The sequence below is a fragment of the Perognathus longimembris genome, chromosome 9, assembly GCF_023159225.1.
Source record: "Perognathus longimembris pacificus isolate PPM17 chromosome 9, ASM2315922v1, whole genome shotgun sequence".
Lineage (NCBI taxonomy): Eukaryota > Metazoa > Chordata > Mammalia > Rodentia > Heteromyidae > Perognathus > Perognathus longimembris.
The window spans coordinates 43553649-43693398 of NC_063169.1; the positions used below are offsets into that span (position 1 = coordinate 43553649).

Here is a 139750-nt window from a genome sequence, read left to right on the forward strand (position 1 = left end):
TTTGTGGATGTGCCTTGCAAACACTTATTCTGAGAAAACTCAGATCATGGTGGAATGGTATTTGAGACAACGAGCAGTGTTCTAGAGCACATTCTGTTGGAGTTCTCATTTACCATCTTTCCTGTTAAACTCTTAGATTGCCGCCAAAAGATGTCAAAACACCATAGCAACAGCCTGAGGGAATCTCTTTTTGCTCACCTGAAAATCCATTAATCACCTTTTCCTTCCAGATCCAGCTAGAATCTTGAACTGAAATCCATGTGGTTTGTAATTGTTCTTCATTTGGCAAGAACTGATCGTGATAATTTTATGCTTTGTGAATATTAAAAAATATGAAAAACAAAGTTTTAAAAAGTTAAAAGTGACATCTGTTTTTCTCACACACACTATATATATACATATATATATTAGATATGTTTGTTCTATCAGAAAAAAAGCCCATATCTTACAAAATGATTCTTTATGCATTAGACGCAAAATAGATTCCCCACAATTAGAGCACCTTTAACATGTCATCAATCTTCTCCAATTGAGGGTAGTTAGGCCACCGAATATTACATTGGTTTTTAGTTGTTTATAGGTTATATGTTTGTTATTCATATTTTCAATAATTCTTTTGTGGAAAAGGAAGGGGTGGGTTCACACACTATTTGTCATTTGTTTTCTGAGAGCTCCTTGGATAAAATACAGAAGAATATTTTCATTAGTGTATAAATGGACTCACTGAATTGAGATTGTTATATAGCTCAATAAAGTGCTGCCCAACGCTCTCAGGAGATCAAGTCTGGAGGGAAGATGGGGTAGGAATGTAGTCTAAGACATAATTGCTAAATCCCCTTTCAGAGAATTTTCATCTTGCTTATACATGTGAAGAATGCATGTTTCTGAAAAAAATGCATGTATGTATTTTAGTATCTTATAGTTTATATATTTTCAATTTCAGTACTGAAAGTTTTACCAAACTTCATGCTAATCTACAGATAATTTATTTTTTTACCAGAAAATAAAAACAAAAAATTTCTGAGATCCAGAATGCTAATAACACAGAATAATAGCTTCCTGATTGTTACTCATACTGACCACTTCTTGGAATTTTACTCTTCACTGTAAGCAAGCTGTCCCCCCTCAACATGTGGTATTTTCATTGCAGTGAGACTGTTCCAGCACTTCAGCTGCCATCTTGTCCTTTCTAATTGTTTGCTAGAGATGCTAAACCATGCAAATTGTGGGAATGCAGGATTCTCCAAATATGTCCATCTGCCTGCATACATGTGTACAATTTTATTTATGGGGACTCTATTCCTTAGGGCTATATGAATATTGATTCAAAATATTTCCTAGAGTTTTATGTTCCCTTGTTTCATGGTAGAAAAGCTAGAATGTGGATAGAAGGGAACACTCAGATTAATGTATTAATAGGGCTTGAACTGAGAACCTAGTCCATCTTCCCAAACTTTTTAGTTAAAGGCTAGCACTTTACCACTTGAGCTACAACACCACTTCTGGCTTTTTGGAAGTTAATTGGAGATAAGAATATCATGAAATTTTTGCCTGGGTTGGCTTTGGACTGAGAGCTTAGCCTCCTGGATAGCTAGGGTAACAGGTATAGATGCCTGGCTTATTTAGTCTTTCATCAAATGTTTATAAAAGAATTCTCCCTACACACTAGGTGTTTTGGCAATGAAAAAAAGTATCTCTGCCTTTAAGGAGCTTACAGTCTTCTTGTCCTTTCGGTCTTGTTTTGTGAATTCAGGAGAGCAATAAGAAGAGCTGATAGAGATGTCATTTGAAACTGAAGTCCAGCCTAGAGCACTTTTGACATATCTAGTTAATTTCAAATATTAGGGTTATTATTAGTTAAATCTAATTTAATGTGCATAAAGTAGTTAGGGAACTTCATTCATTAGGGAAATTCAAGCTGTAAATAAAATGGTCCAGAATTTTATGTATTACTTACATGGATTTTCAAAATAATTGCTCTAGTATATCAATAATTTAGAAGCATTTTATTCTATGTATTCTATTACTGCTGGGCAGAGTTGGCCCAGAAAGAGTAAGTGAATTGCCTAAGGGAAATATCTAACTAAGTAGAGAAGCTGAAACTCACACTCAGGCCTCTGATTTTGAATTGAGAATCGCTCCACAGTACTGCCCAAGTTTGTACTGTTCAGCTTTTTCTCCACGGACATAAAATTCCTTACACTCAAAAGACAATGGGTAGGGCTGGGAATGTGGCCTAGTGGTAGAGTGTTTGCCTCGTATACATGAAGGCCTGGGTTCGATTCCTCAGCACCACATACACAGAAAAAGCCAGAAATGGTGCTGCAGCGGAAGTGGTAGAGTGCTTGCTTTGAGCAAAAAGAAGCCAGGGACAGTGCTCAGGCCCTGAGTTCAAGACCCAGGTCTCGGGGGGGGGGGGGGGGGGAAGGTAATGGATAAAAACAATCTTTTACTAAAACAAATGCAGTTATATTTTCACAGTTAAATCAGGCAGTACATTTTTGCTAAGACTGCCTGTTTCAAAATACGTTTTATTCAGTGAGCATTGGGCCTCTGTCCTGTTGGAATACATGTGCAGAATACATGTTACCAATACTCTTCTGGTAATTCCTAACCTAGGAGAAAGTGCACATTTTCATTCCTTTCCTCCCTCCTTCCCCCATCTTCCTTTCTTCCTATAGTCTACAAAAACATCAGTGTTATCCAAGAACAACAAAAGTGAAATTACTGCAGATTAAAAGAGACAAACAAGTATCTGACAAGTAAATGCAATGCATTTATATCCATACAGGATATTACTGACATAACTGAAAAAAAGTTCCATTGTATAATGTTGCATTAATGGTCATTTACTGAATGTGATAAAATGAACATATATACATGATATAGATATAGCTACATCTGTGTAGATAGATATACAAATTGTATACCCTAAAATAACAAAATGTGAAAGAGTAAAATGCACAAAGTTTACTTAAGAAAAGCTTGAGATGACATTAATTTATTAAATAAAGTGTATATATTAAAAAAAAAGCTTAAACACTATAAAAATTGAAAGAAATAAGTTAAACACAAATGATTACAATGACAATGGTTGCTTGTTCTCCAGTCTGGCTTGAAAATAAGGACAAAAGTTTAAGGTTGGTTTTTGCTTCTTCACAATAGCAGTCTCCCCCCAAATGCTGTGTGTGTTTGTGTGTGTGTGTGTGTGTGTGTGTGTGTGTGTGTAGCTTTACTATTGTGGTCTGTTTCTTAATTGGTCTAGATAATTTATGAAAGCTCACATAAGATGAAGCTTAATTATGACTTTTTTATGAAGGTATTTCTGCTCTCTTGCCACACTGGGCACACTGTTTTGTGGCTGTAAAGCAAAGAACTACTGAATTTCACACAGTCGCATCTCTGTATTCTTTATGTGTTCTCCATTCACACTCCACATTTTCAGCATTGCTTGTAATGAGGCTCTCTGTACCATGGCAACCCCTTGTAATGCAGTAAACAATGGAAATTAGATGGATCACTCTTCCTAGGGGCATATTGTGAGGTCATTCACTTTCATTATGGGATTAGATGTTATAAACACAGGGTGAACTAGATATGTTCTTTCAAAAGGCCAAATTTGAGAACTGCATGAATCATTCTTATTTCATTGCCTATAGCCACTTTCCATCTCTGTCTGAGCTCATCAAACTCATAACCTTGCTTAGCATGGGTTCTATGACTTTTCAACTCCTCGTTAATGCTCTCTCTTTGCTATACAGAAGCAATTCATAGAAAATATTTCTTTTTTTTCAAATATTGCTTCAGGAATGAGTAGCCAGAAAGTGTGTGATATTAAGCTATAATTTTTGAAGGAAAGGGGCCTACTTCTCCAAACTTACCATACAGGGTTCAAGGAGAAAGAAATATAAGGCTTACCTTTGGTTATATCATTGTGATTAGTTAATTCTTTTGCAAAATTAGTAAGATTTATTATTTTCAATATTATGAATAACCTAATTTACACGACTGTTGTTATTTTCATAAGAAGAGTGACCCAGGGCTTATTATTTTCTTGTGCTTCTTGATTTTATTAAGTCATTATCACTCAAAGAAGAGTGCTGTTTAATTGACAAAGGTTATTGTCATTATACTTTCCAACACAAAGTTTTAAGACACACGTAAACACTCCAACTATGTCTATGTTACTAACAAGGTTTCTACATACATGCTTCCCTTTGTTTGCATTTCTTTTAGAAACTTCTTAAAGTTGAGTGGTTAGAGTTGTTATATTTAGATAATGAAAGACTTGAACATATGGCTTTTGTTACAAATGAAGAAACTCTTTGGGGAGGATGATAGTCACCTATAGAAACTCCTGTGAAAATTTTTAGAAGGCTTAGTGGGGTTAAAATATAGCTCTATGTTAGATCTCAAGCAAGGTGTGCATTAAAATAGGGAGTCTGGTTTGGCTGGTGCTATCTTGGCTACATTGTGGATGATAAGGTCTGGTGTCTTGTTTTCATGGTTGGGGGAGGTAAAGCCCCCACCTCCTAGGTGATGGGCATACCTGAATCCCTGGAGGCAGGGGTAGGCACTTGACACCTGTCAATCCAGTGCTTGGGACTAGCAGTTTCCTGTTACCCTGCCCTCTGACCTGACCCTATTTAGTCCTGGACCAGCTGAGATGCCATTATGTCATGCTACCAGTCTCCATGTTCCTATGCTGTTTCTGAGTTCCTGTCCTATCTCCTGTTTCCAGATTCTAGCTTGTTACTGTGGTATCCCAATTCATCTCTCCATTGGAGCTGTATTGGTTTGTTGGTATTATTTTTGTTCTTTTTTTCATCTCTGGCCTTCTTTGCACAGTTTCCTAACAGTGTTAAGTGTATTTGCTGACTGCTGATCTTTGAGACAGGGTTCTACCATGCAGTCATATACCTTTTAGTAAAGACTCTAAGAGACTCTAAGATTTGACCTCTCAAAATGTGACTTCTCTGTTTTCTCACCTTATAATAGCATGTGTTCCTAAGCTCAATTCCCAGCACTTCCATAAAACAGGCAAATGTTGGCAACATAGCTCAAGTGATAGAGCACCAGTCTGGTGAGCAGGAGGCCCTGAAATCAACTTTACTGAAAGTAATTTAAAAAATGAAACAATTATATTATTAGAACAAATACCTTCAGTGAATAGAAAGTAACTGCACAAGTCAACTGGCTTCTAATTTTTTTGAATCAATATATTAATAGATCATAAATATGTTTTAGCAATAGCACTATGGTGCTTAGCAATGAATCTGAAGGAATTATAAGAATGGAGTGGTAGCTCTGTACTAAAATTAATTTTACCAACCTATTATCTATTTAAATAATATTACTCAGAATTTATCACCATGAAAAGTTAAAAGAAGATAAGTTAAATGTTGACATCTGCTTATCCTAGCATTATAATACATTTTGTGCACTAATTTAAAAGGAAAGAAATTCCACAATACTATCAATTTCTCTAATAGTGTTTGTTATAAAGTACAAAAACAAAGAAGCCACATTTTGGGCCTTGAGAGCTTGTTTAGAAGTTCTAACAGGGGAGTGCAGCTACTCATATACCCTTGACCAAAGACCAGTCCTCCACTATCGGGGATGGTAGTCCTCTTCGACTGAGCGCGCAGCTTCGGGAGGGACGCACATGGAGCGGTGAGGGAAGAAGGTGACACCTGCCTAGCCAGCCAGATCAGCCGAATCAACCCTGGCGATCAATGGGGTGACAGATGTCGCAGCCAGATAGCCCTCACATCCAGAAGCCACATTTTGGAAAATCAAACCAGGAATATTTATTAAAAGGCTGGCCAGCCACTGCAGGTGGACTGTGGTCTCAAAGACCAGCAGCCAACAAATATACTTAACACCGTTAGGAAACTGAGCCATGAAGGCCAGAGAGGAAGGAAAGAACAAAAACAATACTACTAGCACCATTCATCTCCTGTGGAGAGCTGAAGTAGGATGCCATGGTGATCTGAGAAGAGCCAGGAGTCAGGAGCCAGTACAGGAACTCAGAGAAACATGGCATGGCATAATGGCGCCTGAGCTTGTCTGTGTCTAAATAGGGTCAGGTCAGGGGATAGGGCCACAGGAAACTCCCAGTCCCAGGCACTGGACTGACAGGTTTAGTAACCTATCAGCCAAGTGCTTGCTCCTGCCTCCAGGGAGTCAGGCATGCCCAGCACCTGGGAGGTAGGGGCTTCCCTGACAAGGAAGACAAGATGCCAGATGTTACCATCCACTATGTGGCTAAGATGAAGCTGGCCAGACCAGATTGCCCCATTTCAATAGATGCCACAGCATCTATTTGGTCTTTGTTTTCCTTGCCCTGAAACTTGGCAGTTCTTTCTGCAGAAGCCACAGAGGTTTTCTGAATAGGGAAATCTCACCCATCCTTCAATTCTTCAGTGGTGTAGAGATGTTGTGAAATTTGATCAACATGCCGGTTGCTATTTGGAGATAAAATATTACCTATCACAGTATAGTAAAGGTCTCACAAGATAGTTCCTGCCTGCCTGTCTATCTATCTACCCATCCATCTATCTAAACAATCTTTTATTTACCAGTCCAAGGGCTTCACCTCATGGCCTCAAATGATTGCTTACCTTTCTTGTTCACACTGGGGCTCTACCCCTTAATCCATGACTCCAGTTCAAAATTTTTCTGGCTAATTGAGATAGTCTTAGAGACTTTTCTGCCCAGACTGGCTTCAATGTTGATTCTTTAGGTTACAAACATTATGAGTTCAGCGTTAGGCCTCCTGCAAGTCTAACATTTCCCTTCTTGTTTTCTGTTCTTTGTGGTGACACTTTCCTTTTCTGCTCTCAACTGGACAGCCTCTTATAAGTGTGAAGTTCACATAAACCTCAGCAGCAATGCTTCCTTTACAGTCTGTGATCGTCCACACTTGGCTAGCAAAGCTGTCAGAGGCTCCTTTCTTTCCTGTTTCAGAGATGCTTTGTCAGCTTGTGAATACAGCCTCACTGGGTGCCTTTGTGGCAACAGCTTGTGCTCAGATGTGATTCACTTGTAAGCTGATTGCTGCAGTACATGTGAATAGAGCATGGCCAGTTCAGAGGCAGCCAGTCAGCACACCCTGGGCCCTGACATCACCATCGCACCATTGTGAACTGCCCAGTGCCAAACTCCCTCTCCTTCAGACTCTTTTCTTTTTTCTTTTTTTCATGTTTTCTTTTCTCTGTTCTTTCTTTCAAGGAAAGAGAAGGAAGCCAGGGAAAGTAGAGGAGAATCCTGCCTTCATGGAGAATCACAAAATAACATTCACCACAACAGAACGGAAATTCTGTAATCCTAGAAGAGAGTAAAGAAAAACAAAAAGGACTCTGGGCAAGACATAATGGATATTTTTTACTAAAACTTTGGTCCAGCATGTCAGCTTTGTTTTGGTGTTTGATGTTCCCTTATTTTCCTTCAACTTCTTCCCCAATTGTCAATTGTTTATTCATTCTTTCCTAGATATGTCCATATGCATGAACATTACATGGATTGGCCTCCACCCTATTGCCTCAGGCATATACAGACACTTGGCAGAATCTCAACATTCGAACCTGCTTTGATATTCAGGCAGGATATTTCACGTAGGCTAGCTGTAAACAACCCCTTCTGGGCCGATGGAAAAGCTGCAACTTATGGGAACCTGCTTTGACATGCACCTAGGCCCAGCAGTAAAAATATCCTTTGTGGGCCAAATTGAAAAGCCCCAGCTTCCTAGTGGCTCCTTCATTAACCTCCACCTCCTCTCTCAGACCCCTTATAAGCCTGGTCCCAAATTTACCCCCTTGCACAACCTCCAATCCCATGGGAAGGTCTGTGCCCCTTGTGGTTCCTCAATAAACAGTCCTGGCCTGTTGATGATTGAGTCTGGCCTATTCCTTTACCATTCTCCACTTTCCTAACATTACATACATGCATATGAAAAAAAAATAACAACAAATGGGTTGCTTGTTATGTTTTGGGAGAAGGGCATGGAGTTTACTCACAGTCAATGAAATATTTTTCTATCAATTTTCTTAATAATCAGGATATTCTCCCCAAAGGCTTTATATTACATGGCTTACAGTAGGTTATATACTTTTAAGAATGAGAGGCTACTCCTTCTATTTTCCTTGCATCTCCTGTCACTGTCTTATATTGATCTGGAGAGTCTTATCTGAAAATAATGGGATGCTATGTTTTTTAAATCAATGTTGTTATCTTAGTTCCACAACATTGAGTGTAATAAGACTGATGATGGGCTGGAGCAATTTTGGACTGTGCTTTGCTGAAGAAGTTTTTAATGTTTTGATGACTCATTTCCATAACTGTTTTTTAAGGCAATAATAGCAGTGAATTTATAACTTTGGTTAGGAAGATTAAAAATCAAGAGACTTATTCTTCTGAGGTCTGCTAATTTCTGAACAATTAGGTCATTAAGGTTGACCAAACCCTATAAACATTTCCACATGCTTATCTATAATGGAATTATAAACTTACCTCCTGGACTACAAGGGACTAACAATGGGACTTGACTAGGATGTTTTATTTTTTTCCATAAAACAAGTGGAGGAAGCATTTGTGTTAAAAATAATAGAGTACACTTATTTTACTGGGAAGATAGATGGCTGTTTCTGAAAAAAAAAAAAAATCCAGTTGTGAAGCCAAAGGACTAAACCACGGCTGTAAGTCTTCACTCTTCACAAAGCTGATTCATAGCATAAGTGAAATTTTAGCTTTCTCATTAGTGTCTGAAATTTAATAAGAATGTCTTTATGTACTACATGATGAATTAAATAGATTTAATTATATAAATCAAGCAACATTCTCACTGTAGAAAAATTAGACAATGCAGGTACCATCTAGTAGGTTCTATCATTTCACTGTGCTAAGGGATCTTCTCCTAATTTCTGCCCTGTTGTCTCCTTACAAATTATTTGGTAAAAGGTCCTGGGAAAGTCCCACTACTCAAAGTGGTTTGAGAACTTATCTTGTATAAAATTTGTCACAGCTGAGGCAATTTTGTCTTTCATGTAGCTATCTTCATCATTTTTATTTGGTGATCTCTACTCCATTAATACATATAAGTCCTATGAGGATAGACTTTTTTCTTAGAGTTTTGTTTCTTTTTTGTTTTGTTCATTGTTGTGTCCCCAAGTCAACAATTGCTGATGCTAGAAGCCATTTAATAATTGTTTGTTAAATAATACTTTAATGAACAGCAAGCGTGCTGTCTCTTTTCTTTCAGCAGACTTGCAGTTTGTTATCCTGATGTTTAAATGAACATACACACCCATGTTTGTTAAGAGGCAAATTCTGTCACTGAATTCCTCTGTCAATCTTTGTAATCTATTTTTCCACTGTCCATTGCATTCAGCATGAATGACCATGTCTTCTTTTTGTCATTCCTCTGGCCTTGCTAACCTAAGGAACCTACCAAATCCTTATGCAAGTACTTTGCATGAGCCATTGCCTGGTGTGGGAACCAACAAGCCAGTAGAACTCTGCTCCTTGGAGTCCAGTGTTTTCAACAATGAACTTGGTTATACGTTACTCTGAGCAGATTCTCCTGACATTCTAGAGGGATCTCAGCACACTTATCACTATCTGATATTTTAATTACTTAATTATTCATGCATGTGGGTCGATTACCTCTGTTCTCCTGCAAGAGTATTTTCAAGAGAGCATGAATGTTGTTTTGTTTACTGCGGTACCCTGTGAAGAGAATAAATTAGTCAATGTTTTATTCATGAATCATTCATTTGTTTTGCATGATCCTTTGCATGATCCTTGCTTCTGTGTGCTCCATACTAGAAATATGAAGATGCCTGTGAGACTGGTCCTTCCTTAGAGTTCCAAAACTACAACTTATGTACTCATTTACAAGTATTCACCTTCTGCTATGTGAAAAGTGATAGAGAAGGCAGAATATGAAATATAATTTTTAAGATACTGACCGTTTTGATAAGGAAGAGAAGCTCAGGACAACACCAAGGACCTGAGTTTAAGTTCCAGGACTAACATATGGCAAAAAATTCTACAAAATTCAAAAGTCTTAGAAGACTTATGTCACACCAGAAATGGAAAGTTTCACACTTGATCTCATGAGAAACGTCTTGGTCAAAATGCAAACACATGAAAAATATTGCACAAAATCACTTTCAGTCCATGTATATAAGTATTCATAAAACAGAAATAAGTTTTATGTTCAGGCTTGAGTTCTTTACTTCCACAGAACATTTCAATATTTGCATGCACATATTCCTAAATATTAATAAAAAATCAAAATCTAGCATACTTTTAGTCTGCAACATTTTAGACAAAAGGAACACAATGTGCAGCAGGCATTTCAGAAATACAAATACAATCTGGGGATGAGTGTATAGCTCAATGCTAGAAGTCAAGATTCAAGCCCAGCACTACAAAACTAAAAAAAAAAAAAGGGGGGGGGAACTTACCGTAAGAATACAGCCAGGAACTGACATGGATGTTTTAACTCATTCCAGAAACACAGTCTAGTATTCTGTCATAAAATTAGAAAATGAAATGTGTTTATGCAGTACTGCTCTGATGCAAGATAAGAATACATGGACAGCTTTGTTTCCAATCAGAGGGACCCACAGTCAACAATCGAATCAGGTCCGAGAAATGAAACCATAAGCTGGTTTTACGTGAACAACAATAACCAGTTAGAAGAAATCTGCTTGTTTGCTCATGTCCTCATATTTTCCCCAATGGGAAAACAAAATTCTGTGAGATATGAATATAGATCATGCATTCTTAAATAAGCCAAATGTCAAGGTTTAAAAAATATTGCCTTAAAAGAAAAAATGAATGTATTTAATCTTTTTTTTTCTTTTTTAAAAACTTTTTATTATCAAACTGATGTACAGAGAGGTTACAGTTTCATACGTTAGGCACTGGATACATTTCTTGTACTGTTTGTTACCTCGTCCCTCATTCCCCCCTTCCTCCTCCCCCTTTCCCTCCCCCCCCCCATGAATTTTTCAGTTCATTTACACCAAACAGTTTTGCAAGTATTGCTTCTGTAGTTGTTTGTCTTTTTTTACCCTGTGTCTCTCAGTTTTGGTATTCCCTTTCAATTTCCTACTTCTAATACCAGTATATACGGTTTCCAATATACTCAGATAAGATACAGAGATAGTGCAGGTACAACCACAGGAAGGGGATACAAGAAGATCATCAATAATAGAAGCTACAGTAACACATAGCACGTTGAAAGTAGTTACAACTGTGATATAACGATCATTTCTATAACATGGAGTTCATTTCACTTAGCATCATCTTATGTGTTCATAAGGGTATAGCTATTGGGCTCTTGTGATCCTCTGCTGTGACTTGCCTAAACCTGTGCTAATTATTCCCTGTGAGACCATAGAGTCCATGTTTCTTTGGGTCTGGCTCACTTCACAATGTATTTAATCTTATGAAAGTAACTTTAGTTAAACTTATTTAGATGCCTGATCTTGATAAAAATTATTTTGCTTGCCTATAGTGAAGGATTGATTCCTGTCTCATTCCCAAGGTCAAGCAAGACAACAAACTTGATCCCATGCCTGTCCAAGGCAGTTCTAATGCAGGCCCGGGCAAGGACACTACCCTTGGTCCCCAAAAGACAATAGCCCCTCACCCCATGTGGAGCATTCCACTGTGGGGCTGGCCAAAGACATCACCCTGAGACCATAACCCACTTTCTGTTTTCTATTTACTTGTTAAGCCCACCCCAAAACCCAGTCAGCAGCACAACCTCCAAACCCATTGGAAGGTCTGTTCCTTTCTCTGTTCCTCAATAAACAGTCCTCACCCATTAAGGAGTCCCGCTTATTCCTTTTCCATTTTCCTCCATTTCCCCAACATATGACAAGTTTGATATTGAATAACAACATATAACTTTTAATTCTAAGGTGCTATGTTAACAAAACATCTAAACAAACACTTAGTGATACTTTAATTCCCTCAAACCAACAAAATCACGAGTAAATTTTATGAAGGGCAGTTAAGAGAAAAATCCTTTGAAAATAATTCTGTGTTTTAGAAATTGTGCATGAACTAGAGAGCCAAAGCTAAGTAATTATTGCCCTCCCCTGACCCGTTTTGAAAATACACCTTCTTAAGGTTAAACTCTTGTAAGAAAATAAATTCAGTTCCAGACATCAAACTTTTCTACAGAGCTATAGTAACAAAAACAGCTTGGTACTAGTTCAAGATGACCTATAGAAAAGAAGAGACTACTCTGCTACCCCTGATTTCATCCATGTAGGCTCCCTGTTTTTGGAAAAATTATCTTCTCTCACAAATACCTTTTCCTAGGGTCCATAATTAAGCATCTAATGCTGTTCTACTGCCCTCTGGTGACAATGATCCTGTATTACAGCGGCAAGACTAAATCCCAGTTGGTTCCTCCTTGCAATCATTCCATCAACAAATACACATTTGTAGTTTGCAATAGGTCAGCTACACTTGACACTGACATCTCTGTAGCTAAAATGAAATATAATATCACGGTCCTTGTGGAAATTATGTCTTTAGGTAGTGATAAGACCGCAAACATGTGATACAATACAAGAAGGGTAGAGAGGGCCCAAGGAACAGCAGAGAAATTTATGAGCCCCTAAGTGGAGTGACAGGGGATTGGGGGAGGGGGAGAGGGCGGGGATAGAGAGAGAGATTTTATTTACCATCTAATCATAAAGTCCTACATCTACCTAATTGTTTAATAAATATGTATAATCATATTCTTTTTCACCTTGTCTCTATCACTGTATGTGTATCAAAGTCTGTTATTCATGGAAGAAAATACCAACAAGTAGTGAGTTGGTAACTCAGTTTTGTTCCTTTACTCTGTGTCCTGAGAAGAATAATACAATTGGTTTAAAAAAATCAGACTCTAATTAACTATGCATTAAATTTTTTGAAAATTCTGAACATTGATGGACTCTTTTAGGGATCAACAAGTAAAACAACAACTCTCCCTGTAAATGGCTAAGCCAGAATGAGGAATTAGCAGCCACTCTTTAAATAGAAACTGTTCCAGGACCAGTTCTGTCCATTTATTATAGATGCCCTAAATATATTTATAATGTATTATAATGCTAAAATTCATTCCTCATTTATTCATATATTTAATATCTGTCCTTCCGGAAGGTTTGTGCATGGCTAAAGGTAAAGTTCTATTTCTTCTCAATAATAATAAAATAATAAAATGTTACCCGTAAAGGTGGCTCACCATGAATTTATGGCTGCAGCCATCATGTATTTCAAGTTGTAATAAAGATGCTCCTGTCCTCCCTGCAGCACTGCTTCCAGCACTTTCATTCTTTTGCTTCCAGGTTTTGTAATAAAAAGTCATCTTTTCAGAACTGGCATTTTCAGTTTTAATAGTTAAAGTGAGAAGGAAAAAAATCCTGATATTTTGAGGAATGGATATCTTAATGAAACCCCAAATCTCTAATTATTATGATTGAGTATTGAGTGGTAAGAATGTAACTAATGTAAACTCAAAGACTTTTTTTCTACTTAAAAGCAAAATGCTTTCACAATGTAATAAAATAAGATAGCTCTCCAAGGAAGGTTTATTTTTTTAAGTTTTTATTATAAAACTGATGTACAGAGAGGTTACAGTTTCATAATTAGGCATTGGATACATTTCTTTTTTTTTTTTTTCTTTTTTTTTTTTGGCCAGTCCTGGGGCTTGGACTCAGGGCCTGAGCACTGTCCCTGGCTTCCTTTTTGCTCAAGGCTAGCACTCTGCCACATGAGCCACAGCGCCACTTCTGGCCATTTTCTGTATATGTGGTGCTGGGGAATCGAACCCAGGGCCTCATGTATATGAGGCAGGCACTCTTGCCACTAGGCCATATCCCCAGCCCCCATGGATACATTTCTTGTACTGTTTGTTACCTTGTCTCTCATACCCCCCTCCCCCTCCCCCTTTCCCCCCCGTGCGGTGTTCAGTTTACTTACACCAAACAGTTTTGTAAGTATTGCTTTTGTTGTTGTTTCTCTTATTTTACCCTTTGTCTCTCAATTTTGGTATTCCCTTTGAATTTCCTAATTCTAATACCAGTACACACTGTTTCCCATACACTCAGATAAGATTACAGAGATAGTGTAGATACAATCACAAGAAGGTGATACATGAACATCATCAATAGTAGAAACTACAGATACACATGGGATGTTGAAAGTAGTTACAACTGTGATATAACAATCATTTCCATAAAATGGAGTTCATTTCACTTAGCATTATCTTATATGATCATAAAGGTATAGCTATTGGGCTCTTGTGATCCTCTGCTGTGACTTGCCTAAACCTGTGCTAATTATTCCCAATAAGGGAGACCATAGAGTCTATGTTTCTTTGGGTCTGGCTCACTTTAGTATAATTTTTTCCAAGTCCTTCCATTTCCTTACAAATGGGGCAATGTCATTCTTTCTGATAGAGGCATAAAATTCCATTGTGTATATGTACCACATTTTCCTGATCCATTCGTCTACTGAGGGGCATCTGGGTTGGTTCCAGATTCTCGCTATGACAAATTGCGCTGCAATGAACATTGTTGTGCTGGTGGCTTTACTGTGATTTTGTTTGTGGTTTTTTGGATAAATACCCAAAAGTGGGGTTGCTGGGTCATAGGGGAGTTCTACATTTAGCCTTCTGAGGACTCTCCATACTGCTTGCCAGAGTGGCTGAACCAGTTTACATTCCCACCAACAATGAAGTAGGGTTCCCTTTTGGCCACATCCCCTCCAACAACTGTTATTGTTAGTTTTCTTGATATATGACATTCTTACTGGGGTGAGATGGAATCTCAATGTTGTTTTGATTTGCATTTCCTTTATGGCCAGTGATGTAGAGCACTTTTTCAAATGTCTCTTGGCCATTCTCATTTCCTCATCAGAGAAGTCTCTCTGTAGGTCTTTCGCCCACTTGATGAGTGGGCTACTAGTTCTTTGTGGTTTTGTTTTGGAGGAAGGTAATTTTTTTAGTTCTGCATATATTTTAGATATGAGGCCTTTGTTCATTGGATGGCCGGTAAATATCTTCTCCCAGTCTGTGGGCTTTCTGTTTATCTTGCAAGCTATGTCATTTGCCGTGCAGAAGCTCTGCAGTTTGATGCAGTCCCATTTGTCCAACCTTTCTTTGATTTGTAGCCTTTCTGGGTCTTTGTTCAGGATGTTCCGTCCTGCTCCAAGGAGCCCAAGTGTTTCTCTTACTTCTTCCTTTAGTGTTTTCAGGGTGTCTGTTTTGATTTCGAGGTCTTTAATCCATTTGGAATTGATTTTGGTGCAGGGTGATATATAAGGATCTAGTTTTAGTTTGTTGCATGTGTTGAGCCAGTTTTTCCAGCACAATTTGTTAAAGAGGCTATCTTTCTTCCAAACTATTGTTTTAGCCCCTTTATCAAAGATTAAGTAGGCGTAGTTCTGTGGGTTCATTCCCAGGTTTTCAATTCTGTTCCATTGGTCTTCAGGCCTGTTCCGGTGCCAATACCAAGCTGTTTTTATTACTATAGCTTTATAATACAGCTTGAAGTTGGGTATTGTAATTCCTCCAGCACTGTTCTTTCTGCTTAGGATTGTTTTTGCTATTCTAGGTCTTTTATTATTCCATATGAATTTCTGGATTGCTTCCTCTATTTCATCAAAGAATGGTGTTGGGATATTAATGGGTATTGCATTGAATTTGTAGATAGCCTTTGGCAATATTGCCATTTTGATTATATTAATCCTCCCAATCCAGGAGCATGGGAGGTTTTTCCATTTCCTTAATTCGGACTTAATTTCGTTTTTCAAGGTTTTAAAGTTCTCCTCAAAGAGGTCTTTCACTTCTTTGGTTAAGCTTATTCCTAGGTATTTTATGTTTTTGGAGGCTATTGCAAAGGGGGTTGCTTTCCTGATATCAGCCTCGGTCTTTGGGTCGTTAGCATACAAAAAGGCCGTTGATTTTTGAGGGTTTATTTTATATCCTGCAACTTTGCCAAAGTTTTGGATCAGCTCTAGTAGTTTGGGGGTAGAGTCTATGGGATTCTTTAGGTATAGGATCATGTCATCTGCGAAGAGAGAGAGTTTAACTTCATCTTTACCTACTTGGATCCCCTTTATATTTTCTTCTTGCCTGATTGCTCTGGCTAGGATTTCTAGTACTATGTTGAAGAGCAGGGGAGAGAGTGGACATCCCTGACTTGTTCCAAGGAAGGTTTATAAATCACTGTAAAGAGCATGGAGCTTGTTTTGAGGAGCTGGGCGTTTTCTGTTTTTCAATTTTGGGGTTTGTTTATGCACAGTGTTCATTTTGTGAAAATACATTGACTTATGGTTTGAGCCTTTGTCTGTTAGACATCAAAAGAAGTATTTAGTAAATAAGAAAAAAATAGATTATGGTAGTTTGAAAAATGAACTCTTCACTAATTGAAATTTTCACTTGTAAAAAGTCATATATATACATATGTATGTATATATCCATATATACATATACATACACATACACATATACATATATACACATATACATATACATACATATACATATACACGCATATACATACATATACATGTATATACATGTATATATGTATATACATACATGCGCATATACATACATATACATATACATGTATATGTATGTATATGCGCATATATGTATATGTATATGTATGTATATACGTGTATATATATGTATATGTATATATATATGTCCAGGTGTCTTTTTTTTTTTTTTTTTTGGCCAGTCCTGGGCCTTGGACTCAGGGCCTGAGCACTGTCCCTGGCTTCTTCCCGCTCAAGGCTAGCACTCTGCCATTTGAGCCACAGCGCCGCTTCTGGCCGTTTTCTGTATATGTGGTACTGGGGAATCGAACCTAGGGCCTCGTGTATCCGAGGCAGGCACTCTTGCCACTAGGCTATATCCCCAGCCCCTCCAGGTGTCTTTTACCTTAGAAAATCTGCTTACTTACTTACTTTATTTATTTGCTTATTTATTTATTACTGCTTACCAAACAATATATATGTACTTTGGCCTAAGCATCCATTTCTTTTATTCACTGATTCTGGTAGAGATTCTTCTTTAGCAAACCACGCTTCTGTCATAGCAAACCCAAGTCCATTTAGGGTTGCTGTCCAGCAACAAGCAGGGAGATCTTTCTTATGTAATAGTAAATTCATTATCATTTGAAGGCTGATGGAAATGGCCTTGGGGATGCTGTTTTCTTGCTTCTGATTTTTACCTGAAATAAACACTTTAGAGACAGAACATGACACACACACAAGTTCCCCCAATTCAGAATGGCTCAGCTTACAATTTTTTTCAAGCTTCTGATGAGTGAAAATGATGCAAATTTTGTGGACACTACAGCTCAGATTCTGAATTTGATCTTTTTCTGGGCCAGCAATGTATAGTGTGATGCTTTCTAGGAATGCAGAGGTAGCCAGCTGCAGCCCCTTGTCAGTCCCTCAGTGTTAAGGATACAACAGGATACAACCATATTGCTAAACGATGATGGTTGGTTGATTATATGTATTAAATGTATTTAAACTTGAAAGTATTTCCAAATATACTTACAAATCATCATATTCACGACTATTTATTGGGGTGTCACACTATCATAAGTCAAGAACCACCTGTACGTAATACACTATTTTATAATCATGCTCATGTTATATATATATATATTCTATATAATGTATTTATTCAGCCATAAGACACACAGATATGGGAAGGATTGCAAATATTACCTACTAGCATGTCTTTGTGAAAAAATTGATAGGACTCTGTCCTGTGATCTGACAATCATTTGACGATGATATAGAAAGGTTGTTAGGGCTATGGTTAGAAAGCCCAAAATTTCTTCTTTCAACTGTGATTTACCACTCATGCCAAAAAAAAAAAAAGAACACCCAAAACTTGCTTGTTGGTGAGCCTATTTTGTGAAATCCTTCCATGAGGGATTTCCATGGAAATGGAAAGTAATTGGACAGGTGAGGATGGAGTTGGCTCTTTATTTGCCTTTGGGGATTTGTGATATTGTTTTGAGACAGGTTTTATTATGAAGCCCAGGCTGTCATTGGATCTTAATCCTCTTGCCTTGGCTGGCTGTGCACTGAGATTCTAAGGATGTGCCACCACATCAGGGTATTAGAGATGCTCTTAGAGTTGCTTTACCTGCACAGATACACTAGTGGGCCAACGGACTCCTTTCAAATACCCATGCTTGGTTGTGCCAGGTGCCTCAAGTGATTAAACATTTCAGTCTATAAATTAATAGAAAATATACTAGATTATACAAATTAGTAGATTATACCTATTGCTCTCGAGTAAATTTCTACAAATGAATGTATCTATTTGCATTGAGTGCATTTAATCATTCATTTGCATTATTATGCTCATAATGCCAATCTAAACATTGCCATACCTCCTCAAGTAGTCAAAGTAAACCTCTGAAAACATTATGTTAGCATAATACTTCTTTATTTGACAAAACTGAAATTTTGAATGTAATGAAAATAAGTCAGTTTTAGCATTTCTCTATCTCCATTCTAAAACAAACATCTAAAAAGGTGCATCAGCAGAAAAAAAATTACAAGGTCTCTTCAGGTTAGTTGCTCTAAGAAAGAAAAAAAAGTAAACTCACAGATTATCACTTTGAAATTTGTGGAAGCTAAAGATGATATAAAAATATAAGCCTGGGGAGATAAATAAATCTTCCATGTGTTGCTGGATTGCATTGGCTTTCTCTATAAATAGGCCTCTTGCAGATACCCATGTATTTTGCAAAGAAAAAGTAAAACTTAGAATATTCTCACCTAACCTGTGGACACAATAGCACAACTGCTGATCTAAGGAGAAAAAAAAGTTTTGAAAGTGAATAGGGGCAAACTGCTTGCTATTAGGTTAATAGATATAATCATTTAAATGATTTTTAAAGATAAGAATTATTGTCATTCAATAAAGAAACTGTAAGTTTCTATACATTAAAAGAAACCGAATGCTTGACTATGCTAGGAAAAAATTTAGAAATTGAAATATTTGTGCCAAGATTTGCTATTTACAACTTTTTTTTGGTGTTTTTTTTTATTGTTACTATGAAGATGATTTACAGAGGGGTTACACACATTTTGTTTTATTTTTTGCTAGTCCTGAGGCTTGGACTCAGGGCCTGACCCCTGTCCCTGGCTTCTTTTTGCTCAAGGCTAGTACTCTACCTCTTGAGACACAACACCACTTCCTGCTACTTACAACTTCTAAAATTAAGCTAATAGCCAATCTGAACAACAGATTGAAAAATTAGCATAAAGGCCTGCAGATATTATGAGTTACAAAGCCTTTAAGAATTATATAATTATGATTAATATAGAAATTCGAGGCACTTACATGTGTTCCTGGACAGCCTGATTAAGCAGGCTGGAAGACAGGTTTGCAATATTTTACAATGTGACAATTTATAATAATTTTCTATGTTCTTCTTTATTCAAAATGGATGGATTTTAAAAACTAATTTCAGGGGAAATATACAGAAGTCTGAATATTCTGTAAATTTCAACAAGGGGGAAGGAGAGAGGGGCAAAGTGTTCTTCAGTCTTTATCTCTTTGACTTCTAGCTTGTTTTCTAATTAGCTACTATTTGAAAACAAAAACAAAGTTTTCTGCTCAGTGCTAAAAAAATGATGGAAAAATCTAACTGGAGGTCATCAATGTCAACGAAGATAACAAGTGCAGTAGCAGGGAGGAGGAATAGTAGAAAGAATGGGTTTAGGGTGGAGGGGCCTAGGGAAGCCCCCGCAGTTGCTTAACTAAAAAGAGGTGAAGGAGAGAGAGAGAGAGAGAGGGTGAGGGAGAGGGAGAGGGAGAGGGAGAAGGGAGCCAGAGAGATTCTCCAAGCTGTTATTTTTGATAGCAAGTAAAGGAATATTATTGAAGATATTCTGAGACTCACATTTGTCTCTAGGTGTTCTGAACCTTTGGTTTGGGGTCTATACATGCTTTAATTTGGGACTTGCTATAAAATTTTTCCTCTATGACTTCTTTTGTCAGAAATTCTCAAAAAAATCATTTCTTGCTTGTAAGGCACTATCTTTGGTGTTTATCCATGCCCATCTGCTGCTTTGTTAACCTATTTAAAATACCTTGCCATGTTTTATAATTTTGCTGATGAATTGCTTCTTATCTGCATTTCCTTTTTGCTGCTATCATTGCTTTCACTGTGGATCATCATGGCTGTGTGACTGGGTGCAGTTTGCCTTCTCTTTCTTCTTTTTTCCATTCGATTCCATCCTCTCCACTTACAGTTCTAAGGAAAATAAACTCCAAGGAACCCTTTCTACTTACTTAGTACCTACCATATTAGGTACATACTCTTCTACCTTTCATTGATTTTCTTTATTTGTACTCTACCTTAACTCATTTTTTTTTTTTTTTTTTTTTTTTTTTTGGCCAGTCCTGGGCCTTGGACTCAGGGCCTGAGCACTGTCCCTGGCTTCTTCCCACTCAAGGCTAGCACTCTGCCACTTGAGCCACAGCGCCGCTTCTGGCCGTTTTCTGTATATGTGGTGCTGGGGAATCGAACCTAGGGCCTCGTGTATCCGAGGCAGGCACTCTTGCCACTAGGCTATATCCCCAGCCCTTAACTCATTTTTAATTCCCACTACTCTCATCCACATGTGTACAGCTGTGTATAATCATACCACAATCGGAATAAAAAGGAATTCCATCACTCCCCCAAAGCCCTCTTGCTGTTTCTGTAAAGGTACACCATCACATTATTTTAACAATAAAACATAAACAGAATTGTGCTTAATCCTTTCAGAGTGTGCACTTATTTCACTCAGCACAGGGCCTTTGATATGCACTCAAGTGGCTGTATATTTCCACAGCTTTTACATGCTACTGCTAAGTGGTGTTTCTTGGCATGGCTAGCAGCCACTATTCAGGAAGCCCTCACATCTAGTTTGGTGTGGTTACATTTTCTGGTTGGAGGCAGCTGCCATCTCTCCTCACTTGTCTCACAAAGGCACCAATAATTCCATTCATGAAGATTTCATCTTTGTGAAGGTATTACTTCACAACAGCTCATCTCCAAAGGCCACTGAAAGTGTTGAAAAATAAACTACAATCTTTGAATTTGGGGAGGGATCTTAACATTCAATCTCCAGCACTAGAAAAGACTAGCATTTTGTAGAAATTGTTAACATTTAAATCTTTATACATTGGGTCATTATTTTAATCAGTGACGGAGGAGATGATTTTTAGGGCCCCAGCACTCTGTGTCACCTGTGACTCTATGTATGGAGATTCAGGGATCTGCACTGTCATATTTAGCCACCTAAAAGTGGGTGGCACTCCCAAGAGAATCCAGCAGGGTGCACTCATAGGACAGGGGAATGGAAAGACTTGGGACTAAGTGCAAGCCTATAAATGGAAGTAAGAGATTTGTGTCATTTCTACAGTCCTGTATAATTTATCATGTCCCGGAATATTTTTTTTTGTCATCCAGTGTGTCTACTTGTAGATTTATAGACACACTCTAGGTACCACAAATGAGGGAAACCATGCAACCTATGTTTCTCTGACGGAGCAGAATTCCATCATGTGTATATTGAGAGCAAAGAGGATGTTCTTAGGAGAGGAACACAAAAACGCAATAGCTATATGCATCTGAACATGTGAAAATTATTAAAATGAATTCCAGGAAATGGAATCAAGTATTTTTTTTCTTTTCTTTTTGTCTTGTTTGTTCATGTATCTCTCTTGGAAGGTAAGAAGGACACAGAAATTGAGGGACAAAGGGTGAACAAGTGTGGCAGAGGTACTCACTAGACACTATGTTGAAAATGAACTTGTGGGTGGGGGAAGGAGGGAAAACTGAGAGAGAGGAGGAAAGGGTAACATTGTTCAAGGAGAAATATACTAATTGACTGACTTATGTCACTGTAACCTCTGTGTACATCACCTTTACAATAATAATATTTCTGTGTGTGTGTAATTCTAACTCAGTTGTATCCCTCAATGCAAAATTATGAAAGTTAGGGCCAGGAGATATTGAGACAAAAGAACTGTCTGACATTACTGGGAATGAAACATTCAAAATCTCATTTGCAGGTGTCAGGTAATACTACAAGATATTATTTGAAAATTTAGTCTGTATATTGTGATTGGAATAAAAGTAGGTTGCCATGATTTACATGCTTTGCCCGTAAGACAAGCCATGGTAGATTTATTTAGTAGTTTTATTCACTACCAGTGCACAAGCAGGGTGGTTTTTGCAAGCTTTTGGAAACAGCGGTGCCTTTTTTCCACGTCATCACACTCATAGAAGAACATAAGTGTGGTGGGCAGAGCACATACTCATATCAAATGTGATATGAGTATGTCTTCCTGGGATTCGCTACAACCGAGAGGGGCAAACAGCAATGTTGTTTTGGGCACTGAAGTCATATGTGAAAAGCAACTCATCAGCTGCAAGAGCTACTATTAAACATGCCTACATGTTAACTGAGCCATACCTTAATTCTCCTCTTCTCTGTATTTTTAACATTGAATGTCAAATGTGAAAAAAATAGAAGCTGTTGATGGCTGAAGACAAATGCTCTCAGGATATCAAAAACCCAGCCTAATTGAATGTGTATAGCTTCAGAACCCTGTAAATGTTGGGCCCCGCTCAAACTACTCAGTTAACACCTTGATCTGCTTCCTGTTAGTGAATTCAAGGTTGTCACCACAGATGAGTGTTTCTTGTTTGCATTAAGAACATTTAGACCAGGCACTTAGCACATGTAGCTATACATGTCTTAGTGCATTTAATTGTTCATTATTTCTTGTGTACTTTTACAATTCCAAGAATAGAATTAAAGAAAACTTCATAATACAATACCAAGGAAGAATGTAGGACCTTAATAATAATGTTGAAATACAAGTCTTACACAGGCTTGAGAACCACAGTCCATACATTGAGCTCCATGAATTACATATATAAATTATTTACTTGGCTCAATGCTTGCAAAGAAGAAATAAGTGAGACCAAGCTAAGTTCAATGTTTTTCTTCAAAGCTTTGGGTCACTAAGAAATAATAAGAAAAGTTAGAGGGGGAGCAGTTATTAAAAACAACTTATTTTTTCTCACTGAGTACAAATGGAATCTTTCCCATATACTGACTTACTATGTATCTCCAAGTCTATGTTGATTTGAATTTATTCCATTGATTCATTTGTCTAGTTCTCTGCCAATACTAGTTTTATTTATTAATTTATTTTTACTTATTTCAACTTATTTGCTTTACTTAACAAACATTTAGGTAGCACCATATACCAAAGATAATCTTGGTGGTTTTGAACTACTGAATCATATTTTTATTTTCTTCATCTAATTTTATGATATGAGTCTTTTCTTTGAATTATCTCAGAGATTCAGAGACCAATGTACTGGGAAGAGTGAAATGAATTCTAGATCCCTAAACACAGATTTCGCACAACTACCAGGGCCCTCAAGGGTTCTAGGAATACAAAAGGGCTCCTTTCCTCATGGTAGTTCTTTGATGCAATTTTATTTTTCCTATGAGCTTGTAATTTAAATCATGTTTCACAGGGCTGCTCTCTGTTCCCTGCCTTGTGCCTACCAAGCTAACATAAACAACCATATTTTTCATTATTGTTTCTGAAAAACTTCTATTCCCAGAAGGCTTTTACTGTTATAGTCTAATGGACATCTGTTATTACATTTCCAATTTTGAAAGATCTTCAGCTGTCAGGGATATTCCATTGGCTGATATTTTTCTAGTTTTCCATTGCATCTGTCTGTTTGATCTGTGTATCTGTTTATCACCCATCATTTTATTTCTCTCTCTCCATCTATCTATCTATATCTACAGCTATATCTGTCTGTCTGTCTATCTATCTATCTATCTATCTATCTATCTATCTATCTATCTTTCTATCTATCTGCATATATCTCTGGTGTAAATATCTCCCTTCTTCATTTTCCCGTCTGTGCTGACTACACTTTTCTGGCTTTTGTTTTGTTTTTTACCTGCCTGAAAATCAGATATATAGATGATATTTTTTACATACAAAGTGTTTCATTTATGGTAGTTGGAGATGAATAAGATGAGTTTATCTTCTGGATTAGAATTATGCCACCTGGATGAGATGCAGAATCATTGTGAGAAATTTTTGCCTTCCCTTGGAACTGACCCCATCTTCCTCATCATAAAGCACTGCTTGAGATTTATATTTATGCTTAGTAAACATAAACTTATGGGCTGTGAAAACTGATTAAAAAGCCATTGGGCATCATGTAGTCTTAGTCTTCCATTATACACCAGTAGTTCTCAAATTTAGTTGAACATTAAAATCTCTAAGAACTTTAGGAATTATTAATGTATGCAACTTTCATAGATTAGTTCAGGACTTGTCTGGTCTTAGGAGTCTTTAAAAAAATAAGCTCCCAGGTCATTCTAATATAAACCAACTTGAGAATCACTATTGTACATCTAGAAAATAAAATACACACCCAAGGTTAGAGACAGAGTTGAATCTAAATTCAGTTTTGTATTTAAGTACAAGTTCTGTGTTCTACTGTTACTTTTGGCTAAGTCTTTCCTTTTCTACTCTCTCCCTTTCTTTTGCTCTTCCTTTCTTCTTTTTTTCCTTTCTCTCTCTCTCTCTCTCTCTCTCTCTCTCTCTCTCTCTTCTCTCTCTCTCTCTCTCTCTCTCTCTCTCCTCTCTCTTTATTTTGGGCAAATTTCTTATAGCTTCCTAAGTCATTAAACATACCCCTTATGCTTTGTCTGGGTTTGAAGTTGGCATTGTAAAGTACACGAATAAATGTTCATGTCTTACTGGAGAGGCTTGCAACTTTTTATGGTGTCACATTGGCATCTTAAAGATGATTATTTACCTTCATTTAAAGTAATAAAGCAAAGTTAATTTTATCTTCACATATAAAGAGAAGAGAAAAATTGTTAAGGAAATGATATTACAGAACAATTCTTTTCAATATTTTGTAAAGTCTCATCTGCTGAATTATTGCATGTAATGGATATCACTAATTGAAGAGCATTAGTATGGCCAATAGTTCTGTAGGCTGTAAGTCTCACATGAGACAGACACACTCTCTGCCTGGGGTATCACGAACCTGGTGCCACAATGTTGGCCAAATGTGCTTATCATTGGAAAGATGTAGAACAAAATCTCTTATAAGCTCATTATAATCACTGGTGAAATTCAACAAAATTCAGTTCCTGTTTATTCCCAGATTGAGATTTCTTTTTTGATGGCTGTCAGCTGGGAGCTTCTCCAACAACTAAATGTCACTTCCATCCCTTGCTATTGTTCACTCAACTTTTAAGCCAACAATGTTGTGTCAGGTCAAGGCCTTACTATGCCTTGAGGTTTTGAATTTCTCTTTTGCCTTAGCCAGAGCAAATATTCTCAAAGAACTCCTGTGACTTGGTCAGATTCATCAGATAATCTTCTTAAGACTGACTTATCTATATGTGCAAAATGCATTCATAGAATCAACTAGATGTATATGTCTATGTCTCATCTAAGAGATTTCTATTTAATTAGTACAAAGACTTGGTAATGAAAAAGTCACCTGATGAATCTTCTTCCAGGCCCTGCTCTCTATCTGCAGATTGAAAGTTCAAGAGTGTTTCTAATACCTTTAGATTTTTAAAAAAAGAATTTACCATGTATCCTTGATTTGTATAAAAGCTATTAATAAGAAACTCTGCATTTAAACATATTGAGAAAGTACTAGGAATAGTTTGGTAAAAGATTCTTAGTAAGAAGTCATCACATCAGTAGTAATTACCCCTAAGATTTGATGATTACCTATTTAATGTCATTTTACCTTCACAAGAAAGCTTTGAGGAAGTTATTATAACTGATTTTACAAATTGTGAAAGTGAAAAAACAACATTAAAATGCAGAGGATTCAAGACTCCAAGGCCAGTCTGTAAGACTTTAGAGCCAGTGCTCTTAGCCCACTAATTGTGTATGTATTTTATGTATATACATATGCTAAGGTTGTGGACATACATATAAATAGATCCATAGTAGGAAGACTTCATCAACAAAATTTGTTAACACAGCAGTAGTTTAATTATTTTCCATATGAAGTATTTATCATTTCCTTTGTTCTAGTACTTATTTGTTGATTCAACTTATTGTTCTTCAATTATTTGTTTTACTTCTGCTCAATTTTATTCAGTTCAATTTTATTTATTTTCATTCAATTTTGTCAGACACATAATTCAATAATAGTAATATAATGATAATGATCCGAAGTATAAGATAAACACTACATTCTACATATATTTAAATAGAATGTGTTTTATCCTTAGTAATCCTTACTCTCATTAAATCATTCTAAGAGTCCAAAGAAATAGCAACTATTACAACCCTCATTCTAAAACTAATGAAGCTAGGCACCATAAAGATGGTAAGTAGCTAAGAGGCTCACCCAAGGCTTCATAGCTAGTATGTACAGAGTATGTACGGAGACTTTGTACTTTTACACTATTGCAGTCCATCTTTCAACACATTTTAGATCCTAGAAAAAAGAAGAATGACATGCATACTAGGATGTGAATTTGCTTAATGATACACAAACATTTTATAGAACTCTTGCTGGGCAGAGGCACAAAGCTGTAATTCATGATCTGAAGATTGTGGTTCAAAGGCCAGCCTCCGGCTAGAAAGACCTGAGATTCTCATCTCCAATTAGCCACCAAGGAGCTGGAAGAGGAGCTGCAGCTTCAGAGGCAGAGCTACATACACACATGGTATCTTGAAATTTTCTTTTGCTTGATTTATGGCTTATGTGATAGTTTAACCAGATAAGAACAAGGTAAATACTCTATTTGTAGAAAAATAGGAACATTTATTTTGTGTCTAGGACACTGTGTTTCTCCACTTTTCTCTGCCTTCTTGGAATTCAATTAAAATAATAAAATGGTGCTTTCATCATTTGCCACATAGTGATGATAGCAAAATAGAGCAGCAAAAAATTGCTTTTTTCTATCCACAGTATGCTTTTTGTGCACATTCATTTGAGATGCCAGTCATATCAAGAAAGTGCATTGAACTCACTGAAAAATCCTTGGGATTGGTTTGATGTACAGCCATGCTTCAAGTTTCAACGGAAAATATCTGGGAAATGCACAGAGGCACAGGAAGCGGCCTTCACTGAGACTATTGTTACCATGGTTTCTGGGTCTGAAGGTAGAGCGGTGGCAGGATGAGAGTCTCCAAAATGCAAGCCTTTATTCCCAAGGCAGAACGCCGCCGAATGCCAGTAATAATGTAAACAGCTCTCACAATGTGAAGCCGAGGTAGCTTTCCCCATCTCTGGGGGTTATCTGGATGATAACTACATCACTTTCCATTTTGTGGCTGATCTGTTTCTTACTTTTCATAGAACCAGTGGATAAGCAGCAGGCAGACAGCATTGTGGTTTTATGTGAAAAGCAATCCTTGCTGAAGTTTGAGAACTTCTGTTTTTCTAATAAAGCGTGTAGGGTTTTTCATATTATTTACTACATATGAATTATATTTTAAATGATTAATGCATATATTTTAGCTGTTGAAACAGCGGGGACTATGGAAGTCAATTGTGAAATATTGTATTAGGCAGTGGCCAACGCACTAATAATCATTTCAAAAGTGTATAGGTAAATTAGTTGTTTAGGGAACCTTAGAACATTTTTCCTAGAAAATAACAATTGGGTTGCTTTTCTTGTTTCCCCTTTCATTCTGTGAAAAGGTATTTAATCCTATGTGTTCTTGAAGGACGTTGCGATTTTATGTTTCCTAGAATCTTGAGGTTATTGTAAGAGTAGAAGAAACCAGAAACATCAGGGATAGTCTATTCATAGTACCAAGTAGCACATTCATCCACCAGCCACTGTCTTATAGAACTGGACCCAAAGCATAAGCATTTGCTCGGGTTTAGAACTCTCATCTCTGTCCAAGCTACCGTGCTCAGTTGAGCCCTAAGCCCTCAGCAAGACTGTCTTTCCTAACTTTTGGATGTAACATTCTGGTTTCTTTTCATATCAAAAGTAAGCACACACACACACACACACACAGTCAGTGTCAAGAAGTGTATTAATATCAATATACATAAATACACAGATTCCCTTCCTTCCTTCCTTCCTTCCTTCCTTCCTTCCTTTTTTCCTTTCTCTTCTTCTGTACTACAAAGATTTTGCTTTTGTTAAACTGGTATTCCACCACTTGAGCCATTTACCTAGGTCTTTTCAATGCACTTATTGTTTTTTTTTGGTTGGGGTTATTGGTTTTTTTTGTTTGTTTTTTTCCAAATTTTTATTATCAAACTGATGTACACAGAGGTTACAGTTTCATATGTTAGGCATTGGATACATTTCTTGTACTGTTTGTTACCTTGTCCCTCATACCCCCCTCCCTCCTCCCCCTTTCCCTCCCCCTCCCCCCCCCCCCCGAGGTGTTCAGTTCACTTACACCAAACAGTTTTGCAAGTATTGCTTTTGTAGTTGTTTGTCTTTTTTTACCCTGTGTCTCTCAATTTTGGTATTCCCTTTCAATTTCCTACTTCTAATACCAGTATACACCGTTTCCAATATACTCAGATAAGATTACAGAGATAGTATAGGTACAACCACAGGAAGGTGATACAAGAACATCATCAATAATAGAAGCTACAGATAGAGATGGGACGTTGAAAGTAGTAACAACCGTGATATAAAAATCGTTTCCATAACATGGAGTTCATTTCACTTAGCATCATCTTATGTGTTCATAAGGGTATAGCTATTGGGCTTTTGTGATGCTCTGCTATGACTTGCCTAAACCTGTACTAATTATTCCCAATAAGGGAGACCATCGAGTCCATGTTTCTTTGGGTCTGGCTCACTTTACTTAGTATAATTTTTTTCCAAGTCCTTCCATTTCCTTACAAATGGGACAATGTCATTCTTTCTGATAGAGGCATAAAATTCCATTGTGTATATGTACCACATTTTCCTGATCCATTCGTCTACTGAGGGGCATCTGGGTTGGTTCCAGATTCTAGCTATGACAAATTGTGCTGCGATGAACATTGTTGTGCTATCCAAAAGACCACAAACAAAATCACAGTAATGCCACCAGCACAACAATGTTCATCGCAGCACAATTTGTCATAGCTAGAATCTGGAACCAACCCAGATGCCCCTCAGTACACGAATGGATCAGGAAAATGTGGTACATATACACAATGGAATTTTATGCCTCTATCAATGCACTTATTTTTCAGGTATAGTATCGTACTTTTGTATAGAGAAGCCTTGGACTGAAATCTTCCTACCTCTACCTGTTTCATAGGTGGAAATACTGGTATTTACCACTACATCTGCTTGTGCTCACACACTTTGATCTTTGCCTTTTAAGACTCATTTTAGATTTCTGACCAGTTATATTGTAAGAGGATACAGCCATTTTGTTTTAAGCAATAAAAGTGAGTGGCAATTTGTGTGAGTGGCAAAATGGGAAACTTACAGAGTGCCCACTATATTTTCTCTTAAAAATGTCTTTCTACATATCCAGAATAAGAACATTTGTTATTATATCAGTCAATCCCAGATTATGAGAGGGAAGGAGGACCATGGGAATTACACTCAGCCATGAAATGATACACAAAAGTAGTTTCAGTCAAGCTCCATTAGTCACAAAGATCAGAACCACAACTCATACAGATTTAATCAGAAAATGAATTTACTGACAGGATATTGAGGACATCAAATAAACCATATGGTCTGAAAAAATAGATAAGAACAAGGAAATCAGGTATGAGCTGAGACCAGGCCAAAAAACACTTCACAGACAGCTTTGTAAGACACTGCTGTGCTGTTCATAGTATTTCCCAGCTTGGGTCACATGCCAATCCCTCAAGGCACCAATTTGGTCTTCTGATCCTTCATAGCACTGACCATCCAGTGGTTTTCTTAGTGTTGCTAGCAGTGCCACTAGAATAGGCTTTTCTTGGCTTGTTACTCTTTCAGAACTTTTCATCATTTGATTTGAATAAATTTGATTGGTCAATCCTGGATCACATATGCCCATACTTAACTTGCAAATGAAGCTGGGAAAGGGAGCATTAGGCATTTAATCTCCAATAGATTGAAGTTGCCCTATTTCTGAGCACAATGAATAGGGTATGAATTTCTGTGTTGCGCAAAGGTTTTCAAATGATGGGCAGCTTTAAAATGTACAAATGACAATAACCACTCATTGGTTTAGAGACACCTATGCCTATATCTTAGATGTTGTGGATAATGAGGTTGTAACACTGGTTTGCAGGTAATTCTATTGTATACCCTGGAATGGTACAGCTGAGTCACAGAGTAGTCCTAATTTTAATGATTTGAGGAAACGCCATTCATATTCCCAGCTGCTGTAGCAGCCCCACCCATTCTCACTTTTTTTCTTTTATCTCTCTCTCTCTCTCTCTCTCTCTCTGTGTGTGTGTGTGTGTGTGTGTGTGTGTGTGTGTGTGTATGTCTGTCTGTCTGTTTGTGTGCCAGTCATAAGGCTTGATCTCAGAGTCTGGGGTGTTGTCCCTTAGCTACTTTCCCTCAATCCTAGTGCTCTACCACTTGAGCCACAGCCCCATTTCTGGATTTTTGGGTAGTTTATTGGAGAGGAGAGTCTTATAGATTTTCCTGGTCGGGCTGGCTTTGAACTGCAATCCTTAATTCTCAGCTGTCTGAGAAGCTAGAATTACAAGCATGAGTCACAGATGCCCAATTCTGTTGTTATTTTCTTAATGAAGCCATTGTGACAACAAAGAAATCAAGTCTCAAAGTCGTTTTTAATCTTATTTGCTTTATGGCTAAGAATGTTGAGTATCTCTTGAAATATTTCTTGATGAGTTAGGCTTTTCTTTATCTTTTTTCTTTTTCTTTTTTTACCATTCTGCTCCATTTATCTGTCCATCAATTAATTAATTCTTGTTCATTGGTGTTTAAGTTTTTCAGCTCTTATGTATTTTGAATATTAAAAACTCATATGATCAATAGATGATATGAGCCACTAGACTTAGCTGTCCAACATGGTCTCTGGTTTTTATTTTACTTGAGTTTTGCTGTAGATACTGTTTTCATATAAGTTTTAGTATTGATTTTTCTATTTCTATGTTTTTATATCCAGTATGAAACCTGATATCCTGATGTTCAGTGTTTATATATTTACAATTATTTTATCTTGTTGATACACTGCTACTGTGATCAATATGAAGTGCCCTTAGTTTCTTTTAATCTTAGTTTTAAATCTGCTACTCCTGCTTTCTTTGGGGTTCCATTTGCTTGGTATTTCTTTTTCATTCTTTCAACTTAAACATGTGTTTATCTTTACCAGTGATGTGCCTATTTTGTAGGCAAATAATGTTCGCCCTGTTTTTAATCTAATCCTTCAATCTGAATTGAATTGAAGCTATGAAGATTGAGTTATTATTGAAAGGTGAGTAATTGGAGATAGGTGTCTCACAGACTTTCCTGCCCTGGCTGGCTTCCAACCCTGATCCTCAGATCCCAGCCTTCTGAGGAGTTGAAATCATAGATGTGAGTCACTGGTGCCAGGCTTTGGTGTTTTAAGTAGATGAATTTACTCTATTTTCCTATATTAGAGTTAATAATGTGATTAATAGTTAAGGATATAAAATTATTTCCACACCTTATTTTCTGTTTAAGTTTTCTGTGTTTCAGGGGGAAAGGGAAAGGGGGAGGGAGGAGGGGGGAATGAAGGATGAGGTAACAAACAGTACAAGAAATATATCCAATGCCTAATGTATGAAACTGTAACCTCTCTGTAATTCAGTTTGATAATAAAAAATATATAAAAGTTTTCTGTGTTTCTATTTTTTTAACCTTATGTTGGTTTGTTTAAAATTTTAAGTTGGAGCAATATTAGTTTGGTTCCTGTTTTTAAAAGAGCCACTGCCTTAGGTATTTAGAATGTAATGGTAACCAGAAAAACACACAAATTTATTTTTCTTGACACTTCTACTCTCTTGTATAAAAAGAGCTGATAACAAAATTTAGCAATACCATCTTGCAATCTTATGTGACTTAAACATAATTACTTCAGAATAGCCTCACGATGTATATGCTATTAATACGTTCATTTTTATCGGTAAAGGGAAATGACCCGATTAATTTATTGATTACCATAATTGTTTCCTTTCCTCCAAACAAGCTTAGTATATAATGCAATTCCATTTGTGAATTCTTGCACTTATTTCCTGTGTAATTGGAGTCCTGTTCAGAAAGTTGTGACCAATGCATATATCTTCATGTGTTTTCCTTATGATTTCCTCCAGCAGTTTAAAAGTTTCACATCTAACATAAAGAACTTTGCTCTGTTTTAGATAATTTTTTCAAAAAGTTGAGAGATAGTCATCTAGTTTCAGTTTTAAACATGAGGAAATTCAGTTTTCCAATCATATTTTGTTGATATATGACTCTATGAAGTAAAAAAGAGGCCAGGTGGTAGACCTGGTAGGTTACAGAAGACAACTTTGTTGGAAACACTGCTCCACTCATTTGCACATTGTAAAACCATGTAATAGAATGGTTCCAATAGAAATTAGATATTTAAGTACAAAGCCTAAAATATGACAATTTTGGTCTTTTTTTACTTTTTAAAATTATCGTTAATTTTACAGAGGATTGCCATTAAACAAAGCAGTTTATGAACAATGCATCTTGATCAATGTCACACCTTTTAAAATTCTCATCCATCCCTCCCCAACGTAAGTATGATATATAATATATGATATATTTATATATAATTATATTATAATGTGATACCTACATATGTGTTGGTCTATGATGATACAAGAGTATCATCAACAAAAGAAGCTACAGTTTCACATGGCATGTTGAAAGTAATTACAACAGTGATATAATACTCATTTCCATAACATGGATTTCATTTCACTTAGCATCATCTTATGTGTTCATAAGGGCATAGCTATTGGGCTCTTGTGATCCTCTGCTGTGACTAGCTTAAACCTGGTCTTTTTTTCACAACTGAATCCTAAAATAGAAACACTACCTGGTAATTTTTACTCTCTTCAACTTATCTGATGCCCAAGTCCTTACTCTTCAACCTATTATATAGCACTATAATCCTGAATTGGGTATTTATATTAGAAATTTAGAAGACACACATGATACAATGCAAAATGTATGATAAAAATGTAAGCCAATAATTTCTTTCCACAATAGATATTTTCTTGTGTTACAAACATATGGTCTTTTGTGAATTGTGAATATGTACCCTCACAGTTATCTAATACACTTTCTAAGACTCAAGGAACAGCCAGCCAAATATTACACTATTGAATCTGAACTTTTTGCTTTAAACTTATAGCTTCTTTTCTACTGGAGTATGGGTCAGTTCTAAAATCTGCAGATAATGACAGATTAAAAAGGAATATGGCTAATATAGCTTGAAACTCTTCACTCCTAAGCTGCTTCCATTGATGTTACTTACAGCAGTATAGCTTTAAGGAAGGAAACATAGGTATGAAAGTGAAATTACTTAGAGGGAGCTAAAACCATAAAAGCAATGATGTGTTAAGTTGGATAAAGGGAGCTCTAATATGTTCTGAAAGTAAAAATCTATAGCAGAGTGATATTAGAGCTAGCTGCCTCTTCAATTATATGTCACTGGCTGGGTAGAAATTTTAAAGTACCACAAATACTGTCTGATAACAAAGTTAAAAGTTTTCACATTACACAGTGGACACTATTTGTATTAATGAGATTTATCCAATGACTTCACAGGTGGTATAAATGATACAGCTCATAAGTGAACAAATCTTTCACAAGAGGACATGAAATATTCAACTTTATTGTATCAGCTTAAATCTACTGTAGCCTATTACATGGCCTGGTGTTCAACTGACTGATATGCCAAAGTCTCAATGAAAATAGATGGGAGCTAAAACCACAGCTTGCAGTATGGGAGTTACTAAATCTATCACCAATGTAAACTACAAATGGTGAGCTGTAGTGCCTCAAGATACTCAGTACTTATTATTTTTATTTATTCAATTTTTTTGATTTGAACATAGTAGTATCCTCATTATCTCCTATTATATTCCATTTTCTCTTTTGTCATTATATAGATTGTAGACTAAGTACAGTTAGTGAAGTTTGCAGTAGAACACTGTTCCAGATCTTACATTTGTAACATGAATATCAATACTAGATTATATAAGTTAATATCCATTTTTATAATAATGAGCAAATAATTCATACAAGTATGTAAAGTTAAAATTTGTATGAAAAATAAGGTTGGAGTCACAAGAAACATCTTAAAAAGAGATTTGAGCCGGAAACAAAAGAGAAAAGAAACATTTTGTTCAGATAGTGGAATGATATTATATCTTTCCTTCTGGGAATATGTCCCATTATACAAGGAAGGAGAGTAAATGAATACTTATTGAGATATAGTATGCATGGCACCCTGAGAGAGGCTTTGTAAACAACATCATATTAATCATAAGAATCCTACAATGGAGAACTGTGTCTCAGAGATGTGAATATTTTCTTCAGTTTATGTTTTGGATACAGTAATTTTGGTGCACATATATATAATCAAATATGATTTAATTGTAAAAGAATAAAGAAATCTTGTCACTTGTGATAGCATGGATAATGGTGGGTATTATAAGTGAATAAACAAGATACATGAAGGAAAATTTGAAAATATCAAACTCACAGAAGCATAAAGTAGAAGGCTTGTCACCAGGGCTTGTCAGGAAAGGAAATAGACATTGTTAAAGTCAAGGCACAAATTTTTAAAATAATAATTACTTATTTATTGTCAAAGTGATGTACAGAGGGGTTACAGTTTCATATGTTAGGCCCTGGGTACATTTCTTTTTTTTTTCCTGGTTGGGTATTTTATTTTATTTTTTTTCCAAATTTTATTTCTTGTACTATTTGTTACCTCTTCCCTCATTCCCCTTTCCCCCTCCCCCTTTCCCTCTCCCCCCATGAGTTGTTCAGTTGGTTTACACCAAATGGTTTTGCAAGTATTGCTTTTGGCGTTTTCTTTCTATCCGTTGTCTCTCGATTTTGATATTCCCTTTCACTTCCCTAGTTCTAATACCAGTATATATAGTATCCAGGGTACTCAGATGAGATACAATGATAGTGCAGGGACAACCACAGAAAGGGGATACAAGAGTATCATCCACAAAAGAAGCTACAGTTTCACATGGCATGTTGAAAGTAATTACAAAAGTGATATAACACTCATTTCCATAACATGGATTTCATTTCACTTAGCATCATCTTACGTGTTCATAAGGGCATAGCTACTGGCTCTTGTGATCCTCTGCTGTGACTAGCTTAAACCAACCATAGAGTCCATGTTTCTTTGGGTCTGGTTCACTTCACTTCATATAATTTTTTCCAAGTTCTTCCATTTCCTTACAAATGAGGCAACGTCATTCATTCTGATAGTAGCATAAAATTCCATTGTGTATATGTACCACATTTTCCTGATCCACTCGTCTACTGAGGAGCATCTGGGTGGTTCCACATTTTAGCTATGATAAATTGTGCTGTGATGAACATTGTTGTGCTGGTAACTTTAGTGTGTTCTTGTTTGTAGTCTTTTGAGTAGATGCCCAAAAGTGGGGCTGCTGGGTCATAGGGAAGCTCTATGTTTAGCCTTCTGAGGAATCTCCATAATGCTTGTCAGAGTGGCTGAACCAGTTTACATTCCCACCAACAATGAAGTAGGGTTCCCTTTTGGCCACATCCCCTCCAACATTTGTTAATGTTAGTTTTTCTGATAATAGACATTCTTACTGTGATATGGTGTAATCTCAATGTTGTTTTGATTTGCATTTCTTTTATGGCCAGTGATGTAGAACACTTTTTCATATGTCTCTTGGTGATTCTCATTTCCTCATCAGAGAAGTCTCTTTTTAAGTCATTATCCCACTTGTTGAGGGGGCTGTTGGTTCTTTGAGGTTTTGTTTGGGAGGAATTTAATTTTTTTAGTTCTGCATATATTTTAGATATGAGGGCTTTGTCCATTGTATGGCGGGTAAAGATATTTTCCCAATCTGTGGTCTGTTTGTCTTGCAAGCTATGTTCTTTGCCCTGCACAAGCTCTGCAGTTTGATGCAGTCCCATTTTTCCAACCTTTCTTTGATTTGTAGCACTTCTGGGCCTTTATTAAGGAAGTTTTGTCCTGTGCCAGGGATCCTGAGTGTTTCTCCTACTCCTTCTTTTAGTGTTTTCAGGGTATCTGTTTTTATTTCGAGGTCTTTGATCCATTTGGAATTGATTTTGGGGCAGGTTGATATATAAGGATCTAGTTTTAGTTTGTTGCAGGTGTTGAACCAGTTTTGCCAGCACCATTTGTTAAAGAGGCTATCTTTCTTCCATCCTATTCTTTTAGCTCCTTTATCAAAGATTAAGTAGGCATAGTTCTGCGGGTTCATTTCTGGGTCTTCAGTTCTGTTCCATTGGTCTTCAGGCCTGTTCCTGTTCCAATACCAAACTTTTTTTTATTATTACTATAGCTTTGTAATACAGCTTGAAGTTTGGTATTGTAATTCCTCAAGCACTGTTCTTTCTGCTTAGGATTGTTCTTGCTATTTGGGTCTTTTATTGTTCCATATGAATTTCTGGATTGCTTCCTCTATTTCATTAAAAAAATGGTGTTGGGATATTATTGGATATTGCATTGAATTTGTACATAGCCTCAAAGTACAAATTTTAAGCTATGGGACTAAATTCAAGGCTTCAATCCTAGTGTCATGGATTTTTTTTCCTACTATTGACTGGGGCTCTACCACTTGAGCCATGACATTTTAGAGATGATTAATTAGAGATGAAGTCTTGTTGATTTCTCTATTTGGGCTGGCTTCAAACTTCAGTTCTCCAGGTCTCAGCATCCTGAGTAGATTAGAATAAATCATGAATACTGACAGCCAGCCCATCTGTAACATTAGGAACTTCTAGAAACCTAATATAGACCTCAGCAGCTATCATTGGTAACAATGAAATGTATACTTGATTTTTTTTTCTCCAAAGATCCTGGGATGTGAACTCAGGGTCTTTCACTTGGTAGGCAGCCAGTCTACCATCTGAGCCATACTTCCAAACTGGGAGTAGATCGTAGTTATTCTAATCACACACAAACACATGCCATGTATACAATTATTTGAGGTGACACTTATATTAATTGTCTTGTGAAAATCTTGCCACATTATGCTTGAATTGCACATATACATATTGTGTTATAGCATTTTGGTTTGTCATTCATTTATATCCCAATCAAGCTGAAAAATTATTTCAACTTGAAAACAATAAAGTTAACAAGGGTGGTCTGATGCTGAAGGATAGAGGTGATTGAGAATTGTTCAATACCTACAGAGTTTCAATAAAGCAAGATGAAAATATTATCATTAACAATACTATACCATAAGTTTACATTTTAAGTGAGTTGATTTCATGTGATATGCTTGTAACTACAATTGAAAATTTAAACTGGCTTATTTCAGGATGGAAGAAAGGAGATAAAATAGATGTCCAGTAAACCACAACTGTGGACTGTCCTTATTAACACAGAATCTTTGATTCCTGTGGAATTAAGATGGCATGTCAACAACACAAGCTACTCTGTCCTGGCTTATGACTGATTAGTTTTCACTGAAAAAAAAGGAAAGGTACTATATTATGGAATGTATGCTGTATTATGTTGTGCATTGTATTATCTGTTTTGTATCGAGTATATGTTGCACATTGAATGCTTTGCTAAGCTGCCTTGAAAACCAAAGTTCAGAGAGATTAGGCAAATTCTTAACTAAGAAAGGTACGGAAGAAGAAATTCAAAGCCAGACAACACAATTTCAGGAGCTAAAATATTCAAAAGAAAAGCCTGAGTGTTATAAGAAAACCTGATTTAGAGTTTCTTGCTTTAATTGACAAAAATCACTGTAGCAGCTTAAAAGCAATGACAAATATGAACAGCGATTTATAGCAGCTATGTAATTAATTGGAGGCTAAGGGGAGAGGATGAAACATTAATAATGATAGCATTTTATTCTTCCTAATGGGTCTCCAATTTGTGTTCTTTTCCCCCTTTGTTTATATGTAGTATGAGTCTGGCTTACTCAGAAAAATGTAAATCCATTTGACCTAAGTTAATACATACACAGGGCAGAACTCAATGTCTCTGCTCTTTCAATTTCTGCCTGTTATGATAGGCACCAGATATAATTACATGTTTAAAGAGGTGGTCATAAATAATTTAAGATAGCCAGTTACTGTATGGAACGTCAGATCTGTCTCTTTAGAACATTAACAAATTGCCTTTTCTGACCAATACTAACAGATTCTCTGAGAACATTACAGCTCATGGTGCTAAGTGCTGTTTTCCTGTCACTATGTGTGAAAAGAAGCAAGACTAGTATTTTCCTATTTCTAAATCTATTTCTATTTGGATAGGAAAAGAAAAAAAGCAAATTTTCCTTCTCAGATAACATGCTGAATGCAGTCCAATCCCTCTGTTTTGCGTTTGTCAAGAGATGATAGTCATTTTACCTTATGATTTTACCATACAGGAGATTCCGAGTGAAGCTCTCATTTAATATAATGATAATTAAGATGAGCTATTCAATTTTCTTTACAACACCATATTAAATTTCATCATGAGCTTGGCTTTACTCTTGTTTTAAAAATAAAATATTTACTGTACTAGCCCTCCCCCATCTTAAATTTATAGTATGCCATGCTGTATTAGGTATAATTTGAAAATACACAATTCAAGTGGCTTTTAAAATAAGTTCTCCTTCAAATATATTTCACATTCTTAATTCTGAATAAGTTTTATTTTTTTCCTTCTGGATTGCACTCGGGGCCTGAGTGCTGACCCTGAGTTCTTTCACTCAAGGCTAGTGTTCTACCACTTTGAGCCACAGCTCCACTTTATTTTTTTCTGGTGACTAATTGGAGAAAAGAGTCTTAGGTCGGACTTTTCCTGCCTGGGCTGGCTTCAAACTGCTATTCTCAGTTCTCAGCTTCTCGAATAGCTAGGATTACTGGCATAAACCACCAGTGCCCAGCTAAGTAGGAATTTTTGTTTTTTCATCCCTAGTTTTTACCTTAGAGTATTGATTTGTTTGGTTAATCTATACAGTGCTTTCCTTTATTTTTCCCTTTTTCCTTCCTCCCCTTCCCCTTATTTCCCCTTCCTCTTCCTCCCTCCTCTCTTCTTTCCTCCTTTCCTCTCTCCTTCCCTTCCTCCCTCTCCTTCCATCCTTCCTTCCTTGCTTCTTTTCATCCTCCCTTCTATTTCTTCCTTTCTTTAGCAAAAACACTCATTTAATTTTTTTAAAGAATGTATTGTTCATTGAAAGAGAATGAATTGAAGTAGAAACTCCAGGTCTGAATATTCAGTTTTGGACTTCTTCCAGTATTATTTGTTGTCAGCAACCAGGAAAAACCATTTACTTGAATAATTTACCAGCTATGCTCCCAAGTGAGAGCTTCAGGAGTCTTTTTATTTGCTTGAACTTTTTATTATAGAGATTCTCAAATGCACACAAAATTAGAAAAGATAACATCACAAAGCCTTATATACTTATGACCCAGCTCCAACTACTAGCAACATTTTTCAAACTATTTTTAAAATTTTCACCACCTTATAAACATATGCTGGGTTATTATAAAGATAAAATGCATAAAGTATACAAATTTTCTTGAAAATATTACAAATATTAAAAACAAATTACATTTTATAGATGTTTGAACATTCTAAGTACCATTTGTGTGTGTGTGTGTGTGTGTGTGTGTGTGAAGTGGAAACATGTATATAAAAATGAGTTAGTCATTTTCCATATACGTTGTTCAAAAATTGTAAAGTTGAATAGCTGCAACAAATATTAGCTCGATTACATTAAATTGTAAGCAGTGAAGAAATATTAATTGAATATGTAGTGTATATAAACTATACTATTTGGGCATATGATATTTTAATCTTTATTAATAAGAGAATCACATAATTGACAACACTTTTCATTTGGATGTTTTCTTGTCTTACAATAAGAACAAAAATATTTGTACATTAAAATTTTCATTAGATGTAGTAGCTTTACTGATAATTTATCATGAATACTTGGGCTACATTGATAACTAACATAATCTCTTCTTGCTTAGACTCCTACTGATAACTGTGTCCTCTACAGTTCTTTGCAAGCAAAGTAGTTTTTTTCTAAGTGATAAAAGGCAAGATTATTCTGAATTGGTTAAACTCAATTTGGCTTGACAGAACATACTGAATTTTCTCCTTTTTGGAAGTTCAATGTGTGTGTGTGTGTGTGTGTGTGTGTGTGTGTGTGAGAGAGAGAGAGAGAGAGAGAGAGAGAGATTTAAAAGGCTCTTATCAATAGTTATGTACATATGGCCATATAAAATGAAGCTAATCAAAAGGAACTCCAAGTTATGGAAACAAGAAGTTTTTGTTTGGGCTGGGGATATGGCCTAGTGGCAAGAGTGCTTGCCTTGTATACATGAGGCCCTGGGTTCGATTCCCCAGCACCACATATACAGAAACCGGCCAGAAGTGGCACTGTGGCTCAAGTGGCAGAGTGCTAGCCTTGAGCAAAAAGAAGCCAGGGACAGTGCTCAGGCCCTGAGTCCAAGGCCCAGGACTGGCCAAAAAAAAAAAAAAAAGAAGTTTTTGTTTGTTTATTTGTTTGTCTAGTGTACTATTTGCAATCATTTCTTTTCTCTTTCTTGCTTTTTTCTTTTTCCTGTGGTTTATATCCTCTGTTGTCACTGATTTCGGTACCTTTATCTGATTTAGGGAAGAGAAGGGCAATCACAGAAATGGTGAGACAAAGAACAATAGGCAAACCAATGTAACAGCAATACTCTCAAGACACACGTTGGGAATAAATTTTACAAGCTGAGGGAAAGGGAAGTGGGGGGAAGGAAGAGGGAAAGTGGGAGAAAATGAGGAAGAGGATAACACTGTTCATCAAGAAATATACTCATTTCCTTACTTATGTAATTGTAACCCCTTATATCACTTTTACAATAAAATAAATTTTAAAAAAGAAAAAAATAAGCACCGAACACTGCCTGCTGTCAGTGTACTAATGCTGTCATGAAGGAAAACATGCAACATAGATCTTCTGCTAGAAAGAAGAACTTAAGTGCATTACTAATGATACAAATAAGTGAAGACAGAAGAAGAAGCCATTAGAACTATGGAAAGCTTTTGAGTCAACCAGTGGTCCTCATTATTTGTATGTGGATTTCTGAACTCACACCACACAGAGACCTTTCTCATGAACTGTGTGGCTGCTCATGTTTTACTGCACTGGAGGAATCCCTTGTCTATATAAATTGTAAAAGGTTTTCAGCATATCATAAGTGGAACTGAAGGGATTTAAGGCCTTCACTTTTCCCACTCTAGGGGTAGGTAACAATGCCCATGAAACCCAAGAATTTGTTTATTTTGTCTTCAAAATGCCACTGGAGAATATTTGTGTGCAAATTACTCATTGGAGAACAGGTTGTAAATTTCCCATTGGAGTAAGCAGATTAGGAGACATGCATCAACACACATCACTGTCAAAGCTCATATATAGTGGTTTCCCTACATGGATTTGGCTATTGTGCCAGAAGCCTCTCTTCTTCCTTTCTTCCTCTACCAGTTGTTTGCTTTAGTAAGGACTTCTTTTTTCGAGGTAACATTGTAATACCATGGTGGCTCTTCTCAGCATTACACGTAGTCTCTCTACAGTTCCTCCTAAGCTAAGTGAATGAAGGACATGGTTTGTCTCTGATGCTTCCTTGGACACATGTTTTTGGGTCTCATACTTAATTTTCTTGAGTTTCAATACATTATGTAATATACATTATGTAATATTACCCATCTTCATAGATCCAGTCTTCAAGAGAGCCAGGGGAGGGTTATCCCTCACTTATTATACATAGAGACAATGGATTTCCATTCAGAGTGAGTCCTATATGCTTTGATTGGTACATAATCACTGTCCATTCTACTAAGAAAATCAGTCTTCTCTTATGATGAATTGCTTTTAATTTTTCCCTGGCAACTTGTGAGTAGATTCTCAGATATTACCTTGCTCGTATTGCCTAAAACTGTCAATTCAAGGTAGAATCACCTGGCAATGTTCTGACCTTAAATCAGACTCATTTGAGGAATTACAATACTAACATTTTGAATGCTTACATGCCTGACTCTGTTCTCCTCTAATCAAAGTTAGTAATGCATGAAAAGATGCTAATAAAACAGAATCAGGGAAAAGGACTATTGAAGTGGTAAGTGAATTTCTGTTTAAGGCTGAAGCATAGTCATTAGAATTGAATTAGTGGAGTAGCTTTAAGAGTAGATTTCAAGGTGTCATTTGTAGTTGAGACAAGTTAATTTTCATTTCAATCTTATTTGAGAATGAAAATTTCTATTCAATAGCATAACTACAAAGTAATTTATCAGAATGTGAAAGGAATTTAGACAACTACTGATACACTTCAAAGATATATATTCTCACATCTACTTTGAGACTTGAATAGATATAAATATATTACTAGTTAAATAGTCATAAAACATTTTATTCTTATATAGTTTCTATCTACACTCAATATCATTATCAGACTAAAGGACTTTCAATGTAAAAGAAATAGAAAAACACTTAACTGAACATCATAGTTCACAAGTGAAAAAAATTGTTCATAGATTTTGAGTAACCCAGTCTTACAGCATAGCATTAAAAAGACATCTTTTTTTCTTGACTCCTACCAATACAATTTTTATCACATAATTTATAAAGCTATTTCTTACCTGTTTTAAGTAAATGCTCTTAGAATTTCTCATTTGATGTATTTACTCAAGGTTTTGCATTCCTTAAGAAACTTGGCATAGAAAATTGTCTGTCTTTAAATGAGAAAGATTAATTATATTATTCATTAATGTAACATGTATTTATCAAAAAAACACTACAGCCCCATTTTATAGAGCTTATGGACACTAGAAAAAGAGAAAACAGGTAAATTATGTTGTAGATGATAAGTGATGAAATAGAACGATCTTGATACAGTGGTTCATGAAAGGTTGGACTGAAGTTGGTCAGGTGTCTGTCCACAAAATGAGTTAGACTTCAAGTTAAATACCAAATTATTAATAGTTGCGGCCACCATTTAGGAGAATATAAATATGCCCCATGATTAGAGAGCAGTTTTCAAGAGTGTGCCAAGAAACCTAAACAAGAAGCTCAGCACCCAGGCCCAGATTTCAAGTGCCAAGACTAGCAAAAAAGAAAGAAAGAAAGAAAAAAATCAGTTGGGAAAATAACAAACATAAATGAAGAAATAAGCAAAAACCTAATGAAACTTGCATTTAACACTACAAAATATAGAGATTTGAGAAAAAAATATTCAAGTAGGAGGTACAATAGTGGGAATGATTGCAAGGGTAAAGACATGTATTACAGTAGCAGAGAAGTCTTGTTTTTCTTTTGGGTCATTATTTTCCTGTTTAAAATCATACAGTGGCTCCCATTTCCCTTCAGACTGATTCCAGTTTCCTTGCAGTTTGTGGAGACCTTTCTTTGTTTGTTCTTCAAATAATGATTGCACGGGAATATAGTGTTCCATAAGAACTGGACTCCAGTTGGTCCTTCTTACCCGGAACACTCCATACTTCCTCTTCATGTAGCTAGCTCCTGCTTCTTCTTTAAATTTCAGCTCATGTCACTTCTTCCACAAATTCTGCTCCTCCTATATAAGATCCCTAACTGCATTTTCAAAAAGATGTACACACGTACAGTGTTATGTGAAATACAATGAAGCTAACACAGAAGGAAGCATAAGTTGTTATTACAGATTAATACATTTTCCTTCTTTTTTTTGCAGGTCCTGGGACTTGAACACAGGGCCTGGGTATTGTCCCTGAGGTCCTTTAGTTAAAGGCTGGTGCTCTACCATTGAGCCACAGCACCACTTCCAGGTTTTTCTGTGGTATATTGGATACTACAGTCTCACAGACTTTCCTGCCAGGGCAGGCTTCAAACCACAATCCTTAGAACTCAGCCTTCTGAGTGCTAGGATTACAGTCATGAGCCACCAGAGCCCAGCCACATTTTTCTTGTTACTATCTTTAAACTCTTCTCAGCACACACCCATGTGATGAATAAATTAGAATTGTATAAAACTAGGATAGTTGAACAAATAGAAGACAGTTACGAATGTGTTTAGAGCCTGATGGGAATGACAGTGTACTTGACAGAAAATGACAATGTCCACAGAGGAGGAATAGACCATACCTACTCTGAGAGGGACAATGATAGTATATTTGTTGATAAAACAGATTTTGGATCCTTTTTCTATTTTGTGCAATAGTTTGATGAATGCACAAGACATGGTACAAGAAGCCCAGAGATGTTCTGAGAGTTTAAGAAGATGACTTTGGATTTATGTGTGCTGCATTTTGGAGACCGCAGAATATGTAAATACATCCAAGACTGTGTAAGTCCTGCATTTTGCAGAATAATTTGTCTAGAAATATATAAATCATTTATATAGGTAAGTGGGGGAGATCACAGAGAGTATTTGAAAAGATCTGAGAGAGATATTAGCCTATAAGAACACACATATTTTATGACTGGAAGAAGGAAAAAAACTTGAAATACACAGTGAGCTAATAATAATAGTTGACATTTATTGTAGGCTTAAACCCATAGTAAATCAAAGCCAAATGTATGTTATTTTTTAATTTTAATTTTTTTTTTGGCCAGTCCTGGGACTTGGACTCAGGGCCTGAGCACTGTCCCTGGCTTCTTTTTGCTCAAGGCTAGCACTCTGCCACTTGAGTCACAGCGCCACTTCTGGCCATTTTCTATATATGTGGTGCTGGGGAATTGAACCCAGGGCCTCATGTATACGGGGCAAGCACTCTTGCCACTAGGCCATATCCCCAGCCCCAAATGTATGTTATTTAATCAAACTCATGCTACAATGATGTCTGTTATATCTCTATTTGTCACATTTTCTTTCATATTTTATAGAAATCAAAGCAATATATGCTTATACAAAATTCACAATGACATAAACACATAATTTAGAAGATAGATGCACCATGTAATCCATTCCACAAGACAACTGTTTTCCTCTAGCTTTGCTTACTCTTTATATATTTATATACTTTAGCAATTCTTTGGTTATTAAAATAAAGGACTATGTTATGTATGTGCAACTTACTTTTTACAAATGGTCAAACATGCTACACTTTATATTTTAGAACACTTATCAGGTCATGAATTGTGTGGGTATAAGTAGTCCAAATGATGCCATGACAAGTAATCTTTCCTGATAACAAAACTAGACTTTCATTTAAAATTAGGCTTAGAACAATATTGTCAAGCTGGAAATGGGCAATAAGTGGGGACTAGACTCACAACAGAAAATTGAAATCTCTATTATGTCATAGAAGCCTGAAGATAATAGGAGAGCTCTCCCAAAATGGAGTACTTCACAGTATAAATGCTGAAGATTCTAAGAAAGATTTATCAAGACTTTGTTAATTATTAATAGATTAGTACAAATTTTATTGCGTGATTGAAAATAATAAAGATGCCTATGAGAAGATGTTTAATTTGAACAGCTTTTTTCCAAATGGTTAAAAAAAAAGTGGTAGAGATATTTATGAGATTGAAGAAACTGACAATCAAAGCATACAATATTATGTTGGTAGATATCAAGTTTTTAAATGTAAAATCATTTTTATATCTTCTTTAGATTGATAATTGGTTGAATATAGAAAATCAGAGAGGCTGAGGATTATATTTCTAAAGACAAAAATTGTACTAAGTAAATTTGCACTACGTACTCTGTAGTCTGTTGGTAGGTTGCCATGATACCTATGATTGAAGTGCTGATATCTTCTTTCTTATGAGTGTGTCATGAAATGCTTAAGATATAGGAACAAAATATTATATGGGAAATCTCATACCCCAATACATTAAAAAATAGAATGGTACCTGCTAGCAACTAACAATGGTTTATAACCAAAGATTCGTGGGCAGAAATATTGGACCTTGGTGAGGTGGTCAACTATTATGCAGTGAGGCCAAGTGGAAGGTGATTAGGTAGGGGGAAGCCACCACAATCACAGGGAATGTAGTTACCATAGAACTAAGGTCTGTTGACCACTGGTTGTTTAAAGTGAAGTCACCTCCCAGGGCCTTGGTCCCTTCTTCATTTCTGCTTTACCAAATTGTTGTGATGCAATCAAGGAGGCCTTCACCAGATGCTAGCACCATGCTTTTTGGATTTTCTACCTACCATGATTATGCATGTCAAAACTCTTTTCTTTACATTTCTTTTTTTTTTTTTTTTGGCCAGTCCTGGGCCTTGAACTCAGGGCCTGAGCACTGTCCCTGGCTTCTTCCCGCTCAAGGCTAGCACTCCGCCACTTGAGCCACAGCGCCACTTCTGGCCGTTTTCTGTATATGTGGTGCTGGGGAATCGAACCTAGGGCCTCGTGTATCCGAGGCAGGCACTCTTGCCACTAGGCTATATCCCCAGCCCCTTTTCTTTACATTTCACTAGGTGAAATGTATATTATTAGAGCAACAAAAACCCCATCAAGACTTAACTAATTATTTAATGTGCTGACACATCAATTATAGGTATAACAATCAATTTTTATCCCCCTACTTTTAACAGAATAGTTATCAAAAGTATGAATTTGGTGAACTTGCTGCAAAAATAATTTTTTAAATTTCTTTTTTGTCCATCAGAGCCTGGACACGGTCCCTGAGCTCTTTTGCTCAAGGTTAATGCTCTAACACTGAGCCAAATCACCACTTCCAGTTTTTACGTAGTTAATTAGAGATAAGAGTCTCGCCGGCACTTTTCTGCCAGGGCTGGCTTCTAATTGCAATCCTCAGATCTCAGCCTCCTTGAGTAGCTAGGGTTAGAGATGTGAGCCACTGGTGCCCAGATAAAATTTTCTTCCTAAGAGCACATTTTAATTTGCCCTTTGTGTGCCTATAAAATGGGCTCTAGAACTTTACTTACTAGGCAAACGTTCCACCACAGTAACTACACTCACATCCCTGTTTCTTGTTTGTCTGTAATTCAAATGTTTCTGTGTAAATTTTCCCCATCAATCATGCAATATTATTTTCAGCTAGCATTAGAAAGATCAGATACTAAGTGACCACTGAGATTTTGATTTCTGGATATCAACCAAATTTGTCACATTGTAGACAACATTTATTACTATGCTATTTCATAAAGCATAGAGTAATGCGTGGCATGTGTATATGTTGATTACAGGGGACACAAAATGCATCTATTTGCACAAGGTAAGGGATATTGCAAACATTTAAATTGGAAAACAATTTCCTAGGTCATTTTTTCAGGAATTTCTACAGCCTGATATATTCATTATTATTTATTTAATTTTGAAATCATGACCTTAGTGTTTTATTTCTTCTATTCTACAATGAACACAAACTCTTTTGTTCTTCCTTTCTAACTTGAACTCCTGAAAACACAACTATCTTTACTGGCATTTTTTAAAGCTACTTAGATGATTATAGGATTAGAAGATAGAAGTAAAATATTATTTGCATTGAATAGTGTTAGAGAAGGATACACCTTTAAAGCACTAGCTGGAAAAATGCTACCAACAGTTTCATGATATTATTTTCTTACTATGTTTTCCTTATGTGAGAACTGTTCATGTCTTTTCCCATAATTACATGATATGGGATAATGTTGCGGAAGTACTGGAAAGTATTCAGAGTTAGTATGCCTGTTAACCTTTGCTACAAAAGCTCTGCAGAAATGGACATCTACAAGTTCAATCATGATATCTGATACTTCTACAAGGCAGAATATCCTGACCTTTGAGTAGTAGTAGTTCCATCTATTACTTAACCCCAGGCCCACTATAATTTGTTGAAAGGTAAAGATATATAGGTAGATACATACATACATAGATATATCTAGATATATCTATCTATATCTCATACAGAAAGGGTGAATTCTGACCTATTCAAAATCTATTCTTCTCTAAATTGTAATCTTGGTGGACTTGGGGAAAATGTTCTTTGCTAAAGGAAGTAATATTAAGCTGTGCACACTTTCTAAGATGCTGGTAGCCTCTGACAGCTAGTATGGAGGGGATATAATTTAGGAATGCAGCATCAGAGGACAGACCGACTCCTGGCCATGACATTAGTAACAATAGATTCTAGGATATGGCTATATGTTCAGGTAGGCAGGGAGTAAACTCTTTGTTTTCAGACTGGTAGGAAAGCACTCAGAAACAGGGTACACGTGTGGAAAAATTTTCTCTTAATGACATGTCCACTTTTATTTATTTATTTTTTGGCCAGTCCTGGGCCTTGGACTCAGGGCCTGAGCACTGTCCCTGGCTTCTTCCCGCTCAAGGCTAGCACTCTGCCACTTGAGCCACAGCGCCGCTTCTGGCCGTTTTCTGTATATGTGGTGCTGGGGAATGGAACCTAGGGCCTCGTGTATCCGAGGCAGGCACTCTTGCCACTAGGCTATATCCCCAGCCCCACATGTCCACTTTTAGATAAAAAGCAATGTGTAGTCACAAGGAAAAGGACCAGCATGAGGAAAGCAGAATAGCAGATGAATTGTCAGTCTTTAAAGGTTTAGAACATATTTTACAGCTTAGTCCTGTGAATTGGATCCACCTGTAGGTCAGTTAAGGAAGTCTGAGGTACCGTGGCTTACTAAATACGCAGGTGCTATAAGTAAGGCTAGCTTTCTGGCAGTCAGGTTCCTGGAAGTTGACAGCTTAAGTGAGGTATGGGAGTCTTCAGCACAGCAATACAATTTCAATATTCAACATCTGTGCAGGTCTCCACAATCTCAGTTTTGAAATGAGATTAGTTTTGGCAGGAAATATTAACATCAAGTTTGCAAAATGTATATTAAATTTAAGTCAAGCCTAGGGAGACAAAAGATCCGTGCTTCTCTTATATGTGGGAGGTAGATTCAGCTTATAAACTTACAGGTAATTATATTGGATGATATGTAAGTGTATACATGTGTATTAACTGAAATAAAGTACACTCAATGGAGAACACAAATACTGTAATTCCTTAGAAAAGCAAAGGCAAAGGCCAACAAAATAAACACCAGAAAGTGGGTACTTGAAAAGGATTGGCATGGGGTCTAGAGGAAAGGGGTAGACAAAGAAGAGGAGAAGAAGAATGCAGCCTAGAACTCAATGTATATCCTACACAAGTATGAAGAAAGATGGAAGGGGTGTGGAGGGGAGGGATTGAAACTGTTGAAAAGGTAACATTGATCAAGATGCAGTCTATTTAAAATCTTTGGTTAAATGGCAACCTTTTTTTTTTTACAGCTACTTAAAGATAATAAAAACTAAATTAAAAAAGAAAAACAAATGAAAAATCTGGCGCACTAGCTGTTTTGCTATCCAATGCTGTGTGAAAATAAATCAAGACACAGAGAAGCTGTGGGTGCTTCCCAGTCTCCACTTTCCATAATTGCCAGTTTTCCCTCTGGCTTAGTGCAGGCTGCATAACATTTTAAGAGACCCTGCTAGGTTGTTCATGGCTTGTGAATTCAGCAGGTTTTGTTTACATAGTACTTCTGCTTTGTTTTATCCTGGAAACCACCCTGGTTTCAGGGTGGCCAAAATTCAATTTGGTTATGGGGAGCTAAGTCAATCAGAAGCAGGGCTGTCTTCAACAGTAGTCATCAAAGGCATCCAATTATTCAGAAACAGACTAGCTTAACTTCCCCTCAACAGATAAAGCCAAGGCAGTGGCTCTTAATTACTCCAAGTGGTACACATATACTTGGTGAATGATCAATTATGATCAGAAGTGCTTCACTTTTATAAAAAATAACTGAGAGAAGGACTCCAAGTTGGATTATTCTAACTCATTCTGTTTTCTGAGTGTACAGATATTTGATGAAGGAGAATTTTCAGGGATTTCCAAAGGCTGAGGCCCATCTTCTATATGGGTTCATGGGACAAAGTTCTCATGTGTACTGTTATAAAAAAATCACTGGAGAAAACCTATTTAGAAAGGTCATGGAAAGGGCTGGGAATGTGGTTTAGCAGTAGAGTGCTTGCCTCGCATGCATGAAGCCTGGGTTCGATTCCTCAGCACCACATAAACAGAAAAATCTGGAAGTGGGGCTGTGGCTCAAGTGGTAGAGTGTTAGCCTTGAGCACAAGGAAGCCAGGAGGGTGCTTAGGCCCTGAGTTCAAGCCCCAGGACTGGAAAAAAATTAACTAGGATATTCAAATGATGGTAAACACTATGGTTTTAATTTCAAAATGATTTGTCTATCTGAGGTGATTTTGTAGCTTCTCAAAGAAGTATGTTATGCATACGATAGTTATAGGTCCAATAATCTAACATCAAAAGACAAAAACAAAACAGACATGAAACTCAGACCTTAGAGATCAGATTTGAGAAGAGAGATGGGATTTTTGTTTCATGCTTTCATCATTTCCATCTTTTCAAAGATAAATAACAAAATGTTTTGTAAATTAAGAAAACAAATAAAAATTCTCTCTTAAAACACATACGTAGTATTGGTTCCTACTAATATGACCTGCTGAAAATGGTCATGACATTCATGAAATGGTTTTAAAGTGGCTTCTAAGTTCCAGACACTGTATAAGGCACCATTAGTTAACAGTAAACAGGCAAAAATTCCTGTTCTTATGGAGTTCATATTCTATTACAGAAAGATACAAAGTAAGATAAATAAATAAACTGTAATGTTGTGGGTGATAAATTCTATTTTGAAGTAACAGAAGAGAGAATATTTTGAACCACAAGACTCATCCATTTTAAAGAAGTGGAGATGCCTAAGAAGAGGACTTTGATATAGCGAGAATCTGGAACCAACCCAGATGCCCCTCAGTAGACGAATGGATCAGGAAAATGTGGTACATATACACAATGGAATTTTATGCCTCTATCAGAAAGAATGACATTGCCCCATTTGTAAGGAAATGGAAGGACTTGGAAAAAATTATACTAAGTGAAGTGAGCCAGACCCAAAGAAATATGGACTCTATGGTCTCGCTTATTGGGAATAATTAGCACAGGTTTAGGCAAGTCACAACAGAGGATCACAAGAGCCCAATAGCTATACCCTTATGATCACATAAGATGATGCTAAGTGAAATGAACTCCATTTTATGTAAATGATTGTTATATCAGAGTTGTAACTACTTTCAACATCCCATGTGTATCTGTAGTTTCTACTATTGATGATGTTCGTGTATCACCTTCTTGTGATTGTATCTACACTATCTCTGTAATCTTATCTGAGTGTATGGGAAACAGTGTGTACTGGTATTAGAATTAGGAAATTCAAAGGGAATACCAAAATTGAGAGACAAAGGGTAAAATATGAGAAACAACTACAAAAGCAATACTTGCAAAACTGTTTGGTGTAAGTGAACTGAACACCTCAGGGGGGGACAGGGGGAGGGGGGAGGGGGGTATGAGAGACAAGGTAACAAACAGTACAAGAAATGTATCCAATGCCTAACGTATGAAATTGTAACCTCTCTGTACATCAGTTTTATAATAAAAACTTAAAAGAAAAAAAAAAGAAGAGGACTTTGAACAAATTATGAAGGAGATGAGAAAATAAACAATGCCTGGAAGACCAAGACAAAGGCAAGAGTATAATTATTATAATTTTTAAAAAATATTTCTTAGCGGGTTGAGCAAAGAGTCTCATGGCTAAAATACCAGGTACTGTAGAGGCAGATAAAGGGAGGAATGAGGTTTTAGCCCAGTTTGAAAAATATTTTAGAAATTTTCTATTTAAATAAATAGAGCATGATGATGAGTGCATTCTGTCTCATGTATGTGGGAGTTGTAGGGAGGAGGTCCATTGTCCAAGGCTGGTCCTAGGTAAAAGTACAAGAAAAATAACTAAATAAATAAGGGCTGGTGGGGCTGGGAATGTGGCTTAGTGGTAGAGTGCTTGCCTAGTATGCACATAACCCTGGATTCAATTCCTCCCCACAACTTAAACAGAAAAAGGAGGAAGTGGCACTGTGGCTCAAGGTAGAGTTCTAGCCTTGAGCAAAAAGAAGCCAGGGACAATGCTCAGGCCCTGAGTCCCAGCACCAGCACTGGCAAGAAACAACAATAACAACAACAACAACAACAACAAACATCATGGAAAACAGATTCCTAAAGAGATTTAAAAGGGTATGTTTTGGACACAGAAACAATTCAAAAAGCCACTGCATCACTATTAGCAGTTATTAGCTTAAAGGATTTTTTTTTTAAATTTGTACCTATCTGACTACCTGAAACTATAAACTATAGCAATGTAATGTTCAAAATGAGACTTTTAGGAAAAGAACTGATAGTTCAAGTAATTTGGATTGTCAAGAAATATTTGTTAAAAGGACATATAGAAGAGCAAAGGGCCAAAATCCCATTTACACTTTTTCTTTCTTTTGTTTGAAACAGATTCTCACTACGTGGAACAATCTGACCTTAAATCTGGAAGTTTCTGGTCTCTGTCTTCCCTGTGCTGGAATTACAGGCATGTGGCACTATGCAGTGATTTATAATGCAAACATAGTCTTCTGACAACATAGTTTCTATGTATCTCTTTTTCAAGAGAGGTTACAGGCACATAAACCAGGTAAAGATTACTTTTCTTTTTGGACAATGTCGCCCTTTCCCTTGCTCTCTCCCAGTTTTTCCCTCTCATCCCATTCATAAGTTGCATAGTTCATTTCCAACATAGCACCCAGTGAATACCATGCTTGCATTTGTTCACCCTTTCCCCCTCTATATCTATGCTTCCCCTAACACTATCAGAGACAACAAACAAACAAACAGGACAAAAAAGGAAAGAAAACAAAAACAGTGAAAAATAAACAAAAACTCTTACTTTCATTTCCTGGAATTCATTTCAATAAGTATTATTTTTATTATCAGAGGAGTTCCTATATGTCCCTTAATTACAGATATTTAAAAAACCTTTAAAAAGTATGCAAAGATGAATGTACAGTCATTCATTACCAGTCAGCTCTTACTAAATGACTGTCCTGTAATTCTATTCATGGAAAATGCCCTACACAACTGTGATTTTTTATTGTGCCTTTTCTATATTTCAGTATACAAATACATATCATTGTGTTACAGCCAGCCACATTTTTCATAAAGTAATATGTATATTATACTTGCAGCCTAGGAGCTGTTGGTTATATCAGATAACCTCCATGTGTGCTGTGCTATGCTGTATGTTGGTTTTGGACTAGTGACAGTATCACCTCACAACACAATCCTCATAAAGTATTTTTAGTGGTTAGGAGTTAATACAATATACAGAAAAGGCTGCAGAAATAATAGATTAGTAAATAATAGAGTAGATTTAAAGGAGACTCAGATATTGAAAGATTTTCATTTTTGTTGTTTTTGTTGGGTTTGAACTTAGATCTTCCTGTTTGCTAGAAAATATGTATTACCATTTTATCCAGGCTTCTAGTCCTGGAGATATTATAGACTTTAAATTGTCACATTTCTTACAACATACAGGATATTTCTCTGTATGTCCATGTATATATCCACTACAAATATTAAAGTGAAAAATAATTACAACAATTAAAGTAAAAAATTCAATGAAGTGACAGCCAAAAGAGAAAACAGCATCTCAGAAAGAGATGGAGAGAAATTTAATCAACTTAAAACAGGTTAGAGATGACAAATGATAGAAAAATAAAAAGATAGAAAGTTTAGATTGCACATAAGACATCTAATGGAAATATGAAAGGGATACTATATATGTATAGCTAGAATTCTAGAAGGCGTGAAGGAAGAGGAACATTATTGAGAATAATGGCTTTGTGTGCATGCATGTGTGTACGCATACATGCATGTGTGCATGCTTGTGATTTATTCTTTCTAGTCTCTACACTCTTCTGCATTAATTTACCTAAAAATGGTGTATGTCTGCTATACAAAAACAACAACAAAAGATTGTGTCTGTAATTTGAAGGTCTAATGGTGGTCAATACATAGCAAGATTCTCTTAGCTGTCCAGAGCACCATCTTCACAGAGTCTAAAACAGCAGCACACACAGTGGGGTGTTGATTGGAACTCAGGACCCTTTCTTTCAGCTAGTTGTCTCCTTAATACATGCTGTGCTTTGAAGTAGAAAAACATGTCCTTCCCCTTCCCCTATCCAGTGACCATAAATTCAGTCTATTCTTTATTCATGATGTTTCCAGTATATAGATGCATAAAATGGAGAAAAAGAATATACATCCTCAAAATTGCATGCTTTATTATGAGATGCGAAATGAGTCGTGTCAAAAGGTGTTTTTTTTCTTTGACAATAACTTTCTTTTTGCCCTCGTTCACATTTTCATTCTCTTCAATAGGCATTTCACAGGGAGAATTTATGACTGAAAAACTATTTATAGAAGTTTCTCCAGAGACTTCATCGCCAACAATATGCAGGGATCACTCCAGTCTTGTCTAAAATTAAACATCTGTGTTTGTAACAAATGCAGAAAGCACGACATGACTCCGTATGCCTCCCACCTCCAAATTACCTCCTGCAGAAACCAGAAAACGCATCAATGCGAATTAGCATCTACTCAGAGCTAGTCCTGGCCACTCCAAGGTCTTGCCACACAAAGGGTGAGCGAGGGGCGTGGGGAGGTTGAGGCGTGGGAGCCCTGGCCTGGCTGCAGGAGAAGCCCATTCTTGCAGTTTGCTGGGGTCAGTGGGGACATAGAACAGGCTAAACTTGGCAATCGGGATATTTGAATACCACCCAAATTGCGGCCCTGCCCCAGAGCTGCTGGGAGAGGAGGAACGGAGTGCGTGCGCGAGCGGGGTGCTTACGTCGCAGCAGCGATCAGGGCTGGGATAATTAGAGGGGACTTGGTTTGCGTCGAGTCCTCTTTTAGCAGCAGCAGCAGCAGCAGCCGGGGAGTTGCAGCCGCAGCCCGAGGGGTGCGCAGAACTCGGGAGCCCCGGAGCGCACCCGGAGAGAGAGGCCGCGCCCACCGGCCGCGCCGGGGACGCACAAAGGCGCGGGCGGCTGCTCCAGTGGCCTTCTCCATCCACGCGTTCGGGTCCTCTCCCCTCCCGTCTCCTCTCCCGAAGGCGAGAATGGCAGGGCCGGGCGAAGACCTGGGACAGTGGTGAGCCTAGCTCGGTTGGTTCCCCGGCCTGGCTGTGCCATCACTCCCCCCCCCTCCACCACCCAGGTGCCTCAAAGGATGTGGTCCAGGCTGCTCCCCAGGGAGACTTCGGCCCGGGTCGCCCCTGCTGCCCGTTCTGTAGGCTCGCTCCATCCCACCCAGAGGAGTTGATGCTGCCGTCGCCCCCGCCGCCGCCGCCGCCGCCACAGCCAGGGCTGATGGATTCCAGGGAGTGCCGCATTGCTTAGCGTCCCCGCCTCCGGGTTTGCTGGTAGGACCAGGCTGCTCTTTCTTCTTTCTGTCTTTGGATTGATAGAAAAGATATAGACGTTTAAAAAATATAGATATATGCCATTCTCCACAACTCCTTCCACCTCCCCCTCCTCCTCATTTGCGATATGAACATCCCCAGATGTACACCCTCCATCCCCACCCTCACCGCCACCCCCGCGACAAGTCCCTTGAAATAAAGAGAGAACAAGGCAGAAGTTGGGGGTGGGGGTAGGGGTGCCCACATAGGTGCCACTGCCACCCACCCCAAACCCTCCTGATGCCTTATGAGATCATGGTGTATCTGCAAGATAGACCCTAATTGAATCAATAATCTTAAGTAAAATCCTACAAAGGTATCTTTAAAAAAAAATAGCATCTACGAATAAGGAGACACAGAGAAAAAGAGTGACAGAGACAGAGGGAGGGATGGAGGGACTGAAGGAGGGAGGGTGGGAGGGTGAGAGAATAAGCTTCACTCTCTCTGCGCGCGCTCTCTCTCTCTCTCCCTCTCCCTCTCTCTCCCCTCTCCCTCTCCCTCTCTCTCTCTCTCTCCTCTCTCTCTCTCTCTCCCTCTCTCTCTCTCTCTCACTCTCTCTCTCTCTCTCTCTCTCTCTCTCTCTCTCTCTCTCTCTCTCTCTCTCTCTCTCTCTCTCTCTCTCTCTCTCCCTCCCCCTCCCATTCAATTCTTTCTGGCAAAGATGCTCTCTCCCCGCCCTGGAGCTGAGCGGTGAAGAGCCACCTTATTATTAATCAGAATTCTCCTTCTCTCTGGCAGGCGCATCCTTCAGCGAGGGACCGCAGCAGAAGCACCGTGCCGCGGCTGAGATGTGCGTGGGGGTTGTTTTTGTTACATCTTGGAAGACAGGAAAAGAGGACAGAACCAAGACCAGAGGCCCACGGGCAAGGTAGGCTTAGGGGTGTTTTGTTTGGAGAGAAAAAGGACCAGAAGTGGACAGACCAGAGATCTACATCTATTTAAGAGGGAACAAACGTGGGGAGCTGTTTTTCGGGAGCTTGGGGTAGAAGTTTGTACCCCCACCGCGAAGCTGTGGGAAAGCACAATCAACAGGGTACTTTATTGGAGGCGAAGACCAACCATTTCCTATAAAGGACAGGGAGCAGGCAGCAAGGAGATCTGAGGCTAGAAGGTGGCCTGGTTCGGACCAGGTTTGTAGTGGGAGAGTCCAGTCCATCAGAGTTTCCCAGGGGGGAGGCTCAGGAGGACTAGAACAATGACTCATTTACAAGCTGGCCTTTCTCCTGAGACCCTGGAGAAAGCTCGCCTGGAACTCAATGAGAATCCAGACACACTGCACCAGGATATCCAGGAGGTGAGGGACATGGTCATCACCAGGCCAGACATCGGTTTTCTACGCACGGATGATGCTTTCATCTTACGCTTCTTGCGCGCTCGGAAGTTTCATCACTTCGAGGCCTTTCGACTCTTGGCCCAGTACTTTGAGTACAGGCAGCAGAACCTGGACATGTTCAAAAGCTTCAAGGCCACGGATCCTGGCATCAAGCAGGCGCTGAAGGACGGGTTTCCTGGAGGCCTGGCTAATCTGGACCATTACGGAAGGAAGATTCTAGTCCTTTTTGCTGCCAACTGGGATCAGAGCAGGTAAATACTGAATCTAAACTTGTGCTAACGATCTTTGTGTATTCCAGGCTTTACTTTGACTAGTGCCATCATTTGTGGTTCTGATGAGCTTTATTTTTTTTCTTTCCAATTGATTTGATTGGGAGAAACAAGAAGTTGGAACTGAGAAGTGAATTGGAGCATTAGGAAGAGGTAGTCTGTATTTGTACTTAAAAACAAACAAACAAAAACAACCCTTTCCCTTGTCACCTGGTTTTAAGTGCTTCCTGAGCCACATTATTATGCTGAGATTTAAAAAAAAATCGCTTAACTTCTAAATAAAGATGCCCAAGTTTCACATCCTGAGGAAGTTTACTGGTGTGAGGAAATGTGTAAGGAATGGAGGCAACTTTTGTATTTTCTCTGAAAGAAGTGGTTAAAGTAGGTTCATCATCATCATCATCATCATCACGATCATCACTCGCTTCATCTTCCTGTTCCTCCTGTTCCTCCTCTCCACCCTCCTCTTCTTTCCATCTTTACTACTACTGTTATGTTCACTTCTTAGAATAACCTAGTACTCAACCAAGGATAAGTAGTTTTATTGCTTGGGAACTTTTCTGCTTGGCTACGTGTAGATGAAGGCATAATATGATATATGTCACTTCAGTGAAAAGGAAGAATTGTACCTTCTGTCGAGAGCATGCCTAGCGACACTGAAAATGAAGGCTGACGGGCGTGCTTGCTCTACACCTGTCACTAATCTAAAGAGTATGTTTTCTGTCTGATGTGGTTTTTTCATCTTTTGGAAGGAAATATGAAGCCTTCAAATAGATCAGCTGGTATGCTGCTAGGTTCATTTGCTGTTTAGTAGAGGAGAAAGTGTTTTCTCATGTCTACATTATTACAGAAAAATGTAGACGATGGCACTCTACTTCCTCAATGAGAATTATTTTCTGAGTATGAAAGACATAAGAAATTACCCAAGGCTCTTGGGGAAGGGATGCTCAATTCTGTCAAAATTAAATACACTTCTTGTGACTTAAATGAATGCTACCAGAGCTGAGACTCATAAGAACTACTTGTTAAACATCAGTATATTTTTAGTTCTGTAAATGGTGGCATCTGCTGCATCTGGGTAAAATAACTCAGGAGCCATTGGAAGTGACTTTTACAGTTCCTCAGAGATATTGTACTTTCCCAGATTGGTTTCAGGTCTTACAATGTTATACAGTGAATTAAAATATTAGTTTCCTCCTTTTGATGGGTCACTCTGCTCCAATAAATTCTAGATAGAGAACTGGGATATTTTTAGGTAACTATAACTATATAGACAATCTATCACCTTTTTATAATGTTCAGAAGCTTGTGGAGAAAATTAACCTTTGGGACGGAATGGAGTTTCCTCGAGGAAACTTTTTTCTAATCTGTTTGAAACATTCAAAGGACTATGGAATTCAATTCAGTCCACAAGATGTGTTTAAAAATGTTTTTGTTTTCATTTGGGAATGACATCATAGAGTCACATGTAGTAATGATTGTTTATATCAAAAATTGCAAATAATATTGAGCAAAGAAACTATTATTCTAGATAGATTACAACTGCTTTTTTATTGAGCTACAATGATAGACGGGCTGTGGTGATTACAAATTAAAACATTTGTCTTAAAGTCTTTTAATGATACTCTTATTGAAGCAGATTTCATTCAGAGACACATACACATAGGTCAGAACTATTATAGTTTTGTAATAGTGAATTAATATTCATGCTGATTTATAATCCATATTAAGATGAAAGTCACAGATACTGTGTAGGTGAAGTGTTTACTCAGGATATACTAAACAATCATGTTTCATTTGTGTGTGACATACATAAAAGACAGGTTATTATATAAGCATATATAAAAGTCAGGTTATTATGGCTCAAAGCACATTTAAACATCTATAGACTTATGACAAGAAAAACTCTTGTACCATTGACATATGCTAGTAAAAAGAGTAGAAAAGACACAGCTTATTAGTAATAAATCATCTTCCTAAAATCTATAATGGGAGAGTTATCGAATAGTTTATAGAATTATTTTTATAAAACTCACACAAAATTATAAATATTGAAATAGTAAATATTATAAATATTAAAATATTGCAAGTAAGAATTCAGGTCCTATAGATATATCTTGTCATAATCTATAAACTAATAACTGGATTTTCTTTCTATGGTGGCAAAGGAGAAATTATAATTAAAAAACTATAATATACAAGTACAAGGTGAAATCGTATATAAGTGATTCAGAGATTGTCGAAATATCAGTTGTTCCTTCATCTTGTATTTCACAAATATAGTTCCTTCCTTCTATCTACCTAACCCATATTCAAAATCCATTTATACCAAATGACAAAAGACAGTGAATAAAGACTTCTACTGCACTGACATCTTTGTCAACCCATGTTATGGTTCTATGATATGAGTATAAGATGTGATGTGTGTATAAGACTTTCTGTGGTCTCTGCCCTGAAAATGCAAGGATGGTAACCTCCCTGAAAGTGCTTGTGCATCACCTACCCTTCTCAGAGAGAATCCCTATTTCCTTTGTATAGGCGAAAGGCTTATCTAACTTGAGTCCTACAGAAATCTCTGCCAACTTCCTGCATGATTAATACCTTACTATTATTGCTGTTATGTATGTTTGCCATATGTAGGGCTCTCTGACTCTTCCTCTCCTGATTATCAAGTCTGATGATTGAATCTGCATCACCCAGCCCAAACCCATGTGGGTCTCTGGAGAAAAGTTCATGTTTAAACTTAACTCTTAGCACATTATTTGACTTGAAAAACTTTCTTTGGAAAGTAGTGTTGTTGAGGGAAAAAATGGGCTTGAAGTGTAGTTGATTACATGGGAAAATTTAAAAAATGAGGTAGAAGAAAATGTCCCTTTTTATTTGGAATAAAACTCTTATATAATTTCTGAACCATAAAGGAAATCCATGATTTGGAGAATTTTAGTAAAAACAAATTTCAGTGTCCTCTGAAACAAGCAATCAGTGTGATGAAATGCATGCTGTGATATTTACAGAGACACTTGAGCTGGAAAAGAGATTTAATGTGAGTTTGAATTGTATTAAAAGTTACAATGTTTTGATTTCCTTTTTGGTTCTGAGATTTGAACTCAGAGCCTTTGTGCTTGCTAAGCAGGTTTGGTGCTCTAACACTTGCACAATTAGAGTTTTTTGTCACCATATTCTTGGAACTGAAGGTATTGTTTGTATAAGTTCTTACATTTTTGCATTTTGTTCATCATCCTCAGACCTCAACCCCGCCCCCCATCTATGCCTCCTAAATAATTGGATTAGCAGTTTGCATCACCAAATTTACCTTGTTTTCTGAGATAGGGCCACAGGCTGGCCTTGAATTGATATCCTCTTGATCTCCATCTGTGAATTAGCTAGAAGTGTAAGCATGCACCACCACACCTGGACTAAAAGTCATGCAGTGTTTTTTTGTTGTTTGTTTGCTTGTTTGTTTGTTTTTTGTTGTTGGTCTAAGCAGAATTTGTAGGACCTTTTTTCCCTTGCTCTTCCAGACTCTGCAAACAAGAAGGTATATAAAAGGATAACTATGAATAAAATAATACTGTAAGGTTATTATAAAGAACTGGATCATTTCTATAACCTTTATAAGACATGGAATCATAGGAAGACTCAGAAAAGTTTGCAGTGCACCACTTTCTAACTAATCTAAATACGATGGTAATTCTGAAATGTCAGAATGACTTTTACTCTGGTCTGGTTCTTCACAAATAAGTACAACAGAGGCTCAAATAGTTTGCTGAAATTCATTGAGTAGGCTGTACCTTGAAAAAGATTCATACAATCTTCTTCCTTTCAGGTTATCTAACATAATTTCTTAAAGCAGGTGTAAACAGCACAAAATTTTAAACAATTGGGTGAACACACTGCAAGGCTGGAATGCAGTAGGCATGGAGCCCATACTTCCTTCCTCCCTAATTGTTATTCTACTTGACTTGATCAGCAGTGTTGGGCTAATAGGCTGAGTATCTAAAAGACAAATTGCACCCCCCGCCCCGCCCTCACTGTGAAAAGGAAAGTTTAGAATAAAAGGAGATGGCAGTCTACCTCCAAGGGCAAGAAAGCAAACATTTGCACAGTTGAAATTCACTGCTACAAAATTATTTGGTGTGTTCATGAATGAAATTGTGTCACTTGAAACATCAGGATGATGTTGTAGGAGAGTCAGACTGTGTTTATTTCTCTAGGTTTCATTAGAATTATGCAGTTTTCTCTACACTGTAGCAAATAACCCACTTATTTGAAATCTGCTTAATGATAATTAGGAAACAACAAAATGTATCAGGAATCAAAGAGATTCTGTGTGCATGTTTCTTTTGTGTGACTTGTTCATTAAAAAGGAAATATATAAATTGGCAGGTATTTGTGGCTTCAGTTTGAAATAGGATCATGGTCTAATTTAATGAAATATTGTGACCATTACTCAAAATCAAAGATTGTAACAAGAGGCTGCTATTAAAAAAACCCTACAGACTATACAAATTTGCTTTAATGACAGCTATTTAGTTTTTTAAAAAAATATAAAAGTGATTAAGAATGGATTAAGATGTTATGGAGAAATTAACCAGACTAGGCAGAAGCATTTATACCATTGAGTCTTAAAAAATAAAAAAGAAAAGAAGTTTTGATTGTTTGGATTGATTTTTAAAATACTTCCCAGTTTATTAAAATATATCTCTAGCAAAGATTCCTTGCTTTTGATATCAATAGTCATGAGTCCTTAAATTCACAATACTGGAGACATTGTCAGATTATTCTATAGCTGGCTTTTAGTTATGTTACACATACCAATGCCAAATGCATTTCTTTTAGGTTTTTGCCCTAGCAGAGCCTCCCTAGTGAAGGGAAAACTCTTTTAAAGAGTAGTCTGGGAACTTCGCTGGATTCCACACTCTCCTCCTATAGCCTAGTAATAGGAAACTGAAGGTGGCAAAAAAAAGTATGACCCTGGGAATTGTTACAAATCTCTGAAACAAAAAAAGGACAGTCTAAAACTGAGGCAATTGTGCATTAGTGAAATAATAGCAAACAAACAAGTAAAGATTGACCTTCAGTAAGACACCAATTAGGTCTAGTTTGATCAAGTTATCATCATGTTTCAAATGTGCAATTTGAAGAAAAGCAAGGGATTTGAACTTACTACAGTGCCCTGAAAGAATGACTGAAATGTTTAAAAATATTTAAACTATGATATAATAATAATATGAGAAGTCATCCTTAGTAAATGGATATACCTTCTCCATTTTGGAGAAAAAGATCAAACTTTTAAAATTTCAGCTGAGGAAGTATGTAAATTTACTTTAATAATTATCAACATTATTGACAATGAGGTGTAAGATACTGCTGCCATGTGTTAGATCCTTTGGACATCAAATAGCCAACTGAGAACATAATCTTCCATTCAAATTAATTTAAAAAATGACATCAGTCAGATGTTTACAGTATTAATATTTTTAGTAGGTGCAAATAAGTATACACAGTGCATAGTTCCTACTAGTCAGTGACATATAACCTCTTGGTGGGGATACAGAAATCTAAGTAATTAATTAGCAAAGACATGACAAATTTTGAGGAAGATGTTATCAGCTTTGAGGACTTCTGAGCTTAGAGTTAATAGTGAGCTGTGTGAGGAAGACATTACTTGTTTGCTTCACTGAAGTGAATTAAAAAATATTGTTCTGTTATTCATTCTCAAACACTTTTGGCTGGGTGCTAGTGGTTCACGACTGTAAGTAATCCTTAGCTCATCAGAAGGCTGAGAGATCTGAGAATTGTGAGTTGAAGCCAGCCTGTGGAGAAAAAAGTCCCAGTTTTTAATCTCCAATTAACAACAACAACAACAACAAATCCCCCTAAAGCTGGAAGTGGATGCATGTGGCTTAAGGGCTAGAGTGCTAGCCTTGAGTGAAAAAGAAAGAGGGTGAGATTCTGAGCTTAAATTCCAGTACCAGCACAATACACACAGGCACACACAGACACACACACACACACTTTGGCATCATGTATCATGTCAGTAAGTACTTCTCTAGTGATCTTATGCCTAGTAAATGAATCAGTCACTTGTTTTAATGTACAGCTGCCAATCTAAATCAAAGAGGAAAGAAATATAATTAGATAAACAAATCAGGCCCTGATAACTAAAAGGTATCTGGGTTCAAATACCTTGGTTAAATATGAAATTAAAGACAATTGTGACAAAAATGAAGGTGAGCTAGGTGAACCGGGGCACAGATACAATTCTGTCATTTAGGAGGCTGAGCTAGGAAAATAGGAAGTTCCTATACAGCCTAGACTAGACTAGTGGTGATTTTGAGACCAGCCTGGTCTACCCAGTTGAGAGTATAAGTCCATCCTCTCTTGCTTCCATTAGAGGTAAGAAGGAAGAAAAAAAAGTTTTTTTCTTTTTCTTTCTTTCTTTCTTTCTTTTTTTTTTTTTTTTTTTTTAGGCAGAAACTTTTGTTACCAGACATGTAGAAGATTTGGCCCTGAAGAGAAAACTTGTCTTCCTGGTGTGTTAACACTTTTTCCAGTACAAGTCTGCCTTGTTTTATTTTACTTTTGGCAAGCATTGGTGCTCTTTTTTATTTTGCCCATTTTTAAGGAATCTAATTTTGTTTGTAGACATTTCATTTCAGGTGATTTTCCTTTTCCAACCTTTGTTACAACAGCAGTAAAATTGAAGCAAGGGGTAGAGAGTTCATCTGTGTTCAGTGATATAAGCCCACAGATTAAAATTTCAGTTATCATTTCCTCTCGGGTTTGTAGATGAGCTGTGTTCCATAATTACTGCTGTGAACATATTAATGTTTTTCCTTCACCTAGGCCCTGTTCTGTGGCCAGGCTGGAACATAAGCAGTACAATGACAGGATGCCATGGTGGTTTCTGATCTTCGACCTTCTGACACATATTATGCCACTGAGAAAAATGCAGTAAAGCTATTCATAAAATTCTGTTCCAGATATGGGGAGACGAAAGACTATAGATCTATTTGATATCAGTAAGATTTGACTTGTAATGTAGGCTCTCTTCTTTCCTCCCATGGTGATTTAAGGCACATTCTGTAAATGCTCCTAGGCTCTATGCCCTCTGTAGGATAATAGGAACAAAGCTCATTCATTGACTCACAATTATTTCAAGATTAGAATAATACAGTTGAAATTGCTTTGAAAATCATAAACTGTTACGCAAATGGAGGTATTATTATCATTACCATTCAGTAATATAAAACACTGAGGTAGGTTCATCAGCTTTAGCACTAATGATACCCTGAAGCATTAAAAAGTGTAATTCTTCTCCATTGTTTCTCCCCCAAGTACCTTTCTAACTGAAAGTGCTTTAGACATTGGAAAATGTGGTTTAATGAAAACTGAGGGTTGGGGCAGCCTTAATGAAGAATTTAATAATAGCTGATTGATTTAGTGACAAAGGGAAATTGCTTGTTGTTGTGCTGCTCTTGTAATGCCAGGGTCCCAGTGTTCCTCCCCTCCCCCAATCTGTTGGAAAGGTTGGTATGCAGTAGAGGATAATCGGTTGTGATTTAAGTTTATCTTTGCACTTACTGTAAGCTATGCTATAGCCCAAGAGATGAACTCCAATAGGGAAGCATAAATCTGACAGCCTCTCTCAAAACTGGATGGCCACTAGTGGAGAAGAAGCATCCTAGATCTTAAATATTTTTGAAACATATTCAGGATTCCATTCATTTAAATAGCTATTTTTGTGAGAGAAATCAAGGCATCTCCCAGTTGCAGATGGGACATTTCCAGTCTACAATGCTACATGACAAGACACCTGTTCTCTCTTTAGTTTATGACAGTGCACTTCTGTTTGGGTGAAATAGGAAGCTTAAATGGATGGTATAACACAGAAATGATGGCAAAGTATGGTACTTTGACACCCTTTGCAGGAAGAAGTAAAACATCAACATCCCTGGGAAATAATTTGATTCCAGCACATATTATTGTGTATGTAAAAATGTGCTCTATTGGGTTCTAAAGCGAGAAAGTGGTATTTAACCAGTGAAACATGATTTTTTATTCATTTATTTATTTATTTTGCCAGTCCTGGGCCTTGGATTCAGGGCCTGATCACTGTCCCTGGCTTCTTTTTGTTCTAAGGCTAGCACTCTGCCACTTGAGCTACAGCACCACTTCTGGCCATTTTCTATATATGTGGTGCTTGGGAATCGAGCCCAGGGCTTCATGTATGTGAGGCAAGCACTCTTGTTCCTAGGCCATATTCCTAGCCTGTGAAACATGATTTCTTGCTAAGCTTACATGGTTTTATTTATAAGATAAATAGAGATACTTAGAGGTCCTAGAATGAGAACAGGCAATCAGGTAACATGACAGGTACAGAGCTTGTTGGAGGTGGATCTAGAGAAGGGGAGAATTTAGAGAAAGGAAAACAGAACAGTTATCCTCCATATATCAAAATAAAGAAAGAGGAGAGGACTATGCTTGTGAGTTGGGGGATGGATGTGACAAGTCCTTGACTTGACAGTCTGAATTGAGTACGTATTAGTCTTGTAAGGTAAGAGGTATGGTTACGAAGAGAAAGTGGAGGTTAGGCAAGATCATGACGAGTAGTGTTTTGCATAGGCTTTTAGAGTACTTCATCGCTTAAGAGAGATTGGGAAAGATGTCTAAAATGGAAATGAGGAGAGAAAGAAAAAGATAATTGCAATTGTAGCAGGTAATAAAGCTGGTAAGTGCAGAGGTAAATAAAAGTGGCATCCTCAAGAATGAGTCTTTATTAGTTGAATAATGAAGACAATCCCGGAGGAATATTTCAAGAAACAAAGATTTACTAAAGTCCTAATAATTACATAATAGGCAGAAAGATGAGAATGTTGTTTAGGACAGACATTGGATCGGGACATGCAGACAGTACATTCACCAGTATGTTGGCTAAAGGTTTATGGGAACTCAGTGGTGAGAAACAGAGAAGCCACATTTTGAGAGGTGGAATTGGGAGTCTTTTATGGAAAGCTGGCATCTGCAGGTAGACTCTTTCACAAAGACCTGCAGCCCCTCATATGTACTTAATACTGTCAGAAAACTGAGTCATGAGAGCAGGAGAGGAAAGAAAGAATAGAAAAACAATACCAGCAAACCAGATCAAGACTCCACTGGAGAGCTGAAGTGGGATGCCATGATGATCAGAAGAGAACCAGGAGACACATGAACACGAGGCACAGTGTAATGACTTCTGAGCTGATTAAGGCCTAAGTAGTGTCAGGGTTGGGGGTAAGGTCACAGGAAACTCAGAGTCTCCCAAGTTCAAAGCATCCCCACCCCTGTCTCTAGGAATTCAGACACATCCATCACCTCTTCTCTGCCTCTACCATAAAGAAAAGTTGGTGCCCATTAAACTCAATTCCCTGTCATCCACCACATGGCCAAATGGTATTGCTTAGACCCAGTGTCCTTATTTCAAAGTGATGAGTCATGACTACAGGATTCTGGGATTCTCTGTGAGCAGAACAAAGTCATCTTCTATATTGATGTGATTAGAAGAATAAAGAGCTACAAGAATAAAAAAAATCAAATGTTCAGAAAGTAGAAAGAGAAAATGCTCACTGTGGAACTATCAGGGTGGCATCTGGGAACCAGATATTGAAAGAATCCATCCCAGGTATCCCAGGGGACCACGTGGAGACAGTCACATACAGACAAGAAGGTTTATAAGGAGGTTTATTAGGGGAGCCATATCTCCCATGGGAGAGGGAGCAATAGGACTTCTGTACCTAATCCAGGTGGTAGCTTGTAACTCTGGGGCTACCAGGGAGGCAGGTAGATCTAGGCGGAGAGTGGGAGTGACTAACTATCCTTGTAGGAGCTCTAGGGCAGGGAGGAGTTCAAGTCTGGTGGAGCTGGGGGGCTAGTGGGAGGGGCAGAGGACCTAAAGTGAGGGAAATGCTAACCAATATAATAAAGACTTTCAATAGCAGTGATCCTAGCAAATAATTTTGCAGCATCTACTCTAATCTAAAAACTGTTTAAAAGCTTGAATATTATTTTTTTAGTTCATTTTCAATTTTTATCTTCACAACAATTCTGTGAAGTTAAGAACACATGTTTGGAATGTATAGAAAATGAGAATAGCATATGTGATGGTAGGAAGACAAGAAGTCATATAACTTCAGCAATGCAAAAAGTCAGCATTTAAAGTCTTTGCTATGTGCTAGGCATAAGACTAAATATTTCACACTGTAGTCTACGAAATAACTACTACCTGAAGTTTTTAAAGAGAAAATGGAGGCTTAGCAAAGTCCAGTATATTCTTCAAAGTGCAAATGGGAGCTGACACTAGAATAAAGGTAAATATTTCCCTTCTTGTATGCGTCTTGTATAGCTCTAAGTTTTACATTGAAATATACATACATATATATAATAAAGTCCAATAAAATGCTCTTAATGATTAATTCATAAGAATACATTCTACTTTGCAAGGAAGAAGGATTTTTATAACTGTCAAATTTCAGAAGCGATTGGATGTTTTCCTCCTGATTATGCAGTGAGTCAGTAGGAGCCATGTTGTCAACATTTTCTCCATCAAATTTTTCCATAACAGTATGCTTGATTTCTTTCAGAACAAATCATCTACCTAGTCTGGTATCTGTTGTAAAATGATCTGTTGGTGTTATGATTTCTCCTTACTATGAGCACACATCATTCTTTCCACAAATTCAAGTTCTAATTAATGCTATTTTGGGAGGCACAATCAAGAGTCAAAGCTGCAAAAATGCACTAGTTTTTATTTATGACTTTTTTCCAATGTGCCTGGGAAGAATAGCAACAGAGGAATTCATCCAGCATGAATACAAATACCAAAAATCAACATGGGAAATATTTTGCATATTATAGTGACTCCTACTTTGTAATTTATAGCAGATGAAAATATCTTACAAGAAGAAAATGATTGTAGGATTCTTGAAGAGGTGACTTCATAGATATACCATTACTTTGAAAGGGATGTTTTACAGACTTTGGCGAAAGCTCCTATTAATAATGTTCTCATAAGAAGTAGCTTGCTGAGCTGCTAATGGTAATAATATGACATGTTTGACAACAGGGCCACAGGAAGTCAGGATGGTGATGACCTGCCCTTTGAATGGAGCTAGCTGGATTTTTAAAAATGTTTCTTTTCCCAAATGAACTTAATTTTTCCGAAGATCATTTATTTTTCTTCTTGGAGTAAGACATTGTATTTTAAAAACTGGTTGGACTTACTCTTGAAAGCTTTGAAAAATTGCTTTCTGTTCCTAGTGATTATGGAATTTGCCTAACTTTGATTCTTTTAAGATAATTATACAACATCCATATCTATATGTCTACACACATACACATATATACATTTAAATATAATTTATTATAATTACAAATTATAGTACATGTGTGTACATATATGGTTGAAAATATGTGCATATGGATATTTTTTCTTGATTTTCACAATTTACATTATGTTCTTTAGAACAAATTGCATCATTCAACATGTACGTTCAATGTGTACATTGATACACATTCTCAAAACAGAAGTCAGAAGCAAAAATTTGAATTTCTCTTGCTTTCTATCCTTATTGCTGCCATAATTTTCTTCTGTACATACAGATGCATCATCCTTCTAATGTTGGTTTCAAATTCAAGTTATATTTTATTTTATGGTGTTTTGACATGAATAATGTTTGATATTCTCATGGTTAACAAAAGAATAGGTAAGTCTTTTTTTTTTTTACAATGGTTTACATTTCCTTTTTATTTATTCCTTGAAACTGCGTGTATTGCAGGGTTTTCATGGATGAAATATGGAACTGAGCAGATTCCTTTTTTCTACAAAATTATGGTATAAACTTGCTCAATTTTCTATCTTATTGCTAATAAACATTCCAGGAGCACAGTTTGTAAAATAAACCCCTTAAAGACTGAATGAATACAGCATGCTGCAGGGTACGAGAAATACGCTAAAAATGAGCATATAAACCTACATTTGGACCAACACAGTACTGAAGGCTGGCAAACATTTATCAGGACACAGGGGAAAATTAATAGGAGATACAATTCAGTCCTGAAAGGGTTAAATATAAACCCTAATATATTATTGTTTCTAACCATCCATACCAATTACAGTGCTTGAAAACAAAGTCAAAAGTCTGGCACAGAAAATCATACAGTGAGATTGGTACAGTTAATACTATTTTCTTTTTGACAAATGAACCTAATTTCATAATTATAGATCATTGACACACCAAGAACCACAGCTAATGAGGGGGAAGGGCTGAGATTCCATCTAGCTGTCTTCTAACACCGTGCTTATACTTGGGTAATGGTAGAATCCTTTGAAGGATATTCTGTTTCAAACTGTAGGTTTTACGAAGGGGAAAATGAGGCTCTGAGAAGATGAGAAATGACCTGAAGTTACAGTGTTCATTATATTTTCCATTCTGAGTTATTATGTTTTTCTCATTAACCTTTAAATGGTTTTAGAAGTAAAAATAGAACTACTCCTTCTTAAATAGTCATTGTATCATTCCTATGTAATCCATCTATTCTCCATTCCATCTTTTCCCTGAGGCTCAGATCTCTTTCTGGCTTTTTCCAGGTGTTTCAACCTGCATGTCTCAGGACAAGAAATGAAAAATGTTGGCAGTATGAAAATTGATATTATTAGCATCTTCCATGAATTTGTCAATTCTACGAAAAATCAAGGCATTATTATGGATTTTCCCATGTTTCTCTCAACTCTGACTGCATTGCCTCATTCATTTCCTGGGAGTTAGGCCCTACATGGTGCTGATCATAGAACTTCCATCTTCTAACTCTCTCTGGAGTACAGTAGTATCTTTCTAAGTATCCTGCACATACCTCAACTACAATAGATTCTACCTTCATTTCCAGACATGTTCACTGTTATCTTCCCTCTGCACTACTGATTTCAAGAATTTACCATTTTCTCAGGCTCTAAAGCTGAAAGTCATACCACCCTTCCTCTTTTTTATAGCCCTGAGTTGAATTAATTATTAAATTTTTAACCATTTTACTTCTAAAATCTCTCTCAAATTTCTCTTATTATTTTTGTTCTTTTTTCTGTGTTTATTGAGGTAATATGTTAAATAAGTCACAACCAGTCTAGGCACTCTAACCTGGGCCCAAGTTTATAGGAACAGATGGATTTATTTGGTTTCTAGAATGCTAAGATCCAGTATAGGAAAAAGAAAACGATCTAATCCTTAACTATGGAGGGTTTGTATTAAAATAGATAGGTAAGGTTTTATGACTTTCCCCCTTCAGTTTACATTTATATTTTGCTCATTCTATACTTCCAGCTTCTCTCCTTTCATCTTAATGATACAATCTGTACACATGTCATTTGACATTTTGATCTATGTCTTTCATATAACATGGTCTTGTTCACTCTTAAGATTTTTGTCAAATCTCATTCTCAAAATTTTCAAACACAGTTGTCTTAGAGGCTTAAGTTCCTTATACAAACAGCAAACAATTTGTGTGCAATTTTCATAACACTTCTGCATATTTACAATAGTCTATATTTAAATATCTCTTGATTATATTGCCTACTATAGTATAAATGCAATGGTTTATACTGCTTTTATTAGATAATATAAATTCTGCACATATTAGTTGTATATGCATTTTAAAATAGTTGGGGGGCTGGGAATATGGCCTAGTGGTAAATTGCTTACCTCGTATACATGAAGCCCTGGGTTCAATTCCTCAGTACCTCATATATAGAAAAAGCCAGAAGTGGCATCATGGCTCAAGTGATAGAGTGCTAGCCTTGAGCAAAAAGAAGCCAGGGACAGTACTCAGGCCCTGAGTTCAAGCCCCAGGACAACAAAACAAAACAGAAAACAAAACAGAAAACAAAAACAAAACTAAAATAGTTTGGGTTCTCCCTTACTTGAATATACAGATTTAATCCTCTTAGACATAGAAGGACAACGGAATCAAGAGGCATGGTATTACTTTTACTGAAGGTATTCTTTTTTTTTAATTTTAATTTCATTGTCAAGGTGATATACAGAGGGATATGTAAGGTAGTGAGTACATTTCTTGTCATTCTTCTTACTTCCTCCTTCATTTTTCTCCCACCTTATCTTCCCCCAAACCTCAAGTTGTACTGTTAATTTCCAACATATTGTCTTGTGAGGATCACTATTGCATTGGCATGCTTAAGTCACTTAAATGTTCAGAACCAACTTTTGAGGGTAGATGAAATGAGATTTTTCAAATCACAAGAAGTCCTAGAAGAAAATTAAATGAATATAAAAGTGGGAACAAAGTGTACTTTTGAAAGCATTGCTATTAATTGAAGTGAAAGATATTGACATTAAAATTCTAAGATATTAAATTCTAGTGTATCCCAGAGTCCACATATGGTAAACTTATTTAAAACAGCTTTTCAGACAGGTATCTTTTCCTTATAGTTTCTGAAATATTTTAAAGATAATCTTCAATGTGCTAAAAGAAATGGAAACTTTTGTATTGTTTCTATAAAAGTAGTTTTCAAGTTTCATTCAGAACTTCTCTGTTGCTGATAGGTACACATTGGTGGATATTTTGCGTGCCATCTTACTTTCTTTAGAAGCCATGATTGAAGATCCCGAGCTTCAAGTAAATGGCTTTGTTTTGATCATAGACTGGAGTAACTTCACCTTCAAGCAAGCCTCTAAGCTTACACCTAGCATGCTGCGACTAGCCATTGAAGGCCTTCAGGTAAGAACATATCGATTGCTGTTTCTTGTTTTCCTTTTTAGACTTCTATTATATGTATGTTAACACAGAATGGCTTACAGAAAAATGAAATACAAGACATTTTAGCTCTTGAGCACGTTCCAAAACACTACACCAACAAAGAATTGTATAAAGCTCATTTTTATGTTGACAGTTGATACATGGAACTTTTTCTAGATTTGCATTATAAGCTATTTAAATTGTTTATACTTCCTATTTTTCATATTTATTAACTAAATTTTGGTTCATTCCTCCATTTAACCTAGTAAACTTGGTTATGTATGGATCACTAATATGTTCACATTGCCTAAGGCTAATCAATATGTTTTTCTTTTGTGGTCCCTAGGGTACAAAAATCACTGTTTTGAATTATTGACTTGCTTCTTCACACTTAATTGGGGTATTTCTTTTTGTCACAAAGAATTTATGTATAGTGCATCTTTTAGGGAATGTTAATTAACTGCTTGAGAATATTACAAACAGTAAAGGAAATAGTATTACCTGTCATGTCACACCCTGCTATGGCCAAGTTCTTGTATAACTTTTAGAATGCTCTTCTGCTCTCTCTCACATAATACATTGCTTATCGTATTTATAGGATTTATTCTAAAAAAATTTACAAGTTTACCTCAATGATATTATTCAGTGTTTATTTTCCATATTTTCAGCAAAAAAGGTTTGAGAGTTAATAGTTAATTTTTCTAACTTCTGTGACTCGAATATTTTATTATAAAGAAAATTACATATATACCATATATTAAATTAGGGTGCTCGGCATTTTTACCAACGAAAAAAATCAAAATGGTCCAATTCTCCACTCTAGAATAATCATTGCATTAAAATGGAGGACTGCAGCCCCTCTAATAATAAGTCGCTCCTTGGGTGGAAGAACTTCTCAGACAAATCAAATGCAATTTGAGTTTTCACAGACTTTTTTTCTCCACATAAGTTTGTTTTGATTCAAGACTTCTGACTTGCTCTGGGTGAATTAGTAATTTTCTATTACTTCTCTGTGGTTAAATAAAATCTAGATATTTACTCACTAGATTCTGAAGAAAATATGTTGTCACTTTGGAAACTAGAGAAAAAAGGAGTTGGTTTCTTCTGATGAAGTTTAATATTTGTTTCTTTGGTAAGAAGCTCAAGACTTAGTTGAAAAGGTGGTGGTGGTAAAGATGTGGTTGGCTTTGAGAGCTGAGATGTTTGCTTGCTATGTGAACAAGTACTGAAAGAGGTTTCAGGTGAGGAATTTGGGAAATACTTGGGACAAACACAGAAGCATAGGAGGTTTGGAATACATCATAGTCTTCTTTAGCATGGATGGCTACAATGAGGAATGAGTAAATAAATAAAGAGAGATGAGCCTGGGAGGGCAGACTCAGACCTCACTATATGGGATGGAAGACTGCTTATTATATTCTCTAGGGAAGTTTAGGACAGGATGGTGTAATGACAACCCTCCTACTTTGGAAACAAAAATCTTTTGGATAAAACAATGGACAAATTTAAGGGAGGAAAAGTTGAACCTGGAGAATTTCAAAACTATCCCTGATTTGACTATATCAATCCTATGTTCTAGGATAAGGAATGGAATTTCAGAGTTAAAGATACTTATCCACATTTCCCTAGTTCACGATAAGGTTTGAGTCTGGGTTGTGTGACTCCAAAGATAAATGTTGTTTATTGCATTGATTCCTGATCTGTCCATGAGGAAAGGTTGATGGGCTCCATTCATGTCTCAGTCCTCACAAAAGTCATTTCTCTATTGGGATAACAGTGCATGTCTAACTAAAGAAGTTATGGGTAGCTGTCTTGTGGTTGTATAATGTTGACAGCACAGGTAGGCCTATTGTGGGCAATCTCTGTGGGTACCCTGTTTCCTAGTTCTCTGGGGTCAAAGAGAAGATAATTTTTGCAAGTAGCCAAATAGATCTATGTAAACACAAGTATGAATTGGTCATCCACTCTTACTTTTGATCCTAGGCAGTTCTGTGTTTCCTCAGTGCAGAATTTGTAAATATTTTCAAAACATGAAAGATACCAGCTATTTTAACAAACATAATATAATTATTGATGGGTAAGGAGTAATATCAGATGCTTTGTTGTGAAGAGAAAGTATTTCAGCTTCATTCAAGAGGAAGGAGAAGGAGAACATTATCTTTCTACTTACAAGAAGTTAATTGATTAGGGTAGTCATAGAAACAAGAATATAAGATAAATAAGATCAAGATAAGATTAAGTGAATGTGACTTGTTGACTGTAAGAGATAAGCCTCGGAGGCCAATTAAAACACAAAATGTGTGGAAATACCTGAAACAAGTTTGGAACTGTAATTTTTTTTTTTTTGGCCAGTCCTGGGCCTTGGACTCCGGGCCTGAGCACTGTCCCTGGCTTCTTCCCGCTCAAGGCTAGCACTCCGCCACTTGAGCCACAGCGCCGCTTCTGGCCGTTTTCTGTATATGTGGTGCTGGGGAATCGAACCTAGGGCCTCGTGTATCCGAGGCAGGCACTCTTGCCACTAGGCTATATCCCCAGCCCTGTAATTTTTTTTTGTTAAATTGTATCCATTTAATAATTTTGGTTTCTTTTCTATTTTTTTTCTCTTGCAAGATATCTTGGAAATGTCTTGAAATATGGACATGAGACTTTTCAGAATCTAGAATCTTGTAAATTTTGAAAAATTGGTGCCAGTTTTACCTGTGTTGTTTGTTGCTCTTCTTTGCCTTTGCTTTTACTTTCAGTTTCACAGGAATCCCCTAACCCCATCTGCTCAGCAGCATTATACTGCCAAGACATGGCTTGATAGCAAAGGGTTTGGCTGTGACAAGGGGTTGAATAGCTCTTTGAATTGCTACATAAAACTCAGATGTAGGGCCATTGTGCAGTGCCTAACATGATGCCAAATACTCTAAGAGTCCTTACTAAGTAAGATTTGTGAAAGAATGAAGAATATGTAATCAATTCACTGGCCCTTTCATTTGACTCAAGGGCCCAGCTTTACCAGTAGCATTACAATCGGCTAGTTCTGAGAGCTTGGGTTATTCATGTGGAAGTTTAAAAAAAAAGGGCTGCAGCCACAAATTCTGGCTTTGACTCTTTGAAAGGCCAGTTCTAGTTAGGGAATCTTGCCAAAGCAAAGGGCATGCTAATGGTTTGCACCATCGCTGTTCAAGGCTAGTAAGTGAAGAGCTGAATCACCTTCAGTCTAACCTTAGTTTATTCAGTTTTCCAAATCCTACTTGTGATTTCTGGCAGCTCTGTAATTGCACATGTGTTTGTGGGCATATAAGGTGGTTAAGGAAGAATACAAAAAGCAATGTAGTGATATATTACTAAATTAGAAATTCATAATAAAACTAAAGGAGTGTGTGCTTTGAGGCTGTTTTAAAAGATATGTATCTTTTTTTCTCTCTCTGCATATATAGAAATATATATGTATATATACATATAGAAATATATATACATATATGTATATATATGCTTGTTAACCTGACAATTTTTTTCAGGCTTAAGATGATTTAGACAAGAGCAGAAGCCACTCACTTACAAGCTACCTTTTAAACTTAGGTCATAATTGGTGAAGGTCTTGAATTGATGTCTGTCTTGGAAATGAGCACACACAGACTAGACTCATAATCTGTGTTCATTCAGACAGCCCAGAGATGGGAATATTTATTTCTGCAATTTTTATGCACAGACAGAACTGTGTTGAGAAAAAGTGACAAGGGCAGTATGTAAAGAAAGTGACCTTTTGCTCATCACATGTGTATGTTTTTAAGCTAAATGTGTATTCTATCAGTTGTTCCTTAACCTAAAACAAAATGAACAAAAACCTAAAGTTGCATTATTTTATAGTGTGAAAGTTTGCTTTGATTGAGGAGTTCAGTCCTCGAAAGTAGAACGTTGTCTTTCTTTAAAAAAAAACTGACACTATGTAGGCAAAAAATAAAATATGATATTCAGCTCAGCAAGATGGTAAAGGCTTGTACAGTCTTTTGTAACTGGCTAGGTCACCTCTGTAGGTACACATCTACGTATTTGTGAATGTATCTATGCACATACAGTGATTGCATTTTTCTTTCCTTAAAAGTGTTATCTATTTCTTCAATGTATTGAAACTGCCCACTTGCTGGAGTAGATATCAAGCTTAAAATAATTAAGAGATGTGTGTTCTAAGTGATTTTGCACATATTTACTAAATTAACGACATTGAGTAGCCATCAATAACATGTAATACTTAAAAATTTTTAACTACTACCAGAAGTCTTGTTATCATTTGACCTAAGATAGCCAAATAATTCAATACATAAAGAGAAAGAAGTGTGAATAGTACTTTTTTGGTTTGGATAGTGATTGGTGGATAGAAATTGTCTGTAAGAGAAAACCAGCCTGCATGAGCTATTCAGCATTATTTTATTGGCTTTGTTTAGATATATCCTGAGCTAGAGAACAGAGAGATGTCTACATGTAAATATCTCTTCCTTTTTCAGTACTAATATGAATGCATCTTGATATATGCTTGCTCCTGGAGGATCTTATTTTATCAGATTTCAAATACACACTGAAAAGTGTGAATATGCATTTATACTCAAAATTTTAGTTTAAGACTTAGGAGCTTCCAGGTTTGGTTGAAGATATTAATAAAATTGGTGTTTGATAGTCATTTCCCTTTGTGTGTTGTCTCATAAATACTTAATTAAAACCTCTGAAACTATCACTTAGTAGTGCTATTTTCTTTTTCTTGTAATTCTAGCATCTTAAAGGAAAGGAAAGGAATTCGACTGCTTCATCTTGTATTTTCTTAAGATTGTTCTGGAAATTAAAATACTCTTTATCTTTCATTATCCGTATTATGAAGACTTTATATATTGGGCTTACATTTATCACCTCTGCAACTAGAGAAACCATAAGAAGGATACCTATTCAGATTTTATTCTGAGAACCTTTGATGAGTGAGTAATACCTGTATATGTCAAGGTCTCAACTGAGCAGCATTTTGAGAGCTTACAATCAATTGGAATGCTACTATCTGGATATTAGCTTGCTGTATTGGTAAATACCTGTAATCCTCACACTCAGGAGACTGCAGTAGGAACATAAAAGTTCAAGTCCAGCCCAGGTACAAAGTGAGAATTCAAAAAAATTATATCCCTGCACACACATGCACACACATACAAACGCACACAAACACACACACACACACACACACACACACACACACTGACATACAATGTAGGTACTATATAGATATTAATGAAAAACAGAAAAGCCTATGATAAGTTACAGTTTAAATTCAGTTTTAAAGGAAGGAAAGGGGCTGGGAATATGGCCTGGTGGTAAAGTGCTCGCCTAGTACACATGAAGCCCTGGGTTTGATTCTTCAGCACCACATATATAGAAAAAGCTGGAAGTGGCTCTGTGGCTCACATGGTAAAGTGCTAGCCTTGAGCAAAAAGAAGCCAGAGACAGTGCTCAGGCCCTAAGTTCATGCCCCAGGACTGGCAAAAACAAAACAACAAAACAAAGGAAGGAAACAAACCAGTGTTAACAGCTCAAGGGATGAGAGACACAGAGAGAGCAACACACACACACACACACACACACACACGCACGCACACACACACGGGGGAGGGGGGTAATTTGCTTTACTGCTTACTGATTCTACTGTTAATTTTTTCCAGAGATATCTTCACAGTCACCAAGAATAATGTTTAACAAAATATCCTGACACTCTCAAGTTGACACATTAACTGTTAAACTAACTATAGAGACTGCTGTTTCTTTGCCTTGCTCTTAGGAGTAATTTGACTTAGGGATTTAATTTTCATAAAATTAAAGCAAGACAAAATAAGGTACCCTGACTTGAAAAAATCCAGAAAAGATAAATAAGTCCTATAACATATTCTTGGATCACTTAGCACAGGAGCAATATTCTAAGCAATAATTTGTTAAAAGTTTTCAGAGTATCCTTACAGAGCTAAAGTGTTATATAATAGTTGATTAAAATACCATTGTTCAGTGCACAAGTTTTTTTGTTATTGTTCATAACACGAATATACAAAAATGGTTTGATGATAAAGTATTGTGGTATGGGTCTAGAGAATAGATTCACTGTCAAGTTTAAAAGTATAAAACCTAAAGAATCTGCTTTTTATTGGTAGTGTTTATCACCTGCCTAAAAAGTTTTTCTTTAACCATTTTTCTATGTGAAAAAGACATGCAGAAGTCACTGTATTTTAACCAATGTAAAAATGAATAAACCAAACAAGGAAGTACATTATTTTTGCCTAATTTTGTGATTATGCTGTGTACTAAAAGGAATTCCTTTTCCTCTGGGAGATATTCTAGCAACTCTCATTATGTTACAGTTGCTTTCCTCTTATTATTAGATGCATATTAGAGCTGTCACCATGTTGTTGTTTTTTTCAAGTTTTACCTTTGTTTTAGATTAACATTAAGACATTTTATAATCTCCATATTAGTGGGTACTTTTGTTGTTATATTTCTGTCGTTTCTTTTAAATATGAAAGAATATATAGAAGATAAAATTGTAGATTGGGTTAATTCTGTTTCCATATTTATTTGAGCTTTGCTAAATATAGAGATATGAATACCAAATACATTTCTTTTAGTACTTTAAAATGGTTATCTTATAGTTGCTAGGATTTTTTTTCTAATAGAATTCTGGCTTTAAAAACATTCTTGTTATTTTTGTAAGCAACTGAAAGTTTCTGTAAACACCTTAGGGTTTTACTTAATGTCAGTAGTTACAAATACGTATCTGGGAATATATCTTTTATGTGCTCAATCTATAAACTAAAATCTTCATCTAGGAAAGGAAGAATTTTTAGTTATTCTTAGTGGGAACAATAGGGAAGAATATTAACTACCACAAATTCCTAGGAACAGAAATTAAAGTTACACATATTTTTTTGCACTTCAGATTTTTATGCAAAAACATTATATACTAGTGTTATCCTGCAGATCTGGCTTTCTGTAATGCTTAAATTGTATTTTAAGTATACTCTTTAATGTCTTTGAAATGTGTAGCTAGAAGTCAAAAACCATGATTGCTTTCCAGTGTGACACATTGACTTGAAAGGACCTTAATCACAAGATCATGAAATGAAAGTCGAGTCATCTTTTTTACATTATAATAGGGGGACAAAATACCCTTATTCTTCTACATGGTAATAACTGGATGAAGGAGGAGGAGGAAGAGGAGAAATTTTAGATGTGGATATGGGTGATGGGTGGTACCACAGTGGTAGTGTTGGGGGTGAGGATGGTGTTATGATGATTTTCCCTGGTATAAATCCGTAGAATTATTTTTTCCTATGAGAGCTATTGAATATACTTATTTCACAAGTTCACAATTCCAAGAGACATACCCATAATGTTTTTTATATATAAGTATATGCATGCCTGACGTAAAACTATAAAGCTTATGGAAATGTTTATTTATAACTAGTGTTTCAGATAGATGAAAAACTTAATTATCTGGTTTCAAAAGATAACGCAAGAATGATGATTTTGTCCACTGTATTATCTCTCCTTTTGCTTCACTTGATCATTGATAGATTTTTATAGGACTAGGAGATACAAAACAAAACCCTACATTTAGTAGTGACTTAGGGGCAGATATCTCGCCATAGTCATACTATCATATTGCTAAACTTGGGAAAGTAATTTAATTTTGAAAGGGAAGTAAAAAATCCATCTACAAACAAAAAGGAACCATGTTTTCTTCTACTTTCACAAACATGGAGAACTTCAAAGGATCTTAAAAAAGAGTTAAAGTGACTCCAATGCTTCATAGAAATGCTTTCAAAGAAATATTAGGCTAATTTGAGTAGCACCATGGACAGCTCCACTGAACTTCCTTTGGTTGTGTTTTCTTTGTTGTAAGTCTATTTTATTTAAATTGGGTTTTGATTTTCCCCCCCCATACATCGTTGGTTTTAAAATCAATATCACTAACTCTTAAAATAGGCTGATGTCACTGCAAGCAGTTGTTTTGTTCAGTATGCCTGAATTTTGCAGGTAAAGCATTTGAGAATCATGGCTACAGTTTCAAGTGGTCAAAGTTCTCCTAATGAGACTTTTCCCCTTTCATTTCTGTCCTTGGTGTTGTCAGATTTATTAGTAGAAACTTATATATTGGAATTGAAAATACTATTAACCATCTTGTTCCTTCTACATGGAGATTTCCCATAATGTTATTTATTATCTAATTTTCAAATGCATAACATTTGTACATTGAGAACAGGAAGAGAAATGATGCACTGTGATTTATGTTTAGTCATAAGAAAGAAAGATTTTCCTTTTTGCCAAAGACAGCTGCTAGAAAAAATCATATTTTACTTAATTGTTTTTTCATGAAAATTTCTTTGAAGAATAATTGAAGGGCTATAGTTAACAAAAACTGCACTTCCTAACAATTTCTAGAATTGAGCAGGCTTTAGAATCTAGCAATTCTGAGCTTAAATTTTGCCTCTGTAGCATCTATGTTTTGAAATAGAATGTTTAACTATATGAGTCATTTTAGTCACATATAAACAAAAAAGTTCTTGCCTTCCATGTGCTATTAGTAGAATTAAACAATATATCATATGCGAAAATATCATAATACCTGAACAGAGAAGGGTGAACTTACTTCCCCACTTTCCTGTGCTCAAGAATCTAATGTAAGTTCATTTATGTAACAAAAACACTGACCTTGGAAACAGAAATCCAATTATTTTCCAATAAAATCATCTAATCAAAGATAGAAGGACATGAAAAACTTATCAACTGAAGTTTGAGATGAAATATTCCCTAATATGTCATAGTCTGTAAATAATGCACCTTTTTGAAAAACCATAAACACTCTTCTTTAACAAATGTCTAATCCTTGCATCTTTCAGATAGTAAGACAATAATTAAAGATTATTATAGTAGTTATTAGTTATTTAAAATGTGTTTAACTCACTTGTTTTTCTCTAGGATATAAGATGGGACTACCACAAATGTTGTTTGCTTAAACCACATGAAGAGATTCACAGAGCTATGATTCAAGTACATATCTCTCCTCATTGTTTACATCTAAATGATGGGCTCTTTGTGGAAAGAACAAGCCTCAAAGTTGTTAAGTAACTGAGTAGCTTCTGACAGGGAGCATCATGCCACTAGTTTGGTGTGAACTAAATAGAGTCATGATTCTTAAAACCTGCTAGGGACTAAACTGAACTGGTCCCTGGTGGCTCATGCTTGTAATCCTAGCTACTCAGAAGGCTGAGATCTGAGGATCATGGTGAGAATACAACTGTGGGCAGGAAAGTCTGTGAGACTCTTATCTCTGAAAAACTCCTCTAGCACTAGAAAAACTCCTGAAAAAAGCCAGAAGTGGTACTATGTCTCCAGTGGTAGAGTTCTAGCCTCAAACAAAAGCAGCTCAGGGTCAGCGCCCAGCACTGCTCTCCCTCCACCCCTCCCCTCTACCAAAACTGGTAAGGAATAAGATGTTAAGAAATCATAAAAACCATGATATGAAGGGGTAAATATCTCATGTTTTTGGAAGATTCAAGAGGAGTAACCACAAAAGGCTATGTGGTAACTAACACAGTGAAAAATCAGCTTCTTGAGCAATGGGGATGATGTGTTTTAAAGAAGGTGGTGGCATTTAAGCATTTAAAGTATGCCACGTAAAATCACTGTAGTAAATGGTATAATGCAGTGAGAGTATTAGTACTGAGGAACATGTGGGCATCATTGTAAACTGTGTGTGTCTTTGAGAAAGATATGTGGGAGGAGATAAAGTATTACTTTAAAAATATTAAATAAAAAAGTAGTTAAAAGTATTAAGACAGCTTTTTTCATTTCTTTATTGTTAAAGTGATGTACAGAGGGGGTTACAGTTTCATACATAAGGCAGTGCATACATTTCTTATCCAACTTGATACTGCCTTGCTAATTTTTCCTTGCCTTCCCCTCCATTTTTTCCTCTTCCCCTCATGAGTTGTATAGTTGCTTTATAGTTTTGTAACTATTGCTGTTGCATTAGTTTGTCTTTTTGTCCTTTGTCTATTGATTTTGGTATTCCCTTTCCCTTCCCTAGTTCCAATACACGTATATACAATATCCAGTTACAGTAATATCAGGGGTAAAATCATGGGAAAGAAAGACAAAAGAAAAAGGGCATACTTTCACATGATATGCTGAACATAACAACAGTGATATACCACTTGTTTCCATAACTTGGAGTTCATTTCTCTTAACATCATCTTATGTGTTCTAATGGACATAGCTATTGAGCTATTGTAATCTTCTGCTAGGACTGTCCTAGACGTGTACTAATTATTTCCAATGAGGGAAACCATGGAGTCTACGTTTCTTTGGGTCTGGCTCACTTCACTTATTATGATTTTTTTCCAAGTCCTTCCATTTCCTTATGAATGAGGCAATGTCATTTTTTCTGAAAGAGGCATAGAGTTCCATTTTGTTTATGTACCACATTTTCTTGATCCACTCATCTACTGAGGGGTATCTGGGTTGGTTCCATATTTTAGTGATGATAAATTGTGCTGTGAAGAACATAGTTGTGCTGGTGACTTTGGTGTGGTCTTGTTTGTAATCTTTTGGGTAGATGCCCAAAAGTGGGGCTACTGGGATAGGGGAGCTCTATGTTTAGCCTTTTGAGGAATCTCCATACTGCTTTCCAGAGTGATTGAACAAGTTTACACTCCCACCAACAGTGTAGTAGGGTTCTCTTTTGCCCACATACCCTCCAGGGTCCTTGTTATTAGTTTTCTTGATAATGGACATTCTTACTGGGGCAAGGTGGAATACCTGTATTGTTTTGTTTTGATGTTTGCTATCCAGAACCTATTTTTGTGCACATGATAGCTATTCTACCTAGTGCTAGTTGTTTTAGCTATGGACATACAAGTTGCATTCCTCCCCAGAATTGTCTTGTCAATGATTTCTACTTCGCCAGTGGGTTTTGCCTCTAGGAGACATAGATAAGCATAATTGACCATGTCAATGCAGAAGTAGAAATGCAATGCCCTCTTGACCACATCCTAAACAAACCTAACTGGCCACCCCCACTCCAGAGCATCTTGTGGAACCAACTATTACTCTTCTGTGACTGCATTACAGATGAATGTTTCCTTCTGTATCACTTGAGTTTCTCATGAGTTTTCATCTTGACCGCACACCTTGATGAGAGTTTCATAAGCACCTCTTGGTTTCAATCTGTTATCCAAGCAACCCAACTTAAAACACAGACATATTTACAGCTTTTTACAACTTTATGAACTATGTTATAATACCTTTATGATGCTACAAGATAGTAGTCCATATAGCAGCATTATGAAATAAACAGTAGGATGACAGATTTCTAGGATGGATCTTATTGGAATAACTTTTGCAAAGGGGTTGTAAATATCGTTAGAAGGTCTCTTATTTTGAACAGTTGAATACATCTGATATTTCTCATTTATATAATTATATAATTTTCTTTTCCAAATATATTTGGTGTCTTCCTCTATTTCTCTAATGATATAATTTTTATGTGGTGCATTCTAGTTGTCTTCTTAAAAACTCACATTATGGCCATTCATTCCTAATGACTAAATGTTTTTAATTCTCCTGAAGTTCACGTACTAGAATCCTAATATCTTAATGTGATGATATTTGGAAATAGGACCTTTGGAAAGTCTTTGGGTTTTCAGGATGGTACCATTATGTTAGATCAGGCTCTGGAAGAACAGGCATAGGATGACCTCCCTTCCTCCCTCCTTCCTGCCCTCCTTCCTTTCCTTCCCTCATCCCTTCTTTCCTTTCTTTCTTTTCTGTGAAAGAAAACCTAGAGAGGATGCTCACTTAACCATGCTGATACTCTGTTCTTGAATTTTCTAGCCCTAGATCTATGAGAAATAAATGTTTAAGCCAACTCAGCTAAGAGGTTAATTTGGTTGTATTGTGGCATTCATAAAGAAGAAAAGTAGAAAATAAATTTGCAAAACTTACTGATACCACATAATAGAAGGACATGAATACCACTCTAAAATATTTGAATTTTCTCTATAACTTTTGACTTGACAGGCCAAGTGTATTTAGTAAATAGAGTTTTAGGAATACTGTGATAAAGGATGGGTTAATCAGAAGATAAGGTAACAGTTTAATATGCTACTGGTTCATCTTAGACATGCCATCAAGCATACGTCTTATCAGTAGTAAGAATCGTGTGTATTAAAACACAGATACATCTTTTTGTCTTGTGTGTAAGTTTATCTGCTTTGAGGAAGCAATAAAATGGTGGGACAAAGGTAAAACAAATGCATTAGTGACACTAGACACTGTTGAAAATAACCCATCCAACTTGTGGTGATTATGGGTTGGGAGAAACACTGGGAGAAAATGAGGAAAGAAGTAACACTGTTACTTGGCCTTATTACCTGTTAATGGCCTTATTACCTGGCTTATCTAATTGTAAGTCCTCTATACATCACCTGTACAATGACAATTTAATAAAAACTCACAAAGAGATGAAGCAGTTTTGTTAAAAGCACTGTATGACTAGTTCTTGTGGGTATCCTACATGAAGAATTGGTAGTAGACCTGAAGAAATATTACTATCACTTAGTGTAATGCCTATAAATTCTGCACACTGGCTATTCAGCAAGCCATATAGTGAGTAAAGTTGAAGTAGTATAAATGTCAATTGTCAAATGTCAATTATCACTGATAGTTTTTCAATGTTTTTGTTTCTCCTTTTACACCATTTTCTTTATGGCTTTGTATTGGACTTTTAAATAGGATGTCAATAAAATGTGTGGGTTTGGTTTTTTTATTGTCAAGGTAAAATACAGAGGGGTTACAGTTACATAGGTTAGGTAGTGAGTACATTTCTTGTCCAACTTGTTACCCCCTCCCTCATTTCCCCCTACCTTTCCTCCTCCCTAATCTCCCCCAGTTATATAGTTAGTTTATGACATATTGCCTTGTAAGTATTTCATTGGTTGACCTTTTACCCTTTGTTTTACCATTTTAATTTTAGTGTTCCCCTTCCCTTCCCTAATTCAGACAGACAAGCATAAAATACCCAGGGCACCACACTCAAATACAGTGACAACAGGGGCTTATTCATGGGAAGATGGACAGAAGTAAAAAGAAATAATTTCACATAGGTCTTTGAAAAGTTAGTTCTTTTTTGTTTATTTCTACCAATGCTTGATCTTTGATCTCCTCTCTAGTCCATTGGGGCCATCATAAGACACAAAGAGACTGGGTTCTCCAACTGTGTCATGTTTTATCTTCAGTAGGATCCCATTTTGCAAAAACTTCATCTAATGTTCTTTTTTAATGAGCTTGGTGCTTTAGCAGTATGAAACAGGAATGAGTCATTGTGAAGTCAAGCTTCCTGACACCTAAAACTATATGTTGTTTAGACTCATATATCATTGTTTGCTTAGAGAATTGCTCATGCCCTGCTGGAGAAGCATAAAGGTCAGTGCTGTCTTCAGTAACATTTTTTTCTTCTCCAAATCTGCTTCCCCTTTCTCGCTATCCATAGCTCCAAATACCTTTTCAGCATCACTGTATTGGAATGCAACGAGGCTTTGCAGTTCCATATGACTATTCATATTTATCTTAATGTTAATTTCTGAGATCAAAACTACTTCAGTTCAACTAAGTGGAGTAAACACGAGGGCTTCAAGTCTACTTTATTTGATATACCTTAGGGTGAATTCAAAATAGCTGTGTAAGGAAAATTTTAATCATTTCTAGAAAATTATCATTTGGTTCATCACCAAGTTGAGGAATGGCAAATTTCTACTGTTTAGGTGCCTCTATTATGTTACTTTCATTTGCAAAAACAAATGCTGTTTTTATAGCTAGCCCAGATATCTATTTAAAGAGGAAATAATGGGGGAGATATTGGTTAAAAATAAAATATAAATGAGTTCTATAAATCTTCTGTAGAGTTAAGGGACGCTACATCATATACTTGAAGTTTGGTAGAAGGGCACCTGTAAGGCTGTAAGATTCTTGTCACAAATATCCATATATGTGTGTGTGTGTGTGTGTAGCAACCACAAGAAGTGATGAATACAGTAACTTGATCATAGTGATATTTCATTACATATATCATGTCATGATAGAATTGTTTTATAATTAGTACTTGTTTTTTTTCCATTGATGTTTCTACTACTCTACTACTGTTTTCTGTTCTCATACTGCCTTTATGAGTAGAAATTTATCTCCTTTTCTAGTTTGAAATCATTGAAATAATTATTTGATTTTTCCCAGTTGTTACTCTTTATGCTTTGTTTTCCTTAAAATACATTTCCTGTTGAATGCTGGGGTCAGAGTCTGTCATCGTAGCTATCTGGGAGGCATATATTAGGGAATTATGTTTAGAAACCCAAGTGCTCATTAAAAGTTCATCAAACTACCTCAACCAGTGGCTGAGCATGGTGGCACAGACCTGTTATCACAGCTAGGGGCAAGCATAATGTCTGGGCAAAGTGTTGCACACCTGTCATACTAGTAACAATAAGAAGCAAAAATTGACAATCATGATCAGGCTGACTTTGGCATAAAGTGAAACCTAATTTTGAAACTAATGCAAATCAGGTTGGTGGAGAGGCAAATATAATAGAGCACCTGATTAGCAAAGGAGAGGCCAATCACAAGTTGTGTTCAAACTACAGAACTATAGGTAGGGAGATAGATAGATAGATAGATAGATAGATAGATAGGCAGATAGATGGGTGACAGTTAGATAGACAGACAGATAGATAGAAGATAGACAGACAGACAGACAGACAGACCGCTAGATAGAGATAGATTATATTTAAAGAAGTCATAGGAAGAGAAGTAAATGCCTGTGATCAATCTGGCATTTTAAGTTGGAAAACCATCCCTAATAAGCTTCCAAAGGCTCTTTAGCCTAAAACAGAGCATATAACTTCTATTTCAGGTTGAAAACTAATATTCATAGTTGTCAGACTGGTGTGTTAAAAGCATGAGAGAATTTACAAAAATTCTGTATTACAATATCCTTTAAATAAATATATTTTCAATGGAGTGCATTTTTTTCTCTTTTGAACTAAACTAAGAAAATAGAAGACACATGTGCTGGTTGGGAAATAGATGAGGTAATGTTACTGCTCTAAGAGTATGTAGAATATATTGTTTGTATTAGACCTAGCCACACTTCAATAATCAATTTTAATCTCTTTTCCACTGACCAATGTGTACAATTGTTGCAAAGTAGAGCAAGCAGATTTGAAAATTATTGTAGACTAAATGATTACCATGTCAAACAACAGCTCAATTAGGTAGGATTTTAAAAATTGCTGTTATTGCTTCCTCAAGAATAAAATTAATATCATGTAATAAAATTGCCTAAAATATTAGAGGTAATGTCAAAAACAAAACAAAACAAAAAACAGCAAAGAAGTCAGACCCCAGTGGTTCACACCTAGCTGCTCAAGAGGCTTTGATAGGAGGGCAGCAGTTCAAAGCCAGCTCAAGCAGAAAAGTCCGCATGAGACTCTTATCTCCAATTAATCACTCAGAAGTAGGGTTGTGGCTCAAAGTGGTAGAGCACTAGCCTTGAGCAAAAGAGCTCAGGAAGAGTGCCCAAGTCCAGAGTTCAAGCCCCATGAACTACTGTCTCCCTCAAAAAACAAAATAAAATAGAACAAAACAAAAAACAAACAAAACCTACAACGACTAAAGTAATTCTTTGTTGTCTATTCTTGCTTCAAGTACGTCAAAGAGTTTTTTTTTTAAAAAACTATTTGTGGGCTGGGAATATGGCCTAGTGGCAAGTGTGCTTGCCTCCTACACATGAAGCTCTTGGTTCGATTCCCCAGCACCACATATACGGAAAACGGCCAGAAGGGGCGCTGTGGCTCAGTTGGCAGAGTGCTGGCCTTGAGCAGGAAGAAGCCAGGGAAGGTGCTCAGGCCCTGAGTCCAAGGCCCAGGACTGGCCAAAAAAAAAAAAAAAAAAAAAAAAAAAATATATATATATATATATATATATATATATATTTGTATCTTAGTTGTATTTTTTTTTTACTAATTGTTCTTTTCCACCTTTAGACATGAATCTTTTTGTCAGGATTATACTTGCTTTTTAAAATTTTGACATATTACTATTTTCTATTTTATAAGAAATATTTAAAACTCATAATCTCAGAAAATTAAAAGACAGAAAATGGCAAGCTGATTTGTCTGTTTTCCATTGGAAAGCATCTTTTCTGAAAAAAAAACTTTATCTTTCAAAAAGCAACAAAGGACTATATCTGGAAAATGTTTTATTAAATACTAGTAGATTTTTTTCCTGTTTTTACCAAATGAATATAACAGCAATAATATTTGGCAGATTTTAGAATGTGGAACTTAGAGAAGGATAGTCATAGATCAATGGAACAGAATAGAAAATTCAGAAATAGACTTTCCAAATATGACCAACTGACATTTGACAAAATAAAAGCATAATCAAATGGAAGGAATACATCTTTATTCAGCAAATGGTGCTGGAATTAATTAGCTGTCTAGTTGCAAAAAAAAAAAAGAACTTCAAATTTCAAACTTTATGCAGTAACTCAAATGAATATTAAGATAAAATAAAGCTATTGGAAAAAAAAAGAAAAATTTGTGATCTTGGCTAAGCAAATGGGTCTTAGATTTGATTCTATAAGTCATTAAATCAAACCTCTTCAAAAATTTGCTATAAGAAGTATGGGGGAAGGGTGGGTACGGAAGGGATGGATGAGAATGTTGAAAGCACTGATCAGGATATATTGTATTCAAAAACTGTTTTGTTAAATAACAATGTCTTTCTATGACTACTTCAAGATATACAAGATTAACTGTACAACTTGAGGCATTGGGAGTAGGGAAAAGTGGGAGAAAAATGAGGGAGGGGATAACAAGTTGGATAGAAATGTACTCACTACCTTACATATGTAACTGTAACCCCTCTGTTTATCACCTTGACAATAAAATTAAATTTAAAAAAACAGTTGATACTGAGTATATAAGATTATGGTTCCCAGATATGTCTAAGAATATATGGATTTTTCAGTGGTGGATGCCAAAATAAAAAAGTAAAATAAAATAAATTGACTTTTCACAAAGGTAAAAAAAGTTTGCTTTATGAAATGCTGCTAAAAATGAGAAGATGAATCACACACACTGGGATAATATATTTGCAAACTACATGTCTGAGAAGGGACTTTTATCTAGGTCATGAAAGACCTTTAAAATTCACAATGAGATATACTTCTTATCATGGCTTATTAGTCAAAGAAGTAAAAACACTAAACAAATTTTAGAAAAGATCTAGAGAAGCAAGTTATCTCAGATATTATTTGTAGGAATGAAAAGTGGTGTAGTCATTTTGGAAAATAGTTGGAAGTTTCTTATTAAAACACGAGACTATAAACACACAGTTGCATTCTTGAAACCTATCACACAGAACAGAGAACATGTTCACACATTTCACACTCAGATATTTGTAGCAGTTGCATTTATTATGACTCCAATCTGAAAAAAAATTAAGATGCTGAACAGTTAAAATGGTTGCACATTTGTACTATATAATAATGTTCAACAATATAAATGAAAAAAGTCCAAGAATAAATCCTATTGAAATATTCAACAATTTGGAATTTACATGTGTATCCATCACATGGTGAGAAAAGTTATTCTCAGAAAGCGACATACTGTATCCACCACACATATAATGTTTGCAAGTCAATAATACTTTAGAGATAGAGAAGAGATGGATGTTTAGCTCAAGTTAGGACCTGGGGACAGAGCGGTAGGGTTGTAACATTGAAGGCATGCCATGAAGAGGCTTTTAGTGATAAAATTATGTATCTTGAATATGGTATTTTTATGCAAAAATAAACAGATAAATTTACATAGAGGTATACAAATACACACAGTCAGAAATGAGTGCTTGCTAAATTGGTGGCATGAGAGCAAGGCTTGAAGACTATACCAGTGACAGATTCCTGGGCTTGTGGTTTATGTTACTATAGAGTTGCACTGGGGGAAATTGAGTCATAGGTGACCACAACGATTGGTATTTGTGATTTTCTATGTGTCTATAATTACTTCAAAATCAAAAAGGACAAATATCACAAAGTTGGCATCCTACTGCTAGCATTTTGCCAATATGTTTGAGGCAAAAGAAATAGTTGTAAAATACAAAAAAGAACCCACTTTATTCCTTTATAACAATATCATAGGATTGTCTTCAGAAGACATGTTCATTTTATATCATTTACCAAAGTAGCACATTCTGGTGTTTGTATCTGGTGAAATTTACATGTCAGCTATCTGACATATAGAAATAAAATGATTCAAAGTAAAATCTACCTTTTTGTTGGTTTTATGTGCAAAGGAGTGTCTTGATGACTTTGGAGATGTTAGGAGGTTTTCTTTTTAGAAACAAGAGATAAAGATTGAAAGGAAGATTTCCATTGGCGCACACATTGTAGACGTGCACATGAACATCAACACACATAAAACTAATGTTCAGGAAAGGAAACAGCAGAATAGGGTCCCAGAGAGAGATATGTAAATGCCAAATCATATGGATGAGGTCTGATAGCGCGTTGAAGATGAAGATATTGGATAAGAAGCCACTGTGGTTTTCTTGATCTTCTAGAACTTGCTGGGCATGGTGTTGCATGCCTATACCTAGCATTTAGGAGGCTGAAACAGAATGATACAAGTTTTGGGATCTGGTTGAGCTTGACTTTACCCCCAAAGAAGATTAAAATAAAAAAAACAAACCAAAATGTCTAGCCTCCATCTCAGTTAAATTCAGTTCCAGTTGAACTATTTTATATTCTAAGGAGTAGAGAACGCATTTTTAAAACTCATACCTCAAACAGGTGTGGTAGAATACACTACTGAGTCTTAGCTACCCATGGGATTGGGTAACAATATCACTTGATCTCATAAGTTTGAGACCCATTGGGGCAATCCTGTCTCAAAAACAAATTACTTACATAAACAATTCATGGTCTTCTACGTATAAAAGCACATGTACTGTCCCATTGAAAGACTCTCATGTTATAGAGATAGGCAAGTAAACACTTTTATTACTAGTTTCAGAATTCTTTTGCTCAATTAGTCTTTGTTAGGTATCCAGGAAGCGAGGGAGGGTAAAGAATATAATTTCTTTTACTTATTGTCATGTATGCTCAGAAAAAAGTTTAAGCTAAGCTAAAAAGCTTTATACACACAGCACACACATATTCTCAGCTGTCATTTTAAAAGACACTTCTTCATTCAAATAATGCATGTTTCTTTGAGAACATTATACAAAGGTCAATGGAAATGTTTTGCTTTTTATGCCATGACTGAGATTGTGGAAGGAAATAGTCCAGATACATGTGGATGCCCTGATAAAAATTCTTGAATAATTGAGAGGCTTGTATTACTTGTTCATGTGACTTCGTAGTTCAACAGGTGGTAAACATTGACATAGTCACTCTCTTTAAGTGTACCATGCTTCAACAACTTTGTGAATGCTATACTTTAACACAAATTTATTTGTCAGACATCTTTGTAGTTATTAGAAAGAAATGTTCTAAAAATAGCTTTGGGCAGTTATTACTTGGCAATAAAGTCACAAGAGTGTACAGAAAGAAGAAAAAATTCTTTTCAGGGCATATATATTTCCTGGTGGTTTAATTAGAATCTTCTTAAACTAACACCAATTGATAAGTATCTACAGGATTTTATACCAAATGGAAGGAAAGCACAATAAAATCTCTGAGGCATTGAATTGAAATTTCCTTTTTTTATTTGAAATTACATTTATTACGTGTTTTTGGATTTGCAGAAAGGAGTAATGACCCCAAGCCAAAGTCTTGTGCTCTTCTTACAGTAGAAATAAGAGATAAGAGAAAGAGAATATTTATTTTTTAGTTAAGTGAACTGAGACATCAACCTCTCTAAATCCAAGCTTACAGAAGATGTTTGAAGACAGAGTGGGGACTCCTCATGAGCAGTAGCAGGCACAGAAGCTGCCTAAAATGTGAATTTTGGTCACATTATGTGCTTGAAACTTCTTAGCTCCTTTCAAACTACATTTATAAAGCACTGCTTCAAAATCCATATGGAGACTCCACGGTATTGGCAGGTGTTGGTAGAGCTGAAAGCTGGCAAGTGATTGGAAAGCCACTGTTGTGGCTTCAGTAATCTATTCTCTCCAAGTTCTTGCGAGTTCTATGTTATTGGTAATTGACTTACAATAGGGGGAAAATGTATTTTTTCACTATTATTTTAAAGTACACAGATAGTTTTGCAATAAAAAGGTGCATATTTACTGTATTCACAAATCCCTTTTGCATATTCTGTGTGTTTATCATAACTTGAACTAGTGCTTGTGGACATCTTCATAAAAAATGATCTACTGACACTGAAACTCATCACATCATACACAATTCCCATGGAACAGGACCACTTCTGTTTCAGTGTCTAGTAAAACTAGCCAAGATTAAGATGTAGCATCATCCTCTCCACAGTTCTGTCCTATGTGTCTCCTACATCCAATCATTTTCTAGTTTTATAGAAAATATTTCTCCTATTTCCTATAATTTCCACCTTTATAGGACTAGGATTCAGGTTCTTTCTGGTGCTAACAGCTTTGATCTCACATTTTTACTGTCTTTATATATCTATATTCACTTTCTTCTAGGAATTTAGTCAAGTGGAAAAAATATGGAAATTGTCACCAAAGAAAATAGACAGGTCAAGAGAAAAATCTCCAATTTTTATCCTAAGGATTTGCAATGGAAACATTGTGTTTTTAATTTCCTCAGTTCCCACATCTTACTCCATCTTCTACTTTTTACAGGCTGTGAATCTAGGCAAATTCCTGGAATACAGATGCTGATCCCAAGCTACTTTGTTGTTTCAGAAAATAACTGAACTAAAACTCTAGATGTTAACAAGTTTTTGTTTTGAAACTGAATGGGTATACATTGATTGCACTCAAATATATCTATATTTACATATGTGTGTATGTATGTATGTATGGACATATACATACATACATACATACACACATATCAACTTATTCCAGGATACATACTCTTGCTAAACCAATGTCCCTGAGATACAACTGCACCGGAAAATCACCAATATCTCAAGATCAATTCAACATACTACTTCCTTCATTCAGTTTTTCTCTCTAGTTTCTTAGTCTTCATTTTCCTTTCTCATAAAATGATGTGAAATTTTTCTTTTCCCATTTTATATTGTTATTCTATTTAACAGTATATAATTTCTTTTATGGTGTGGACTCTTTATTTCTCTTTATTTTCTCTATATTTCTCTCTATATATTCCCTATATTTCCCATCCTTAGGTAGTTTTTAGTAAATATTTCTTAAATTAATGCTCAGAGTGTTTTTGTCTTCCTGCTGATTTTTAAAAAGTGTGTATGATTTTACTAATACAAATATTAATACAGGTATTCACACATATATAGAGTGTATATGTCCATTTCAGAACATTTGAAAAATATAAAATATATTAAGAATAAGTCTCCTATTCTAGCTAACCTGGTTTACCTTGGAGTGTTTATCCAGATATATTCCATTTTTAAAAATAAATTAATTTTCCTTATTTATTAGCCTGTTGTTATATTCTGGTTATTTTTGCCAATTTGAATTTATTTAATATAACATATCAGTGGCTCTTTAATATCCCATATTATAAATATTATTTATTCCTTTTTATTGAAATAAATTAAAGTTGATTCCAATATTTCCCAATCATATATAAAAATTTGCCCCAGTGAATCACAGTGTCTTTTTTTTTGAAGTGAGACAAATCCTTTATTAGAAAATATATCAAAATCCTGGCCCTCTGAGCCAGGACCAGAAGAGGGAGCTACCCCAGCACTTGGCAGAAAGTGCCCACAGAAGGGCTTCCTTCACCAGACAGCTTCCTTGGAACTATAAATAGAATAAATATTCAGAGATTGCAGGGGAAGCCAGATCACTCTTCTCGGAAGTGATCTCTATGGAAGAGAAAGGGGCTTGGGACCCAGCCTTACCCCTACCCCATGGACAAGGGACTCCCAGGAGTCATCACATAAAATCATGACATCTAGAATTCACAGTCATAAGCTGTGGCAGGTGACCCTAGAAAAAGGAACTGCTAAGTCTAGAGGAGCCCAGCTCCAGTCCCGCAGTGAGGAGAGGTCTAGGGCCCCTGGCATAGCACTAGAGCTCAATTCTCCCACACTTCTCTGAGAGGAGTGACGAGCTGAGGGTGGGTTGAATACCACCCCTTTGATTCAGTTTCATGATTGAGGTCGGCAAGGAAGAGTCAGTGTGAACCATGGGGGACTGTATGGTTGGCAGTAGGCAGAGCGCCAGGCCTAGCTGGGGGCCGATGCTGCAGCATCTCTTGATGGAAGGCTTGGGAGGACAGGTGGGTAACGAGGACCAGAGGGAGCACGAGGACCTCAAGGATCAGTCCCAATGTCTGCTGTGACATTTGTATACAGAGGACCCAGCTCCCCAGCCAGCAATCTGTATGTCAATGAGTTCATTCTATCTTGTCCAGGAATTCTGCGTACCACCCAGGAGGTCAATCTGAGGGTTATAAATTGGAAACTAAGGCGTAGGAATCTGGAGCTCTTTAGGGATAAGAGGTTTCCTGGCTAAGGAAACAGAAACTTGAGGATACAGTAACAATTTCCAGATAGCTCTCCCTACCTGCGGGGATTTTCCTCATTGTCCCCATCTCTTCGGTGCTTCACCATGTTTTAGTGTCCCACACATGTGGAAGGCCGAGAGATCTTCATAACAGCCAGACGCATCCTGGTAATAATGTCGTCATTCTCACCACCCCAGCCCCAGTATTCATTGGGGAAGCCATTCATCTTCAGGTATTGGTCAGGAGTGAGTGCTGAGAGCCCTCTAAAGTACTGAGAGTATGGAAGGCTGTACCCAAACTTGTTCATGGCAACAGCTACATAGTGGGATCCCCGAGGGTCACACACATACAAATTGTGGTCATTTTCTGGCAGGAGATCTACATCATGTAAGAATAGACAGTCCCACTCTTCGTCACGAAGGGCCTCTCGCACTATGTTCAGTAGGTTTGCCCTATTAAGTGTTCCATTTCCAGCCTGGTGGATGTCGTAGATGGCGTAAGCAAGCTTCTGGCGCTGCAGGAAGGAATGTAAATGGTAGAGCAGCAGACACAGGTGATGCTCCCGGGCACGATGAGGTACAATAATGGCTGTTTGGGAGCGGGGTTCATACCCTGCAGGGCGGTACCGGCCCCCTGGTTCCACCGGGGGATTCCACTCTACAATCGCTGCTACTGATGGCACTGGGCTAAAGGACACCGATACAGGGCCCACTAAAAGAGGAGACCATTCAGGACAGTAGGGCAGAGCTTGAGGAGCTAGAGGACCCCCTGTGGCTACGGGGCCCCCAGGCAGATGACTGAGGTTAGTGTAGACATCCTGGGGGTAAGAAGAGTCAAATGTTGGCCCCTGCTCTCTGCCAAATAGGGCACTAAGACTTTGGAAGCCCCCTAGTGACAGGTACATCATGACAGCCAGCTGGGAGCCCACAAGTAGAGCCAGGGTACAGGGCCTCTCCAGGAGTCTCCACAACATCCTGACTTGAGGCCTAGGTTCAAGCAGTCTTATTCCGGACAGTGGGGGTTCCAGGGGGTTCCGGGGGTACACCAATGGGAGGCATTATCTAGAATTGGAAATGTCACAAAGAAGAGGAAGGCTCCATCCAGCTCCTCACAGCAAATCTGGTACCAGCTTGGAGTGGCCTCATGAGAAGCCAGGACGAAGTAGGAGACAGGCTCTTTCCGTTCTTCACGGGGGAGCAGCAAGCCCACAGCCCCGAAGCGAAGCAAAGTGAACGAAGAGTGGTCAGGAGCAGGGCAGGGGTGGCGTCCTTTTCCTTTCTACCTTTCCAGGTTCCAGTGCCGGTGGGGAGGAGGGCGCCTGCTGGTCGGGGTGCCTGGGCCGGCTCACCTGGTGGGTTTCCAGTGGTCACCGCCACCCGACAGCCGGGCAGGGACAGCAACAACCATCTTGGAAGCCCACAGTGTCTAATTGGAGCGATATTATGAGACATATAGAGTAGGAATGGAACTTTATTTTCATATTTTCTAAACCTGTATTTTCCAAATAGAAAGTGATAATTCCTATTCCTTTAGGACTTGGTTTCAAACCTTTAGGAGCAATCTTGGCTACTTTCACAGGCTTGATGAAGATGAGTGTGTCCTGAAATAGCCACCTAGGAACTTTAGCCTGATTCTTAGGCAATTTGCTATTCTTAGTTTCTCTAGCAGTTCTGCTCCTTAACTCCCCGTTGGCAATTTTGGATATGGAAGCATCAGCACTTCTGGATGTGTGTTATCTAAAGCAGTTTGAGAGTCAAGTGGGAGACTGAATCCATTATTGAAATGCCAGCTGAAGTAAAAGTAGAGCGTTCCCGCTGTCAGCTGATGTATATAGATTGACTATATAAACCTTAACACAGGTTACAAGAAATGACTACATAATTCCATATTGTTCAGGAATGATAGTTATTTGTCACTTTTTTTGTTCATTTGGTTTTCATAAAATATCCTTTTGTTAGGAACTGGATGACGTGTCTTTTTTTTCTCTTTCTTTCTCTCTTCCTTTTTTTTTTTTTTTTTAAATGATGGTGTATGTCTTTCCTTGGGCTCTTTCCTGCTGTCAGATTTGACTCAATGTGATACTTCATGAATTTTGAGGATGTGTGAGGATAGCTTCTTTCATGTTCTTGAGGCTTTCTCACTTCTTGGTGGCATTAGGCAAACAGCAGCAATGGCTGACTTAAATAAGCCTGGCATCTTCATACAAGTCTAGGGGGCTGTGACTTACTTCAATTTGTTATCAAACTTCTCTGACAAAAAAAGCAGCTGTGAGAATACCACATCTGTTTAATTCACAGAAGAGATGTTTGGGCCTATTTAGTTAAATGAAGACAAAACAGGTTACAAATCAGGTTTGTGTTGAGTTTATTTTGAAAAATACTGGATTTATCTCCAGAACCTAGAAGCCAAGTGTGTTATAGATTATTTCTTTCTATCTAACCAAAGTTCTGTTTTTGTATGCCTACCTACATAACAGATTTGTAATGAGCAATGAGGAGTAAGTGGCTGAGATAAAACATCCCCCTACCTGTGCCCATTTTAATTTTAAACTCATATCTTCAATGTGTGCTTTGTATTTATTTAAATAGGGGTAATTATCACTTATAAGAAAAACACAAATTTCCTTTAGCTGATTATTAAATAATTTCCTGACCCCTTGGTGGAAAACACTATTTGGAATGTATCTGTAAAAATCCTTGTATCTGTCATGAATGCCAGTGAATTCCTTGCCTGTGGCTAATGATGGGATACAGTGAGTTGGATCCCACCTATAATTGCCCCTGTTTCTGGTCTAGATCCTCCTGGCTGGGGGATGGGAGTGGGAATTTGAAATGAAAACAATCTTTGCTTTGCCTTTAGGAATCTGAACCTTCTAGAAGATGATTAAGGCATATACCCAAATAGTTGATACAAACTTATAACAGAGGGCCAGAAGGTATACAAATATTATACTATCTGGAAAAGATACAGAGTGGTTAGCATGTCATAACAGACCAGTCTTAGTAACTTTAAACACAATTGAAGAATGGTGATTGTACTGTAGGATCCAGCTGTACCTGCTGCCACAATAATCACATTTGCCTTTGGTATTAGGGCTCCCTTTCAAAGAAACTGGCACTGTGCATGCTCTCTGTCAGGTTCTCACTAATGACAAGGTACAAACTCTACCATGGTTGCACCATCGATTACTGTTTTTTTTTTCTTTTTCTTTTTCAAATTTTTTTTTTTGGGGGGGCGGCCAGTCCTGGGCCTTGAACTCAGGGCTTGAGCACTGTCCCTGGCTTCTTTTTGCTCAAGGCTAGCACTCTGCCACTTGAGCCACAGCGCCACTTCTGGCCGTTTTCTATATGTGTGGTGCTGGGGAATTGAACCCAGGGCTTCATGTATACAAGGCAAGCACTCTTGCCACTAGGCCATATTCCCAGCCCCACCATCAATTACTGTTAGTAACTGTTGTTAAAGTTCAAGACTTTTTAAAAAAGAGTTTCATGCTATCCACACAAAACCTAACTGGGAAAGAACATGAAGCATTCTTTGATGCTTGCATTAGTCTTCTCTTTTGTGGTTGGTGAGGACATGAGTAATTTTTTACTTTTTGTTGTCAATATTTCCACTAAAACATGTTTTATATTTATACTAAAAGTGTCATAAAGGAACAGTGCAATCTTTGGGATTCTAGCATAACTTTAACAATACACTTATGGAATTGATAGTGTCATATATAAAAGCTGGGTGCAACATTTTATCATTATATGTATTTGGCTAGGATGCACATAGCAGTTGAAAGAAGTAGAATATTTCAAAGGGACTAGGAAAACTATAAGAAAAAAGAAAAGAAAACATTAAATTATATAAATTTACTTCTGATTTTGTGAGTGAGACATATAATTTCTGCCCAGTGAGGATACTTAAATAAGATGGATTTAGAAACCCTAGATTCTTACTTGTGAAATAATAAACTTGCTGTGCATCTGGTTCTCAGGAAAAATCTTTTTGCTCTCATCTGTAGCTATAAACTGCACCTTGATAAAACTAAATGTTGATTTGTTATTTCATTCTCAGTCAGATAATATGCAATATATAATATTTCCTTACCCAATTTTTATATTTCATCAGAATTAATTTACAAATTTGAGTAATGCTAATAGTCCATATAGATGCTTCAGCTTTTCTTCTTAAACAACTAGATGCTTGAGACAAATATTTTTTGGTAGAAACACACACATAATTCACTGACATATCTGTGTAATGGATATATTTGTCTCATTTATAGTGCCTGCGATTCTAATGCGGAGAATATACAGGACTTACTTTGATCTTTATTTCGTAAGTGTTTGTAATAACATTCTACTTTTGAGGAAGCTCAAACATTGCATCCTGGAGGTACTTATAAACCCACCATTTTCCAAAGAAAGAGAGCTGTTTGGGTACAGTGTCAATAAAGCCTAAGAGAAATGCTGCTTTTGCTAGATCCTTGAGAGACTGATTCTTGGTTCTCTAAAGCACCCAGACTACACAAGCTGTGCACCAAGCACAAAGTGTTCTGTTCAAGGAAAAAATTATGATGAGACTGGATGAATCAGCACAAGATTCTGAAGGTAGAAATCTCAGTAACTTTCATCCCTTTTGGCAAAATGCTCACTAACTGCCACACCATTTTTCTGTCACTATCTTCTGTCTAAAGCAGTGTCACCAGCAAAGTCAATGATCAGCATCTTAGAGAGTGGTGTTATGTACCATGTAGTGCTATTTAGAGGTAAATAACTTCCCATGATACTGCACTGCATAATGATTGCCATAATCATTTTCCAAATTTGTAAAGTGTGCTTGAGCGTATTATAGCCCTCTATATATGAGGTGTGCTCAATACATAACTGATTTTCCCACATTATTGGCATTCCTATTAAGTGTTATTCTTCTCTAGTTAAAAATATGTCTCAGATATGCCTCAAAATATGCCTCAGATATGCCTCAAAAATATGCCTCAGTTCACTACACAAAGTAGATGTCTCTCTGGTTAGTTCAATCCTCACTGGAAGAGCTGAGGCAATGGAAGTTAAGGGAGTGCTGACTCAGGATAATACTTCTAAACTTATAATTCAGAGGTCCAGAAATGCTGTGGCCATATTTTCTGCTGTTATTCTAGAGACCTTTTATTGCCTAAATGGTTCTTCAGAAATGGAAGGGCCATAGTGCTCCCACATCCTGACGGTGGGGTGGTGCTATCTCTCTTTGAAGAGCTAGCATAATAGCTCCCTCTATTGCAACAGTGACCACTGCATCCTTTAGAAGGCACTTTAATTTTTATTCAAGTGCTTCTGCTTCTGAATCTATAAGATTAATAGCTGACACGAATCCTTCCCTCCAGTACTTGAGTGGAATTGGGCTCTAGACTAAGTATGTGTAGATAAAACTCATCATTTTAGTGGAGGTGGACATAAAATATACAATCTCAGGGTCTCCTGACAAATGAAGTAATGGGTATAGACACTGGGCTTGTGGTAGCAGAAAGTAGATGAGTACTAGGGTGAGAAACAAGAGGAGGGAATCAAAAAGGGTTTTTGTGGAGCAAATACTGGTGGCTCATACTTGCAATCCTAGCTACTCAGAAGGCTGAAAACTGGATAATCACTCAGTGATTTTTTTGTATAACAAGTATATAAAAGGAATCATGACAGTTGATCCTCTGAAGTCAGGTCATGCAGAAAAGATAGTTACCTCTAATTTACCACCTAAAATCTGGGCTGAAGACATGGCTAAAATAGTAGAGCACCAGTTGTGAAAAAGCAAGTAGAGCAAGCACAGAAGACTCTTTTCAACTGTCTGTTCTTGTAAGGATTGCCTTGACTACAAATTACCTGTCTCAGGATGGAAGTTACAATGCAGTGAAGTTCTTTCTTCTTAACTGCACAGACAATGTCATTCTACTGTGCAGGATAACCTTCCCTGAACCTCCTCATGTACAAAAGCCTGACTTGCCTCTCTCCCTTCCATGATCCTCTAGGATAGCTTCCCAGCACGATTTGGAGGAATTCATTTTGTCAATCAACCGTGGTATATCCATGCCCTGTACACTGTGATTCGACCTTTCCTCAAGGAGAAAACTCGGAAACGGGTATGTTTGTTTGCTTTATGTCCGTATAGTATTGCCATGGTAAAATGTGCTTCAAATGTTGCAATGCAAATATTCTATCTGTAAGAGGTCTTGTTAATTCTCAGCAGTACATGCTGAATAGAGTATCTAAGAATCTCTTATCCCATTCATTGTTATGAAAACCTCAGTGTAAATGTAATTTATATATATATGCTATATTTCCACATTAATATCAATGTACTTACTTTCAAAATAAGGACAAACAAAAGTTATACTTTTATTTCTTAATGAGTGGGTGTTTGTCATTCACAATATAGATTGCAATGAATATAGTAAATTTGGCACTATCCACTTATGTGCAAAATAGTGATGTGTAGAAAATTTGGTATTTGTTATGTAATATTTGAACTGGTCTAAGATTCAGTTTTCCTAACAAGATGGGTAATCAAAGTACATACATAATTTTTCTGAAGTCATGATAATTCATTTAAACCATTTAGAATAGGACATTATGCAAATAATAATCATTTTATTGAACAGGAACACTTCGTTATTATATTTAGTTGTACAAAGAGTTTCCAGTCAACCAAGCAGTTTATAAATACAATCCACCTTGATCAATATCATCACTTTAAGTGCATTGTATGTGCATTATTTCAGTGAATATTCTGAGAAGTATATTTAACATTTTTGTGAATAATTTGTTTCTAAAACATATTCATTTTAGGATATTCAAAGAAATTTAAGCTTATTTATCTCCTAAAACATATAGCATTTCTTCATTGTGATACCATTTAAAATTATTTCTCCTACATACACATAAATATGCATTATCTCACTACCATACTACGATGTATTTTCTTTTATTTATTCAGCCCATCAACAAACATATCCCGATCTCTTCCTCCCCAGCCTTTGGTAATCATTCTTCTATTCTCTATTCTGAAGAGCAAATTTAGTAAATGTTTTTTTCAGAGCTGAGGAAGTAAGTGTGCGGGTGGGCAAGTAACTTCCTTACTCATAGATGTAGTCGTAAGGTTGTAGAGGTAATATAGAAACTGAAAATCATCTTGTTCCACATTTAGATCTGTCTTTTTCCTTGCATGTCTCAAATCTCCAAATGGCTGATTTCACAATAAAATGTACTTCTAAAACTTATTTGGAATATAATACTAATGTTTTCTCAATACTAAGAAATGCTTAGGTATTTTAGTTTAAGAAATATTTCATTGTGATTGCAAAAGTGCATGGACTGTGTGTACCTAATATTCATAAGTGGAGGGTCTACTGTATCTGAACTTGTTGGAAATAATTCAGTACTTTTAGGAAGAACTCGGTAATGGAGCACAATTTATATTGACAATTGTTTCTACCATCAAGAGTCAAATTATACATATGTTAGAATCAGAAAGGGGATTGAAGGACCTCACCAATGCACTTTCAAGCTTTGTCTTATGAAGGAGTGATCTGGTTATCCAAAATGCCTGCTGGCCTTTGAGTACAAATTATACTATGAATGCTTATGTAGTGTTCCCTCTGTGCCACATGCTGTTCTCAGCACTTTACATTTGTTAACTCATTTAATCCTTACTACAATGCTTTAGGGTACATATTGTTACTTTTCTCATTTTATAGATGGGGAAATGTGCCATGCAAGCTTAAGCCATTTGCTCTGAATCACAGTTAGTAGGTTATGGAGCTGGATGTGTAAATTTATGGAGAGGAAATTTTCAAGCAGAAAGCATATTAAAGACAAAAGTGGTAGGTAGACATATATCTACTGAATTTTACTAACAGTAAGGGAACCCAAAAAAAATTGACCATAAATAAGCTACGGGGAAGTGTGGTAGGGTATGGATTAGGATATAGTGTATCAGATCATCTATTCTCTATATTTCATTGCAATAATGTGGGTTTTCAGGGACGTGGGAAGTACTTGATGGATTTGATTACAGTAGTAACTTGTTCAATGTAATTATAACATAATTCTTTACTGGAAAAAGACTGAAGGAGATTAATTTTAGCAAACAAGGAGAGAATTAGGTTTGGGGATTTGTTGTTTAATTTGACAGTTTTAACAATACCTAGAAATATATATTTCCAGAACTATTCAGAGTAGAAGGGAGGCTCCCAAACTTTACTACTTAACTTAAAACCATATGGCTTAGAACATCACTTTGAAAATAATTGCAAGCTATGTGTATTTATTTTCTATTTACATAAACAGTGAAGAATGCAAAATGATTATGTTTCTTTTATCAGTTGAGAGGCTACAACAACAGTATATTTTACAGGTTGAGGGTTGTGAGTTGTGAGTTGAGATAGCCAGAAAGTGTTTAAAATATATTTTGAAGATAGCACCATAGATGTTAGATATTGAGTTCTCTCATCATATAGGATTAGTCAGAAGTTTGGGTCTGAGTAATTGGAAAAGTTGTGATAGGATTAACTGATATTGAAATAGGAATAGGGAGGTATTAGGGAATGGTTTTGAGTTCAATTTTTGATCCATTAAGTTTGAGATGCCAGCAAACACTAAATGCAGTTGTTATATAGAGAGAAGATTTTAATTTATAGAGTTCTAGGTAGAAGTATTATTTCAAGACAAACATTACTGATGTTCACTAAGTGAATTAAATGAAATGAAGGAAATCAGCAAAGAAGAAGTGTGATGGCAAAACAGTAGGCCGAAGCACTGAAACTTGAGGCTCTTGAACATCAGGATGCTGAGAAACTAAATAAAATAGCAAGGTAGAAGAAATCTAATATCCCATTTCTTTCTTGTTTGCCATGGGGCTTGAACTCAGGGCCTGGGTACTGTGCCTGAGCTTCCCCCGCCACCCCACCCCCAAGCTAGTACTCTACCACATTGAGCCACAGTACCACTTCCAGTGTTTCCTGATGGTTGATTGGAGATAAGAGTCTCACAGACTTTCCTGCCCAGGCTGGCTGTGAGCCAGGATCTTTCGATCTCAGTCTCCTGTGTAGCTACAAACACAGGAGTGAACCACCAGCACCCAGATAGAAATCAAATAATTCTAGAAGAAAATGCTTGAAGAGAGCGGTATGCTTCATCTCATGCTACTGAGAGTTCAATATAAATGAAGAGTGAAGATTAGACATTATATTTAGCAATGAGTTACAATCATGATAGTGGTCTGTTTTCATGCAGTGGTGGGACACAAAACCTCTTGTGATTGCACCTGTTGGGAAGAGAGAATGAAAACAATGAATATACTCAAGTCCTTTGGTATATTCTGCTATGAGATGTTGTTGTTCTTCTTCAAATTAAAAAAGATTCAGATGAAGAGGGGAATTCAGTGATGTGCAGACTGTTGTTGAAAAATATGGCCAAGTAGAGGACAGAGAATGAATTTAATGTGCTGATGGCGAGGTTGGTCTTTGTAGAATTTTTCCATCCATTGTATTAGAAGTGTAGGCAAAGCACATAAATTCAGATACTGAGCAGAACATTTTTTCCCCAACTTGTTACCTCCTCCATCCTTTTTCTCCCACCTACCCTCCTCCCCAATCTCCACACCATCCCCTGAGTTGTAGAGTTGGGTTACAGCATATTGTCTTCTAAGTATTGTTGCTGCATTGTTTCACCTTTTACCCCTTTTCTCTACATTTTGATGTTTCCCTTCCTTCCTTAATTCATATAAACATATATAGAATATCCATGGTACCAAAATCAAGTACAGTGACAACAGGGGTGGTTTTGAAAAAAAAACACACATTTCTTTTTTTTTTTTTTGCCTGTCCTGGGCCTTGGACTCAGGGCCTGAGCACTGTCCCTGGCTTCTTCCCGCTCAAGGCTAGCACTCCGCCACTTGAGCCACAGCGCCGCTTCTGGCCGTTTTCTGTATATGTGGTGCTGGGGAATCGAACCTAGGGCCTCGTGTATCCGAGGCAGGCACTCTTGCCACTAGGCTATATCCCCAGCCCCAAACACACATTTCTTATATGAAGAATTTCACTTGATAAAAGAGATAATATATTGATAAAGTAGGGTTATAAGTTCTAGGCCTTAGCTTTTATACAAGAAGTAGAGTAAGAAACATTTCTCAAGAAAAGAACCTAGGAGAAAGTACATGTTTGTGTGCATGAGAGTGTGAAGAAATACATACTTGCTGTTTTAGTCTGAAGGTGTACAGTTTGTCATTTCACTGATGTGTGTAATTTCATGCAGATGGTTTCTTCTTCTATAGGCCCCTGTAAATATGTATTATATGTAGTTGTTCTCCCTTTCTATTTTAGCCAATGATCTTCTGCTAGCTGGTTTTAGTTCACCATAATTTGTTAAAATACTTGTTAAATTGCTTACTCCAATCCCTTTAAGTGTATTTCTTGTAGACTGAGCTGCCTTTGTTTCCCTATGTATGTAGTTCTGTGAATTCTGAAGGTGTGGAAAAGCAAGAATGTGTTAGCCTGTTGATTTTATACATGAAGTATGAAACTAAATTGCTCAAACTATAGTTCTTAAGTGCATAATTGCATACATTTATATTAGATGAATGAAATACTTTATAAGAGAATGTTGATTGGCAGTTTTAAGACCAAAATGAAAAAGCAGTAACAATTGACGGAGACACAAATTTTGAGTATATATCTTGATTTTTTTTTTTTTTTTTTGCCAATCTTGGTGCTTCTTTTTGCTCAAGGCTAGCACTCTACCACTTGAGCCACAGCACTCCTTCTGGCTTTTTCTATATATGTAGTGCTGAGGAATCAAATCCAGGGCTTCATGTATACGAGGCAAGCACCCTACCACTAGGCCGTATTCCCAGCCCCTTGAATTGGTTTTTAACTTATCAAGAAAAGTTTTATATAGACAATAACATCAATCATTAATGTATACATATAATGTTTCATTTTTCATCCATTATTTTATTCTTCATTTGGATAGTAAACATGGACATCTTTAAGACACAGGATTCTAGGTGTACTGTTGTATACATACTTCCTTGGTACATGGAACTCATTCAGACATTCATTATGAGATGATGATACATTTCGCTTACTTCTATCATCTTTGAATTATAAAGACAAATTTCCTGCTTACAGTATTCCCACTGATATAAAGAGAATGCTCTGATGATGACATCTTTTGGTTTTATGTCTTGGATCAGCTCTGTAATTGATGGCAAAGGTTTATTTTAACAGCATTCATTATGCACATCCTCAATTTGCCAAATGAAAACCAGTATGTACATCTTATTCTGCTCATGCTTTTAATTAGGACACAAGAAAACAAATTCATGGCTTCAGCTCTTTAACCTAGTAATGATCTGACCTAGAAAGCAAGCAATCCTGTTCCTCAGGATTTTTACATGAAATGTTAGGATAATAATACCACCCCTGCCTATTTCCACAGAGTAGTTGGAAAGGGTAAAGTATTTTAAGAGACATGAGAAACTCACATTTGTTTCTCCTATACTCAAGCTCTTCCCCTGCAGCATTTGGGTGGCATTAATTTCCTTTGTGTGTTTGCCTCCAACCTCTCTTCTTGCACTTGTAGATATTTTTACATGGTAACAACCTGAACAGTCTGCACCAACTAATTCATCCTGAGATTCTGCCCTCTGAGTTTGGAGGAATGCTTCCCCCTTATGATATGGGAACATGGGCAAGGACACTGCTGGACCACGAGTATGATGACGACAGTGAATACAGCATGGACCCATACAGCATGCCTGTGAAGGAAGTAGAAAAGGAGCTCTCCCCCAAGTCAATGAAGAGGTAGGCTAAAGGCATTCTGGGAAATGGGCTGAAGCTAGAGTGGGAGACTAACTCCATTGTGTGTGTGTGTGTGTGTGCGCGCGCGCGCACGCATGCATACAATTTTCTAGTGAGACATTACATCCTGTTATGCTCTCATGAAAGAATGACTAGGCATTTAGTGTCAAAGATAAAGTCAACTTGTTTTGGTGGTTAGAAGATTTCAACTTGTTCTCTGAGTCATTTGTAAATATAAAATGTATTCATGTTCACTATAATCACTATACTCTAAAATATATTGCCAGACCTTATACCAACTGTTTAAGTGATATTTTGTACCCTTTATCTCTTGCCTCCCATCCTCCCTTCCCAATCTCCCCATTTCTGATAAGGCACCATTCTCTATCTGCTTCTACAAGTTCAGCTTTTTTATGACACCAGGAAACCTTTTCTCATCACACTGTACATTGTACATTGTAACTAAATACATGCAGGTAACTCTTTATCCATTTTAAAAGAGAAAATTTAAACTTTGCATACTTAGAAATCTAGTATAATCCTAACAAGACATCACATTCAGAAGCTTTCTAACTGTACTCCAAATATCCAAGGCTTTTGAAGAAATACCTCATACCAAGCAGGTAGAATGGGAAGTGGACTTATTTTTCCTGTAAGAATAAGAGCTTTCCTTCTTATTTACTTAATTTATTGAGTAATTGTTCTTATCTGTAACAACAATCAGCATTCCTCAGCCAACAATTATGATAGCTGTAATGCATTCTTATATAAATCAGCAAACAATCCCTGGTTAGGAAGTACAATGCAATTTTGTTAAGCCTGTCATATGGTTAACTTTTTCTTTTTACATGTAAAGCATTCAAGCTCACCGAAATTTGTATGTGTTTATCTGTACAAGTGTTTCCACAGGGTATTATGGAAAATCAAAACACTTAAATTGTGTTTCTTGTGTTGTTCATAAAGCTTTGATGTTTACTTATTAAACATCACCAGGATATAACTCAGCATTTACATCAGTCTTTATGACAAGTTTTCATGCGTTTTCTATAAAGAAAATGTCTCCATTGTTCTCATTCCTCTGCATTTTGAATATATAACATTGAAATTCTTTTAGTATGGAAATTACTTATTGATTAGAAGTAGTCATTGAAGTCCTGTGGTATAGTCTTTTCTTTCTCTCTCTCTTACTCTCTCTCAGCTCTTCTTCTCGTTTTTCTTTTTCCTTCTTCTCTCTAAAACACACACACAGAGTCTCAAAACATTAGTCTCCTTTCTGAGATTGTAGATACCTAATGCTTATTTGTTAATTAGATGAAGTGATGGATTTTAGGAAACAAACCTTTAAAAAATACTTCCACCTTCATTTTCCACTTTTGAAACCCATTCATTTCAATGAGTGAGTCAAGTGACAGTTAATCCTGTAATTTTTCTGATAATTAGTTCCATTGCTATTCTTTTTCATTAGCATGTGTAGTTGTATTTGGCTTATAGTCTTTCTTCTCAAAAGTTAATGAGGTCTGAGAAGAAGCATATTGCCACAGCAAAAGCCAATTGGCTGGAATGGAACAGCAGGGGAGGAATTCATTACAGAGGAGAATTTTAAAAGGGCAGCTGCTTCCTTAATGCTGTAGCTATTAAGACTGCAACTTCCTGCCTCAATAGAGGCATGTTTCATTGATTTTTCTCCATCCTGCTTTCCTGTTGTTTCTTAATGATGAACGGAAATTCCGGTCCCACCTGCTATGAAATGCATATATAAGGGATTTTCAAATGATGCGTTTTCTTACCTGAATAGTCTTGATGCCTAAACATGAGTTGTACTTAAAAAAAAAATAAAACTCTAGTCATTTCTATAAGCTTTCAGAAATAACAGTTTCATTGACATACCTAGAGGGAAATTTAACAAAAATCTCATTTTAATTTTTATTTCTTTTGTTGTAGTCATTAAAAACAAAACAAAGTGGTTAAAGAAACTTGCATATTTATGATGAAGTTGTTTTATGGGTTTTGTTAGAGCAGGAATCAAGCCACTTACCATTTCTATTCCATTTTTCTTCACAATTATTTTACTGTAGTCATTTTTTTTCATTGGGTATGTTTTGTTGGAAAACATTGGTCCTGCACTAGAATTTCTCATTATCACCAAGAGAAGACTCTTGTTCTATTGTGAAGAGGAGAACATGAGCCTATTGTTATCTATTTAGAATTCTTTGCTGCTCATTCTTTTTTTTTTTTTTGCCAGTCCTGGGCCTTGGACTCAGGGACTGAGCACTGTCCCTGGCTTCTTTTTGCTCAAGGCTAGCACTCTGCCACTTGAGCCACAGTGCCCCTTGTGGCTGTTTTCCGTATACATGGTGCTGGGGAATGGAACCTAGGGCTTCATGTATGGGAGGCAAGCTCTCTTGCCACTAGGCCATATCCCCAGCCCCTGCTGCTCATTCTTGTACTTGGTGACCAGAGGGGGTAATTTCTTCTCTGTTATGCCAAATAGCACCATAAGTGTTTCTTTTAATGTGCAGCATCTACAGTTCATAAATTCCTTGATGCTGGGGAGGAAAATCCTTGCGTATGGGAGAAGCAATGACAAAGAAAAGACAGCCATCTGGATAATTATTTGGTATTAATTTGCTGACTTTAGTTTTATTCTTTCCAGATCCCAATCAGTAGTGGATCCCACAATACTAAAACGCATGGATAAAAGTGAGGAAGAAAACATGCAGCCTTTGCTTTCTCTGGACTAATAAGCTCTCCACACCACCCTATGGATTACAATGGGAGGTGCTGTTTTTTTCCACAACAGTAACAGCACTACGGAGAAATGACTATAGGGAATCCTAATTATTCATGTTAATGTAGCATAATGCATAAAAAGACACCAGGCTTTCTCATTTGCCTGAACCATGGGTGCCTGGGCTGGATTTAACAACAACAACAACAAAACAAAAAGGTCAATAATTTATTCTGTAAGTGCCAACTTCTTTGTAAATACAATGTAACCTTCATGTCGTTTGTAAAATTTTGGTAGTTATTTAATTTGGGAAAGATTGCCTCAAAGGTTCCAGACAATGATATGGATTGTAACAAAAAGCAGAAAAGGCAAACTAGCAAAGCTAATTAAATGTAGCCCTGTTTCCTATGAAGCCATATTCCTGCTATCATATAATTGTTTCCTTGTTTTTCTCAGAAAATGTGTCTGTATTCAAACATACTTTGAATGGGCCAAGGAAACAAATAATTCTAGAAAATTACTCTGATAAATGTATTCCTATTTAGTGATTTTCATTTCAGAGATATGTGCTCTAGAGCTATCCCTTTTATAGCATTCTGGAGACAAAGAATGGCAGAGGAGCTGGTGACATAAACAATTGAACTCTTCTATATCACTTACTTATTGAATCTTACAAAAGATGGAAGTGTTAAAAGAGTGCATTCTTTCTAATCTGCTGTCTTCACACTGTACTCTTTATTCATCATCCCCAATGTATTCCTGGCTGATGTACTCTAAGAAAAATTGCCCCAAACTCTTTGGTCAAGATAATGAGGAATCATTCCTGAGTAGTGTTTTGACAGCCAAATTTGAACATTAAATTTGCTACTTACAAAAATAAGGGGTTAATTTCTAATTACTGTGCACTTGTTGAAATATAGATACATATATCACACACTATATGTACATATATATGCATATATGTACACATTTATATGTATATCTATGGAGTTTTAATAAATCCTGGATGTGACCTGCCTATGAATTAAATCCTAAATTGTTTTAGAGATTATGTGAGATGCTAACTTTTGAAATGGACTTTCACTGAAATGAATGGTGAGAAACAGGGTACCTAGTTTTGGGAATTCCAATATACTTTATAATACAATATTGAATACATGCCACTTTAGTGACATAGATTTTATTCTTCCGAGAAGCAACAGGACTCAAGTATGTATCAAGAAACCAGAAAAAAAGAGTTTTCCTTAAATTCATGTTACCTAGTCAATTGTTCTAATTATTCCTGTATGTACACATTTTCTTCTCTAAAAATCTGAAAGCATTGGTTGAATCTGAAATATATAATTTAAAAAATATAGAGAACTGAGGGTAGAATATAATAATAAAGCTTTATTTCATAAAGATTATACAATCACAACACATTCTGAATCCTTGTTTTTAATTTCAAACTTCAGTATGATAAAGCAAGATTTCTTATCACACTTCAAGCATGATGAATTTTGAGACTGAGATTTTTTGCATTTGAACATACTCGAGAGAAAACAAATAGCTTTAAGAACTCTTGGAAACCAACATGAAAGCCTTTAAACATCTTTAGCTTTTAGTCAAAAGTTTGAAGGAAAAAGATCCAGTTGTAATTATACAGCCAAAAGTCTTAAAATCAAATTAGTAAACCAATCTGTAGCATACAATGGTCTCTAATGTTTGCAAAAGTACAAAAATTACCATGAATCTAAAATGAACTTTTATAATAGCAACCTACAATTGAGAACACAGGAATATTGATGATCAGAACTCTGATTGGAATGAATACAGGACTAAAGCTACAGCACTTTTTATCCTTATTAGAATCCTCACTGTCATTAACGTCTTGTATACTTGGCCTACCTTCTGTATCCCTGGGCCTTATAAACATGTGTTGTGCAGTGTGATCCATTGGAATAAAATAGAAACAATGTAAGCACAGAAAGGCAATCAACTGTTCATTTACATGAGTTTCTCATGCTGTGCACCATTCCTATCCAATTTTCAGAAGTCTACCTGCTTTTGATCCCAGTCAGCATATCCATTTTCATTCCCCTATAGTAAAGATAGTGTCATCTATAAAAATAACTAGTCCACACACATGCTTTTTGTACCCCACACATGGAAACATTGCACTGGCATTGCTGAATATCTGCTGTTCTTCAAATAAGCAGTTGAGAGTTGGCTTAGATTTTGTAAAATATTTAAAAATGACAGAATGAGCTGCAACAACGATGCCACTTGAAATTGTTTTATCTAGTTCAGTCTGTCACTAACCTAATTCAGCAGTTTTGAAACTGCTAAGGGTCAAGGAACGTTGGTTCAACTTTCTAAATTTTCTATTCAGAATTAGCTCCTGGTTTTTTTTCCTTTGTGGTTTTCTAGGTTACATACTTACGACCATAGTTACATAATCTAGTAATTAAGCTCCTTATATTCTTTTCCTTTAATTGAATAGTATACTACCACTCAGTCTCACACCCACACTGGACTGAGAATGAATTTGTCTCACCACTTTGAGATCTACACTTTACCTTTTCACCTGTCGTGTGTGTGTGTGTGTGTGTGTGTGTGTGTGTGTGTGTGTGTATGTGTGTGCTTCTCAGGAATAAAACCTTGTGAATAATACATCTCACTTCCATTACTTCTTTCCTCCTGCTTGCTTCATCTTTCTTTTTGACTTCCTTTACTCAGTTTCAGGGCATCTCCTTTAAAAGCACATAACACCTCTTCTCACATTGTCAGTGATATTTGCACACATATTTGACTGCTGTTTAAAAAGGAAGAAAATATACTCTCAAAAATATGAAGAAGTGCCTTTTTCAAAATGAAATAAGGCAGTGATAGTATCATGCAATTAAAAAATTTTGACTCCTTCAATAACCCAATATAGATATCTACATTATAAAGGTAAAGAATAAATAGCATTTGAAGAATATTTGAGGTCTTGCTTTGAAGAATTTCATACAGTATTATCTATTGTGTAACTTGAATATAGTAACTTTCAAACATGCTTTTCGAAGCATAACAATATGCCAAGAAAATATTCAATCATTAGAGTTTTTCAAGCAAGTTTGCAAAGTGGCCATGAATGATTTTCTTTATTTCAATAACTGTTTGTATCAGGATAGGCAGAGACACTACTAAGTCTTTACATATAAATGCTCATATAATTTAATGTACAAAAATTCACACATTTATAAAGTGAAAATCCAAGAAAGTAAATTCTCTTTAATACTGTTAACTAGGTTACCTTGTTAAATTAAACATTAAGGTGTCTGTAATATTTCTGAGGGAACACAAGTCAATCTACAGCATCAAGAAGATGGAGAGCAGTTTAAGATTTGGGGGAATATAAGTAGGACTCCTCACAAAAAGAAAACTTTAGAACTGTGGGTCTCCGGGCACAGGCTTTCCTTGTCTTCTTAAAACAACCTGCAGGCTCCTGGACAACCTGTGATCTTTTAAGAATTAAGGCAAGAACATCTGCAGGTGGCCTATGCACACTTCTGTTGTTTTATTTAAAGGTCTACCTACCTCGTCTGGTTGGTTAATGATGCTTCTTTGATTCTTTTTGTGTGCATATTTGTTCATGATTATTTGAAAAGTTGCCATCAGCCATGGATGTATTCTGGAAAAACTTTCCACACACAAAGTAAAATGGGCAGAGTTTTGGTATAATATTTCAACTTTTTACTTAAAATATTTGCATGTTTGTCCCAGGAACATGTTCCATTGTAAACCTATACAGTTGGCCTAAAACATAGTAACACATTTTAAATTTATGATGCCATTAAATTGTGTAAGAATAGGTAGTTTGTTTGCTAGTACATTGGAACAAAAGAAGAATTTGTCCTATTTTAGTTGAAAATAACAATTGAAATTATATGCAACTATTTACTATTCCAAGGGGTAATAAACAGAAATACAAATAAATGTGGCTTTTTAACATTAGGCCATAGCCCTAATAACCTGAAGAATATACTATTTTTCACAAACTCAAGTTTTTATTCCCTAAGTATCTGAAAGTTAAGTCCACAGTAAAAACAATGCTATGAAATCCATGATATGGTGAATATGAGATTGAAATATGATAGGTAAAATATAGAATGTGCAATTCTATGTGAAAAAAGCACTGAACTGGGCCTTTTACTCAAAGAACACAATAATACTGTTGAAATAAAAATAATTGAAACCAGCTTATTATGGCTAAAACAAACGGATTTGTTTACAGTAAGTGTTGGGAAAATGTGAGAAATTTATAAGGTGTTGTGTCAGTATCTGACTTGGGTTTCAAATCTCAGTTCTAATATTGTGAAGGTTATAAGTATATTTATTCTTTCTAAAACTTATTCTTATGTGAATGAGATCAACTTGGATGAGAATAAAACCAAATTTTAACAAAAATTTAAGCATGAATCAACCCTCAGCTTTGAAAATACTGCAACGAGCTATAATTGGCTTAGGGATCACAGATTGAAAGCATTGCCTTATTTTGAATCCATTTTATCATTGGATAAGGAAAAATAAAACTATGAAAATCAAATAATTTTTGTTTTCTAAGATATGAAAGAAGTCTTTGGAGAAGAAAATGTGCGTGTGTGTGTGTGTGTGTGTGTGTGTGTGTGTGTGTATTGGTGCGTGCACACACCAGGTCTGGGACTTGAAATCAGGGTTTTGGAACTGACCCTGAGTTTTGTGATTAAGACTAGGGCTCTACTTGTCCTCAGCTATCCTTCCAGCTTTTTGGTGTTTGAATTGGAGATAAGAAGCTGACAGGTTTTCTGCCTTGTCTGGCTTCAAATTGTAATTCTCAATCCTCAGTATCTTGGTTGCTAGGATTACAGGCATTGCCAGAGTGCACTTTTATTTTATTTAGTGGGTTTTTTGTTGTTGTTGTGTTTTTGGTTGGTCGTGGTGCTTGAACTCTGGGCCTGTGCCCTCTCCCTGAGCTCTTTAGCTCAAGGCTAGCGATCTACCATTTGAGCCACAGTGCCATTTCTTTAGGTTTTTATTTTATGTTTCAAATTTTATTTTATTGTAAAGGTGATTTACAGAGGGGTTACAGTTACATAAGTAAACTGATAAGTAAATTTCTTGTCAAACATTTTTACCCTGTTTCTTTGTCGCCCACTTTCCCTTCTCCCATTTCCCGTCCTCTCGAAATTGTAAAGTTCATTTCCAATGAAGTGTCTAGTGAGTATCACTGTTGCATTAGTTCACTCTTTGTCCCACCATTTCTGTGATTCCTCTTCCCTTCCCCAAATCAGATAAACATATATAAGACAATAGATACAGAAATCAGAAACAGTTACCCCAGGGAATAAACCAGAGGAGACAAAAATGAAAGACAAAAGAAATATCTGTAAGCAGTAAGCTCAGAAAAGAAAAACAAAACAAAACTCGGGCTGGGACTATGTCCTAGTGGTAGATTGCTTGGCTTGTATACCTGAAGCCCTGGGTTTGATTCCCCAGCACCACATATATAGAAAATGGCCAGAAGGGGCGCTGTGGCTCAAGTGGTAGAGTGCTAGCCTTGAGCATAAAGAAGCCAGGGACAGTGCTCAGGCCCTGAGTCCAAGGCCCAAGAGGCAAAAAAAAAAAAAAAAAAAAAAAAAAAAAAAAAAGAAAGAAAAAAGAAAAAAGAAAAAAAAACTCATCTTATTTCTACAGTGTGAAGATCATATCAATAAGTATCATTTTATTTGGTCCTATGTACATAGCTAATGGGCTATTGTGAACCTCTGCTAAGACTATCATAGATACACACTAATTATTACAAATGAAGGAAGCCATGAAGCCTATGTTTCTTAGTACTAAAAACACTGTCATTTGGCACAAATGTTATTCCTATGATTCGTATACACTGTGTTTTGCTCCTAAAAACTCTCTCATTTCTCAAAGGGGATGTTTGTTATGATATAATATAAATGTATACTATGGCTTTAAATATTTTTTTCTGTTAAATAACATGTATTTTGCCTTTTGTGGACACTGAATTTAGAGACAGTCCATCTGCCACATTTGAAATTTAGAAATTTCTAGTATTTCATCTAAAAATGACAATAGTTTTAATTGGAAATCAGCTATTGACATTAGGATACCTCAACATTTCTAATAATTTGTACATTTGAGCTTAAAGAGTAAAAAATATATATAAATATATATTCACAAAAAACAGTATTTAATAAACTAAAATTTAGTATATTAAAAACCATATTTAGTAGTTTATTACTTCTGGACAAACTCTCCACTGAAAGTTTGAATAAAGAAGTTAACTTTAAATTTATATGTAACCCACATTAAAGAAAATCACTAAGATTTTCATATTCTCAGGAAAACTAAAGATTAGGATACTAAATGTGGATCACAAACAAATGTCACATTGATTTAAATAAGTCCTATAAAAATAATGTAAGGTCAAAATTTTAGGTAAAATAGTAATTTCAACCTGATTTCAGTTAGAACACTTACTCAAAAATAGAAATATGTGATTTACTTTACTTGTGGAGAAAAAGTCATGTATTCAGGTAAATGGACTAGCTAAGAGAATAGCTACATTTACCTTAGCCTACTACAGTAGACTTCATTTCTTCTTCTTCTTCTCCTCCTCCTCCTCCTCCTCCTCCTCCTCCTCCTCCTCCTCCTCCTCCTCCTCCTCCTCCTCCTTCTTCTTCTTCTTCTTTTCCTCCTCCTCCTCTTCCTCCTCCTCCTCCTCCTCCTCCTCCTCCTCCTCTTCCTCCTTTTTTTCTCTTCACCCTCCTCCTCTTCTTCATCCTTTCCTCCTCCTTCTACCCCTCCTCTTTTCTTCTGCTACTTCTTCTAATTTTTAACTACTGGATTAGAATTTAAGGCTTTGAGCTAACTAGGCAGGTGTTCTACCATATAAGTCATATCTCTACACAGCTGTAGCCCAAGACTTTATGCCTTTTTGACCCAAGCTCAAGGAATTTTCCTTCACAAGATCTTTTGAAGTTATCATGCATTCTTATGGCCACTTTTCCCAACAGCTATTACAGGGGGAATCAACCTAATAGCACCAAGTGCAAAAGTATTTGGAGTAGGAATAAATTAGTTGTAGTTACTTACAATGGTGGATGAGCAGGGTTGATGTGACATCACAAAACACCAGTGTTGTGGAGTACCAGAGTTTCTGCCTGGGCGCCCATTTACACCTATACATTGTGAATGTCATTGGTAAATACTTTTCTTTTGTTTCTTTCTAACCTCCTTTCACCCAATACCTTGAATTTTCTCAGCCATCTCTTAACAATCTCTTTTAAATTTATGGTTCTGTTGCCAGACGATCATTCTTCTTGTTCCAGGAACATCACAAGCATACTTTGTGCAGAGGTTGCTCATGTTACTCTTGCCTTTGTTTTGATCTTCCAGGCATTGTTTATTTTCTCATCTCCTTCATGATTTGTTCAAAGTCCTTGTCTTAGGCCTCTTCACTGGTTTAAAATGACTGAGTTTTGTGGTTCAAAATATTCTCTGTTCTGTTACTTCACAATAGAATTTATCACCCACAACATCACAGTTTATTTATCTTCCTTTGCATCTTTCTCTAATAGAATATGAACTCCATAAGAACAGGAATTTTTTTCTGTTTACTGTTAATTAATGGTGCCTGGTATTGTGTCTGGAACTTAGAAGCCACTTTAAAACCATTTCATGAATGTCATGACGGTTTTCAGCAAGTCACATTAGTAGGAACCAATACTATGTGTTTTAAGAGAGAAATTTTAATTTTTTTCTTAATTTACAAAACATTTTGCTATTTGTCTTTGAAAAGATGGAAATGATGAAAGCATGAAACAAAAATCCCATCTCGCTCTTCCCAAATCTGATCTCTAAGGTCTGAGTTTCATGTCTGTTTTGTTTTTGTCTTTTGAAGTTAGATTATTGGACCTTTAACTATCGTATGCATAACATACTTATTTGAGAAGCCACAAAATCACATCAGATAGACAAATCATTTTGAAATTAAAACCACAGTGTTTAACATCATTTGAATATCCTAGTTAATTTTTTTTTTCCAGTTCTGGGGCTTCAACTCAGGGCATAAGTACTGTCCCTGGCTTCCTTTTGCTCAAGGCTAACACTCTACCACTTGAGCCACAGCCCCACTTCCAGATTTTTCTGTTTATGTGGTGCTGAGGAATCAAACCCAGGGCTTCATGCGTGTTAGGCAAGCACTCTACTGCTAAGCCACATTCCCAGCCCCCTAGTTAATTTTTAAAATCACAGAGAACTAAAGATTCTAATCCCTCCAATATTAGAAGCCAGATTAAGATATTATATTTCTATAATTACTTTCCTTGTAAAGATAAAGAAGAGGAACAGGAAAAAAACAAATTATGATCATTCTTCTGTGTATAAGTGAGGAAATTTTTCTTTTGATGATTTAAGATCTATCCATAACCTAGAACACATAAGAAACCCTTTTAACCTTCATCTTACATCAACTGTGTTTTATACTTGATGTAATTGTTTTTTAGCTAATTTATATGGTTGACTTATAGCATTAGGAATAGCTCATGTTTAGGTATTCTAACATGGAATCCAAACTTCTACCTTCTTCTCTGTGTAAATGCCAGAAAAATGATTAGAATCTTAACAGTTTTCTTTGTTTTGAATTATCCTGATTATTACTACGTAGTGTTTTGACTGAATTCGCACGAATTTCAGTAACTAACCTAAAGTTTGGTTCTTGATGTAATGTGTTTCTCATTTTTACCAATTCCAATTTATCATTTTGTTCTGAACAAACCTAAGTTATTCCTTTCTTCAACAACATTTTTTGTGTACTTTCATGCATTAGGCCTTGTACTGAGCAAACACTGAAAACAAATGATTACCAGATATTATTAATATAAGTATAACCTGAAGAATGTTTGAAAATGTATTAATAAATCAAGCAGGTTTTTAGTGTTTCTGGGATTTTAAAGGTTTTGCTTCACATTGTTTTCTATGCAGCACTTTGCTAATTAAGATAAACCACCATCATCATCATTAGTTACACAAACATATAACAATCAGGGTCAACAGCTACCTTGGAAAATCTTCTGTAGAGAATAGAAAAATGGTTCTTGCTCAGGAACAAGGCAAGATGTTCTTGTACTTACAGCTATTTGATCCTTGACACTCTGTATAGTGAAACCAATTTGCCTCTGTAATGTTCTCTTTTCATGCAAACTATTAAGAATGCCCTTAGCACTATATTATAGAAATAAAGAGTTCTAAAATACATAATATATGGAAGATTAAAGTTCATGTCATTTTCATTGAATTTTGCTTGTGTTCCTTATGATTTTTTGAACAAGTCAGTATATATTCTTTGGCAATGGACTTAGGAATATCTTCTATTAGGTCATTGTTTATAATTTTCTTAAAATCTTCACACAAATGTTTCATTATCTTTTATAAAAGTCAGTATTTCAGGATTTTTGTTGATTTGTGAGGATGAATGGAGCTCTGTGAAATAAAATGTCATAAAATGAAATTCTAGATTCTGAAATGTAGGTATGTGTAAATGCCCAGTCTTATTTAGACATTAAATTCCTAGGAATGCTGCTAACATTAGGTCAAGCTGTAAATTGGCTGGGCACCAGTGGCTCACAGTTGTAATTCTAGCTACTCTGGAGGCTAAGAATTGAGGGTCCTGGTTCAAAGTCAGCCCAGGTAGAAAAGTTCCAGTGAGACTCTTATCACTAATTAGCCACTCACAAACTGGAAGTGGAGCTGTGGTTCAAAGTGTTAGAGTGCTAGCCTTGAGCAAAAATGCTCAGAGGCAGCACCTAGGCCTTGAGATCAAGCACCACAACCAATTGTTAAAAATGCTGTAAATTTGTCATTAAAATATGAGAATATGAACTTAATATTTGGAAGCACAAAATTCTAAAAGAGTAGACTTTATGAACTTTTTGAATTTGTTGTTTGTTAAAACACTTGCTGATTCCTTTTTTTTTTTTTTTTTTTTTTTTTTTTTGCCAGTCCTGGGGCTTGAACTCAGGGCCTGAACACTGTCGCTGGCTTCTTTTTTGCTCAAGGCTAGCACTCTGCCAACTTGAGCCACAATGCCACGTCTGGCCTTTTCTATATATGTGGTGCTGAGGAATCGAACCTGCATGTATACAAGGCAAACATTCTTGCCACTAGGCCATATTCCCAGCCCCTTGCTGATTCTCTGACAGAATTTCTGTAAATAAGTATCACCCAGATAGTCTTCCCTCTGAAATAAGTGGAGTACATGATGACTCCTCCTTTTTTGAATTAATAAGGTGCAGAACACAAGAGTAAACAAAACAAGGACCTTCTTTCTAAGACTCACATGTAGCAACATACACAATAGTAATTCAAGTGTTGTAAATGCATTGATGAATTGGTAATTATCTGACCTATAACACATTGCTTTATCATGTCTGAAATAGGGTAATAATTGTTATAAACTAAATTTTATTAAATATCCTTTTAGTCATCTGGCCACTTTTTATGAAAAAAAAAAAAAACTCCAATGTACTCTTCTTGCCCAGGCTGTTTTGGGAGGCCTAATAGGGTTTATGTTTTCTGCCACGGTGCTTAAGCTTGGTATTTATTTGGGAGGTATTCAAGCAAATATTAATATAATTATTACTTTTTAACATAATTACTACTCATAATTATTACTTTCCTCTTCAGGTAAATTCTATTAGTACTGTAATCCACCATGTCTGAAAAGTGAGCCTAAATCTACTATCAAAAAATAAAACAAGATTTTCAAAATTCTGATAGATTAAAAAATTTAATCTTTCCATTTAATCACTTAGTTCCTCTTACTAACAAGCAGAACCACAAATTTCCGGTTTCCATGGGTAGGTTTCTAAGCACTCTATTCATCTCAGTTAAAGTACCAACCACTGTGGTTCCAAGGTAAATAGTTGGATATCATTAAATGGATAATTTCTGGCTTATATGTATGCAAATTCACTTTTTGTTAAGTAGTCATATGATAAAATGTCTTCATAGATACTTTATAGATATCAGAAAGGTCTAAGTATGGACAGAATAGAAGGATCACATCATATTGACTGTAACTCATCTAATAAGACTCATGACTAAACAAACTTTCTCTTGTGAAATAAAGAAGAAATCAGCAAATAACCAAAGCCTGGATAAAACATCTAGAGTCACTGCTTCTAGTAATATGAAAGAAGGATATCTGTTAGTACAAGCTAGGTGCCATGCTCATTTGTAAATGTAAGACGTAACTGATTTTCCTTACTCAAAAAATATTAAAACACAAACTTAGGATCTTATCAGCACATATTTTCTTGGGACATATAGTCTTTGGGATGATTTTCTTTGAGAAAATAAATGTTCCTTCTTAAAACAAATGTCTGATAATGCTATTAATTTTTATACCATTTTTCTGGCTCTCCTTAATTTTCTTTCCACCAAACTTGGCTCTCTTTTCACAAGATCACATTTGATTTTCTTCATATTGTTCTCTCTAATTCAATTATTCAAGTATTTTATTAGGTAAAGCAAACACTAATGAAAAGGATGGTAGCACTCTAGCAGTTGGGATCTTCAGATTAGAGACAGACTGGACATGCTTGATTCCTAATATTTATAGGACTGTGGAAATCAATGGATTTGAAATGAGCCCAATACAGTGCTGACGTGAGATTTCACTAAACCTAATTGTATATCAAATGATGGTTCTCAATGAAGCCAGTTATCCTATGTTTAGAATCTGTCTTCTGTAACGTTTTTATGTATTAAAAATAGCCTCATTGGGGTGATGGAAAAGGAGTAACTTGACAACTGTTTAATTAAGCTGCTAACATTTTCTCTATTTTTATCAGTAATTTAAGGTCAGGGTGTTTCAGACTATTGCTATTGTTAAAGCTGACAACTGTGCAGTATTTTGGAGACTTGTGATATTGTAAAGTACAGAGAGACCTCCTCACTGGATGATCCATTAATATTCCCTGACTTTGAGAATATATGATGTGCTTTTTCATCAGTACTGTATGGACTAGGATTTTTAAGAGATTGAGTTTTCAAACCTTAAAATAAATCTGGAGAAAATGTATAGTTCTTAATAGATTTACTTTATTCTAAGCATGAAAAAAACCTTTATTTTACTAGAAGGTAATTGAACAATTTCTGCTCCAGTTTTGTCTAAGATTATCTCAGCATTGCTATTATTAAGTTTGAAGAACACTGACATTGAGTTACTCAGCAAAATCATTTTACCTAATTTTCTAAATGCATGTTTGTGGTTTTAAAAATATTGTACAAAAACATTGCAGTGGATCTACATTAATGACAAAATGTCCCACAGACTATATTCTTGTAATATAGTACATAACCATAGTTATGATTCTATTCTAAGTTGAGAACAACTTATTTTAAATATTTTATTTTTGGGAAAAAGTTACACTTTTAAACTATATATATATCAGATACAGTATATTATGAGAAATTCAATAATGAATTTCAAAGAATGAAAAGCATGAAGTATCAACAAAAGCATGAGTGAATAACCTTGAAACAGATTTCTTTAATTCCATTTTAAATTTCAAAGTGAAAAATAAGTTAGATTAATGGAGGTTTAAGATTTCTCAGTGGAAAAATCATAATCAGAGTGAAGACAACTGAAAGATTGGGAAATTGTCAATTCATATCACAGACAAAAAGGTAACCTGTCTAAAACACAAAAAGGCTTCTAGATTTTGACAAGATAAAGAATAATTCAGCAGGAAAAAAACAGGTAGTTGTAATGAACACATAGTTCAAGGAAAAGTAAAATATAGTGGTTCTGATAATAGGAAAAGATTCTCCACCATAATCAAACTGAGGAGAATTCAATGGGTTCAGTAGTTTGATAGCATTCTCTTAAAGAGGCTATGAGGAAAATATTTTCTCTCATATTCTTCTTAGGAGAGTACACTGATACCATTTCTATGAATGAAATATCCACATTTATTTAAACTGAAAATGGAATTATTTTTTGATGCAAACACTGTATATTTCTGAATTTATCCTTCACTCTTACTGGCCCACATAAAAAATATATGCACAAGAAGAAAATGTTCAAAGAAATTTAAAAGAGAATACAACATATTCAATAAAATGAATGGTTATTAATTATTAAGTCACTGAGAATGTAATCTTGCTATTTTAATTTATAACTTATCCTATTAGAAATATTTTAATTAAAATAAAATAAAGGAGGGAATATTATACATCAAGTACTGTTTTTATGAGAAGAAAAGACTTTTATGCATGCTTTACATTAAAAAAGGAAAGATTCTTTAATGTGAATTTAGAATAACAAATGGCAAAAACAAAGTTTGAAAACTTATTGAACATCTAAATGATTTTACTACAACTTCCTGCTACTTTCTCAACTTCTATGTTTTATACACTATTTGAACTATTTCTACATCATGCCCTACACTATGATTCTTTTTGGACCAATGTACACTTTATTTTAGGAAGGCCAGGGTTTATATAGGGTTAGAGATCCATTGACAACTTCAAGAGTAAAATTAATACAGAAAGATATCTATTTCAATACAGAAGTCATGGATGTCCCTACTGAGAGGAATGTGGCTATTATAAAGGTTTTCACTACTACAATGTATCTACTACAAACAGTATAGCTACTACAAAGATTGTTGATACTAAAACAAAGGATTAAACCAATCAAAGCAGAACTCTATCACCCAGCAACTATTTATCTTTGACCATGACTTCTCTATTTACTGTGAAAAGCTTTCCCTAAAGCAGCTGGGCAAGCAAGTCTCCCCAGGGAGGCTCTGTACAGAGGAGGAGAGTGTCATAACAAAGGTGGCTTCCTTTGGCCAACAAACACAGGAGACTTCTTTAATGGAGATTTTTCCCCCATAGGCCTATTAGTTTGTTAATAAGGCATCAGAACTTCTGTGCCAAGGCTAAGTTTCCCATTGGTCAGAGAAGTTATTCTCCCAGAGCTCTGGGTGGCACCCAGCCTGCAGGAAGCTCATTCCAGCAGGAGCCAGAAGTAGAGGACTTCATTTCGTGAGTACCATCACGGCCTTCTCTATCATGGGGGCCCAGGCCTAGAGAACCCCTGCAAGGCTGTCCACATTCTAACCCTGAACCCCACCAAATCTGATCAAGTCTCTGTGGGAGGGGTGGTGTCTCAAGACCCTACCGAGAGAAGCCAGTAGCTTCCTGTCATTCTAGCTACTCCAGAGGCTGAGATCTGATTATTGTGGCTCAAAGTCAGCCTGGGCAGGAAAGCGCTTGAGATGCTTATCCCCAAGAAGGCACTAAGAAGTAGGAAGTGGGGCTGTGGCTCAAGTGGTAGAGTGCCAGACTTGAGCAAAGAAAGCAGGACAATGCTCAGGGCTTGAGTTTGAGCCCCAACCCTGGCTGGCACAGACACACACACACTTGCACGCATGCATGCATGCAAGCCCGTATGCACACACACATGCACTATAACAAGTGAAGAGCCAGACTAAAGCCATTTTGAAGTTAGGCCCCACTTTACTACACGAACCTGAGATAAGCAGGCCCTGTGAGCAAACCCAGGCCACCAACCACCTGGGAATGCTTAACTCTAATCACCCCAGAATGTCTCTAGCCCTGAGAACACCTAATTGCTGTAACTTTGGTTTTTGCCTTTATAAGCCCTGTGAAATCTCAGCTTGGGGCCTTCCTCCTAACCTCCGCTGCGTTGGTGTGTAGGATGAGGCCCGATCTGCAACTCGCCTGAATAAAGCCTTGCTTCTGCATTTCAGAATGTCTGGCTCTGATGGTCTTCTTGGTGGTTTTCTGGAGACTTGGGCATAACACAAGGTCTGGAGACAAGTCATCTTACAGTAGAGAAGGCTCGTTTTGGCTCCCAGTTTTCCATTGTACACGTGATCGTGGGCTCCTTTCCTTTGCTGGAGGCTGGGTAAGGCAGGCTGGGGTTGTGGAGGAGGAAACCCACCCACCCACCGGGGGCAGAGGCGGGCGTCCTTGCCTTCACCCCTGGCGGGGTCCAGCGGACAAGCCTGGAAAACCCAGACTTTGATGATGGGAAGCCAGCGCAGACACATGCGCCCTAGACACACACCAGTTGGGCCGCCATAGCGTGGAGGACAAGTGAAAGACTTGGAGGACCAAGTGGGCGGTTTGCACGTAGATGTAGATGACATAGAAGACATAGGTCACGACGTGGGTGGAGTTTGCACATAGGGGACATAGGCGAAGTGGGCGGAGTCAGGCGGAGTGGCTGGCGGAAACGACATAGCCTGGGCCGACCCAGGTGCCCAGGGCGCCGGCGTAGGGTGTGTGCGCACGAACGTGGTTGACAGCGACTTAGTCGGGGTCGTCTCCATAGGCATCGTCGAGGCAGAAGGAAGTGATGTAGAGGATGACGTAGGCCACGGTGTAGACGTAGATGACCAAGAGGGCCGATAAGCACTGAGGCCAAGGACCGAGGCATAGACGAGGTACTCCGGCATGGACATCCATGGGCATAGGCATCGTGGACGCAGAGGACGTTAATGTAGACGATGCTGTAGGCACAGTTGTAGGCACAGTTGTAGGCACAGATGGCTTAGTTGGCGTAGTTGGTGGTGTTGATGATGGCGTAGATGGCACGGGCGCATGCGTGGACAGTGCAGCCTCAGAGCCAGGCGTCGGCGCGGCCACGGGCTCCCTTGTTCCTCTTGGATGAGCTGGAGTTGGAGATGGAGGCACAGCTGTAGGTAGAGACGGAGCCGGAGCCGGAGCTGTAAGAAGAGCTGTAGAGATCCTGCTAGACCTAGAGATGCAGAGGCAATAGCTGGTGAGGGAGATTCCGCTATGATTTTTTGACATACTACTAAGTACTCTAGGATTTAGCTTCCATTTCTATGATCTACCAGATTTTGAGCCCTTAACTTGAACCTCAATCTGTGATTTGCCTTTGAAATGTTTTCTTTTACATACATATATTTCTGAAAAATCACTATATATATGGTCAATACAGAAGGTCACCAAATTTTCGATGTAAGGAAGCTGCCTTTTAGTGGCATTAATTTATCTGTTCAAGTACTCATGAGGTGGTAAATCTCAGGAACTAAATCTAGATAGTTCTCATTCATAAGACAAATAAGATGTTTCTCATTGATAAGATAAATCTGAGTGTTTGGTGGCTTAGTCCATTTGAGTTGCTGTCACAACAATATATTGGGTGTTGTATAAACATTAGAAAAGTATCTTACAAGTTTATAGAGGCTGAAAATTGTAAGGTCAAAACAGAAGCAAATTCTGGCAATATTCTACTTGCTCACAGATATCTGTCTTTTTACTCCTCTCTTATATAGCACATGACACATGGAGTCCTCAGATCCTCTTTTATAATGCTATCCATTCAGGCTTTTCCCCAGTGCCCCAAGCCCCTTCTAAAGGCCCTTCCTCCTAATACCACTACTTTTGGACTGAAGATTTCAACATATGAATTTTGGGGAGAAATCAACTTTCAGACTGCCATTTCAGACCACCATGACATTGCTTCACAGAGGACAGATGTTCTTTTTAATGAATTGTAAAAGTCAACATGAACCTTTTTAATGAAAAATCTCTTTCAAATGATCAGCAATCAGAAGAAAACCAAACTGAAATATGATTCTGCTTTAGCCCTACGTCATTTCAGGACACACTGTACTCCAATTTATGTTTGCTGATGATTCAGAGTGGCTGTCAACTCCATCGCACCACTTAAAGGCAAGAAGCCTGGCTTTAACAGAGCTGGAGCTAGCTTCCATCAAGGTCTGCCCTATTAGGACTTTTTTTTTTTTAATCAGATTTGGGAAGTCTTGGAAGGAAGCCAACCTTGCTACTGAACAGGAGGGGGCTGCAGTTCAGATATAAGTGGAAGACAAAGGCTGTTGTGGCAGTGGAAAATAACAATTGACGTCCTAGATTGTTGATTCAGCTGCAGTGATTCATCTCTGAGTCGCTAAACATATTTTCCAGAGTCAAAGTCAGGCAGCAGGATGTAGTTCTCAGCTAGAAGGACTTTATTCCTAAAAGTCTCATAGAGAGAGGCCCTTAGCCCATGCCTACACCATGTTAGAAATGGATTCTTGCTAAGGACACAAATTTTCCTTCAATGATAAAGAATAATTCTAGAAGTTTGTTTATCACAAAGCATATTTGCTTTTAGTTTACCTAGTGGCATATTTCCAGCATTATATTCAGGGCTATCACTACTAATGAACATTCTAGTTATATTCACCAACTCACTAACATAATCATCATAATATGCTCTGCATCTCAGGAAGCAGAGATTTATCTGCTGTTAAAACACACCACTATATCCTTGGGCGACACAGGAATTATACTGTAATGGAGCTCAGCAGCTGTGGCTCATGTCTGTAATCCTAGCTATGCAGGAGGCTGAAATCTGAAGTCGTTTGAAGCCAGCCTGGGTAGGAAAAGTCATAGGACTTTAAACTTAAATTAACCACCAAAAAGCTGGAAGTGGCTGGAGTTGAAAAGCACTATACTTGAGCACAAAAATGCAGGTCCAGTTAAAGCCACAGAATGGGTACAGAAAGAAAGAGAGAAAGGGAGAAATAAAGAAGAAGGAGGGAAGGAAGAAAGGGAGGGAGGGAGGGAGGGAGGAAAGAGAGAGGAAGGGTAAGAAAGAAGGAAAAAATGAAGGAAAGAAGAGTTAAAAAAGCACATTTAATTCAGAAATGAAATATGTATAAGATCACACAATAGTTATAGGGAAACTACCATATATATTAACATATAGACTTTACAATTTCTTTGTCAAAGAGTAATAGAACATAAATTCATCATCATGATCATATTCACTGGTCTTTCAAGAATTGTCTTAAACTTAGGAGAAATAAACGGTGCTCACAAATAAGCAAAATTGGAAATTCTGCTTGAAGGGAAAACCAGATATTGTATATTTAAAAGGAGTTTTAAACAGCCAAGTACAGTACAAAAGAGAAAAGTGTAATGCATACCAAATAAGGTCCTTCATAGGAGATCAGGAAATAAATCTTACAAATATTTTATTGGAGTTTTTAACACTTAGGAAACATGGTATGAAATTATATTGATTATGCCCAAGTTACTTTCCATTTTATTTAATAATAGTGTTAGATAAATTGAAGGCAAATCATTTCTAGTTTAATTAAAGGAATATACAGCATAATGGTGATATGTACAGTGATATCTGTAAGGCAGGTGGATTTGGGGGTGAAGATTTAGAGGAAAGGCTAAGAAAGACAAAAGTTTGCTTTGTAGTCATGATGTAAAAGAAATAAGAATAGAATGAAAAAAGGTAAGAAATGAGAACAATTTCAGATATAGTCTACTTCTGGGTGCTGTAACATTCCAGTAGCAAAGGGCTGTTGTAAGAGAAAAATGAAAAAATTAAGAGGATAACTAGAAGGATGAGACACTCAAGAGGAGAAAAAAATAAGTCATTGGTCATTTTGATGAGTCCTGTAGAAAGGACAAGGATGATTTTCTGGGCTACAGCATTTTGGGTGCCATAATTGTCCTTTAGAGGGACAATTTTCTGAAGTGTTGGGGGAGGAGGCAGTTTACACAGGTAACACGGAAGAACTAAAGGGAAAAATGTGATAGAGAAATGTGATAGATGAAGTCATTTGGTACTGTGACTTTTTCACTTGAGTATGAAAAACAAGAACTGAGAAATCCATTGCATCTGTGAGACTGGCCAGAAAAGACTACGAAACAGGTCATGTGAGGAAATACATTAGCTTCAAAAGATGAGAGCTACAGGAAGAACCACAGTGTCTTAATCCATTTAGCTGTTATAACAAAGTGCCTTAGGCTGAGTAACTTGTAAAGAACAGAAATTTATTTCTGACAGTCCAGGATGAAATACTTGCTACAGTCTATTCCTCATAGACAGCACCTTTTTCTAGATACATCTTCATATGTTAGAAAGGAGAAATGAACTTCCTTGGATCTATTTTATAAGAGCACTAATAACCTCCCTGCAGGCCTGCTTGACAATAACACTACTTTGGTGTTTAAGAACCCAATGTATGAATTTTGGAGTAGCATAAAATATTCAGGCCATAGCTGATACATTGGCAATGATAATCTAAATAAGTTATTCCGAATAGCCTTTTTTTTTAGTCCGCACAGAGCTGGGTACTTGAGAAATGATTATAAGAATGGAATATTTGAAATGGGTCCTTATGGATGTTTAGATGTCGGGGATTCAGGTTGTGACTATGGGAGAGGTGGCGTAAATGAAGTAGAAGAGATTATTGGGAAGTTCAAAGAACAGAGTCAGCATTGCTGGATGTTTCAACCATGGGGCTATTTTACTCACCTGGAATGGTAACAAGTACTAAGGATGCTATGGTAACTGTGAAGAGGTGCTAAAGTCTTCAAGAAAAGATGTTCAGAATTTTGTGGTAATGGCAGTTTGAAAAGTAATTAAATGAGCTGAGAGTTGGATTCTGGGGAATGACTAACATGAATATTAACGAGATAACATATGCCTGCTCTTGTTGGATGTTGTAAGCTGAAGACTTATTTTTTTTAAAGCAGGAGATCTTTGAATGGAATGTGAATCAGCTGGAATCTGGAATCAAGTCTTGGTAAATGTTGTGCAGGTCTAAGCATTAACTGAACCAACGATAGTCAGCTCAGTTGAGGATATTGCTCATTTTAGCAATGGTCACTGATGCTTACATCATTTTCTATATGAAGGAACTAGATTGAGTTCATATATGGATACAGATCTAAGTGGATTCTCGTAACTTTCTGCATTGTGTGGACCATCCCATGTACTGGCCATTAATCTCCATGAGTTTCCCAAGGCTGGAGAGGAGGGGTTCTCTGAGGTTTCACCTCAAACCTGGTGAGCTGACTCCACTCAGATCTTGTAGAGCTTGTGATGGTGGTTTCCACAAGTACAGACTTAACTCTATCAGAAAATAAGATAAAATAGATCCTTCATTTTGCACACTGTCAAGTGGAACTTTTATGATAAGGTGAATACAGAGATATTTTTGTATTATGCCAAGAGCATAATTTTATTCAAATTTGGAAATCAGTTGTATTACTTAGAGAATGGCACTGAGAAAGTCAATAACTTTTTTCAAATTTAAAAGTTTCTATTTTATTCTTCTTAAAATGAGAATAAAACTACTTAACCTATATATTTGTATATGTATAAAATGTATGTGTATATGTACATGTGTAGATATATAATGTGTAAAAATCTTCCTATAATGCACATATACCTTAGTTTTATATATATATACACACACTTCCATGTTTTTGTAAAAGACTATATGGCATAAGATCCTCTTTTGATAAGATTACTATGAAGTGATATTTAAATTTATTTAACCATTAATTAAACACCGGAAGAGAGGTTGTCTGATGCAATGGTAATGAACACATGTCTGTACTGAAGCTTATACCTAGGAGTTTTTATTCTCTTTTTGTGTTGTTGTTTTCTGAAATGAGTTCAACCAAATAGCTCAAGATGGCTTCCACCTTACTTTGCAGCCCAGACTGACTTCAAACTTGTGATATGTCTGCCTCAGCCTCCCTAATGCTGGGTTTACAAACATTCGTACCATGTTCAGCTTGAAGATATGAATGCTAAAAGCAAGACCAGTAACTCCATCTGTCCTATTACCATTTATCCTGGTTGTGTGGATTTGTGACAATTCACAACAAATTGGCTTCTTGTTTTCACCCACTGAAATTAGTAAATACCATAAGAAGCAACAATTTCATCTCCAGGAACCTAAGTGAAGTATTATTCTGTCTTTTAGAATCAAGTTATAATGATTCCAAAGAAGTTATAGCTAAAAGTACTTGATCCCTGATTTCTCCTCTGGAAAAGTAAATACTTTGAGGAGGTAGTAATATTTTCTTTATTAAAATATAAATTACACTAATTTCTTAAAATAGACTTACTTTGGGCTGGGGATATAGCCTAGTGGCAAGAGTGCCTGCCTCGGATACACGAGGCCCTAGGTTCGATTCCCCAGTACCACATATACAGAAAATGGCCAGAAGCGGCGCTGTGGCTCAAGTGGCAGAGTGCTAGCCTTGAGCCGGAAGGAGCCAGGGACAGTGCTCAGGCCCTGAGTCCAAGGCCCAGGACTGGCCAAAAAAAAAAAAAATAATAGACTTACTTTATAACTTGTTTTATTTCACAATCCTATTTGAACACAAGTTCTGTGCAAACTACTGGTATTAGTCTGAGAGGAAAATAGAAGATAGTTCTATTTTAAATTTGAATTTTATTAATAGAAATGTGTTTACATGCATATCTGAATAAGATGTTTGGATAATTCATAAAAGTCATCTTCCTTCTTCCCTCAATAAAAAGTTGAATCCAAAGATAGGACATAGCATTAGTATCTTTTATATAGTATCTTCAAGCAGACTATTCCTTCCTTATGTATGATTTTCACAATTGTGCTTACTCATGGTCAACCAGTACCAGAAAATATTAAATGGAAAACTCCAGAAACAAGCAATTCATAAGTTTTTAAACTGTGAATCATTCTGAGTAATGTGATAAAATATGCTGTGTCATACAGTTCCTTCTCATTCTGCCAAGGATATGATTCATCCCTCCATTTGGTATACCCACGCTGTATAAGTTGGTACCCATTCATTGGTTTCTGAGTAGCTGTTTCAGTTATCAAGGTGATTGTTGAGCTTTAGAACACACTCATGTTCAAGTAGCTTTAGTTTACTAAATAATAGCCTCAACGTGAAAGACCAATAAGGCTGGTAGTGAAGAGAAGTAAGAGAGTGTCATGTGACAAGGTTTCTCAGCTCCACAGTGAGAACAAATCTTTGATCCCAGAACTTGTGAAGAAGAAGAATCAATTTGTGCCGTGCTTTCTGTTAGATCTCAACTTCAAAGGTAGTATTAGAGTTCCTGCATGTACTTAGTTAAGATGATAAAATAACATAGTTAAAATGATAAAAGACACTAAATATATGTACTTACAATGTATGTATGTGTGCATGTAAAATGTATGTATATATGCACTGATCTGCAATTTCAAGTATCTGTTTAGGAATTCCTGAAAAAAATGGGTAAATGTGGTTGCTCTATATGAAAAACAGGTATCTATATTGAAAATTTAAATCTTCTTTAAGAGTTCCTTTCTAAACTTCAATAAAATATCTTAAGAATTATCTAGTGTATTACTCAAAATTTAATGTGTAATATTCAAATAGATATTTACTAGGAGAGGCACATAGATACCTACTGGTTTATCTTTTCCCATATCTTCTATGTGAAAAAGATTAACCAGTATGTATTATTTATGTTTAGTTTTGTTCTTATTTTTGAGATGGGGTCTTGCTGTATTGCCCAGGCTTGCCTCTTACTCCTGAGTTTAAGTGTTTCTCCTGCCTTGGTCTCTCAAGTAGCTAGGAATGAAAGTATGTACCATGTGTGCTGGACTTTCTTTGAAATATATATATATATATATATATATATATATAGAGTTCACAACCCTTAATCTTCAAACAAAGGGAAACCCCGATAGTAAAATATCATCTCTGTTTATCTAGGTTTGTGTTCCAATATCACAAAGTGATTTATATTTCTAAATGTGACTTCATTTTGACAGAAAGCATTTATTTCATGCTAGAATCCTGATTTTGTTTATATGGCATTACACTATATGTGGTTATTTTCTGGAAGCCTTCAAGTTACTCAAAGTAATTTATTTCAAAGTTTGGCTCATGAAAAATTAAAGAAATCAACTCAATTTACAATTCCCTTAAACATGTTCCCAATGACTATTCATTAAATGGAAAATACGTTAGTAATAATTGAATCTGTATTATTTTCAGCTTTACTTTACTTGTGCAAGAATACCCATCTTTTAAAAGTAATGATATTGAAATAGGGAAATTCTCATAATAAATACAGCCAAGTTAATCTAGGTAGCTGGCATGTTTACATTTCTTCTTGCTTCTATAGAGCTAGATTTTTTTTTCCTTTTTATGAACCTTACAAATTGTTGCATGACTGATTGCTCTGTTGGGTATCTAAATAAATAAAAGTAATGTACATGGGGAGCCCAATTCACTCTTTCCTCTGTGACAAAGTTTCATTAAATTTAACTCAACAAACACATACTGGACATTTAATATTTGCTGGGCTCTTCTGGTTGCTGGGACTGAATAGGAATAAGAGACAGTTGTTATCCTCTAGGGCATTACAAGCCAGTAAGGAAGGTAGATGCACAAACACAAGTGAATGTTACACACTGTGAGTAGGGGCTGCATTTTCAAGTATAATGTCAGCACTGTCATAGGGGCTATTTTGTTCTGATTGAAAGTAGGGTTGGGAATGTAAAAAATAAAAACAAATGCAGACAGATAGATAATAATTTTTCAGAGATAATAATTTTTCTTGTGATTGAAGACTAAGAAAATCATTTCCAGATAGACTACTGGAGAAAGGCATCGCAAACCTCGTTAAGAACATGGAGAGCAGGTGTGTGTGTGTGTGTGTGTGTGTGTGTGTGTGTGTGTGTGTGTGTGTGATATTTCAGGTAGAGTTATCTACTAGATCAGACTGTAGACTGAGGTTTTGTGGGCAAGCATGTAGACATGACTGAAAGCCACACTGTGATCTATTTATGGAGTAAGAGGGGCAGATGGTAGGAAAGTGGATAATATTGGTGATTTTTATGCTATTGAAGAGAAGCAAGAAAATGTTTTTAAGCCAGAAATGGATAGTATTCAAATTGTTTGTTCTTCTTTTCATCAAATTCCCTCCTATGTACAATCTGCTTTATATATGGCTACTCTTTTAAATCAGGAAATTATTGATCTTGCAGTGTCATCAGAGTGGAAGAAAGTACATAGAATATAGGAAATCAGGAGAGTCATTTATATCACCAGAAATTAAAATGAACAGTGAAGGGTCATTGTTCTTTTTTCTCCTGAAGCTGGAGAGTCTAGGCAGAAGGAGTTAGAGTCACGCTCTTATTAGATTTAGCAATGACAGTTTCATGATTCTTTCATAGCGTACTGTGGTCCACATAATATGAGTTCCACTTAGCAGATAAGCTCCATTTGGCACTGCTTTAGTTGGCCCATAAGGTTGGTACCTGAGGAAGAATTTTAGGAACCCGAATTCACTATGCTTTCTCCCTTTTTTTGCTTTTCATATTCTAATCAGTCTTAAAATTGTCTTTCCTGGCTTCCTCTTCTTTTTTCGTTTCTGTTTTTTGGTCAGTCCTGGGGCTTGAACTCTGGGACTGGGCGCTGTTCCTGAGCTCTTCAGCTCATGGCTAGCACTCTACCACTTGAACTACATCACCACTTCTGGATTTCTGGTGGTTAATTAGAGATAAGAGTCTCATGGACTTTCCTGCCCTGGCTAGCTTTGAACCATGATCAGATCTCAGCCTCCAGAATAAGTAGGAGCATAGTTGTGAGCCACAACCTCCCCTTTTAAAAATTAAACTGGGCTCCCCTTATTTACTATTACAGGTATTCTGACCTAGGAAACCATTTCTCAGTGCTCTCAATCTTGGTCAGCTCTTCCATTTTATGACTCAATGCTACCCCATGCATTTCTTGACTGTATGATTCTACCCATCACATCAAAATTTCTTTCCTACATGAACTTTTGTTGATGGGCACTATGTCATATTTCTATTTCTTCTTTTTTCTTTTTTTCCCTCTCTTTTTTCCTCCTACATAACCATTTCAAGGTAGGATTGGAATAAGGTTCCAGTACCTGGTTGATATCAGTAGAAGGTTTTAGAAATGCTGCTGGAGGGCCTGAAGCTGCCATCAGGAGCTCTCCAGGGCTTTGCTCTTGGGTGAGTTAGGGTTAAAAAGTTTGTTGCAGGCCAAGAGTCTTAAGTCCTTCTCTGTTAGTCCTTCCTGGCATGTTGTAGGCTCTGAAATTGATGATGAGGTTGTATGGGTGAGGTGGGCTGAGATGGAATTGTGCATGAGTATGAACACCATCTCCCAAAGGCTGATGGGCAGTTACTGATCATGGTGACCACACCACATCACCTGGCATCTTCCAGTGCTCCTTCGGAGCAGTAACTTTCTACTTGCCCAATGCTTCATGTATAAGCAGAAGTCCCATTCCTCTTCCCAGGGCTCATGGGAGACATGAAGCTGTTGTTGCAGAAGGCAATGGATATCCAAGGGTGTTAGTGGCAGCCTTAGGACACATTGTTCTTTGTTGCTTGTATCCAATGGTTTATCCAGCCAACAAAGAAGAATTAAATTAAGTTGCTTGCAGTAGAGCAGAACTCGTGATCTTCATGTTAAGTGAAATATGCAAGATGCAGAAAGCCAAGTAACACATGCTTTTTTTCTTATATACAGAATTTAGTTTTTGGAAAAAAATAACAGTAATACGAAACAGGTTCTCCTTGAGGGTAGATACCAGGAATCGTAGCAAAGGGGAAATGATCCTAACAATTGACAGAGCTGACAGGTCAGAGTTCATAAGCCCAAATGTCTTCAGGGTTTAGCAATTTGGGGTATTGAGTAATGTGATAGTAGAAAATGTTGGAGAAGGTGATGAATTAAAGGGTTACTAGACATTTAAAGAACCTAGCTTTCCTCAGCTCAAACCACTCATGCACATTTGTTAAGATTAATAATTGGAAATGTTGTGAATTTTCTCAGCAAAGTAGACCTGAGTCAAAATTTTATCTCCCTAAGTAGGCAGTTGACCTCTGAAAAATGTTCTGCTTCTGAGCCGTGCTTTCATAATTTATAAAATGGAGTTATTTAGTAACCTACTTATAACCACTAGTTTTACTGTGAAGATGAACTAGAGTAATAAATATAAATTACTTAGGACAACGGCTTCTTGCTGTAGGATGTTTTCTCTCCTGAATATGAGACCATGAGTTTTTGCATTAAATTATGTAGTTCTATCATCCACCTTCACATATTTTCTGTATTTTAAAGTCACCATAATGAACTTGATCAAATTCTAATATCATATGGAAAGCTTGTTATTTTAGTAAATGTATATAGAAGACAATCAGGAGGTATATCGTGTTGGTCAACAGAATGAAACAGGCCATTTGTATTTCATAACCCCATGACAGAACATGTAAGTATGCTGCACCCAGGAGAATGAAGGCAGGATGGTGAGCAATGGAGGCCCTCCTCTGCCTCCCTCATAAAAACATGGAGTGAGTAATTATATATATCATAATATATATATAATCTATCTATCTACAGAGAGAATTAATTAGCATCAATCTACAAGGGAAATTATTCATATTTTCCCTGATGCACAAATTAAGTTTGCATATTGCCTTTATCTAGGACTGATATGAACATTATTTATAGTTATAGATAACTTAGAATTTCATATTGAAGGTTAATTAGATATAGAGTGAATAAAAAACTGATGTCCTCTTTGGAAATAATGCTTTCCTAAAATGATAATATAAATGCACACATGAAAGGCAAAGCTATAAGAATCATCTCTGCAGAAAACCATTCTAAAATTTAGAAATATCCAATGCCATTGTCCTTACTTCATTTTTCAGGACCTTCTATTATATCTACAATGAAAGCTAGTCTGTTTTGTTGTACATCAGAAAGAGATGAGAATGTGCCCAAGGGAATTTGATCCAATTAGTGTTACATTGCTGACCTTGAGTGGAATATAAAAAAGAATTCAAAAGCAAGATGGAAAGAGTTTGGTAACATTGCATATATTCTAAAAGATGGAGAGTGTCAAAAACTTAACTTTGTAATTATAAGCAAGTGAATTATAATACTTTATAATCTGAAATATTTGTGGCTGCAGGGAATCATTTCAACAAATTATTCTTAGGGGAAATGAAGTCAAATGAAGCTGAACCATGGAACAAAATCAGCAGTTTGCATTAGGTAAATTCTTTCTTTCTAACTATATTAATATAAGCAAAGATATTCTCTCCAGTTCCCTGCAGAACCAGTTACAATGTTCAGAGTAAATCCCATCATGTTTTTTCAATTTGTGTTATTATAGAACTTGTGCAACTATCTTATAAATTATCATTTAAGACATTATCTTGATAGTCATTAAAATTGTTACACTGCTATCTGGTGTTTTTTTGTTTTTTGGGTTTTTCTTTTTGGCAAGTCCTGGGGCTTGGACTCAGGGCCTGAGCACTGTCCCTGGCTTCTTTTTTTGCTCAAGGCTAGCACTCTGCCACTTGAGCCACAGCACCACTTCTGGCTATTTTCTGTATATGTGGTGCTGGGGAATCGAACCCAGGGCCTCATGTATATGAGGCAGGCACTCTTGCCACTAGGCCATATCCCCAGCCCCTATCTGGTGTTTTTTAACAAATGAAATCTTAAGTAGATATGTTAGTAAAATATACATGCATAAAAATATAGCCAGATTAGTTTTTTTTTCTTTATTGGTGTCAAGGTCATGGCAACTTGATTTTCACCAACTCTAAAACTGTGCTTGTATTTATACACATGCACACACACGTACACACATATATGATTTGCCTTTTCACTATATGTATTATACATAATTAAATATATAGTGTGGAGCAAATTATGTAAGTGAAAACAACTTTTGCAATTGAATAATATTATTCTCATGTAATGTTACTATTTTAGTACTAAGCAATATATACTCACAATGCTTAGATTTTCCAGTCCAGACTTGCCTTGGTACACAACATTTGCTACATAAATTTGAGATGAAATGTCAAATTCAGAGTCACTGAAGACAAAGAGTTCAGGTCTCCTGAGAACAATGAGAAACAATGTAAAATTTTATTTAGAGTACATCCACATTAAATTAGTACTGCTGAAACAATATATTAAGGATTTGCAGTAATACCTGGAAATTCCTTTTAAAATACATATAAATAGATCAGTGAAGCTTTTGGTATTAATACTGCTTTTTGGTTTTATAGACTGAATAAACCAAATCAAAATTGAATCTCCAGTCCAAATCTCATGCTTTATTTTTAGATAAGGTAAAATATTCATTAAGTTTCAAGGTAAAGTTTTAAGTGACTGTTTCTTAAGCCACATTCAAGAAAATTATTTTTCAATTTTGACTGTTGATACTTTTCACCTGTTAATTAAAGTTCAACTGACTTCATATTAATAGCCATTATCTGACCAACACACTGCAGTTTTTTTCCCAAACCAATCAAATTTAGAATCCCCAATTTTTTATGGCAAAAAGTATGGAATTAGTATATTTCATGAAGACTTTTTCCTTTTGGTTGATATACCAGACTTTTAGGGTTGGGCTGAGAAGATGCAATCAAAAAGTAGAATTGCTTCTTAATTTGAATCTTATACATACACACATACATACATACATATATGTTCATGTATCTGTTCATTGTATATATGTTATTTACATATTATACTTATATACAAAAATTAGAGACTGAGAAAAAAATAGAGAGAAATGGAAAAGACCTTATGCTATTATTCACTTCAGGGAAATATAACTTACTTGTGGTATTAGTGGGATTTGGGGAGCCAAGATATTTTCTTTGAGTAAGTGAGTCTTTGTGGATAGAAGCAATGAGAGAAGCATCAACCCATCAGCTAGCTAGTATTCAGGACTTGACATGTGATATGTCTTCTAGACATTGATCTGCTGGTTTTAGGTCCCAAGTTAGGTATCTCAGCCTTTTTTGCAAGATCCCATTTTGATATTCTATATATTATATAGGGCATATATATAATATAGAGAAAATACATAACATAATATATTATATAGAAAGATTATATATAATATAGAAAGAATGTTTTCTATATATAAAACCTTTCTTCCATACATTTCCATTGATTTTCTTCATATTTGTCATTGACATAATACAAACCAACAACAAAGAAGACATTGAATAATTAACTTTTGTTATTGTATTTTTTCTTCAAGAATGTCACTGTGTTATCTGTAAATTCTTAATTTCCAAAGGCAGTTTCCATTTTATTATCTTAGTCTAATATTTTAGTCATTTTTAAAGTTTTTTCTGATAACTTTATATGTGTAGTGTTCAGTGGTTGCCCAGGTTTTGTTTCCTCCTTTTCTTGATTGACAAAAGTTGAGTAATGTAATTACAGACTGGGTACTACACAGAAGATTTTCTTTCAATTTTAGTAGAAAAGATAGAAGGCTCTATTATTTTGACTTTATATTATTAAATTTGAGACTTTGTCTCTTGTTAATGTGATATGTCTTGTTTGTCTTCACTTTTAAAGTACAGGTAACTCATTTTATATCCCATGCAAGAAAACTTTTATTAAAGAACTATTTTTATCATCTTAGAAGAGAAGTGACACAAGAGAATTCTAAGAAGAGTAGTTTGAGTTGGTTCAGACGACTATGAATGGCTTTTTAAAAGAAGACAACTACAAGAGCAGAGTAATCTTAGCTGAAGAAGTAAATAGTAGTACTACATCAAAAGACTTTTGTTTTCTTCGAAGGGTAAATAAGATTGCCTAGTGTTGTGAGAATAAAGAGAAAATTCAAAGGAGAAGCTTTGATGGAATACATTATACATTATAGACGACAGATATTGTATTCCAAATTGAATTATAGCTGTATCCTCTCAAGAGACTAAAAAAAGGTAATCTACTGAGAGTTTTCTCTTCCTGTGATTGTTAGAATAATTCTACTTACATAAATCTCTTACATTGTATTGTTTCCTAAGCAGTACAGAGATAATGCATGGACTTGTAGAGCAAGTGGCAGCTTGTTTTATAGGGCAACTCTTCCCTAGAAAAGGACCTGCTAGTCTGTTTTATTTAGAAAAATATGACTACATGCCTGTTTAGAGAGAAAAGCAGCAAGACATATGCAAAGTGACAGTTTTAGTCTAAACTTTAAACATATGCAAGACCTCTGTTGTCAGAGTTTAGTGATGCGAATATTTTCTCTCCCCAAAATTAAGTACATAAGCACTAACAGTAACTTGTACTTATAAAAATGTCCACTCTCTGTGCTGGGGATATAGCCTAGTGGCAAGAGTGCCTGCCTCGGATACACGAGGCCCTAGGTTCGATTCCCCAGCACCACATATACAGAAAACGGCCAGAGCGGTGCTGTGGCTCAAGTGGCAGAGTGCTAGCCTTGAGCGGGAAGAAGCCAGGGACAGTGCTCAGGCCCTGAGTCCAAGGCCCAGGACTGGCCAAAAAAAAAAAAATGTCCACTCTCCCCCCAGAAATGGAAAATTCTTTTGGTCAGTAAGAATCTTTATAATGCTGCTGGGCAAAGGTTATGATTAAACAGTTAGAATTCTGAGGATAAATTGTAACTTTTTTAGCCAATGGAACTAAAAGGAACATACTCTGTTGGGAGTGGAAAGAAATGTATCTCAAATAGAGTGAATTATTATGAAGGGAGGAAAAATGCCAAGATAATTTGACCTATTTCACAAGTGTGCTTAGGTTTGACTTTGAAAAAAATATTAACACATTGTAATTCTTCAGCATGAAAGTACAGTTTTAAAGAGAAGAC

The 139750-nt window shown here is 36.5% G+C and overlaps 1 protein-coding gene and 1 pseudogene across 1 annotated transcript; one reads left to right on the top strand and one right to left on the bottom strand.

Moving 5' to 3' along the window:
• Window positions 1-56779: 56779 nt before the first annotated feature.
• Clvs2 (clavesin 2) lies at window positions 56780-109237 on the top strand. Its single transcript, XM_048354647.1, has 5 exons — window positions 56780-57168; window positions 71775-71949; window positions 100668-100778; window positions 106279-106499; window positions 109150-109237. Exons 1-5 carry the CDS (start codon window positions 56780-56782, stop codon window positions 109235-109237), a joined length of 984 nt encoding a protein of 327 aa, XP_048210604.1.
• On the bottom strand, window positions 94331-95636 carry LOC125357707 (annotated as a pseudogene).
• Window positions 109238-139750: the final 30513 nt, after the last annotated feature.

Bases quoted from the DNA above. Each gene is read 5' to 3' on its own strand.
- Clvs2 (XM_048354647.1), top strand. From the start codon at position 56,780: ATGACTCATTTACAAGCTGGCCTTTCTCCTGAGACCCTGGAGAAAGCT. The intron at 57,169-71,774 runs GTAAATACTGAA...TGTTGCTGATAG, and splicing joins GCCAACTGGGATCAGAGCAG to GTACACATTGGTGGATATTT. The intron at 106,500-109,149 runs GTAGGCTAAAGG...TATTCTTTCCAG, and splicing joins TCCCCCAAGTCAATGAAGAG to ATCCCAATCAGTAGTGGATC.